Source organism: Populus alba, chromosome 4, assembly GCF_005239225.2.
Source record: "Populus alba chromosome 4, ASM523922v2, whole genome shotgun sequence".
Taxonomy (NCBI): domain Eukaryota; kingdom Viridiplantae; phylum Streptophyta; class Magnoliopsida; order Malpighiales; family Salicaceae; genus Populus; species Populus alba.
In genome coordinates this window covers 8,571,858-8,679,670 of record NC_133287.1, presented here as the reverse complement: position 1 = coordinate 8,679,670, position 107,813 = coordinate 8,571,858, and the positions used below count along the sequence as shown (strand labels likewise).

Here is a 107,813-nt window from a genome sequence, read left to right as displayed (position 1 = left end):
AACAAAAAAAATCCAACAAAAAAAAATCACGAATAATAATCATAGTTGGTCGCAGAAGCCGCTCAAAAATAATAAATGGTTTACTTGTCTTTAGATATCTCTTGTAGTTCATTTTAATCAATGTTGATTATCTTTTTTAATATTGTAAATTCATTTTATGAAGATTTTTTTTACAACATTTATATTGTCATCATTAAAATTTTAGTGTGCCTCTAAAATCTACTTTTTTTTCCTTTTTCTCTTTTTATTATAATTTATATTAGGTTATGTACAATTTTAAGATAGTTATATATATATAACCTGTTAAATTGTATTATTTTTTTAAAAAACTAATTTTTTTATTTTTTAATATGCTAATTTCAGGGAGAGAAAACTAAGTAGAAAACAACGGTCAAGCAGTTACAAAGTTTTTTTTTTCTTCCTTTCTTATTTCTCATCTCAACTAGTTAGTTAAAAATTAAAGTTGTCTTTCTATTTATTTCCTTTTAATTTTGTTTTTTTTATTTTTTATTGATTTTTGTTTATTTTAGATTCTTTTTATAATTGTTTTCTTTTTAATCACATCTTTTACTATTTTTTTTATTTTTTTTTATATCAAATATAATTCTAATTCTTTTGAATCCTTTTTAAAAAAAAAAAAAAAAAAAAACTAGGTAGAAGGGTGAAGTGAAACATTTGTACAAGTTGCAGAATAGAATCTTTCTTAATTATGAAAAAAAAGAAAAAGAAAAATGGAAGCCAACTAGCTTGGAAATCTTGATTGATGGACTGAATGCTAGATCATGTCAATCTCTCTGAGCTTAATTGTATGGTTACGTATTGAAGTTTATCTTTGGCAAAGACAAAGCATTTGCCCACTTGAAGATTAGCTTTCCAAGCCCTTCAGACGTCCCAATCAACCAAGCTCAATCAGATTAGAAGCAGTGTAATAATTGTTGTTATTTAAATTATTTTTTATTTAAAAATATATTAAAATATTATTTTTTATATCAATATATTAAAGTAATATAAAAACATACAAAAAATATTAATTTAAAATAAAATATTTAATTTTTTTTCAAAATATTTTTAAAATACAAAAATAACAACTACTTACATGACTCAGCAAACACATTATACTTAGAAAATGACTATATTCCACCTAAAGACCTAAGGAAATGATCATTTTGGCTTCTATGAGCTGGACAGTGTTGTCGATGTATAATTAACCTTTTATCATTTTTCTTCCCCCCAAGAGGGCATTGGAATACAATTGTAAGGGCGGCACCCAATTCTCTATTAGTGCTCTAGTGATAAAAATTTAAAATTAAATATTTGTTTTTTTTAGTTATAGATTCGAGCTCTGGAATTGTTAATATTTATGGTCACTAAAAATTTACATGATTCTTAATTTAAAAATTTGTAAAAATTAGTTGAGGTGCGTGTAAGTTGGTTTAGACAACCCACATGAATGAAAAAAAAAAAAAAAAAGGGCAACTGCCTTTTATTTATTAAGAACTTTGTGAGGGATTATTTTGCATTTTTCTAAATCTATATGGACGTTATGTGATGTGGCTTTGCAGTTATAGATTGATATTTGAAAAAAAAAAAAAATTATGGTAATCAAGCTGTAATTACTAGATGCTTGTATAAAGAGAATAGAAATATTAAGATATAAAATTAAAAAGATAATTTTTTTTTAAAAAAAGAATTCTTATATCTCCTCTCTTTTTTTTCTTCTTTTTTTCTATAGTGAAAGCATCCTGTAATTACAGCTTTAACATTATAAAAATTTCTTGATTTTGATTTGAAATTGATTGCACTTGAAACTAGCTTATGGAACTCAAGATTGGGAATTCTTTGTGATATAAGTCATGTTTTCGTCCTTGAAACAGTGAAATTAAAAAGAATTATGCAATTTTTTTTTTTGTCTATAGTATTAAAAAATCTACTAAATTCAGACTAATTCGATTGAGTCGAGTCGGTTTATTAAAAGGTAAAGCTCCAATAATGATATTCTTTATACATAAGACTGGAACGTTTATTATTAATCCAGAAAAATCCAAATGATCACAATTTGGTTTATGTGATTTAAAAATAATAATGGGCTTAGCAATTCAGGAAAAAAGCTGTCTAGCCCCTTCCAATTGTGTTAGGCCTGAGGAAGACCCAAAGGGCTTTTTGGGCCAGCACGTTGAATCGTCTCCAAGATATCTTGCGTTTCTTTTCATATACTGTTACTCCAATAATATTTCTATGCTAGGAATCATGGATCCCTGTTTTTTCCAGAGGGAAAAAAAAACTTAAGAAATCTTTTCTAAGAAATGAGTAAATAAGAAATATTATTTGATTTAAGATATAGAAAATCATCCAAAAAATATGTACCTTAATTATATGTTTTTCCTATAAGCACCGATCAATATTAACTATCCACGGGCCAAAATTTATGGTTTAGATTTGAAATTCTAGGATTGGAGTGAGTACTTAGGGTTAGTGATGTAGATGGACAGTTATCACGATGGTTATAAAGCTGATCTATAAAATTATTGGAAAGAATTTGAATTTAATTTAATTAATTAGATCGAGAGTTATAATTTTTTATTATCATTATATTAACTTTACACGAGTAAATTCTCTATTGAACTTAGCTCTATTTTACTGGCTTATAAAAACATTTATAAGACCATTCGTGTAACAAGTTTTCATGTAATTATGACGAAATTTTATCTTAGTGTTTAAAATCTTGAATTTTTACTAATTTCGGCTACATCATTGACTATAAACACAAACCTTGAACTGCTATTATTAGAGTTTAAATTTGTTTAGGGTTAATGATTATCATAGTGTTTAATGTTTACTTTTAAGTTTTAGTATTGGATGTTTAAGATTACTTGTTTTTGTTAAAGTCATTATTTTCATTTATGATTTTTTAAAAGTTGTGTTTTATATTCATGGTTTTTTAAAAAATTATATTATGTTAAAATATTTTTTGATCTATGTTTTTTTTTTTAAAAAAAAAAAGGTCAAAAGTTTTGTGTCGACTTTCAATTATGAATATGGACTTCGTCCCTTTTGCAAATGACACGACACAACCAAGTGAAATCCTTGTCAAATTAGCTTGCATTATTAAGGAACCTCTGTTTGATGGGACTTGGAATTCACTTAGAAATCATTTCTTTTGCTTTTGCTTAATAACGTTTATTTGCATAAAAACGTTTCCCCACAAATTATGCTTTACTTTGAAGAATTTTCTTCAAGGGCTCAAACTGCATCTTATAGTTATTTTTAACAATATTATTTTTATTAAAATATATTAAAATAATAATTTTTTTATTTTTTAAAAATTATTTTTAAAGGCAGTGCATCAAAACAATCTAAAATATATATAAAAAAAAATTATTTTTTAACAAATGTTTCTAAGTGAATTCAAACTTTTTTGTTTGCATAAAAACGTTTCCTACAAGTGAAATGCTTTTTTAAAAAACGTTGTGCAAATAAAATGAAATTTTCAGGAAAATATTTGTAGGGAAACGTTTCGAGCCATACAGGCAGTTTCGAGCCCAACATTTTTATGCAAATAAACGTTATTAAGCAAAGCAAAAGAAATGATTTGATTTCGTGAGAAGATCTTTCTAAGTGAATTCGAAGTCCATCAAACAGAGGTTACTTAATAATGCAAGTTAATTTGACAAGGATTTCACTTGGTTGTGGCGTGTCATTTGCAAAAGGGACGAAGTCCAGATTCATAATTGAAAGTTGACACAAAACTTTTGACCTTTTATATATATAAAAAAAATTACAACTTTATGATCAATTTAAAAAAAAATATAGATAAAAAATATTTTAAAATAACATAATTTTAAAAAAAAATTCATGAATATAAAACACAACTTTTGGAAAAATCATGACTTTGATAAAAAAAAAAAAAAAAAAAAAAAAACAAGTAACCTCAAAAGTTATGAATGGAAATCATTACTTTGACAAAAGAAAAAACAAGTAACCTTGAACCTAAAATTCAATCCTATTTCTAACCTAAAATTAAATTTAAATGTAAATTTTAAAGAATACTCTAATCCCAAATCATAATCATAAAAACCAATTCTAAATCTTAAAAGTAAATATTAAACACTATACTAATAATTAACCATAAATAGCTCCAAACCGGGTTCGAGGTTTGTGTTTATAGTTAATGATACAGCCAAATTAGTAAAAATTTAAGATTTTAAATAGTCAAATAAAGTTCCATCGTAATTACATGAAAACTTGCCATAAACAAAATATGTGGATAATCTTGTAAATGTTTTTATAAGCCAATAAAATAAAGCTAAGTTCAAGAGAAGATTTAGTCATGTAAGGCTAATATAATGACAATAAAAAACTGTAACTCTCTATCTGATTAATTAGATTAAACTAAAATTCTTTCCGGTAATTTTACATATCAGCTCTATAATTATCGCGGCTACATCACTAACCCTAAGTAATCACCCCAATCCTAGAATTCCAAATCTAAACCACCGGTTTTGGCTGGTGGGTAGTTAATAGTGGTTGGTGCCTATAAGGTAACACATAATTAATTAATAATAGCATAATTTTTAGACTCGGTCCGGTGGACGACCAAGTCCAAGGCCCAGGTTCCGAGTTTGTTAGTGCATGTTCTCCAAGCTCCAGTGTATGAGAGGCATCCACACCATTGAGGCGGCTCATGCGGTGCCCCTAGTGGCCAAACTTGCAATTCCATTGTTTCATTAGAAGCATTACCACATGTTCTTCCTCCTGGTGTAGAGCATCCTAACGGAGGTGGGGCGGTTTGTTCTCACGGTGACTTTTTTTTTCCTACCCCAAAAAAGAAAAAGAAAAGAAAAGAAAAGAAAAAAAATATATATATATATAGCTTAATCATCATTCGTTTGATTTCTAATTTGTTTTCTTGGTCTTCTTATAGAAATTTTATTAGTTTTCGATGGAGTACTTGAATTCCAATTTGTCATGTATTATTTTTTCTAATTTAATCCTTAATTTTTTTTTTTTTCTCTTTGGTCCATTTTATAAAAGGTTTTATTGATTTTCAATTTCATCATTCAATCCAAGTTTATGGTCTATAGTTTTTCCCAATTTAGTTCTCATTCTTTTGACTTTTTGTTTTCCCATTCTATTGTAGTTAATTTTCTTTTCAATTTAACCCTCCAATAAATATTCTTATGTTTCCCTCTAATTTATTTTATTTCAAACTTCACCCTCATTCTTTTAGTTTTCATTTTTCTATCTTTGATCCTATTTGTAATTGGTTTTTTTTTTCTCGGTTTTATCATTCAACGTTACACAATTTTCTCATTAATGGTGCTTATTATCTAATAACCCAGGTAACGAGTTTGAAAGGTTAACGCGAGTTGATATATATTTTTTTGTGCTTATTTTCTTTTCAAATTCATTGTTCAACATTATTATTATTATTATTTTTTATAAAAAAGAGATTGATGTTTTGGTTTTTCTTTAATTTCTTTTCTATTATGTTATCCTGATCTAATGACTCGGATCATGAGTTTTGCGGGTTAATCAAGGTTGACTAACCCCTTATTACCCAGGTTAAATGTTTATTACGCTAACTCGAGTTGACTTAGACTGGGTTTTTTGTCCTTTTTTTTATTCAATTTTGTACTTTCAAGAGTTTTTTTCCAAGTTATCATGGACTTTGTTTTTATAAAAACTTTATTGATTTATTATTATTGTCTATTTTTTTAATTGTCTCATTAAAATAAAAACAGCTTATTAAACCCGATCAGAGCTGTAACTCAAGTTGTTTGTTTTTTCTATTTCTTTTGAATGCACTTGCAACACCTAGACTATCGTTGCTTTTGAGTTTTTATTTTAATTGATACCTTGTGTAATGTTTTTTTTTTAAATAACTTTTTAATTCATGTTTCAACTAATATCCTTCCTCTATGATTTTTAATATGTTTTTGACATAGATAAACTTGATTTTTTAAAATAAAAATATTTATTTTTAAATAATATTTCTAATATTTCCTTGCATAATATATATATATTTTTTATTTTATTCAATCAATTTCATATATGTATTTATTTCTAATATCGTTTGATTGAATAAAAGTTTGATATTAATAACCAAACATAGTCAACACAACCAGATAAATGTTTTATATTGTAAGATCAAATATCTTGATCTATATTTATTTTTTTATTTTTTTTCTATTTTATTTTAATTATTTTTAATGATTATTTATTTATTTACACCGATTAGTTATCATTTTATTTTACTAGATTCTTGCATAACACTTATAATTATTTTACATAAAAAAAAAACTTGAATATTAAATTTGTTTTTGGTTAAATGGTTAATTAAAAGCTCAGAACACGTACAAAGTGGAGGGATACGATGTTTTTTTCCACTATCGAAACGACGATGTGGATGGTTTTCACCTAAAAGAGTTCAGGTTCTCATTTCGGCTATGTTTTCTTTAGTTATTTTATCCTGATCATGAACGCTACAAACTCTTGTCACTCCAAAATCATTGGCAGAATGAGAGTGTGTTTGTTTTTGCTGTAATTATTGTGGTTGCGGTTGAAAAAAAGCACTTTTTTTAAAAATCACTTTTCCTGTGGTTTGTTTAAAGATTTGAGTGTTTGGTTAAAAGTGTGGTTTGACTTTATTGCGGTACAAAACATGTTTGGTTAAAACTGTGGTTGCGGTTGCTTTTGTACAAAAATGACTAAAATAAAAAAAAATAAAAAAAATGACATTAATAAAATAAATTCATTGTGTTAAGAGGAAATAAAACATTTTTTTCCACATAAATACCGACAATAATAGAAGCGTGCTTTGTTATTACAGAAAAGATTATTGTCCCATCAAACTATTTGCAATGCCATCACGAATATAATCCATACGCGACGGCCTCTGGTGTCCACTTGTTTGTGATTGTGGAGCGACATCGGGAAAAATATCTTGAGGAACGAAATCAGGATGGCTATCAAACTTGTTGAATGCAACATCTTGGGCCGACTTCCGTCGAATATAGTTGTGTAGCGCCATTGATGCGACAACAATTTTAACCTGTGATTTGTATGGAAACTCAGGCATGGTTTGCAAGATTCGCCATCTTTTCTTCCAAACTCCAAATGTACGTTCGATTACACATCGTAATGATGAATGGACTCGGTTAAATAGTTCCTCCCGACTCCGTGGTTGTCCTCGTCGATGAAATTCAGGGAAGATGATATCTTTCCCCTCTATATGGACCCAAGTAACCGTACTTATTCGGATATCCGAATCAAAACGAGATAGTACTTCCCTGCATAAATTTTAAAATTGATTAACGCTTACAAAAATACTTCATATTAAAACAAATTACACCAGTTGAACAACAAGCACAACTTTTTTTTATATATACCTTCTGGTGGTCGTGGAAATTGTATGTTTGTATTTCCAATCGCCTCATAAAAAATTCTTGTATCGTGAGCACTACCTTCCCACCCAGCCCGAACAAATATAAATTGCATGTCAAAGCTACAGGCTGCATTATATTTTGTGTCGGTATATACCTTTTCTACCAATAAAAGGTATTTGATTTTCTTGTGAAACACATGCACGTACATGTGTTCCATCAATCGCTCCAATACAATTCTACATACAAAAAACAATTTTTCCGAATCAATTTAATTGCACGTGAATATTTGATTGTAATCTTTTGAAATATTTAACAACTTGTACTAAGTATTGCTTACCTTGAAATAGGGCATGTATCTGGGATTCATTTCAATTTCCAATGGTGTTGTCGTGAATTCTGGATCGACTGGTCTGATTAAATCAGCTGCTAGCAAGCACACAGAACGAAGAACCTCGTTGAAATTTCTAGAAACAGTTTCACCTGAATGCTGAAAACGCTCCTGCACTTCCCTATTCAACGCACCGAGAGCTAAAGTGTAGAGAAACATGCCTACTTTCTCAATAACACTCATCCGTTCTAGACGGTTTCAAACCCGTACATCGTTTCCAACTCCAAAGCCAAACTCTTCAATGTCTCAGCATCCATACGAAACATGTTCACACAACGAATCCAATGGCCATTTAAAATTTCAGTCAACCAGCGCATGCCAGTGTTGTATGAATTCATACACGGCTCTTTATAAATATACGTATTGTAATACATCGCTAGTGCTCCAGCTGTGCATATGACTAATTTTTTGCGATCACACTCTCTCTGCCAAAATAAATCTCCAACGGCATCGTCATCCTGTTGATTTAGGTCATCGTGCTGAGCCTCACTATTATAGTTTACATAACGATCAACCAAAACTATCTCCAAAACCACTTGCAGAACTTGTACCAGCAAACCCATCAGACACATATCGACCCACATTATTCATAACATTTTTCATAATGCACATCAAAAAAGCGTATTAAAACCAATTCGCGTCCATATCTTTGCACGTAATTTAATATCAATTTCCAACCTGCATAGTATTGGTACAAAAAAAAACATGTTCATTAAAAACGATTTGTTTTTAAAATATGTGTCGCTCATGCCGGTCTTAACACATGCAATATTTTTTTAACACAACAATAATTGGAATTTTCAACCTGCAACGTTACATTAACATGAAAGTTTTGTCTTGTGTAATTTGTTTTGCAAATATTTAAAACAGTACTGGTGACATTAACTTATCCCCCAACATATATATTTTCGGAATCCAAGATAAAGGAAATTATTTACAGCGTCAATTAACTTAAGGAAAAAAAATATAATTTCAAATGAACCCTACGAGACGAAAAAAAATTTACTTAGAAGTTTCGCATTAAATATTATACAACAAAAACATACATGCAACATCAAAAAACAATGTTCATACATTAAAATGCTGTAAATTAATTGGTGGCATCATTAACTTAGAAGTTTCGCATTAAAGGAAATTATTTACGGCGTCATTAACTTAAGGAAAAAAAATATAATTTCAAATGAACCCTACGAGACGAAAAAAATTTACTTAGAAGTTTCGCATTAAATATTATACAACAAAAACATACATGCAACATCAAAAAACAATGTTCATACATTAAAATGCTGTAAATTAATTGGTGGCATCATTAACTTAGAAGTTTCGCATTAAAGGAAATTATTTACGGCGTCATTAACTTAAGGTTGAAAAATATAATTTCAAACGAACCCTACGAGACGAAAAAAATTTACTTAGAAGTTTCAAATTAAATATTATACAACAAAAACATACATGCAACATCACAAAACAATGTTCATACATTAAAATGCTGTAAATTAATTTGTGGCATCCACTTAAGGTTTCTTAAGAAAACTAAGTACCGTAGAAGGGATAGATATATAATACAAAAAAAAAGAAACATACATTCACTTCTTAAATACACAATAACAGCAGCCTTAAAAGCATTTATAGGTGCAAATTCGGTAACAGCTATGCAATAGAAAGCTTTATGACCTAAAAAGCATCCTTAAAAATCAACTAACCTTGTAATGGCAAAGAACCTCAATTTGCAGTATACAAACAGAAAAAAACCTGCAATTACAGCCCTCACTTCTGTGGGAAGGGTTAAAATTTTTATTCTCAGCCAATCACACCTCTTTGCAAGCATACTAGTTCTTAAATACAAACACACACACAGCACAAACAAGCTGTTTTTTACTGCCAATACACATCAGCAACCCATAAATTGTACACTTACCAACCATTCAACCAAACATTCAACCAAGCAACTCCTATTCAACCCACTATCAAACATGCAAGTAAAATTCACAATAATTCACAGCAGTAGCTGCCATTCCAGTCAACTTAAATTCACCCAATCAGTAGCCATTCAAATGAACATAATCTCAGCCAATCATCCATTCAACTCATAACAAATGCAATTCGTTAGGTGAAAATCTAAAATACAAGGCTGAGAAAGCATCCTGAATACATAAAATGTTTCCAATCATCTCAAACATAACTAATTAGGCAACAAATACAAATACAAAGGCATAATCCATAAATATGAAACGTTACAAGGTAATAAACCTGAAAAAAAATAGCAAATTCATAACTGTTTGCATCAAACCATTATGGCAATTCTACAGCCGCAAGAAGACCTCATCATCCTCACCCTTTTGTGGACTGGTAACTGTGAAAAAAACAGTTAAAATACAATATGTTAACAGCTCATTGGAATACAAAACATTAAAAAAACATGAAATATGGAAAGCATGGCAATAATTACCAAAACATATTAAACACAACAACATTTAATTGCTGCAACATATAACAAACAATAAAATACATAATTGTAAGTCTTCCATATATCAAATGAAAACTTACTTCAAGGTCGGAAGTTAACCCTTCGCTCAAACATTAATTTCAGCCACTGAAATTTTCGGTCCATATCACCAATTGTTGCCCACATTTCCCTCCTGCTTCTAACCATAAAAAAACTCTGTTGCAAAGCAATACAGCTCACTGCCGAACACCACTTCCTCAATGGAGTGGAACTCCTTCATCACCTCTTCTATGCTACATCCTTTTTTATCGAAAACACTTGATGTGCACTCACTCTTGGTAGAGACACTATCCACTAACTTGTCTAATCGCGAAAACAATTGTGATCCCCTTCCAGCACCCCTTTTCTTTTTCTCATTTTGTTGGGAGCTTTGTTGCGCACCTTTTCTCTTCCCACTACTACCAGTTGGATTGGCATTGCTTGTGCTGTTGGCGAAATGGACACCAACCACCATGTTATTGACATCGGCAACAAAATTTGGAAGACTATCCTCCTCAGAATCGCCACTACCTTCAGCAAGATTAGGGTCTTCATTAACTGCATTATTTTGCCTTTGACAGCCACCATCTTCATCCGAATTCAGACCCTGTGATGGAGCCCAAGCATACTGACCGGTAGCAACTGTGTTTGTAAACATGATATCATATTTACAACACAATCCTGGATCAATGCCAGCATGCCTAAACTTTCTTGCCCCGCGTATCTCCTACAACAAGGGACAAAGAACAACAAAATGCATAAAAAATGATGTAAAAACACGAAAGCAAGCTGCTTATAACAGCTCTAAACATACTGAAAAAAGACAGACCTGGTTTTTAGCTTTCCACTATTCATCTGGAGCTGCAATTGTTCCAAGTTCAGCACTCCATCCAACTCCTGTTTCGGAAAGCAACTTTTTCCAGATTCTCCAATCTTTTTTAATTCTGTCCCACTTATTCTTTAATTGAGCTTTCGTTAATGCATGACCAATTTGATCCTTAAAGCAATTGATAACATATTTCCAACCAGTTTTGTCGAAATGTGTGTTGGGTCGCATACCTTGCTTAATTGCTTTAATACATATGTCACAAAATGCATGCAACATCTCTTTACTCCAACAAGCCTTATCTTGTGATTGAGAATCGTCCATGTTGTTGGTTAAAATGTGTTGTCTAATTAACAAATAACAGGTTACTTTCCTAGAGGCGATGTAAAGGACATGGAATGCACAATCTATACTAATTAAATCGCAAGCTGAAATAGAAATTGCAGATTGATTACACTGCAAATTGATTACATAGACTTACATAATCAGCTCAACACTTTCATTGATAGGTTTATTTCCATTAAAGTGTTTACAAGCTAATCTATTCATTGCCTAAGCGTAAGATGGCATGCTAAAGAGACAACGTCCAACATTCAGTGTATATAGCAATATTCAAGTACTGATTTATTTCCATTAAAACATGTTCAAATGGAATCCTCCTTCAGTTTTGAAAATTTTCCTAATGTTAAACACATCAGTTTTGAATAAACACTACATGATAGGGCATCACAAACCGAATTATAACACAGAGTAAGCTGAACAAATCACTCGCAAGTACAACTCTGTTTTACATTAAAAAAACAGAGTTTAATTATAACACATACGAAGTTATCGAAATAAAAAGGAACACGAACACAAACACAGTAACAGAGCATCATAAACCGAAAGAAAAGCAGATAATGCAGCGGCAATAATGGAAAATGTAATATACAACTGGCATAACAAAGTAACAGAATTAAAATCAACCGAAACATACATAATCAAACACAACAATAACAGAAATTTTTATTCTAAACCCTAAACACAACAACTGAAAATTAAAAACTACATTAATTTGTGCAACAAACACAGAGCAACTGACCTTAATTTTTCCTTTGCAACTGAGACAGAGATTGGTAAGATGCTTGGCCTTCAGCTTTCCAAGAGGACAATTTCGATGTTGTATTTGGTTCTGGCAAAGAAAACACAGAGCAAACGAAATGTGTGGTTAGAGAAAACAGTGTGTTTAGCAGATAAGCCACAATGTAAACAATTTTTCAGGTGAAGTTCGAAGAAAATTACCTGGGTCACAGTGTGTCTTCTTCAACCGAGAAAGAAGTTCGTCATAGCAGCAGATTGGTTGCAGATGGGCGTGATCTACACTGTGATACACACAGTGGTGATGATATGTGTGAGAGAATGGGTATTGTGGGTGTGTTTCCCTCGCTGTGAAACAGCTAGCTTGAAACGGAGAAGACTGATTTTTGGCTTGAAATCAAGAGGAGAAGGACTGATTTTTGGCTAGCTTGTCAAGAGGAGAAGGACTGATTTTTGGCTTCGGGCTACTTTGGAGGGGGAGAGCTCAGTGAGGGAGGAGAGATGGCTTCGGGCTGCTTTGGAGGAGGAGAGCTGCAGTGAGGGAGGTTAGAGCTGCAGTGAGGAATGTTAGGGCTAATTAATTTTTTTGGTAAAGTTATTAATGTGTTTTCTCTGAACAGCAGCCACGCAAGAAGCATATGGCAGATGCTTTTGATAAACCTGCGTTTGGAACGCACAGACAATGGGCCCCATGCTATTTGAAAACGCCGGTTGCTGTTAACCAAACAGCTTGTCAAATTAAAACGCCTGAAACGTGGACGTAACCACGTAACCAAACGGGTTCTGAGTACACGTCAGCGGTTGGCATCACAGTGATGACCTTTCACAGCATATACAGCTGTTGTGAATAATTTTTAAAATTAATGTATACGATCTAAAATGTATATAAAAAATTAAAATTATTTAAAAATATAATTATAATTACGTTTCCAAACATTATAACTAATCAATTACCCTTTTAATTTCAAGAAAATTGATTTGGTGATAAAAAAAAAAAAGTCTCCCTCTCTCTTAACCGTTTTATTTGAGTTTGAATTTTAAGATATTTTTAAAAAAGTGCATTAGATCAATATTTAAAATGTTCCCTGAATATTGTTGGAAAAAAATTAATATTATTTAAAAAGCAAGTTAGTTTTAAAATATTCCAAATCGTGGAACGCAAAAAAAAAAAAAAGAATCTTGAATTAGCGCCATAGTGTTTAAATTTGTCTTTATAGTTGGATGACCTGAATATGTATAAGACGTCGTACTATCAATTTGATTTTTTTTTTTTGATAAATCAAACCTATTTTAAATAAAAAAAAATAAGAAAAACAAAATAATATTGGCATTCACACAGTTGTCTATTTTTCAAGTCTTAAACCAACATGATTGAGGCATGTATTTTGGTTTTCTAGACCAGAAAACTTTGGTCCATCTAACCAAGAACGCAGATGGAAGTGAGCTCTCTAGTTTCCACTAATGTCATACGCTTCTATTTTTGTTAGATGTGCACGAATGGGTTGATCATCGCCGGATACAACAAACTAGGCTTTGGCATGCGTAGGACAAAAAGTATATAATTGCATTAAAAAATATAAATTGTGTTATAAAATATTTGAAATAATGATTAAAAACTTGACTAGGATATCAATGAGAATAAATTAATTAATTACCATATATATTAATAAATTAAAAAAAGTTGGTGTGACTTGTACGACCATGAAGGCAAATAACAATTTGACCAACTTAACTCAAATGGTGAACTAGTTAAAAAAAAAAAAAAACATAATTCATTAAAGTTTTGTCTAACTCTAGTTTAATGTGAAAAAAATAAAGAACTTCAAAAGGATTAAACTGGAAAAAAAAAATGAGGGAGTGAAATAAAAAAACAAAGACAAATTATATCGACCCAGGTTAACAGGTAAAATTTACAACTTGAACAATGGACACGACCATAATAAATTAACCTCATTGAATAATTTCTTTCTTTTTTCCTTCCTTATTCTCTTCCTGATTGAACCTTTGTTGAGTCTTAATTGACCATAAATCGAATTAAATCTAGAAACAAATAAAAGAGTTATGAAAGAATTTAAGTTAAAACTTTAAAAATATATCATACTATATATTGATCCTAGTCAGCTTTAATCAACAAACAAAATCTACAACCCATGTCAAAATATGATCCTAATCAGACATAATTTTTTAAGTTAAATGATAAATAAATGATGAAATTTTATTTATTTATTTATTTGAAGTTAAATAAAAAAAATCAATGACAATAAAGGGCTAAATTACAAAAATTTCTTTTTTAAATTCAAGGGGGAAATGCATTCAAAAAAATCTCTACGTGTTGTGTCATGACCGGTCAAATTAGAGATTCGTGTAAATGATTCAACAAGGTATAATGATTTTTATTTAGTAAATTTATGTTGCACCTAAATAAAAACTAAAAATAAATGTAAAAAACAACCCATAAAAAAACCCAAGTGCATAGGTCTAATGGCCCAACGTGTCTAGGCATATGACAAAATAGCCTAGGCCATGTGTTTGGGCCCTATATTTTTTTAAAGGGCGAACGACCTTTAATTAAAAAAAAAATCTGGCAACTCGTTGCCTAATAAAATAGAGGATGTCTCATTTGTCTACCTAGACTCTGACAATCATAGTGGTGGCTGGAAAATCAGGGTAGAAGTATTTTTGCCAAAAAAATCCTCTTTTTCCAACCCATTTTAACCAAGAAACACTTTATAAACTACTTCACAATACTTAAAAATCAATTTATCAATCTAAAAAACTCCAAAACAGCCCCCAAACTTGAAATCAAACTGAGTTAGATTTTTCATCCCCAACCTTAATATACTTTTTAGGTAATATCAAGGGTTAAAACAACTACCATTCAATGCTTTTCATCAAATAGAACCCGTGGACACCATCGTCAACCAATTTGGTGGTTGGAATATGCGAAAGCGGTGACTTTTTATTTCTATGCCGGAATCCGAAGAAATTTCTCTCTTGAAAAAACCAGGGACTTGAAAACAACAGAAATAAAGTTGTGTACCAAAATTGAATATAGAAAAACATAAGGGACTAAAAAGGTATAATTTTATAAATTAAGGGACTAAAGTGTATTTCTTATGTCGACTTTAAACACACTAACCATTTTCAACGCCTTTTCTAAGTTGGTCCCTTATCTTTCCATTTTGTCCATAGGCAATAAAATTGATGCAACTGGATGTTACTTTTGCAAATAAAAGACACAATAAAAAAAGTTCAGGGACCAAAGTGAAAAAAATAAAATGGCACTACTCTAATCCACATTCACAATGCTTTGTGTGCTAAAACAATGTTTGACACTGTTCAAAACACTCTTGTGTTTTAGTAAATTTAGTTATTAGCATTTATAGAACCTCCTTACATCTCATTTATTAAACTCATTGATGATTAGAGTAATTTTTTTCATTTACTTTCTTTCATCTACGCCAATTAAAGTGATCTTAATCTTAATTGAAATGATTGCAACCATGTTAATAGTCTAGAAAATGCTTTCTAATAATTAATTAACATGCAATATCAAAAAATTGGAAACGCCAAAGGAATATTTTGTTGATATTTTGGAAAAAAAATTCATCTCTATTTTAATTACCGATGAAAATGACAACATAAACTTGTTGTCAAAAAGAATATCCTTGGGGATTTTATTTCCGTCAGCAATGTTAAATGCCAATGGAATGGATAAGGAAATATTCATTATAAAATAATAGATTTTTTCTTCTATATTTTTGCCAGCAACTAGTTTGCTGAAAAAAAATTTCATTGCTTATTCTATCGGTTAATCATAAATATTTTTTAAGTTTTGTCAAAAGTTCCAACATGGGCATAAAGATTTCGTTGAAAATGCTGATGAAATTGCCTTTTCGTTGGTGTTTTTCTATATTTTTGTTATTTGTTATAATTCTCAATCTTATAATTTTCAATAAAGACACAACAACAACAACATTCAATAAACCACAATAAAAATGCATATCCAAAATAAAATGTACTTGCATAAAGCTCATATTACATTAAAATTCCTAACATCCTGAAACAAAAAGTCCATGAGGGGAAGGAAAATGTCCTAAATCGAAAGGTCTAGAAGGAGGAGGTAAAAAGTATTCTCATATATTCACTCATATGAGCTAATACATCCTAATATTTTATTGGATTGCTGCTCTCATTTTTTCTCTAAGATCTTCTCTCATTCTTGTTCTCATATTCTGCATCTCAATAAACAGTTGTTCTTGAACTTTTTTTCAAACTAGTTCATTAAAGTTTTGCGATGCACTGCTTGGGTCGGAATGTGAGTTTGGACCCGCCCCCACTTCTCGGGTTGTTGTCATAGGCATGCTATAAACCTGATTCCTATAGGGTCCATCACTTGCAGCGGCCTCTAACGTTGAAGATCATGAAGAGAATGAGTGAAAGTGTTTTCGTCAAATTTCAAAGCCAAGCTAGTGTTATATGACTCTTACAAAATAAAAACAAAAAAGAGACAATTCATTTTCTCCTTTTTCCCCTATCCCTTTTCTTTATATGAGTTTTCTCTTATAACTCCACTAGAGTTGGTTTGCGCTCAAGCTGTTTTTTCCTGTAAATTAAATAGTTTGTTAAAATTATCATAAATAAACACTTTGGAATTTCAAGAAAAATAATAAAATATATAACAATGAGCTCTTACTAGATGCTTTGCACCTTTGATAAATGGAAGTGCTCCTTCTATATGTTTGCTCATCGAACGATAAGTTTATATGTTTATGTTTTGTTTACTAGATCCGAAGCACCTTCTGAAACTATTTGATTCTATAAATTATTGAAACAATGTCCAATTACTCTCCATGACATGCCTCAGTTAATATCTTTTTCATTTCTTAACTTCATTAGAGTTGGCTTTCTTAATTGCATGTTTGAGGGCATCATATTACGCAACTTGTTATAGAAATTTATTAAAAAAAAATAAGTTAAGAAAATAAAAGAATAAGGGTTTACGATAATATAACATTAGTTGATTTAAACTTACCTAGTTGCATTGTAGCTTTCCCATACTCTCTTGAAAATATTAATTAGTTTTAATATTTTTTAAAACTAGTAACTTAAAGAAGAGTTATTTAATTATCTAACCTTAAACTTTCTCCACCAAGCTCCTACCATATTCATCCATTCAGGATACTCATGAAGTTAACTCAATTGAAATAATAGCTATCTAAACAATGTTTTCATCGCAAATGTTATCGAACGAGCAACTTTTATATTGGTAAATCTGAAAATCAATTATATAAAACTTAAAAATAATCTAATACAAATAAATAACATCATGAGATAAAATATTAATTATGGATGGAGGGTGTAATCGTGAATAGTGAATACTTTGGTGATTCAATTGAGAATTTTAAAAATCATAGCTAGACAAAACAAAACCACTTCCATCAAATCCCATTTTCCTCCACAAAACCTCCTCTCAATCCAAGACTACCATACCCATTTCATCTTCCTCATCTTCCTCATCAAACCTGAAACCACAACAATCATCCCTTTTTTTAACCTTCAAAACCACAAAACAACTCCAAAAATTCTCCCACAATTCCATTCAGCCTTCACCAACATTTTGTTTCTCCATTCTCATCATAAAGACCATAACACGTACTGTTTAATTTCCCCAGCACCCAAACCACACAATTATAAACCCATTTTCCCTATTTGCATAATCATCCAAATCTCAAATTAAGTGCACTAATTTTGAACTCTATTTTGTTAAATTTCAACCAACAAAGGGAAAATCATTTACTTGAGCATCACACACACACACACACACACACACACATAAACCCTAACCCTAAATTATTGAACAAAAAATAAAACCTGGGATGAGTAGAGAAGAGGTGGTGCCAGATTTGTGAGTGGGAGTGGGTGACTGCTACCTGTTGCTACTGCGCCAAATTTAGGTAAATGAAACCTGTTGCTACTGCACCAAATTAAAGAAGAAGAAGATGAAGAAGAAGAAGAAGAAGAAGTGGGGAGAGGAGAGGGACTGTCAGGTTTTAATTTGATTATCAAACATATGCTAATTAATAAATAATAATAATAAGTTTGGTACCAAGGCATTTTCGAATCTTGAAATCTTTCTTCTTCATATATGAAGGAAGGAGTAATATTATAAATTTAAAGAAACTCAAATATCATAAAACAAAAAGAAAAAAGAATATATACTGATGAACTGAACTAATTGGTATATTGATAATAACCAGAATACATGAAAGCAAGGATTTGATGATCAGCTCAAAGTAAACCGGATAGCACAAGTTGATCACAAACCGTGCAGAAGATCATCAAAGTCATTAATATTCACGAATTCTTGGTATCTAAAGATCTCTACCCTACCATTTGTGTGTGTGTGTGTGTGTGTGTGTGTGTGTGTCATCTAGTGTATGGCGGACAGAACTCCCATAGCTATCTCTATAGCCTGCAACAAAACCACCCCGGCAGAGATGGGCACACTCAACGAAACAAGCGCCACCATCCCTAGAGCCAGACTTGGCCTCACATTCATCAAATAGTTCTGCAACATCCCCACTGCTTCACAAACATCTTTGTTGTAGTTGCAATGCAAGCAATATTGTTTCTCCCACTCCATCCAGTGAGAAGGCGGGTTGTTGCATGCCTCCAACATCTTCATCTCCTTAATTCGTAATCGCAGCACAATCATGCTTTCATCTACAAGCCTACCCCCACGGTCTCGCCCATTAGTTCCTCTATGAAGGGCAACAATGGTGTTTCTTCGAGGGCATCGCTTCACTAGAGAAAGTGGCCTCGGGACAAGCCTGGAGGATGAGAGATTTGTTGCCTCCATGGATGAAAATAGAGAGGTGCTCAAGCAAAGTTTTGCTTTTCCTTTGGCTTTAATTTTGCAGTATGAGAAGGAATCATGGGGGGTATTAATATTTTCGGTGGTGGATTTATTTATTCCTTAATCATTACAACTTCTATTTAAAACCGTGTCAAGGGGCGTGTCAAATTCTAAGACGAGCTAGAGTGCGCGCGTGACGTGTACCTTAATGCATACATGCCGAGAAGGGATTTCTTTTTTGAAGCAATAAAAAGGTAGGACTCAACTTCGATGATAAGAAAACTATGTCAAGGTCTTTCTACTTTCCTTTGAAGCTGAAGGAACTCTCTTCGAACATATACTTAGGCTTTCTTTGATATTAATAGAGTTGTATTATATTTTAAAGTTAAAGTGTTTTTTAAAATATATTTGATTGTAACTAGACAAATCAATGATTTTTTCTTGTATCTCTTAATTTAAAAGCTTTAATATGAAAATATCATAACCATTAAAAAATTCAAATAAACACTGAATTGATTTTTATTTTAATACAACCGTGTTTAGAAAAAACAAAAAAACACTTGTAATGTTAATAATACATGAGCAGAAATATATAAATGTTAGAATAAAATAAAAAATTCTGTTATTGCTGGTGAAAATCAAGTCATGGTACATGATTATTCAATTAGATATTAATTTAAATATCGTATCATGTTAGTTAAAAAGAATAATTCTAAATATTAAGAAAAAAAAAAGAAAAATAAATAAATTTAAGAGCACATGATCAGTGAATTAATAGGGTTGACAATTGAATTCATGATCAAACAGTCTAGATGTATTCTTAATTTTATTTTTTTTTCCTAACGTGTACCGTTTTTGTGTTAAGAATATACTGATTTATATTAAAGAGATTAAATATGGACAATACTCGTTCTGGAATTTTGTACGATTATTATAAGAAATATTCTTATTGAAACTATTCTCAAAAAGTTTATAGTCATGGTAAAAAACACGACAATTGTCGTAGCTAGCTAGCCCTTTAGAGTTTAATCAATATCTTAAAATTTATCTAGAAGTGTTTGTCATTGGCACATTCCGAGCATAGTTTTGCTTGTAGCCATCGGCGAGCTAAGAATTTTTTCTATTCCAAGTTATCAAGTAGATATACAAATTATTTTTTAAAATCAATCATTAATTTGTATATATAAATTTATCAAGTTAATAATAAAGTTTTAATCCAAATTTAAAATACATAAAATTGAAAATAAAAAGTTTGAATTTGTTTGAGTTTTACTTAAGCTTCTTAATGATATGGAGATCAATTATTTGAGTTAGTAGTGGCGTCTTCCACATTTTAAGACGAGTAAAACTAAAGTTTGCGTGGGCTTGCCGTGTGGCCAAGCAAAGTGCATGCATTTAGGCACGATATGCCCTGTCGTGAAGCTATAAAACATGCTGTCCCTTAGCCACGGCTAAAAGACACAAAAGCATCGATCGAAACATCGTATATTCAATATATTCTGACCCTAAAGAGAAAATCCTTGAAGAATCCCAAATTTAACTGTGATTTTGTTATTTACTTTTATAAAAGAAACATTTCTTAATTGTTCTGCGTTTTAAAAACGTTTTTATAAAAAATTTAAATTTTTTTTTTTATTAACTTCAAATTAATATGGTTTTAGTGTTTTCAAATCATTTTAATATACTAATTTTAAAAATAAAAAAAATATCATTAACATGTATTTTAACACAAAAAGTTATTTAAAAAACAATTGCAACCACACTGCCAAACAATTAAAAAAAGAAATTGAGTTTTGAATTTTGGTAGTGTTTACGAGTCAGAAAAAAAAATCCCCACCCCTTTTTTTTTGTTGTTGTCTAATGAATATGGTATACATTATATTAAGGTCTTGTATATATAACATTAAATATAACTATTGTTTTTAGTATTTTAAACCAAAAAACATTTAATTTTCACAGTCAAAATCAGTAAGCATGCCTAAGTTTCATCAATTTGACGTGGGATGTGTCGACTAATGAATTATATGGTGGCCGCAAACGATCTCCTCGTGATTCATATACACGATGAGAGAACTCCCACTCAATAAAAATAAAAAAAAATTAAGGACGTTGAAAATCGCAACTCTACTTGATTTGCCAAGATTTGTCGTGTTGGATCGATTAGGTCAATCAATGTTCGTCACTTCCAAATAATTTCCTTTCCCATTGAACAACTAAAACTAAATAAACGGTATAGGCATTTTAATTAATTTCCTTACCTTTTTTGATTTGTACGACATGTCGATATGTTCCTAGCCGGTTTCATATTCTTTATTAAAAATTAAAAATAACTGACGATCTCCTTGAATAAAAAACCAAGGGTGAAGGAGAAGTCATCTGAGCCCAAAAGTGATGTACGGCACCTGAGTTGTTTGGACGGCGAATGTGGAGCTCTTTAGTGTGCGTTTGTATTTAAAGTGGAGATTGAGGTTTAGGTATGAAATTTATTAAAAAACAAGAAAAAAATAGTTTTTTGTGGTTGAGGTTTGTGCATAAATGAATTGTACCCAACCACAAAATCAAAAAACAACACACTCTTAATGCTATCTAATTGATAAAATGACGTGTGGACTAAATATATATAAAAATAATATTATTTTAATATATTTTTGAATAAAAAATATTTTAAAAAATAATTGTAATCACATTTTCCTTTAATTATCAATTAAGTCAATAACTCAGACTTGAATTCTTTTTTTTTTTTTTTTAATGTTGAAATTTTTTACCTAGTACGCGGCTGCGGGGGGACACAAATCTAGTTGTTTTCTAAACAATATACTTTTATGTGCTACAAATCTTCTTTTTTAAAGTAAAAAAAGATAGGGAAAATTGGTAGAAATGTGAAATGAAGCCAGCGTGCTTATTTTGATTTTGTATAAAATATAATAATGTCAGCTTTTACACTAGCTAGAAAGGGATTGGTTCATAGAATTGTGAGAAATGCAACATCATAGCATGGAATTTCAAGTTTACCTTAATCATTAAGCATTAATTTAAAATATTTCAAGTCTTTTTTTTCTTTCGTAGAGAGGATACACACTACAACGTAAGAGTAAGGTTTGTTTTTTTCAAAGGCTAACATTTGATTTCGTCTATTGATTGAGATAGTAATATAATTTAATGTCATTCAATAGATATCTTGGGTAAACCTCGCCGATATCTATCTTGGAGTTATTTGAAAACAAGTTTGAAATGGTTCTTTTAAAAAACTATTTATTTTATAATATTTTTTTATATATTTAAATAGTTTTGATACACTAACGTTAAAAATAAATTTTTAAAAATAAAATATTATTTTAATATATTTCTTATTAAAAAACACTTTGAAAATCAATCATCATTACACTTCTAAAATATCATCCTCTTTGTATAAATTAGATACTTAATGTATCACTAAATTTTTCAATTTCACTTGGAGTAATCATCTGAAATTCGTATGATTTCTCTTAATATTTAAAAAAAAAAAAAGAGAAAGAAGGAAATCAAGTGAGCTTTACGCAATTACTTAATAGTTTTATTTACGGAGAAATTTGACCTAATATATATTAATAAAATAATTTTGCAATAACCTCACAGCTTCACAATTTTAGTAAATATAATTAAGAGGCATGAAGCCCTAGAAATGATAAGACACGGGAGGCGGCCGATGTCTGGAGGGCAAGGTACGTATGCTGTCATATCTTTCATTACGACGACAAGTAGTGATGTGGCCCTAATAATAATAATAACAATCAAGTTTAGGCCGCCACGCGTACACTGTATGTTGGATGTCGACGTGCCGCGTCTTTAGTGATGAGCTTCTTTAGGACGAAATTTCTTAAGGAATAAGCTTCATTATCGAGTTTTTTTTTTTTTTTTGTTAGCACAGTTAAAAAAAATATAATGAAAGAGCACAAATAATTAATGATTTAGCACAATTTCACGAGTAGAAAGTTTATTTATGTTTCACAAATGATATATGTCTCCCACGAATCGAGAATATTGCTTGCAACTAAGGATAGTTTTTCTAGCCTCTAACTTCCTTAAAAAAACTACAATTCTCATTATCACACAATTTAATCATTTCTTTAGTCAGTCCTAACCAATATAATTAAACACAAAATGTAACTATATCCATACCATATAATTTAATCAACACAATTCAATACCATATGATTCTATCGTAATCTTATTTTGGATCCCTAATTTTTTTTTTTTTTTATATATATTCAAAAATTCAAAAAATTTCAGAATTTCTTTTTTTTCAAGATACGAAAAGATAAGCTTTAGAGTTCAAAAGACCAAATACTAGAAAAGTAACCAGATTGTGAGAGCTCGACAAGATGGGATGAAGAATATGCTAAATTACACATACATAATTGTAAAAAAAAATATTAATGATGTTCAACAATGTTTAAAGTAAATAAGTGATTATAAAAATTAATTTAGAAATCTAAATATAATTGTTGTCGCATGTATGCGGCACCGCGACGATCGTTAACCACCACTCATGAAAAAAAATGTAATGGTCTATCTGGCAAGTATGGGAGAAACAAGGTATTCTTGTCTCTTATCAATGGAAAATTTGAATGAGAGTCACCACCTAGTATTCTGATCATTAGGAACCCTAACTTGTCTAAAAGATCGAGTACGGAGACTAGTTGTGTAAAGGAAAAGTATTGGCACCCCAAACTATGGTCTTGTTGTGTTTTATAATTGTTGGTATGTCTAAGGTTCAAGAAAAGTCCTTCTTAATAAGAAATTTCTTATCTTATCGGGTAAAAACATACATGTTCTATGTCGTCAAAAGAAAACACCTTTTTTCATATCGAGAATACATTTTACGTATAAATTCATAATCCCTGATACTAAAACAACACAAAATAATTTTTTTTTTGTTTTTGATATTTTGGCCAACGTTCTCTTGACTTTAATAAAGTGGTTATTAAAGCCAAAATGCATGCTAAAACATTGTTTTTTTTTTTTATGAAAAACACAATATGATTTTTTTACCTTTGAGACACTTGGCCGTATGCACAAAAATATTTTTTCTCTTTTTTTTCAATTTTTTTTGTATTTTGGAAGTTTTCATGAAAATCAAGTATTTTAATACTGAATTTGTATTTTTATGACGTAAAATACAAACCGATATTAAGCAAAAAAGACATAAATCAAAAGGTGGGGAAATCACAAAATATTAAAAAAAATCTTTTAATTTTTTTTTGAAATGGGTCGGATTCGGCCCAAATGCATGGGTTAGGTCGATCCTGGCCCAACTACGTGAGATGGGCTCAGCCCAGTCCGTGTGAACAGTGCCCTCCACTGTTCACATGCAACGTGAATAATGGAGGCATGGCAGGGATGAAGCAGGAGAAAAAAAGAAGGGGAGAAGGGCTGACCTGTGGTGGCTGCTGGAGAAGACAGGCAGCGGTGCTGGCGGTTCCTGGTGGCCAGCAGTGGCTCTGTTTTTTTTATTCTCTCTCTCTCTCCTATGTTTTTCATTCTCTTCTCTGCTTCTTCTTCTTCTTTTTCTTTTTTTTTCTTTTGGTCTTCCCCCTCTATTCTACTCTCTCTCTTCTCTTCTCCTCTTTTCCTCCCTTTGCTCTTTCTTAAAAAAACAAGGGAGAAAGAGGATGGGGCGGCCACTGTGCTACCGCCCCTCCAACACATGGAAAGTTTTGGGCAAGAGGGGATCCTTGGTCGGTGTCTTTTTTATGCTTTAGAGGAAGAGAAGTTGATGAAAACGAAGGAAGAAAAAATCTTCTTCTTCCCCTATTTTGCGCGTCCAGGGGAAAAAGAAGACCCACGGTGCTGATCAAAACGGCACCATTTCAGGCATCTTTTTTTTTAAAATGAAAAGTGTATGAAATGGCGCTGTTTTGGACAAAACACGTCGTTTCATTTAAATGGAAAAGGTGGCAAAAACTTAAGTCAAAGTCAAAATCAGTCTTCAATTTGTAATTTGTTCAATCAAGTCCTAAATTGCAATTTTGATTTAAAATCAATGCAATTGCAGCCCTGCCTTGAAGTTGGCCACCTTTTTCACTTTGATCATTGGTCTTGAATTTATGCAATTTGATTCTTAATTGAGCAATAAACTTCTAATTTCTTCAATTTGGCCCCTGATTCGGTTTAATTATAGTCCCTTTATTTACGCGTGTTTTTCATTTTGTTCCTTGGTTTTGAATTTCTTCAATTAAGTCCCTAATTGGCCATCAAACTTCAATATTTATGCAATTAAGTCCTGATTTGATCAAATTAACTATTAAAAATTATAATTTGACCCTAGAACTTTAATTTCTTCCAATTAAAGCCCAAATTAACTCCAAAATCAATTTTTCTTGCAATCAAAATCTCCATAAATTCAATTAAGCTTTCAATAAAATTTAATTGAGTCTATAAACATATGATTTTGGACTTTTCTTCCTCAAATTGAATTTTCTTTGTCAACAAAGCTCTCATTAGTCAACAAAATACCGGTAAATTTCAATCTTTGTATTTTTGAACCTCCTCCACCAATGTTTGATTATTTTCTAAGTGTTTTGACATTTTTTTTCACTGTTATATTTTTTTATAATATTTTTTTGATTTTTTTTGTATTTTATTTTTTTGAAGAGAGAAAAAAATGTGATTAGGGAATAACCGAAAAATAAATTATAACAATTGTTATACTAAATGTTTAAGCCCTATATAATAGTAGCAATAGTAACAGTAACAGTAACAGTAACAACAGTAACGATATCAACAACATTATAAAGTAAATTATTGAATAATAGAATTAACTTGTTAGATTTAGAAAGTGTGTTTTTAAATTGTAGATTTTTTTTTAGGATGTGTATTCTAAAATGTAGACTTATTCCATTGAAATTGGAATTTAACTTGTATAATGTTTGAATATGCCAAGAAAAAAATCCAAAATGAGCCATTGTTATTGTTGGTTTAATTTGTAGTATTGTTGGTGATGTCGGTGATCATGTTAATATAAGTGTTGATCATGAAGAGACATTTGATGCATATGATATCGATTGAGAGTCATTCATTTTTTAAAGTAAAAGTGGAATCCCTTCTTTAATAGGTTTATATTCTTATAAAATTATTGCAGTGTAGAAGGTTGACTACTCAATGTAAGTTATTTATTGGAATTATTTATTTTAATTAGATTATTGTAAGATATACAATAAATGAAAATGATTCGACATTGTGCGAATTTATTTGGCATATTTGTAAAAGTTGAAGTTACATGTGTTTATCACAAGTATTATGAAATAATCTTTCTAGAAATTCAGTGGAGTCAACTCCAAGATCATCATAAATGGATGACTATGGTAGATGCTTTGTTGTTATTGTTTAAGATAAGAATATATATATATATATATATATATATATATATATATATTGTTTTTTTGTAGCATTTGTAATATAATTTATGTCATGTATGAAGTTAATTGGAAGATTATGATATTGTTATGGAATTTTTATAAATGTTTTAAGACCACGTTGTACAATAACTAAGTGTATAAATATAAAATTGATTGGTGGTATGCCTGAGGCTACTTGTGTTGTGTTGTGTTGTGTTGTGTTGTTACATGTAAGAAGTTAGTGGAATGAGAATTTAGGTAAGGCCCCATATAAATGAAACTATAGAGAGGTTTTATTAAAATTATATAAATTCATTCATGTTGAATTTCACATTCTGTGAACTTATATAAGAAAAGAATTGTGTGTTATTATGCACAATGGAAAATTTCCTATTAATAATGAAGAAATTAACAATGCATGTAAGATTTCGATGGGAAAGAGAAAGCAAAAGTGTTGTTAGGAGAGTTTGGAAAAAGCACAATGTAATTATAAAAGGAAATTAACAAATTTTGTGTTTAGAAATTGTCATCTAAAATTTTCAATATCTCATATATATTTAAGAAATATTTTTGTATAGAGTTGTGTGATTTGTGGTATGATGTCCATAAATATACAAAAAAATCAAGTTGACTCTGATAACGTCAATGTAATGAAGAAGTATATACCGATTCATGTCACAAAAAAATAAATAGAAGTTTCAAGAGTTTATGGAATTAGAAGATCTTAGAAGGTGATCAAGATTCGGGTCACTGAACCAAAACAAAGAAACACTTGATTCGGTGAGCAAGCATACCGGTGGATCACCCCATTTGTCAACCATGAAATACGTCTAGTAAGTTTTTAAATTATTTTGTCTTAGTTTTTCAATACGATGTTTATTTGTTAGAATTTTTTACTACTTATTTATTTTGCAGGAATAACAGCTTTGACATGAGCCTACTCCGATAGAATTATATGAGGAAACATGTTTGTTGTATTTTTTTAATTCTTGTATTTTTTTTTTAATTATAATTGACGTTTTGTTTTGTTTTGTAAAAAACATATAATGTCTCATTTGACAAACATGAATAAAATGTTTCCACTTATCCTCCTCACAAACCTCAATTATGGTTGGACGTTAGAGCAATTAATGGACCCAATATGAATCAGGTTTATGGAATGCTTATGATATTGATCAGAAAAATACGATCGAGTTGTACTGCCTTAATTTTAGATGCACAACAGTTCGGCTCAAGTCCCATCATCATTGGATTTTGAGTTGAGGGTCCTAGATAGTGTCGAGGAACGAGTAACCAAATTAGAAGAAGAAATGAAGTCAATTTAGACTAAAATAAAATAAAAAAAAGTATGCTGAATTGGGAGAAAATGATGGAATATATGTCTTCATATTATCCTCTTCATTATGGTCCTTTCGGCTTAGGATTTCCCCCCTCCACCTCCACTTTTCGTTCGTGTAATATATGTATTATTGTAAAATTAATATTTTTATGAATATTGAAATTAATAAAATTTTGATGTTCAAAAAAATTAATAGTTTTAGGTTGTTTTGTGATTTTGGTTTTTTTTTTTTAACAACTGAATAACTAAGTGGGCCGTTTGGTAACGTAGTTGTGGGTGAGGTTCACCTGCAGCCATAAATAATACCGTTTGGTTAAAAGAAAAAAATATTTTATGTTGGTAGGACCCACTAAAAACAAAGATGGTGCCGCAGGTTTTGTAAAAGCAGCATTTTGCTACTTTTCGTGAGGGAGGAACCATAACAGTGGAGCATGGCTTCATGGCTTCACTTTTCAAGTGAACAATGAAGCCATGCTCCACTGTCACACTATTCATGTGAACAGTTTTTTTTTTTATTATTATTTTGAAAAACTAGTGCGAGTGAATTAATTCACTCGCACTATTCAGGTGAAAAGTTTAGTTTTTTTTTTTTTTTTGAAAAACCAGTGCAGTTAATTGATTTCACTTGTACTGTTCATGTTCACATGAACATTTAATTTTTTTTTGCTTTTATAAAAAATTAGTTTATGGTGAATTAAATTACTCGTATTGTAATCTCAATTTTATTCCTGATAATATTTTATCTAATTTTATTGCATGCTCAAAAAATCATGGAAAATATAATTCTTGTCGAATGAATTTTGTACGAAATGAAATTTTAAATTTTTTTTAAAAAAAATTGAGTTTTACTCAAAAAACAAGTATTTAATATTATTTAATAACACTACATAAATTAGAAGAATATCGCATGATGATAACGTAGCATTTGTGGAATTTGATCGCAATTCCAATTATGTTCTTGCCGGTCCGATCCATATAAAAAAAAATCAGTTTTTATTTTTATTTTAATTGTATTTTATTCAAAAAATTAGAAGGATATTGCTTGATGGCGTAACAAAAAATTCAGTTTTTGTTGTTGCGCGCTTAAAAAACCATGAAAAATATAGTCCTTGTTGGATAGATTTCGTATGTGATGACATTGCATATAGTTTAATGGAATAATAAAAAAATATTTGATATCAATATTATTTATTTCATAATGTAATAACAATAGTTAAATCTACAATATTTAAATTAAAAATCATTAATATATATATATATATATTAATTAATTATTTTATAACATCAATTTGAAAAACAATTTTTTAACCAAACATATTAAACTATTTTTTGTTCAACCTCAATTTCAACCATAGTTTTAACCAAATATATATTTTTTCAAATCAGACTCAACTAAAAGTACTTTTTATAAAAATAACTTTTTTAAAATCACAACCACAATAACAAACCTCAATACTAAACATATTTATAAGAAAACAAAAACACCTATGGAATCACTGATGAGCAGAAAAAAAACAAAAGAAAACTCTTCAATGATTCTGTAAGAAAAAGAAACATTATTTTCATCGAAAAGTTATAAAATGATTAATAAGTTTTAGACTTTTTGACTGATTTAACGAAGGAGTTAGCAATGACAATTATGTTGCCAATTCCATTACCTAATCCATTAGCAACATTTTAGGTTTTACTGGCGGAATAGAATTCATCAGTAATATTTATCGACGGAATTTGGGGGGTACTCTTGATCTTAAAAGGAAAAGGAGGGCAAATGTTTGAGACTCCATCATCAATTTAATACTCTGGGGATATTCTAATGCTTGGATTTTATGGGATTCAGTAAAAAAAACATCATGATTATTGTTTTATGTTGAGTTAATCTCTATATATAACCGGGTTTGTAAAATTTTAACTCGATTTGATTTAATAATTGGATTAAGATTTTTGCTCGTTTCTGACAGCAAGCTAGTCGACGTTCCACACAATCTTCATAGACGAAGGAAGGAGTAATATAATTAATTCAAAGAAACTCAAAGAATCAAAAACGAGGAAAAGAAAGAAAAGAAGATTTATGAATTGAAGCAATTGGTCATTGGTAAAATGATAATAATCCGAATACATGAAAAGAAGGATTTCATGATCAGCTCAAAGTAAAACAAACAGCACAAGCTGATCACAAAGCTCGCAAAAGATCATCAAAGTCATTAATACTCGTGAATTCTTGAGATATATATATATATATATATATATATATATATATATATATATATATATATCATCTAGTGTAAGGCAGATAGAACTCCCATAGCCATCTGTATAGCCTGCAACAAAACCACCCCAGCAGAGATGGCCACACTCAACGAAACAAGCAGCAGCATCCCTAGTGCCAGACTTGGTCTAACATTCATCAAATAGTTCTGCAACAGCTGCACTGCTTCACAAACATCGTTGTTGTAGTTGCAATGCATGAAATATTGTTTCTCCCACTCCATCCAATGAGACGGTGGATTGTTGCTTGCCTCCGACATCTTCGTCTCCTTAATTCGTAATCGCAGTACGATCATGCTTTCATCTACAAGCTTACCCCAGTAGTCTCGTCCCTTATTTCTTCTATCCAGGGCGACAATGGTGTTTCTTCTAGGGCATGGTTTCACTGAAGAAATTGGCCTCAAGGCAAGCTTGGAGGATGAGAATTTTGTTGCTTCCATGAGTGAAAACAGAGAGGTGCTCAAGCAAAGTTTTTCTTTTCTCACGGCTGAGTTTTACAAGATGCAAATTAAGGAATAATGGGGTATCTATATACAGCAAGGGGAATTCGTGGTGGCTTTGTTTATACCTTAATTAATTATTTCTACTCCTATTTAAAACCGTGTCAAGGGGAGTTTGAAATTCTGAGACGAATTAGTGCTCAATAAAAAATTCATAAGCTAGGCAGGACACAACTGTTCAAGATGCATGAACGTTGAGAAGGAAGGAATGTCTATTTTGAAGCAATAAAAAAGTCATCAGCTAGGAAGGACAAAACTTCGAAGAAAAGAAAACTACATCAGGATTTTCTACATTCCTTTGAAACTGATGGCACTTTCTTCGAACATCTACTTAGGTTTTCTTTTATAATAATATGGTTGTATTGTAATTAGCAATGTATTTTACATTATATTTGACTTGTAAGAAGTTAAATTGATGATTTTTTTATGTTCTTCAAAAACTTTAATATGAAAAATGGCAATGCTATAAAAAAAATTTAAATAAGCACCAAATGGTATTTTTTTCAACCCGAACACATTTAAAAAATATATTTTATAATATATCATCAAATGCACATATAAAACGAATAAAATGAAAAATGGCAATGAATTGATGATTGAATTCATATTAAGAACACAATCAAATGGTCTAGATGTTTTTTTTTTTAATTGTGTGACATTTTTATGTTAAAAAATATACTGATTTCTATTAAAAATATATAGACATAGATTTTTATTTGACTTTTATTTGTATTGCGCATTTACCAATATAATAACATTAAAAATTTTCTTAAAATGACACCAAATGTGGAGTGATTTGAGGTGGTAGTAGCGGTTTCCACATTTTTCAAGACGAAAGGGCAGACCGCGTGGCCAAGCAAAGTGCATGCACCTGGGCATGATCTTTCCGACCGTGAAACCATAAAATATATTATCCCTCGACTTCCGGCGAAAAGAAACAAAAAAATCAAAACGTATATCAACTGGATATTTGATAATGCTTGCAATATATAAATATGAACAGTGACTGTCTTTTTTTTCATCTTTAATTTTTTTTTCAATTATATTCTTTAATCTCCTAATTAGATAGAATTATTGTTAAATTATTATATATCAGTATTATATCAAAAGAAAAAGGCTAAACTATAAAACATGGAAAATACTAAATCTCATCTAAAAGTCTTGGAAATGTTTGTTTTAATCTACAAATTCATTTTATTTTATTTTATTTTATATTTTTGGTATTTAAATATTTCATTTGATCAAAAGAGTTTTAATAGCTGTAGTTATTCATTATCAAATCGACTGAAAATAAAAGCTCAGAAAGATTTGGTGTCTATGGTTCAAGTTTTTTTGTTTTTTTTTTTTACTGAATTTTGGCAACATTAATGGATCAAGTCGGTTTATTGAGATGTGTATGTTGTGTTTCATGTGTTTGCATGTCAATTATTAGTTCAAAAATGGGTTTTTTGGCCCATAAAACCAAAAGCAAGTTTCTCCCCGGAACCCATATATTGAGCATTCAATTCTAAAGATGAAATTTCCATTTAGGAAAACTTTAAATATTTAAATACTTTAAAGTCAAATCTGTAGCAAAAAGCTGATTGAGTTGGTCTTTTTAGACTAAATGGATTGTTATTCAGCCTAAACAGGTCATATGAGGTTGTAGAAAAATTACAAAGGATCATTTGCATGCATGATTTGTCAAATTTGAGGGACATTAGGTAAATTAAATGCAGCTGCAAAATAGATTATATAAGTAGCTTTATCCAGGTAAAAGAAAAAACAATAAACAGTGACCAGACTGGTGAGTGATGGTTCGAGCATGTTTCTATTCATAAACCACACGAACACATATGGAGAACATGAAACACTACCACTGAGCATTCTGCGGTTAGCTCTGCAGTATATCCATTTTAGGAGTTATGAAGGGGCTGGTGAGTGATGGTTCGAGCATGTTTCATCGATGAATCGATGAAACTCTATGAATCGCTGCTCAAAAATTGTGTGCTTGGCGTTGGAAAGTTGCCGAATGCTCTGCTTGTTTCTTTGTTCAAAGGCTCCTGGTTTCTTGACACGATAAACACAAGTAATCTGGACAGTTATTTTCCATTGTTAGATTGCCTAAGCTCCTTGAAGTTGTGCTTTCATGGGTACAAGGATGCATGCTCGGTAGCCCGGCCAGACCCAGAAAAGAATCGCATGGACTTCGTCCTATTACAGACTCCACAGCCATTACTTCGATGGTGAAAGGCAATACAAGTCGGAGGACCTTGGAACTATGCACACCGCCAGCGGTGTGTGAATACTGGCACTGGAGATGTGTTTAAACTTAAAAAGTCTTACCCAAGTTGTTGAATGAGAAAATAATGAGTGAAATACCTCGGAATAGATGTTCTACAAAGGACGAGTGAAGAAATATAGTTGACCATGCATGTGCACTCATACTCTTAATAATCAAGAATATTCCAAATAAAAAGAAAATCAGCTGCATCGCTAGTAAAAATGTCTTCTACATCAGTCATCATAGGAGGAATGATGAACAGCAACACATCATAGATCAAAGGGATCTTCAGACCCACAGCAATGCCAGTTGCCAATATTGAAAGGTTTGGCCAGAATCAGGAGTATTCATAGCACATACAGTATATACACTCTCAAACTTCCTCTGTCAGAAGAGCACGAATGACTGTTTCATCAAGCCTGCTGATTTCAAACACTTACATGAAGATATTAAATAAGACTGAGGTTGCTAACACAGTGGTTTCGAAGAAGCTTCTTCTATGTAAGCAATGGCTTCCTCTTCTGAGAGTTGTCCACCTTCAACCAGGCCCTTCACCAAGGTATTGGCATACTCCTTAGAAGGACGGCGCAAGGGAAACTCTCCAAGTTTAAAGCTTTCAGCATCAGAAATCGAACACCTGAATAATCAAAAAGTGCAAAATGCTTAGAGAAAAATTCAGAAAAATAAAATCGAACAGCAAGGAGAAAGTCTCAGGGTGTACGTCATAGTCAGTATAGGAATATCACACTCATTTCCCAAGTAAACAACATTACGGTACCAGCCGCTCTGCATGAGAAACAAAGTGTGAATTTTACGAGCAACACAAAACCCACTATGTAAAATAGTATTTTACTGTTGTCTGTTGCAGCCTGATACAAGCCAGGCACAACAAATATGACATACCTTGAAAACCTCCAAAAAGATGGACCCCTTGTTCTTGATAGACTGTAGTGCAGCCAAATCAAATACAGGTGAATTCATCTGATAACTCGATACATTTTCTTGAAGCAAAACATCATTGAACTGCTCTAATCTGTGCAGAGAAGGAAAAAAAAGGAAAGCAAGCAAGTGAGAAGACAAATAAAGTGGATAATAAAAAGAAACCCTAAATCATTTTCATGAATTTTCTATTTATTATACTGAAAATCCAACAAAGACCAAGATTCACTTCAAATCATACATTAGAAATTTGAAGGGAAAAAAAAAAAAGAAACAGGAACATACGTTATTTTATACAGGCACATGTAAGTTTTTTCACCAACACTACTATCAGGATGAAGAAAAGCAACTCCCCCAGGGCCCCATGTACGTGTAGAATCACGACCAAAGTATAGTCTGTGCGGGAAAATTTTCCACAAAATCTCTTTTGGCAGGTTTTTGTCCATTGAACCAGTACATGGCTTCTTCATACCATCTACCTGAAAGTCATTTACAAAAATGGAATTGATATATGCTAAAGCAGGTGGACTCTTTCAAATTTTCAAGATATTAATTGCACAAACTTTAAAATGCATAGGACCAAAACCTAAGAAATGCTTTGAATCTGTTAAAACCGTGTTCATTCAGCGTGGTAACATCACTATGATACCAAGTATAGTACCTGACCGCCTTCAATATAGCATAGGAATCTAGGCTTCCACATATTTGATCCAAAAGATGCATACCAAATGTCAATCTTTGAAAGCTCAGATCTCCAAGAGGTAGAAGATGTAGCCCCTTGATCTGGCATTTAGTTGACAATATGTAAAATGAAACGAAATTACAGAATAATTCAACTTTGACGTCTTCTGGCTTCAAATTATCTCGTTACCTTGGTTATCTTCAACTTTCAGCTTCGAAAAGGGTTCCATGACCTCCTGAACAATTTCTGAATCAATATTTGGAGCCTTTTCATCCTCACCTTCAGAGTCAGAGTTTGAGATAAGAATATGCTGGAATGAAAAATGTTTATCTTAGCATGGAACACAACTGAAGAGTAGAAAGAACTGCATTTTAGGCAAAAACATTAAAATGAAAGCAGTAAGCAAAACATATCTAAATTACATGAAAAATACAAAAAATTAAGTTGAAAACTCTTTTCCTTCGAGAACAACATTTAGATCACCAGCATTCAGGTATTATGTCTAATAGTAATTCTACAATCATGTCCTTCAATGCCTTGCACTATCTACTTTTTTCCCCAACAAATGCAAGTTTTTATTCACCCATAAAAAAATTGTCTGCTTTTAAATTTGGTGAGACTATGACGTGAAAGACTTGCAAGAGAAGGGATGTTCCTTATAAGAAAAGCCTTACCGGATGAGGGGCATTTTGAATAGTCAACTTTAATGGTAATTCATCTGCAAGTGCAGGCCAGTAGGAACTTAAATTCTTGCGAACCTGGGGAATAAATAATACATGTTTTAGTCCAATAGAAAATAGCTGACACACGTCGCTTGAGATTGAAAAAAACAATTACAGAAATAAGCAAAATTGATACTGGTGGAGGAAAAAGATAATTAATATGCTATTTTACCGCTTGTATCACACGCCATGTCGACTCAAATGGGTATGCCTCTACAGACCCACTGACAGGTTTGTCTTCAAGAAGAACTTTCACGCATGCAAGAAATGAATTTGCTATAGAATCAAGGTTGTATCCTCCTTCTAATGCCAACATAATCTTACCTTGTGCAAAATCCATCAACTGAAAAGAAAAGTTAAAAATAAATAAATAAAGAAAAACATTATGTTCTCATCCAAGATCCCTATAAAAAAACCAATCACCACCCATAAAGGCAGTTCAAATAAAACCTAGAGAATTCAAAAATAAAATTAAGTTTCTCATGCAAGCAACATCCCTATCAAATGTGCTACTGTACAAGTCCAGAAGTCTTTACCCCTCAGTTGAGGAAACATCACTATGAAAATACCATACAAATTTAAAAAGAAAGAAATAAAAAGTTAACTGCAGCAGCAACCTTTTTCAACATTACTGAGTATCCATATGGAGTGACACAACATCCACCAAGAGGATCACCAACAGCTGTTGAAAGATGTAAAACAACACTTGATAAAATAAAAAACAAAAAACCAGTTATATCATAAAATTATTATAAGCACACACCAAATCAACATACAACAGGGAATGTGATTTCTATCTTATACATAAATTACAAAGGAATGCCTAGATATTTAATGTAGAAGTAAATGCAACCAAAAGAACATTTTAACTAATATAATGAATTACAATGTGGCATTAAGCATCCAATGTATTCTGAAAAGTTGCTTAGTTTCCTAAACATGTATTACTAGGCATAACTATAACGGCATAAACAATCAACTGAATAAAAAATAGATTCAATTGGTACAAAGGGTTCATAAAATCAACACTTTCATTCTTGCTGTTAAAAAGACTTTGTTGAATTCAATTAGTTTCTATCATAAATATTTATCACTGTTACTTGTGATGATCTGCTTGTAAGGAATAATCAACTGAATAAAAAATAGATTTGATTGGTACAAAGGGTTCATAAAATCAACACTTTCATTCTTGCTGTTAAAAAGGCTTTGTTGAATTCAATTAGTTTCTATCATAAATATTTATCACTGTTACTTGTGATGATCTGCTTGTAAGGCCGCTGTGTTCAAGGTCATGTTTAAGGCATATGAAGTCTGCTTGTAAGGCTGCTGTGTTCAAGGTCATGTTTAAAGCATATGAAGAAGAAGAATGTGCGTATTCATGCATTATATACAATGTGTGAGCATCTGGTAGTCAAGGCTATTACACTTAACAGAGCTTTGACGTGTACACTAAGCTAAATCTCTAGTGAAATACCTAAAACACAATCATAATAAAAAAAAAAAAAAGTAATTGCAGAAATCAGACCTGCATCAAATCCTGCAGATACTATAATCATGTCAGGATCAAATTTCTTAGCAACAGGGATCAAGATGTGATCCCAAACAGCAAGATAATCTGCATCCCCACATCTTCCATGCTCCCAAGGGACATTTATATTATATCCCGTACCTGGTCCTTCTCCAATCATAGTATAAAAGCCATCATCATTCCCTGGGTAAAAACTCCCAAACTCATGCCTACATAAATTCACAATCCACATAATCATCATGATTAGATACAAGTAAAATTATTATCCATAGCACACATAAATTACAAATTGAGTGTCAACTTAAAACATCCAAACAAAAAGAACAAAGATAAAATTATGACAAGATAAAGCTTGATAAATCACTTCCTAAAAATCTGAAGTTGGATATATCACTAACAATCTGTGACAAGCATAGAAAATTTACCTCTCAAAAAATGTAAATGCTTCAATGAAAACATATCAGAGTCAAGAGATAAAGATATAGACAACATATTACTAAGGTTATATTGCCAAGTTGGGGCTTGTGATAAAAGGATGATGGAAGAGAAAATTAAGAACTTAAATGTATACAGTACCTATGAACAGAGAAAAATAAGACCCGAGAATCATTCCAAAACGTCTTTTGAGTGCCATTTCCATGATGAACATCCCAGTCAACAATCAAAATCTTTTTAACACCCAATTCAGGCTGTCATATTCAAAGGTAACAGGTATAAGATGAAATGTTGAAAAAGGCAGCATCTTAGTAAGAGTTTAGAAACAAAAAGGTATATTAGTAAACTAGATTCAAGGATAAAATAAAATTTGAACATATGTAAATACAAAAACATAGTGCTCACTCTCTCATCTAATAGAAAACTCGCTGCCACAGCCACATTATTGAATAGGCAAAAACCCATCGCCTCATCATATTCAGCATGATGTCCAGGAGGCCTAACAATCGCAGCACCAGAATTCAAATCCCCTTTTGCAATTCTCTCAGCAAGCTAGTTGAAAACACATTCATGATTAGAAATAAATCTGACTGATAATATATTGTTACTAAACTAGTCATAATTCACGACTCAATGAACTAAAATTAGCTTCATATCCAGTATAGAAATTGCAAGTTGCAAGCCAAATGTAAAGCAAAACAGGACATAATAGTCAGCCTAATAATGAATCCATTTGGAACACTTGATATCCTGAACTTACAAGTATTGTCTTTACAAGAGCTTAAGAAATCATACAGAAAAATACAACCACCTTAAAGTTGGACACTTAATTTCATAGATACTTCTCTTACCAAACACATCATCTTTGTGTGAAATCTTCAATAAATCTTTACAGTATTGAAAAATAAGATAGAACACAATAAACAAAGGACAAGCATCCTAAAATACGTCAAAATATTAATAACAAAGAAAAAAACATACCTCTAAAACGGAGCCGGCCGCATGGTAAGCAGCTTCAGATGATCCCTCATTAAAGTAAATTGAATTCAGTTTTGAAGCAATCCTATTTCTTCGTGAATCAAACTGTTTGGAGCTTATATTTCTAATCAAATTAACATGATTTTCAGAGTGAACAGCCATTAAATATTTATCTTCTGCTTCTTTCCCACTCAAAACCACACACCTGAAAGATTCAAAGGTAATAACAATAATAATAAGTCCAGTCATAAACCATCAATACTATTTTAAAAAAAAAAAGTTATAAAGGGAGTACCTTTGAGGAATGTTATTGGCTAAGAGCTTGTTCCAAATAACCCTAATGCGATTGGGATTCTCTGGATGATAATCACCATCAGGAGTATGATGCTTACACATCTTCTCATCATAAATTATTCCCACGCGCCTTTCACTGATATTCATTTCACCGGATTCCTCCGCCTCACCCATACTTGCTGATCTTACTCTTTCTTACTCTCTCTCTCTCGATCGCTTCAAACACCCACCTGAGAAGAGGGTTTGAGTGAATTAATCATTTATGTGTTCATAGTTATCAGCTACTTGGAATTCAAACAGCAAAACTTAAAAAGATTATACCTTTGCGTTGGTTGGTGGAAGGGAGAGATCGAGAGAACGATGGGAACTCTGTGGCTGACCTGTGAGGGAGACGTGAAGGGCAGTGGCTGCTTCGCTACTACAGAGAATTGCTTGCTCTACTTAAATTCTATATTTTATGACATCAACCAAATTTTTTTTGTTGCATGATTATTTATTTTGCTGTGTAAAATAAATAATAATTTCATTTACTTTTATGGGCTTTGCTCGATGGGCAAGTCAAGATGAGAATTTTGATCGTTAATAATTAATTTTTAAATAAAATTTAATCTTTAAAAGTACTCTAAAAATAAATAAAGGTTAATATCTCTAATTTATAATTTTAAAAAGAAAAATATATTAATGATAAAACTAATTCTTCTAAAACATCATTTTTTAGAAAATTTTTAAAGAAATAAGATAAAAATAATAACAGTAATATAAAAAATATAAAAAAAATATTTCATATAAATATATAAATTCAGTTTATTTATTAATTAAATTCAAAACAAACATTATAATTAAATTCAATTTCAATAAAAAATTTAATTTTAAATAATATAAAAAGTTAATTTTAAATAAAAATTCAAATTTTATTAAAAACTTCAATGAAAACACAAGTTATATATTAGATATTTCGGAGCATAGTTGTACAGTTATTTTTTAAAATATTTTTCATTTGAAAAATTATTAAAATGATATTTTTTTTATTTTAAAAAAAATATTTTTAATATCAACGTATCAAAATAATTTAAAATAAAAAAAATATATATATAATTTTTAAATTTTTTTAAAAAATAATATAAAAACTAAGAGAGCCTTCTAAGCTAAAAGTATATCCGTAAATAATAATGATTCAAGACTTTCTTATTATTTTCCCTTAGGGATGAGGGAGTCCACTGGGAATACAAAATGGCCATTATCTTTCTGGAAGCACCATTGTTGATTTCAAGCACAACAATCTCGACGGAGGAGAAGATTACTGCAGAGAATAAAGGGGCTGAGAAAATGCGACAAATTGCATCCTTATGTTCATGTTTTTGTATTCCATGTCATTGAAGTTCGTATCAAGTTCTTCTGTTTTTGAATTTGCTGCATGGCACAAGCACCATAGTTTTTTAAATCAGATTTCAATTTAAGATTTGAGTTTTGGTCGGATTATCAAATTGTTTAGATTAATTTTTAACCGGATTAACCCGTCGGAACAACCGAATCACCTCTGGTTTTGTCGCATTTTCAAAACTATGCTCCACAACACAAAAAAAAAAAAAAAAAAAAAAAAAAAAAACAAGAACAAAACATGAAAATCATACTTTTGCCGATGAGCTCTATAATTCAACACAAACGCTGGCATTGTGTTTGAGTCTTATTAATATTTTCCTTCTATATTATCATTATGTTACTAGCTTTTTTCCAGTTTTACTGAGAATTCAGAGAACTAACGAAAAGCATAGATGAGGTAGTTCATTAATTTTGGAATTCTTGGACATTTTATATGCATGTGAACACTTCAGTTACACTACAAGTTGTGTAGCCTTTTCTGTTTTTTATATGCGTAGGATGCGTTTGTGTTTTTGAAAAGTTGTTTCCAGAAAATTATTTTCAAACTTTCTTATATTTGTTTACTAATAGAAAAGTTGGTAACGGAAAAAACGCTTTCCTGTCAAAGAAAAATTTGGCTTAATTTCAGGAAAGTGTTTTTTTTTATTTTGACGGAAAAATATTTTTTAGAAGTTGTGAAAAATTTTAAAATATCATATTATTTATTGATTATATCAAATTTGATCCTCAAACTTTTGATTGTTGTATATTTTGTTTGAATCTTTTTTTTTTTCAAATCCATCCCTTAAAATTTGATTTAATTTAATTTTTATATTAACTTTGGTCCTTATTTTTATGATTGTTATTTACTTTTCTCTTATTATTTTTTAAATTGAAATTTTTTATCTATCAAATTTGATCCTCATTCTTTTTATTATTACTTATTTTATTTAAAATAATTTATGAAATTGTAATTATTATTATTTTAATTTCATCATCTTTTAATTTTTTTATTTATTAGATTTGATCTCTATTATTTTGATTATTATTTATTTTTTAGAGAAAATTTATGAAATTAGATTTTTTTTTTCAATTCCATTCTCATTCAACTTTTTAATTTGTAAGATTTGTTCTTTATTATTTTAATAAACTTGAAAAAAAAAATTAATAAGTTATTTTCCAGCTCATTTTCCATAACATAACCAAACGCTGGAAAATGTTTTTCAACTTACTTTCCATGGCACTACCAAATATCGGAAAATAATTTACTTTCCCAGAATTCACTTTCCAAAAAAACCACTTTCCAAAAAAAAAACTACTTTTCTGCAAACAAACGGGGCTTTAGATTATGCAGGCATTCATAAATAGTTAATGAATATGTTATCTTGGGAATTCAGTTAATTATACAGTATACTAATTTTATTTATGTAAAACATATTTATTTTAATAAAGTTTTTTTATTTTAAATATTTATATATTTGATTAATAAATTTAATGTTTAATTAATGAATCTAGAGTAAAGATAAAGTTCACAGGATAAAAGTGTTTTGCAATTAAAATTATAAAATTGTTATAATTATAAGATTCATATTGCATCAAAGCTGTAAAACCGGTTAAAAGATTTTATATTGTTAAGGAAATATTGTGATTTCTAATTGGAGACAAATGGATATAAAAAAAAGTTTGTGGAAATCTTAGTTAAAAATCAATAATGGTACTATGAAACGGTAATAAACCATAAATGAACCTAAAGGTGAAAAAATAAAATAAATATATTTTAAAATAAGAGGATGGTCCTAAGGATTTAGTGAAATAATTAATACGATACATGGAATGATGAAACAAGATATTCGAATTTTTGTGTAAAATCATCTTCCATCCAGTTTTACATCATCAATCTGATAGTTAAATCAGCTAAAACTTAAAAGAATTCTTCTAACTTATTGATTTATAGTAGAGTAAAATTCCAGGGCAATCAAAGTTCGGGAAGGCTGTGAGCCTATGAGAAAATATTGACAGCCAAACAGAAATTTAAAAGGGTTTATTAAGGGTAGAATAGTCATTTAAACTTAAAGTTGGACAAGTCAGCCTCTTCTTTTTTAAATTGTCGGAAGAATTGGAAATAAAAAAGAGAAAGAGATAATGAATTGTTAGAGTTAAACACTAAAAATTCTTGAGGAAAGTAGAAATTGAGTAAGATTAATGAGTTAGGAAGTGTGAAATATCAAACAATCTCTTAAGTAAAGATTTAAGAGAAAACTAGGTGAGGGAGAGTGAAAAATCATGGTTGTAACTCATGGTAAAAAGGAGAAAAATTGGAGTGGAAAAAACTTTGACATGTTAGCTTTTGAAATCCATTTTGTTGCTTAGTAAGAAGACTTAAGTTTATTTAAACAATTTTGAATGAAAATAAATGGATTTAATGCATGATTATTAGATTTTTGGATTAGGCTTTTTAGAAGAAAATAAGGGGGAAATGTGAAATTGATGTAATTATGAAGAAATTATTTGTAGATGATGTAAATAATGAATGATTGAAGAAAATAATTGGGTGTTTTAGAGAGAACCAGAACCTAAGGAACATGGAAATTTAATAAATGTTTGTGTAATTTTGTATAATTAATATGTGTTGATGTATTTATGGTGAATTGGAATGGATTTAATAAATTTATTTAGTTATGATTAAATATTTAATGAAAATGGAATTATAAAGGAGAAGAATTTAGTGAAAGATATATCTAAGATTATGAGTTGGATTATGCAAATGTAAAATAAATGTTGATAAGGAGTTTTAAAATGAAAATTAGATTTACAAATAAAAAGGAATAAGGCTTTTAGGACTAGCCAATAAGGGATTTTTATTATAAATCATAGTTTAAAAAGTTTTGATTCTATGTGATAAGCATGAAGAATAGGAGAATTAAAAAGATAACTTAGATAAATAGAAATTAAGTTGGAAGTATGCATGTTATGTAAAGTAAATTAGGAAGTATAAATGCCTACATAATATAAATTAGAAATATGAATGTTTTATTAATTTGAAAGAGTTAATATTTACTTAAGATTCTAGTATTGTGATTGAATAAGTATATGTTGTTGAGAATCTAAAATCTTTATGGAAAATAAAATTGGATTTTATGGTAAGTGAATGATAAATGATATATTGTTCATGCTAGTACAAGAGAGGTCATGAGACCTACTCAGCAATATGAGACAATTTCATGTGCTTAGACATCATGTAAGTGTTTGACACCTTATAACTAGAGCATTATTTAATTGTGTTTATAATTCTTCTTTAAATGTATAGTAACCTTATTGATAAATAATAAATTATTGAAAAAACTAGTTACCCTGATAAATAGGACGATTGCCCTAATTAATGGGCGGTTAAGAAACTAATTACCCTTGGTAATAGGATTAGTGCTCTGGTAATTGGGCAAATGAAGATATTGATTCCTTGATTAATGGGATTAAAGCTTTGATTAATGTGTAGATAGAGACTTTGGTTCCCTAATAAATGAGATAATTCCCTAATTAATGGGAAAATAGAGAAACTAGTCCCTAGTACTGGGACTGGTTCCTTAGTTAATGAATAATTAGAGAAATTCATAATGTAGAAATGGAACAAGTGTCGGGGCAAGAGAAGATATTGTGTTTTGAAATCATGTGAATTGAGAATAATTACATATAAAAATAATAATAGTAAATATTCTTTATTTATAAACTAATGCTGAGTATTATATAAATTACAGGTACTTCACAACGTCGTAACGAGTAGTAGACATTACATTTATAATTTTGTGAAATCAATGCATATTTGTTATGTAATATAATTTTGTAACCAAGTAATGTATGAATCTAAATTAAATATGGATGATGTATCTTAATTTTTTTTTTTTTGAACCCATATGATTGTAATTAGTAGACTAAGTTTTAAGCTTGATTTGCATTAATATGAATACATGTTGGTTTTATGTTATAATTAAGTTAGTTGTCCCATTACATGAAATATTTTGGAATAATATAGTAATTGATTTGCTTGAGGAAATTTAGAAGAAAAGAAGTTGTTATTATATTGATGGTAATATATAAATATGAAAATCTTGAATTATGAGAACATGTTGAAATTTTATTTGCAAGTTATGAAAAGTGATTGAGTCGATAACTTGATATTAAAAAAATATAAAGGTGATTATGCTAAAATTCTAGTAGAATAAAAAAATATATTTGTATTGTAAATGATAGTACTACATGTTCCTATAAATATGATAAAATAAAATTTAAGATTATTACAAAAATATTGTTCCTAAATATTTTTAGTCAATTTTCTATTAAAACTAAACATTAACATAGGTGTTGAGACCAATGTATATTATATTCTTTTACATATATAAAAAAGGAAGTAACTGCTCTTATAAACTGAAATATGAGGGATACCTGGAACTAATATGCAGATGCTTATTAGATGACAAGTACACTGAACTGACTTGTAAGAGAATTTCATATATAGAAATCATTCATGTCTATGGAAAAGCTCATGTGATAGTTGTGTAAGTGATCCTTAAACTTGAGATCACTAAGTTATCTCATATAAAAAGTGTTATGCTCTGATTTGACCATATGTTACCCTAATTAAGGGTAACAACGGACAAATATTGGGTATAACATAAACTAAATAGAGGTATTTGAGTAATCAAGAGATGATTCATCACTCTAGATGAATCAGGAAAAATGTTATATTTGTTCTCATATAGTATTGATTGTGAAATTCATTAACAATATGGAATGAGTTTTGAAACGTGTTTCAAAATCTTATTTAAATGATCAATGATTATAATATTGAAAACTAACATGATTCAAAAGGCAGACATATTTCATGTTATAATGTTTAAATCAGAATATTATTGATAAATGAATAATAATTATACTGAGAAACCACTCACTGAAATGTTAAATCAAACCACTTATGATTTTTTTAATATTTAGGAATAAATTAAATTATTTACCTTATTTAATCTTATTTTATTTAGGATTTATGATTTATATTATACCAACTTATTAGAGAACCCAACCGGTTACACACACAAGAACCATTGATTAAAAATTAAAATGGAATGATTAATCAAATATGACTTGATAGTGAATAAATTTTAGAAATTGAGGACTAGAATGTAATAGTTATAGGGAATTACAATTCTAGACCTATAAATAATCAAGGAATTGATTGAATAAATTTCTAAAATTAGCCTAAAATAATATATGTGATATTATTTAAGGGAGAAATTGAAATTTTATCATTTATAGGGTTTTTAGGTTTTGCTATAAGTAAAATGGTATGCCTCTTTATTTTTTTAAGATGAAGATAGTACAGTTCTCAATTTCTCTCTTCTAAAAGGGTTAAGAGGATTTGTCATTGGTGGCTCGTGTAGATTACCATTAAAAACTAAATATTTGAACGACTTGTGTTACAACCTAGTTTTAAAGCAAATATTTAAAGTCTAAAAGAACATTTGATTTTTAAAAATTATTGATATAAACATTAAACAACTATAGATCTATATAGAGTCTTTGAAACTCTTATAAAATTTTAAATTTATTATTTTTGCTATGTATGTGTTTCAAGAAACTCAACAACAAATAAAAAGATTGACAGTAGAATGGCTCAACTAAATGCAATTCTTATTTATGTTTCTCGGAGTGATATATATGCCGATGACATATTTAGTTAAACATCCCCAAAGGACTCAAGCTTAATGGATATCTTTTCTTTTACTTTGTTCTTCATTTACAACAACTTTATTTTAAAAAATAACTCGCATTTGTTCACCTCACAGTAAGGCTTCACCTTGATTTTAAAAAAAAAAATGCTTTTTTCATATTCTTAAATTTAAACTTATCATTCTGATTTATAAATGGATCAGCTAAACATTTAATGTTATATTTTCCTCAACAACTTACATTCTCAAAAATTTAGATGTAGACATTGTAAAAAAAATCATTTGACACGGCTGAGTTTGCCACCAGGTGAGATTAAGCTTTTTCCAAGAAAATTACACAGTTATTTTTAAAATATTTTTTATTTATAAATATATTTAAATAATATTTTTTTATTTTTAAAAATTATTTTTATATCAACACATTAATTTAAACTAAAAAACTAAAAAAATATTAAATTTAAAAATTAATTTTTTAAAAATATTTTTAAAACACAAAATCAACCTCAATTATTTCAGCAGCTGCGATTATGGTTACCGAACATGGCATGGAAGACCCTTAGCAGGTATAAAATAATTATAGTAAACAAAACAGAAGCACCGACCCTTAGCAGCAAGGCTGCTTCCCAAGGCATGGAAGACCAATCAGGAACTGACAGATATCACTTTAGATTTAAGGAACTAATACTTAAATCACTACACGAAATATTCAACTGGACACGTGTCAGACTCTCAACAAAGCTCCAGCCTTGTCTAATTAGATCTTGACATCTTAGCATCCATCGATCCATCTATAAATACAGAACCAAAAACCTTGCACTTGTCCATCGCATTTTCTCATCTACTTTGATCAATCAAAAGCTTTTTAGCAATGGAGTCAGCTCCTCTTTGCTCCTCCTTACTTCCTTCTTTCCCACAAAGACGCAGATATGGGCGTGGTAAGAGGTCAAGCGGCACGGTTGTTCTCGCTTCTCGGAGAGAGAGCTCCCAAGATCAGTGGCTGAGATATGGAGAGTTGCTCGTCGATGAAAGCATGCCTGCACTGAGGAAACGCATTCATGAAATGAAAATGGCGGAGAGAAATTATGAGCCTCCAGAAGAGTGGATGGAGTGGGAGAAGCAGTGCTATACATCCTACGACGAGTTTATATGTAAGTTTTTAGGGTTTTTGCAATTGCATTTGATGAATACAAGGCCTAGTTTGGCCCTAGGAATGCTTTTGCTTGTTACAATGAGTGTCCCGGCATCAATGGTCATGATTTCCCAACAATTGATGGAGGCAATATGTGGAGTCTTGTCAACCGTTCATGGAGGTTGATGCGGTGTTTAGTATTCTTTCTTTTCTTAGAGCAGGTCCATGGAATATATTTATGTAAATGGAAATGAAAAAAAAAAATTATAGATTTTACTTTACAATTTGTTTAATTTTATTTTTCATTTCTTGGTTGGAAGAGTCTCAAATTGATTGGTATAATTGCCTTGATTTTAATTTCGGTATTTAATCTACGGTTATTAAACAAAATGGACCCATATATTTAATAAATATATTGAGCAACTATTAGTATCTTTTATATTGAGTTGACTAGGGAAAGGATTAAAAAAAAACCTCAAATAAACTGAAAAGATTTTTTTATCAAGAAAGAGTTTAGAAATGTGGTTCAACCCGTGTTTTTAAAAAACAATTATTAAAATTAATTTATTATATGTTTTGGATCGTTTTAATGTATTGATCTCAAAAATAATTTTTAAAAAATAAAAATAAAAAAAATATTATTTTGATATATTTTAATCTAAAAAATATTCTAAAAACAACCGTAATCACACTTTAATCAAACAAGCACTTATAAATATTTCATCCAATCCAAGATTGACAGTAACCCATGATTGACAGTTTTCTTTCATTTTAGTATCATCCACACTTTCTCTCGTTTTAGTACCATCCACGCTAGCTAATGTTTTTACTGTTTTTTTATCACATCCTTTTCAAAGAAAGCAATTCCAGAAAGCAAAGAATTGCTTTCTACAAAACACGTCTTGGATTATTAACTTTTCAAAGAATTCACCTTAAACATCCTAAAGTTTCTTGGAGATTACACTCTCTCTCTTGTATCTAAAAATTTACACTTCATATATTAATAAATGTTTAAAGTAATTCTTCCTTGACTTTTTTTGTAAAACTATGGTATAAATAGATAAATTTAATCAATTTTGAACTTTTTTCAAAATGAGTTATTGCTATTGCATAAGTAGATTTGATCTTCAATAAAATAAATTTGAGGTTCTCTTGAAATAGCCTTCATTTTGTTCAACATTGGAACCTGATGATGCTTGCATTTGATTGCTGGGATGGAAGAGATAAAAATAGTGCAGATATGATAAAAAAAAAAAAAATTAAGATAGAGATAAAATTGTATTTAGTAGTGATATACAAAACAAAATGATTGTCTTTATATCTTATTTGGTTAGGGTGAATAAGACGAAATAAAATATAAAAAAGTTTATTTTACCTTTAATACGTATTATTGACAAACTTATGTATTTTAAAAAGTAATTAATTTTTTTTACTTTAGTTTATATTGAGAGTTGAAATTAATAATATTATAATAACCCTAATTATAAAATCAGAACTGACTTGACGGGTTAACCTAGGGCTTGGACTGGTCTTGGTTTAAGAAAAAATACATGAAGGATTAACTTGACCTGACCAGGTGAAAAACCCAAGTCAACTTGGGATAAAACATGGATAAAAAACCCGTTGAGTTTTTTGAAAACAAAATTGGTCAAAACAAGGTTGTTGTGATTATTTAAAAAAAAAAAAAAACAATTTGGGTCAGCCGAGGTGACCCTCTCGAATCGTAACTTGAACCTTACTTCTGATTGACTCTTAGATCAGGTTTTAAAACCATAATAATAATCACTTATATCCATACCTTGACTTGATCAACTCGTGCTGACCCTTCCAACCTGTTACCCAGGTCTTACTTCGGTTGATATTTGAGTTAGATTTTAAAATTATGATAATAACAAATGTTATCTTTACATTGACTTTGGTCAACTCGGGTTGACCCCCCTGACCCATGCCTCGGGCCTTGCCCTAGTTAACCCTCGAGTTAGGTTTTAAAACTATAATAATAACAAATTTTATCCTTATATTGATTTGGGTCAACTCGGGTTGCCCCCTAACATATGTCTCAGGCCTTGCCCTGGTTGACCCATGAGTTGTAATTTAAAACTATGATAATAACAAATTTTATCCTTACGTTGACCCGGATCAACTCAGGTTGACCCCTTGACTCATGCCTCGGGATCTTGCCTTAAGTTGACCCTCCTAATATATGTATCGGGACTTGCCCCTGGTTGAGTCTCGAATCAAGTTTTAAAACTATGATAATAACCACTTTTATGTTATTATGACCCTCTTGACACATGACCCGGGCCTTATACCAGGTTGACCCCTGAGTTGATTTTAAAACTATGATAATAGTCACTTTTGTTTTTATATTGACTCAGGTTAATAGTTAACCTCACTTGTGACTCACCCTTACCTTGGGTCAACTTTTAAATTGAGTTTTAAAACTATGATAATAACTACTTTTATTCTTAGGTTAACTTAGGTCAATTCAATCCTTAACCTAGGCCTTGACTAGTGACCCGAGCTTTGCTCTGGATCAGCATCGAGTTGGGTTTTAAAACTATGATAATAACTATTTTTATCTTTACATGTCTTACCTAAACAATTTTGGAATTGAAAGTATATTTAATGAATAAAAAATAATAAATATTATCTCTGAAGCATGTTTATTATGTACCTCTTGTTTTGAAAGTACATAAATTCACTCCTAAACTGTTCTAGAGAAAGATTTATTTGTATGTCCCTGTCTCAGTCTCTTTAATTAAACACATTTATGTCTCCATTGTTTGTGTATCTTTTATTCCAGAACAGTAACCAAACACTATCTTAGAGGATTTTTACACAACTAGGGTGTAAAAGAATGCTAACCTTAGTTCCCTGATTGTACGTTAGGGTCTGGGATGATTATAGACTCAAGGATCTTGAGTCTATAGTATCACTCTCGATCCAAAAGCATCTGGGTCTAGCACTTAACCAAACCTAAAAGAGTTGAGTCTAGTATCTTGTCAAACCCACAAATATTTGGGCCTATCGCATAGCCAAGCCCAAGAAAGTTGGGTCTAGCATCTTGCTGTCTTTCTCTCTGCCTGTGTATCCATTCCATGCATCCAATCCATGGGCATTTTAAGTGAATGAACTTTAGTACAAAATACAATGATTCATCAGAACCTCTCCTTTGTTAATAGCTTCATTCCAGACGAATTTTCATTACAGAAGAACTTCCCCGACCCCGAAATGTTTTAACATATTTTCCTTAAATTACTTTCGATTTGGATTCTTATAATAATTGGTCGATGGAAGGTGCATTACTAATAGCTTTATAAATATAATTCTTCAAGAAAATATATAATATTTATATAAGTATGTTAAATAAAATAGTAAATTAAATTATTATATGTTATATAGGTTTGCGGAGAAGTTATAAAACATTCTATTCAATAAATTAAAACTTTTAATGAATTAATATGATATTATGTTATATATTATGTAGGTTTGTAGAGATGTACTAATAGAACATTCTATTTATTTGAAAAGATTAGCTTCCCACTTGATTATTTAATTATCGTTGATAATTCTTTTTTTATTTATAATTTCTTGTGTTTTTTAATTTATTTTGTTAAATATAAAAATACCATTTTATTTCTTAATTAAAAAAAATCAGAATACTCAAAAATACATTCATAAGACAAATGCTTTCTTTTCTTGTATTAAAAATTAATCTGAGATTATACTTGAAACGAAACATGGATAGAGTGCTAGTTACCATCTCAATCAAATAGGATTATACTTCGAAATACTAACGAGCCTATACACCTCGTTGTCTCATCGAAGGGTGTCTCTCTAACATCCGGTATCACTTTTCATTGCTTCCTCTGTTTTTAATTTTGCCACGCCATGTATGATGCGAGCACTATAACATGAAACAACTTATCAGCAATGGAGCAGTCTCAAGCTCGTGTTTTGGTTAGAAAATAAGAAGATATCAGAAAAAGAATGATTAATTTATCTAAAAATAGTGGTGCAATTTTGAGATCATTAACCATTTGCCTGATTGAGTAACTGGACAGATATAAATTATGCAATTTAAACCCAAAGAAACAACCTTTGTTCATTACACCTCAATATGTTCAAGGTCCGGCAGAGGAAATCGAAGAACTGCAGCGATGCCGGAATACAGTGCCAACTGCCCTCCTGAAACGTGCATTGATGAAAATATACGAGCAGTGCCCCCTGAATCCTTCACTGATTTAACTAGATGGGCAAGCTTTCGCCTCGTCGGTATATCAGCATTCCTGAAAGGATCATCTGTGATGAGAAGTGTTTGTGTAGCCATATATTCTTCATGTCCAACCTCAACGTGCTTCGGCCCACAGCATGCTCGAGCTGAATCATTCAAAAGCATGCCAGAGAAATCTTTGAGGTCTCGGATCTCTTGTGCTGCTTTAGTGCATGTCTTTAATCAAGTTCATGACATTCGGAGCACCAAGAACATCTTCCAAAGCATGCTTGTTTCCAGAGCTTGTTTGCGCAAGAACAAACCGTGACTTGTTCTTGATAATCAACTCCAACTCTAATCTCCTCTCTGCCTCCAACAATAAGTAACGATAAAACTGATCTTTAATATCCCCAGGACCTGTGATAAGTGCAGAATATATATACATTTTTATTTCTTTTACACTATGTTTTTAAAAGTATTTTGAACTTATTTGAGTTGATTAGAATTTATTTTTATGAGTTTGGCATGCAGAAGAGACTTCCTGAATTAATCACTACAATATAAGAAATTCTGTATTTTAGGTTTTGGATCTAGTTTCTTGTGACAGGTTTTGTGCTAAGTTAGAGTTCCAGAATGAGAATGTGGGTTTAATCTAAGTTGAAATAGACATAAAAGGCTTTTTAGAAAGGTATTATGAGCAAACATCCGATCTTATTTGGACTTTGAATCAGACCTGCAAACTCAGGTTAGAATCCTTCTCACAGCAGGATTCTTTGTTTTCACACTAGATATTCAAATAAGAATATCTTTAGCTTATGATATCGAAATCAGGTGATTCAAAAACTCAAATTCATCTACACATTTAGGACTACAACTTTCATGAAAAACTCAAAGTCAGATAAAATTGTTTTGAAGGACAGAATCCGGACATAATCTAGTTGGTCGAAATGGGTCCCCTGATCTGATCCGGAAACTAATGGTGCCGAGTATCCCAATACGGCTGAGAATCTGACATAAAAATGGTGAGCCTTAGGATCCAAAAAATGTGTAGATCAAGCCTTTAACATGTAATGAATGAAAGAGTATAGTTGGGATGGTCGGATATTACAAGAAACCAAGTCAGAATCAAAGTCTAAATTGAAACATAGTTGATATTACAATAGAATTGTGACAGCAACAGAAGCAGATTTCAACACAAATTCTAGTTAGATTCTAAGAATCTTCATTCCCTACTGTATATATATTTTCAGAGTATTTTTATCTTAAATATCATTTTAATCTCTTTTTACAAAGATACTTACTTAAACATATGAGAGTTCTCAAATCTATCAAAAAGATCTTTTGCAGATATTAGCCACCAGTCTTCTTGGCTTACCAAGTACCAAATATCTTGGTTTGAGAGAATGAATCTGTTTGCAAGAGCTAAAATTAACCGATTATCCAATACATAAACATTGTTCTTAAGCTACTTGAATATTTTAGGACATCATCATCCATCATCTAGCATACAATATATTAAAGAAAAAAGTTGAATTTCTTTTTACCTATATCAATTTTAATTTAAGGCTAAAAAATCATAAATCATTTTAGTTTTTAAAAATGAAACATAAGTTTTTAGAAAAAATTAAAACGTGGGGTTTTAACATGGGACAAGTATCAATAAGTTTAATTTAGATGAGTTAAATAAGTTTTTTAATAAAAACAGACATGATTTTTTAATTTTTTGAACTGGAATTTGGCCAGCATGATCTACAAGTCCAATTTTATTGTGGGCTAACTAGCTATAACAAATTGAGATTGTTTTCATACATAAATTAGATTTATAGGTTATTGTTCAGGATTCTTTTATTTTCAAATTTATTTCCTAATTATGTTTTAGAATTTCAATTTGTTTTGCTTTTAATTAGCTTATATTAGTTTATGTCTTAGATAAAACATGATTTTGTTTTTGTTTTTTCAGTATGCTAGTTAGATTCTAAGAAAATTGTTAACATTTTAGGCCTTGTTAAATCATTTCAAACTAACATAGTTGTCTGTGCTCCGCAGCGGGTCAATAAACATTTTAATTTTAATTTTTTTTTAAAAAAATATGAATAATATAGTGAATATTTTAAGTACATTGAGTTTGATTGTGGAGCCAGATCCAATAGCAATGAGTATGGATACGAAGCCAGATCCAATAACCTTGGATCTAGCAGCGAAGCGAGATCTAATGGCCTTGAGTCTAGCTACCGAACTGGTGGAGATTTTGATGGAAAATAAAAGGGTCTCAAATCCTTAACTTATCAAAGTCTCATAGGTGTCATTTATTTCCTTTGTCCTTTACTTGTTTGCTAAAAGTCCATGCTTTACTGGTCGGGTGCTTAATGATGCATGGTAATGAATGTTATTATTGTAACCTTATGAAGATTATTATCATGTATATCTGAGTGTTTATATTCGTTAAAATAGAAAGAAAAAAAAAATAACTTTACTTAAGGTTTGACATACAGAGATGAGTTTGTTGAGGTTGAAGGCTAAGTATTAATCGATGTGAGGGTCTTGTGTTGAATGCTCGAGTTTTTGGGTGGAAATACTTAAGTGCTTGAAACTTGGAGTTAAGAATAATTTATGTTAGAAGAAGTTGTTTTGTTTCCGGTCACATATGGCCTGGTTTTGATTTTTAATGGTTTTGTCTTGTGGAAATAGGAAGCATGCTTGTTTGTGTGTTCGTTTTTTTTTTTTTTTATTATTATTATTATTATGGTAAAAGTCTTGGGGGGTAAATTGAAGTTAGCCGATGATGATGCCAAATAAGAGTTGAGCCATTGAGAAAATTTCAATTGCTTGTTTCATTTCATGAATTGGTGTAGTTTTAATTTGATAATCTGTGCGGAAATTTTAAGTTCTTGGGATTTGGATCATGAATAAAATTTCAGGCTCGATCTTTAGTGATATTGCATAGTTTTTTAGAGTTTTCGTGATGTAACATGGGTTTTCTCAAAGTTTCAAGACCTGAGGTCGACATTGATCTCTATAATGACAGGTTCATGTATTTATTTATTTGCTTCTCAATACAAAAATGGAGGCTTCACTTGTATTTTCATGATTTTGTGAAGTTTTTAGCATATTTTTATTGGGTAAGACTATGCTGCCAGGCTCAAAATCATTGGGTCTGTCTACAAAGTCGAACTCAATAACCTTGGGTCTTACAAGAGTCGGACTTAATATCCTCAAATCCAATGGCCTTGGGTCTTTGCGGAGCCAAACCCAATATCCTAAAAAAACAAAAATATCTTAACATATTTTTTAAAAAAATATATTAAGATAATATTTTTTATTTTTTAAAATCTAATTTTTATATCATTACATTAAAATAATACAAAAACATCAAAAAATATTAATTTGAAGTAAAGAAAAAAAATATAAAAAATTAATTTTTTTTCAAAGCATTTCTGCAAAACAAAAATAAACATACTTTAGTAAGAAAATTCAACCCAACCTCAAATGAAAAAAACTTATCATCACCAAACTTTTGTATAAACTAAAAAAAAGTCTCATCAATTTATTTCTTCTTTACAGTATGGAAAACAAATAAGATAAAAGAAAAAAAAAATAAAGAGGAAAAAATTGAAATTAGAAATATCTTAAAAGGAAAAATAAAATAAAAGGAAAGAAATTAGTTGCTGGTGTATTGAACGTTTCTCTGCTATACGCTATTTATGGAGTTATTGTAGAAAATACTTTATTTGAAAATGATAATGGTGCAAATACATTTCGTGTTTTAACCCAACTCAAGTATTTTTACATTTGAAAAAAAAAATTGTTATTGACCCACTGCGAAGCGCGGACCAATATGATAGTTATTATATTATTACGTAACATTTATTTTTTAAAATATTTTTTTTAAAAAAATATATTGAGATAATATTATTTTAATTTTTAAATTTTATTTTTTATATCATCACATCAAAATAATACAAAAACATAAAAAAAAATATATTAATTTGGAGTAAAGAAAAAAATATAAAAAATATCAAATTTTTTAAAAGCATTTTTGAAACACAAAAAAAAAACATGCTTTAATAAGAAAATTCAACCCAACCTCAAATGAAAAAACATTTATCATCACCCAACTTTTGTACAATATAAAAAAAATCCCATCAATTTATTTTCTCTTTATAGTATGGAAAAAAATTAAATAAAAGGAAACAAAAAAAATTGAAGAGGAAAAAAAATAAAATTAGAAATATCTTAAAAGAAAAAAAAAGGAAATAAGTTAATTGCCAGTGTATTAAGCATTACTCTGCTATACGCTATCCATGATACTACTATAGAAAATATTTTATTTGAAGATGATTATGGTGCAAATATATTCTATGCTTTTAACACAAATCAAGAATTTTTACATTTAAAAAAATATTATTATTAACCTGCTGCGGAGCGCAAACCAATATGTTAATTATTATATTATTACGTAATGGTTATTTTTTAAAATATTTTTATATATATATATATATTGAGATAATATTATTTTATTTTTTACAATTTATTTGCATATTACCACATTAAAATAATACAAAATATCAAAAAATATTAATTTGAATTACAGAAAAAAATAAAATAAAAAATTCAAATTTTTTTAAAAGTATTTTTAAAATGCAAAAACATGAAAAAAATTATCATCACCTAATTTTTATACAATATTAAAAATATCCCATCAATTTATTTCTTTTTTATTATATAAAAAAAATTGAAAAGAAAAGAAAATAAATTAAAAATATCTTAAAAAAAAAAAAGTTGCCGAGTTAGGCCTAAAACTTTTTAGGTATAGCTGACCAGCCAGACTCAATAATCTTTTCTCATTGTTCTTTATTAATCACTAACTCTTTTTTATATGACGTCTGTAGTCATTTTTTTTTTTAATTCAAAGTTTAGATAACCTACACTACTACTATTAAAGGAGCATTTATATTCGTGTTGAAACAATTTAGATCTGGCTAGCCAGCAAGACTAAACTGATGTCGACATAAAAAAACAAAAAACATTATCCCTTGCTTTTTTTTTTCTTTTTTTTTTGTTTGCAGTATGCCGGATGGATTCTTAGAAAATTGATAACATTTCGGGCCTCAATAAATAATTTATAATATGTTTTTAAATTTCACGTCAACATCACCGAATGCCTAAACTAGTTAAAGGTCACTTCACCTTCTTATGACTAGATGTGCCGTCCTCAAGGTGAAGAAGAGGTAGGTTTTGTTTGGTGTACCCGCTGCCTATATATCATGGATTCACTTTAATTTCAAGTCCATATTTTTTTAGGATTAAATTTCAAATTCGAAAAAAAAATGCTGACCTTTTCAAAAATATACTTCGATAACTTCCATGAACATCTTCTTGCTACTTGCATTGACTGCTTGCTACTTGCAAAACTTTTTACTCGGGCTATCAACAATATTATCTATGGAGTTTAATAGAACTACAAATTTAAGGGATGTAAGGATGTAAACAAATATGATTAAATAAAACTTAAAACTGCTTAAAATTGAATTAAAAAATAGTAACATAATAGTATATTGCATTCCAATAAGCGGTGTAACAAAATGCTCAGCTTATTTTTTTCATGAACAAAATTCTATTGGTGAGAGCACGAGAGGGTGAGACACTATAGTTGAGATTTGAGAGAAAATTAGTATTTTTTTTTGTTTTTATTAGATAGATAGAAAGATGGCATTTGAACATCTTAACAAGTCACATACGATTTATAGATCATGGTGACTTGCATCTATTTGTTGGTGTGTGTAATACACGAGCCAGCAAAGTTATTATACTTGTTTACCCTAGCCCACTATATTTGTTTTAGTTTTAATTTTGATTTCTTGAGCCTTAGTTGTTTTATATCAACATTATTTTATTTTAGTTTGCAAAATCAAAAATCAACCGAGTGTTAAAGATTTTCATCGATGTTACAAGAACCCTATATATAAGCAACTAAAGTAAATTATTAAGTTAAATCTTAAATAAATGTAATGTATAAAGATAAAATTTTTTTAAAAATGAGTGACCTTAAGAAAAAAAAATAAAGGACTTGAGCCCTTCCCCTTACCATGCAAATATGTCCTAATTTTATCCAAAAAAAAAAAAGGACTTGACATTTTTTCAAGTTTCAAACTTGATCTACAAAGCTTTAATTCTTTTAAACAATGAAAATAATTTTTTTTAAACCAAACAAAACATCAATGAAGCAACGAAACATTTCTCTGACAATGCAAGATCCTCATATGAAAATATAAAAAATAAATTATTAAGACTAATCTCAAATCAATACAATGTTAAAAGACCATATATAAAAAAATAATGGACCAAAATGAAAAAAAAAAAAACTCTAGGGATCAAAAAAAGAGGAATTAATATATATTAAAATCCTCAATAATTCCTCTCAAATCTCACAATAAATCACTAAGTCCTCTTAGTGTGTATGTGTGTGTATAATTGTAGGTTATGTATTTTATTTAAAAGTGTTTGGGGTTTAAAATTCTTGCCAGTTGGTTGATATTAGAATTACTAAGTAAATAAAAGTGAATTTGTCTGTGATTTGGGCGGGGTGCCATTAGAGATTTTTGACCTAATACTATATAGGTTTTAAGAAGAATTTCGGATCTCGAAGATGTTATATCACCTACAATCCATCCCTTCCTTGCATGTAATCTTATAAAATCGACTTATAAAAAACATTAACAAATGAATTTATAAAATTCACTTATGAGATTCTCTTATTCAAAACATGAGATTCTCATTCATTACATGATAAGATCTTTTCTATAAATAGATATAACTAGATTGATATCCCATGCTTCACTGCGGCCAAGCTAATTTCTTTATAATGAAAAAATAAAAACAATGCTAAAGTGTTATTATTGTATTTTAAACATCAAAATTTAATAATAATAAAAAAAAAACAGCTTAACATAGTAGAAAAAGAAATTAAAAAAAATAATGATTATCTAACCTCATAAATCAAACTATAGAATAATAAAATTAAAAAAAACATCAATAAAAAAAATATTAAAAAATCACTATAGAATAATGAGGTGCATCAAACGCGGCCTTGAGCAATGGTATTCAACACTATGTGTGCGATGCTAGCAACTTTTGCAATTTAATAATATTAATTTATATATATTAGGATACCAAATCATCCTTAACCATACATCAAGGAAAAAAAAAGTAATAAAAAAACTTAAAATGACTTAAAATCTATAGCAAAGAGAGTTAATTTTTTGGAGATATTTAAATAATTAACATGGAAAAAAAAAATCCAAATAGTCCATGAGCCAAATAGAATTTTTTTAAAGAATTTAGTAATTATTCTGAAAAAAAAAAAATTGGCACAGTGAAAGCCTGCCCTCTTTTATTATAGAGTAATAAAATAATAAAAGTGTTATATTGACATTGGTATTATCTACTTTTTCCCCAGGTTGGGCAAGCTGTCCCCGAAAGATACAAGAGGTAGAACAGAGCTAGGAGCTGGCTATCGCAGACATGTGATATTTTGCCCTTTTTCTAAAATCCAAACGACAACTTGCTATTACTTTAAAACAAAAAATCTCAACATAAAATCCACGACAGTCCCATATGAACCCGCGGTAACTGTGCATAATGATGGAATTCCTGGGCATTTTAGCACCTCACGATGCATCAGCCCGGTGACCCCAAAAACTAAGAATGCAGTGCTTTCGATTCATGGAGGGCGGACGTCCGATTGGTTTGCTTATAGCTTAGACAGTCTCTTGGCAACAAATTCTTTGACCTCCGAGAATAATTGTGAAGCCTCCGGCAGCTCCGGGAAGATATAAAAGGCGTGAAACATATTTGGATACTCAATTAAGGTAGCCTCTTTCCCGGATCTCTTTAACCACTCATAATACCTCCTTTGCCAATCTTGTAACGGGTCGAACCCACCAACAATCACCATTGTATCCGGAAAATCCAAATCCGAGATGTTCTCAGCATTCGGTCCGCTTACATTCACTGCATAGTGATCCCGATCCGATCCATCTGGCAAAAACACTCTCCAGCACCAATCGGTTCGTTCCACCGTCACGAACGGGTATCCAACCAGTTGCAGTTCCGACTTGGTCCTCTCTTGCCCGCCAAAATACGGCTGAATAGAAACCAATCCAATTACCTTAACATTCTGAAACCCAGCCCGACAAGCCCGAACCGCAACATGATGGGCCAAATTTGCCCCGGCACTATCTCCAACCAGAAAACACTTGGACAAGTCTGCATTAGGTGGCAGTAACCTATTGGCTCGAACTCGATCGTTGTCGAGGAACTGAAGCACGTCTAAACCGTCATCGTATTGACAGGGAAATCGATGTTCAGGCGTAAGGCGGTAGTTAACTGAAAGAACAATAGCAGGAAATTTACGTGCAAACCTGCGACAAACGACGTCGTACGAACTTGATGCGGCACTTAGGAAAGAAAATCCACCTCCATGAAAAAATACCACAACAGGCAAAGAGGCAGTGTCGCTACCGTCAACCCCGCTATTTTCCGGGGTGTAGAGGCGGAACCAGAGGTTGCGGGTGGGGTTCACGGTGATATCTGAAGAGATGATGGAGTGAATGGGTTTGTTAGGGGAAGGAGAGGACTTGAAGTCAAGGAGATTAAGCAAACGTCTGTTTATGGTGCCGTTTGAACGACGTGACAGATCTGTTGCCGCTGAGATCATTGTAAGGACCAGTCGTGTCCTCCATGGGATGGCTAGTTTTGCCGGTTGTGGTTTTTCGCTGCTCATGTTTACAAAGATAGAAGAAGGAAAAGAGTGAAAATAAGAAGATGGAAAACTAGTTGAAGGTTTTTAATGGCTGAATTTCTAGCGGAGGGTATGGAGTAGCTCTTGGTTGGTCATGTAGGGCCAATGGCGTGAGAAAAGCTAAAAGCAAGGTTTTCAATTCCATTCCATTTTATTTAAAATGACGGAAACATTTTATATTAATTCATCAAATAAAATAATTTTCATTTTATTTTATATCTTGGTTCATTTTAGATTTTATTTATCAACTAAATTTTGACCGAAATATTCGATTTCATTTTATATATTTCATTCCAGTTTTGAAAAATCATTAAATCAAATTAAATTTTGTTCAATTTAATTAATTAAATCATTCAAGTATAGAAAGCTATTTTTCATTATTATTTTCAATAACAATGATATTAATAATAATATTATTAAAAATTATTATTACTATTTTTATTAACAATGATATTAATTTTTTAAAATTAGATTTATCACTAATATATATGGTGTATATTCATGTTTTTTTTTTTTTCATGTTTATACTTTATAGGAATTTGAGGAAAATAAGGAATGCTTTAGATTCAATTAGCCTTGATAACATTGATCTAACTTTATATTTAAAATATTTGTGTTATTTCATAATATTTTAATATTTTGTTTAAGTTGAATTACTTTACGTTAAAAATTTATTTAATTTTGACTATTTAGAAATATTTTAAATTTTGAAATTATATTTATTTTACATTGTTTTTGTATTGCATAATTTATAATTAATTTGAATTATATTTGTTGAATATATATATATATATATATATATATATATATAAACAGTACAACCTTGAAACGCTACACTAAAACACTCTGAAACTAAAACATTTCATTTTAATTGAAAAAATAAAATACTTATCAAAACGAAATTCACGACCTTAATTATAACAACATATGAAAAGGATTGATTGACTTTTTTTTATCTTTGGAATTTGGAAAGTTATTGCATATATACCCCTAACATGGTTGTCAATTCCATTGTAGTTGGTGTTTTTTTTTTTTTAATTTAAACGGTATGTTTTATTTTGTAGCAATTCAATATTTCATTTAAAGTTGAATATATATATATATATATATATAATTTAAATTTAAATTTAAAGATAAATTAATTTAAAATTATGCAATTTAAATTTAAAACACAAATAAATAAATAAAATGAAAGTTAAACATATATGATTTAATCGACTCAATGAGTCTAAAAATTTTGACATTTTTTTAAGAAACTTTTTGAGACGACAACATATTTAATTAACCCGAATCAACCTGGGTTAATTTTCTAAATTTATAACCTAATTCACGAGAACATAATAACCCCAAATAAAATAAATCAAAACAAGTTATGAAGCTCAATTCTTAATAAACCTATTGTTGAATAATAAAATTGCAAAAATTTCAACATAAAAAAAATGACAAAAATGACATTTTAAAACAAAATTATAAATTTGAATAAAATTACAAAAATAACAATGACAGTCTTGCAAAACTTTTCTAAAATCTAACTTCCTATTGCCCTAAACTTTTAACTTGAGATATAATTACATGTTTGAAGACTCTTTGTAAAATATCAGTCTAATCTAATAATTGAATTAAAAGATATAATTGATACCCTAAAACTAAATAATATTTTTAAAAAAATATTATTTGACCTAAACAAAACAACTAGAACATAACCATAATGTTTTGGCCAATTTGGATGGAATTTACAGAACGGATCGAGAGAGCGAAATAAAATATGTTTCGATTTGTTTTGTTTTTTAAACCGGAATGAGATATATTGACCATCACAAACGAAATGAAACGGAATGGACACCCTTTAACCTACATGGATTGGCTTTCTAATTTACCATTTTCTACTATATTTAGTCATTGTTTCATGGCATAATGTTGGAAAATCTTTATAATGGTCAAGCTATAATAGCAATAATTACGGTAAAAAGATAAATATAAAAAGAGGAGAAATAATTTCTTTCTCATTAAAAATAATTTTACATCTTAAAAAATTATCTTTTAAATTTTTTTCTTGTTTTTTTTCTTTCTCCTATAGCATGAATGTTATTAATTATAATTTAAGTATTATAAAATTTCTTGTATCAATTAAAAATAAACTTCTATATTTAATAAAATAATATAAAAAAACCCATCAAATTCAAATGTAACGATTTAAGTGCCATCACTAATTATAAGAACCTTGAATTAAAAATAAAGTTAATGGCATGACCCTTGGGTATCTTTCTCCCGTCTCCCAGCCATCCTGCAAATTTTGACTTTTATGAAATTTAGCATATTTAAAAAAAAAAAAGTAATTAGCATAAATAAAGAAAAATTATAAAATAACACAATTGGTAAAATGTTGTCGTTTAGGAAAAAAACTGACTAATGTTAATATGCTGAATTTTTTTTTTAATTACACGAAAAGAAAAATTAATGCAACTACTAATAATTAACATTATATGATAAAAAAATATAGATATTAAAATTCCTATTGTAATTTATAAAATATTAAGAGTATTTTAGTCTAAAAATATTTTATACATAGCTCGTGATTTGTGTGTGTGTGTGTATTATGGGGTAAAAGTTTCCTCATCCTCACAATAAATGGTTCCAAAGAAATATCAAAAGGGATGGGCTTCTGGCTCACAAGTAGTTGAAAGCTGGCTCTAACTTTTTCAGCGAGATGAGTGGTATCTGTGAGAGTGATGTTGATAAATCTGTTTCAAGTATTTAATTTTTTATTATTGTTAAATGTTGATAAATGCTAGCCATCAAATAAATTTTGGTTTAATTTCATTTTCTCCTTGAATTTTATATAGGATCTATCAATTTCCTTTTGATATGATATTTCGTTCAAGGTTTAGAAAATTGAATTTTTTTTATTTTTTAAAATATACCATATATCTCTATATAAAAAAAAATATTGATTGGATTTTGTGAAATTGGCATTGTATCTTTCCGCTGCTTTTATTGATTGAGATTTTTAATAAATTTTGTTTTTAGCAAACTATCTGTATTTTTTAGAGGAAACAAATTGAGGTCTACGCAATAAATTAAAACGATATTTTTTTTGTTAGTTTTACTATTAGATTTAAATAGAAGGACTTGATTAATAAATGGATGAAATAATAGAATCAATTCATAAGAAAAAAGAAGAAGAAGAATTGGAGTTGAGATCAAGGGTCCGGTTGTGCTGCACCTGTTTTTTATGTTTGCGGTGCAAAAAACACAGTAATGTATTTGATAATTGTAAAAATTTAATAATTCTTAATTTTATTTGCTTCAAATTAATATTTTTTTAGTGTTTTAGATCATTTTGATGTGTTGATATCAAAAATAATTTTAAAAAAAATAAAAATACATTATTTTAATGCATTTCCAAAAAAAAAATCGATTTAAAAAGCAATCGCAATCACACAACTAAAAAAACTTTTATTGACATTGATACAATCAAAATTATCAAAAGGAATATGTTTAACATGAAATAGAAAGAGATTATATACAAGCTAAACAAAGAAAACTGAAAAGAAAATCTAAAGATTATTCCATCTTTAATAAACAATAAAACAAAATGATCTTAGATTTTTTAATATCTTCCATCAAACTCACGATGCGGCAACTATAAGCATCAATAGTTTGTCAACCAGAAAATAAAAGCAGGAAATAGAATATGACTTGGTAAAGAAATCTATAATCTGCGAAGAAGAAGGAACGAAGGGCAAAGTAATTGTGTCGTGCTTGAGATGATGAAAAGTTAGATGACAATCGATCTCAATGTGCTTAGTTCGTTCATGAAAAAACATTTCCCTGACAATGCAAGATCCTCATATGCAAATATAAAAAATAAATTATTAAGACTAATCTCAAATCAATACAATGTTAAAAGACCATATAAAAAAAAATGGACCAAAATGAAAAAAAAAACTCTAGGGATCAAAAAAAGAGGAATTAATATATATATTAAAATCCTCAATAATTCCTCTCAAATCTCACAATAAATCACTAAGTCCTCTTCGTGTTATATATATATAGTTGTAGGTTATGCATTTTATTTAAAAGTGTTTGGGGTTTAAAATTCTTGCCAGTTGGTTGATATTGGAATTACTAAGTAAATAAAAGTGAATTTGTCTGTAATTTGGGCGGGGTGCCATTAGAGATTTTTGACCTAATGCTATATAGGTTTTAAGAAGAATTTCGGATCTCGAAGATGTTATATCACCTACAATCCATCCCTTCCTTGCATGTAATCTTATAAAATCGACTTATAAAAAACATTAACAAATGAATTTATAAAATTCACTTATGAGATTCCCTTATTCAAAACATGAGATTCTCATTCATTACATAATAAGATCTTTTCTATAAATAGATATAACTAGATTGATATCCCATGCTTCACTGCGGGCCAAGCTAAATTCTTTATAATAAAAAAATAAAAACAATGCTAAAGTGTTATTATTGTATTTTAAAGAGCAATTTTTTTTTTTTTAAAAAAAAACAACTTAACATAGTAGAAAAAGAAATTAAAAAAAATAATGATCATCTAACCTCATAAATCAAACTATAAAATAATGAAATTAAAAAAAAAAAACAATGAAAAAAATATTTAAAAATCACTATAGAGTAATGAGGTGCATCAAACACCGTCTTTAACGGTGGTATTTAATGTTGTGTGGGTGATGCTAGCAACTTTTGCAATTTAATAATATTAATTTATATATATTACGATACCAAATCATCCTTAAACATACATAAAGGAAAAAAAAAAGTAATAAAGAAACTTAAAATGACTTAAAATCTATAGCATAGAGAGTTAATTTTTTGGAGATATTTAAATAATTAACATGAAAAAAAAAAAGAGAAATCCAAATAGTCCCTGAGCCAAATAGAATTTTTTTAAAAGATTATTTTAGTAATTATTTCTGAAAAAAAAAAAAAACGTTGGCACAGTGAAAGCCTGCCCTCTTTGGACACAAGAGGTAGCTATCGCAGACATGCGATATTTTGCCCTTTTTCTAAAATCCAAACGACAACTTGCTATTACTTTAAAACAAAAAATCTCAACATAAAAATCCACGACAGTCCCTTATGAACCCGCGGTAACTGTGGATAATGATGGAATTCCTGGGCATTTTAGCACCTCACGATGCATCAGCCCGGTGACCCCAAAAACTAAGAATGCAGTGCTTTCGATTCATGGAGGGCGGGCGTCCGATTGTTTTGCTTATAGCCTAGACAGTCTCATGGCAACAAATTCTTTGACCTTCGAGAATAATTGTAAAGCCTCGGGCAGCTTCGGGAAGAGATAAAAGCCGTGAAACATATTTGGATACTCAATTAAGGTAGCCTCTTTCCCGGATCTCTGTAACCACTCATAATACCTCCTTTGCCAATCTTTTAACGGGTCGAACCCACCAACAATCACCATTGTATCCGGAAAATCCAAATCCGAGATGTTCTCAGCATTCGGTCCGCTCACATTCACTGCATAGTGATCCCGATCCGATCCATCTGGCAAAAACACTCTCCAGCACCAATCGGTTCGTTCCACCGTCACGAACGGGTATCCAACCAGTCGGAGTTCCGACTCGGTCCTCTCTTGCCCGCCAAAATACGGCTGCATAGAAACCAATCCAATTACCTTAACCTTCTGAAACGCAGCCCGACAAGCCCGAACCGCAACATGATGGGCCAAATTTGCCCCGGCGCTATCTCCAACCAGAAAACACTTGGACAAGTCTGCATTAGGTGGCAGTAACCCACTGGCTCGATCGTCGTTGTTTAGGAACCGAAGCACGTCTAAACCGTCATCGTATTGACAGGGAAATCGATGTTCAGGCGTAAGGCGGTAATTAACTGAAAGAACAATAGCAGGAAATTTACGTGCAAACCTGCGACAAACGACGTCGTACAAACTTGATGCGGCACTTAGGAAAGAAAATCCACCTCCATGAAAAAAAACCACAACAGGCAAAGAGGCAGTGGCCCTACCGTCAACCCCGCTATTGCCCGGGGTGTAGAGGCGGAACCAGAGGTTGCGGGTGGGGTCCACGGTGATATCAGAAGAGATGATGGAGTTAATGGGTTTGTTAGGGGAAGGAGAGGACTTGAAGTCAAGGAGATTAAGCAAACGTCTGTTTACGGTGCCGTTTGAACGACGTGACAGATCTGTTGCCGCTGAGATCATTGTAATGACCAGTCGTGTCCTCCATGGGATGGCTAGTTTTGCCGGTTGGGGTCTTCCGCTGCTCATGTTTACAGAGATAGAAGAAGGAAAAGAGTGAAAATAAGAAGATGGAAGACTAGTTGAAGGTTTTTAATGGTTGAATTTCTAGCGGAGGGTATGGAGTAGCTCTTGGTTGGTCATGCAGGGCCAATGGCGTGAGAAAAAGCTAAAAGCAACGTTTTCAATTCCATTCCATTTTATTTAAAATGACGGAAACATTTTATATTAATTCATAAAATAAAATAATTTTCATTTTATTTTATATCTTGATTTATTTTAGATTTATCGACTAAATTTTAATCAAAACATTGGATTTCATTCTATATATTTCATTTTAATCTTGAAAAACCATTAAATCAAATTAAATTTAATTCAATTTAATTAATTAAATCACCCACGTATAAAAAGCTATTTTTCATTATTATTTTCAATAATAATAAAAATAATAAAAATTATTATTATTATTTTCATTAACAATGATATTAATTTTTTAAAATTAGATTTATCACTAATATATATGGTGTGTACTCATGTTTTTTTTTTCATGTTTATACTTTGTAGGAATTTGAGGAAAATAAGGGATACTTTACATTCAATTAGTCTTGATAATATTGACCTAGCTTTATATTTAAAATATTTGTGTGAAAACATTTTACTTTCATAATATTTTAATATTTTGTTTAAGTTGAATTACTTTACGTTAAAAATTTATTTAATCTTGACTATTTAGAAATATTTTAAATTTTGAAATTATATTTATTTTACATTGTTTTGTATTGCATAATTTATAATTAATTTATCTTGAATTTGAATTATATTTGTATATATATATATATATATTTATTTATATTTATATATGAACACTGAAACACTCTGAACCTAAAACATTTCATTTCAATTAAAAAAAATAAACACTTATCAAAACAAAATTCACAACTTTAATTATAACAGCACATGAAAAGGATCGATCGACTTTTTTTATCTTTGGAATTTGGAAAGTTATTGCATATATACCCCTAACATGGTTGTCAATTCCATGGTTGTCAATTCCATTATAGTTGGTTTTTTTTTAAAAAAATTTAAATGGTATGTTTTAGTTTTGTAGCAATTCAATATGTCATTTAAAATTGAATATATATATACACACACACACACACATATAATAATAATAATTTCAATTTAAATTTAAAGAGAAATTAATTTAAAATTATGCAATTTAAATTTAAAACACAAAAAAAAGAGAGAGTTAAACATATATGATTTAATCGACTCAATGAGTCTAAAACTTTTGAGACGATAACATATTTGATCAACCCAAATCAACCTGGGTTAATTTTTTAAATCCATAACCTGATTCATGTGACCATAATAACTTCAAATAAAGTAAATTAAAACAAATTATGAATCTCAATTCTCAATAAACATATTGTTGAATAATAAAATTGCAAAAATTTCAATCTAAAAAAAATGACAAAAATGACATTTTAAAACAAAATTATGAATTTGAATAAAATGTTTCCTCATCCTCACAATAAATGCTTTCAAAGAAATATCAAAAGGAATGGGCTTCTGGCTCACAAGTATTTGAAAGTTGGCTCTAACTTTTTCAGCGAGATGAGTGGTATCTGTGAGAGTGATGTTGATAGTATTTAATTTTTTATTATTGTTAAACGTTGATAAATGCTAGCCATCAAATAAATTTTGGGTTAATTTCATTTTCTCCTTGAATTTTATATAGGATCTATCAATTTCCTTTTGATATGATATTTCGTTCAAGGTTTAGAAAATTGAATTGTATTTTTCTTTTTTAAAATATACTATATATCTCTATAAAAAAAATTTTATTGATTGGATTTTGTGAAATTGGCATTGTATTTTTCCGCTGCTTTTATTGATTGAGATTTTAATAAAATTTTTTTTAGCAAACTATCTGTATTTTTTAGAGGAAACAAATTGAGGTCTACGCAGTAAATTAAAACGATATATTTTTTTGTTAGTTTTACTATTAGATATAAATAGAAGGACTTGATTAATAAATGGATGAAATTACAGTATCAATTCATAAGAAAAAAGAAGAAGAAGAATTGGATTTGAGATCAAGGATGCGGTTGTGTTGCACCTGTTTTTGTATTTGCGGTGCAAAAAACATAGTAATGTATTTAGTAATTGTAAATTAAAATTTAATAATTTTTAATTTTATTTACTTCAAATTAATATTTTTTTTTTCAGTGTTTTAGATCATTTTGATGTGATGATATTAAAAATAATTTTTAAAAATAAAAATACATTATTTTAATGCATTTTCAAATAAAAATCAATTTGAAAAACAACCGCAATCAAACAACTATAAAAATTTTTATACATATTTTTAACTGTACATAAACTTCAATAATAATTTTTACTAAATACGTATTTAAATCCAACTAACCACACTTAATTATACTTTTTAAAATTTATTTTTTTTAAATTACAACCACAAAAACTATTTCAAAAACAAATTATATTTAAATTGATATCTCGTACGAGGGAAGAAATGAAATCACGTTCGACAAGCTGAAATGAAATTGATAGATTTATTGGTTTTAATAATTGAACCTATGCAATATCTAATTGATGGAAAAAGTGGAAGCTAGCTGGCTTTTCCTAGCTTTAACGGGCTCTTTGAGGTTAATTATAACGTCTCAAGATTAGAGATTAGATGTGTGTTTAGTCAATAAAGCTACCCAATTATATTTTTTAGTGAGAAATGGACAAGTTCATAACCAGAAATTCTGTCATTTTCAATTATTAAAGTATTGACAACACTACTTACTGCAAAAGGAATCCATTCTTAATTCCAACCATAATGACACGAAGGAGATCAATAGGCATTAATAGTTTGAATTGTCGACATGTCAAGTCGATATCTTATCTCTTGAAATTCCCTTTCGTGGGGCATCAGTCCAATAATTTCAACAAGGTAGCTTATGCAGTCGGTAATCAAGCAGTTCTCCTCCACGTTATACGCATCCATGTGATGGGTTCTCATATGTTAGAAATTTCCCGCTTAATGTCTCTGTCTTTTTCATTTCCAAGTCCTGTTGAATATGTGAGTATTGAATATGTTAGAAAATAATATAAATTATATATTAGGGTTTTATCTAACAGTTTAAGTTTTTGGGTTGAATTGGTTCTTTGATATGATATCAAAGCTTTAATGACCAAGCGGTCACGAGTTCGAATCTCACCATCTCCATTTATTTGATAAAATTAAACACAAGGTAATGTGGATCTGTGCAAGTTTCAAGCTCAAAGAAGGCTTTCACTTGAGGGGGTATGTTAGAGAATGATATAAATCATATCTTGGGGCCTCACCTAATAGCTTAAGCTTTTTGGTTGAATTGGTTCTTTGACAGAATACTTTTATTTATCCTACTCGCCTACACAATACAATACGTCCTTGGGAAATTTAAATTACTTGGTTTTTACATGTGTGTTTGAGAGTATAGTTGTGATTGTTTTTCAAAAATATTTTTACTCAGAAAAATATATCAATAATATATTTTTTTTATTTTTTTAAAAATTATTTTTGAGATTAGCACATCAAAATGATTAAAAAACATCAAAAATATATCAATTTAATTATTTTTTTAATTTTTTTAAAAGTATTTTTAAAACGTCATCTAGCAAAAGAGTTACTTCTTCCAAGCAAGGAAGATGCTGGGTGGGTGGCAACCGAAGCCTCCATCTTTGAGTATAACTATCAGAGCTTTAACTGAGTTTGTTTTATTTAAAACTCGAACTTGTAATTAACTTGGAAAAAATTATTAAATCTATACTTGTGATTTGTTAGAGATTTTTTTAAAATGTGTTTTTTTTTCTAGATAAAATCTTTTTTTTAGTTAAATATTAATTTATATCAAAATTAACTATATAAATACTAGAAGAATGTTTTATTTTTTTATTATGAGATTTGAAGCCTATATATATATATATGCTTACAAGAAAAAAGTTATGTTTTTTTAACATGGAATAAAAAACCTTTTTAATTTAAATACTTCAACTTAAAAAGATAAAATAATATATTTTCAACGTGAAATAAAAAATCTTTTGAAAAAATCTTTTAGCTTATATCTATACGGATTGTTTTTTAATTTTTTAACATGAAATATTAAAATTTCAAATATTTTTTTTTAACTTTATCTTCATCCAGGTTAACCCGTGTAACCCAATACCCGGTCTTTTAGTTGAATCAATCCAGACCGGTTCGATAACTATGCCTTTACTTCTACTATGCTTATATAATTATTGGGTTTGGGGGCCATGGTGTTGAGAGCAGGATTACCAAGATACAAGGGATGAGAGGTTTTCTTTTAGTTTATGATAATGTGGGTGACAAGAGGTTTTGGGATTGGATTCAACTCATCGTGTTCTTCGTGTGCTCATTTTCTCTCGTCGTAAACAAGGGCGCGACTAAGCCAATTGCTGAGTACAAGAACCGAGACTTCGTGGAAGATTCATGTTAAAGTTGTCGGTCTCTATAATATATGATGACCTCAACGTTGCTCCGCCATGCATGTTCTGTTTTGAAACAGAGCCCAAACCACGTCACCAAGAAAATAAAGAAATAACAATGGATTTTTGCTGTCGTCGAGCAACCAGTGGTGGCGGAGGAGCTGGGTTCGCCTCCCAAGAATAACAACAACTATGATATTTTGGAAGTGGCTTCTTGAGTGTCCATGGGTTGATTAGTATGAGGATGTTCCTGCTCCACTACTGTCGTTGTTTCTCTATTTTACTGGTCTTATTTGAATATGATGTGATTTGGACTCCACGTGCATGACATATCAATGTCGAGGTATTTTCTAAGAAGTGAAGTATTAAATGGTTAATTTTTAATAAGAAGATGAAGTTAATAGCTTTACTTTGAATTTTCTTGAATTCTAAAGTACGTCTATTGATCGTAGAAATGATCCATCAGCCAGATTGTATCCCACTCCACTCAATTAGACAACATTTCTTGAATTCGACTTATTTTGGACTCTACATGCATGACATAACAGGGTCGAGGTTGATATCATAGAAAAATACAAGTTCTTAGTTCTTGAAGTCTTAAATGGTTAATTTATGAGAAGATGAAGTTAATAGTTTTACTCTGAATTTTCTTGAATCCTGAAGTACGCCACTTAAGAGTAGAATAGTCTCATTCACCTCCCAAGAATAACAACAACTAGGATATTTTGGAAGTGGCTTCTTGAGTGTCCATGGGTTAATTAGTATGAGGATGTTCTTGCTCAACTACTGTCATTGTTTCTCTATTTTACTAGTCTTATCTGAATATGACGTGATTTGGACTCCACATGCATGACATATCAATGTCGGGGTATGTTCCAAGAAGTCTTAGTTTTTGAAGTATTAAATAGTTAATTTTTAATAAGAAGATGAAGTTAATAGCTTTACTTTGAATTTTCTTGAATTTTAAAGCACGTCTATTGATTGTAGAAATGATCCATCAGCCAGATTGTATCCCACTCCACTCAATTAGACAACATTTCTTGAATTCAACTTAGTTTGGACTCTACATGCATGACATAACAAGGTCGATGTTGATATCATAGATAAATACAAGTTAATATAAATAATATGAATCTTCCAACAAGTCTTAGTTCTTGAAGTCTTTAATGGTTGATTTACGAGAAGATGAAGTTAATAGTTTTACTCTGAATTTTCTTGAATCCTAAAGTACGCCACTTGAGAGTATAATAGTCTCATTCGCCTCCCAAGAATAACAACAACTATGATATTTTGGAAGTGGCTTCTTGAGTGTCCATGGGTTAAATATTTTAATGGTCATATCAATGTCGGGGCATTTTCCAAGAAGTCTTAGTTTTTGAAGTGTTAAATGGTTAATTTTTCTTTACATGATAAGAATATAAAGTTAATAGATTGAAAATGATGAGAATGAGAATTGTGAAGAGAAGGAAACGTGTTGATTTGTTCCTCAATCTCCAAAGTAGTAACAGGTTTATATAGCATCGGTAAAGGGCACATGAATAGAGTTATTTTTTGGCAGGATTGATGATTAAGTTGTTCATATGTTAGAAATTTCCCGCTTAATGTCTCTGTCTTTTTCATTCTAAGTCATGTAGAATAATATAAATTATATCTTGGAGCATCACTTAACAGCTTAAGCTTTTAGGTTGAATTGATTCTTTGACATGGTATCGAGCTTTAATGACCAAGCGGTCACGAGTTCGAATCCCACCATCCCCATTTATTTGATAAAATTAAACACAAGGTAATGTGGATCTGTGCAAGTTTCAAGCCCAAAGAGGACTTTCACTTGAGGGGGTGTGTTAGAGAATAATATAAATCATATCTTAGGGCCTCACCTAATAGCTTAAGCTTTTGGGTTGAATTGGTTATTTGACAGAATACTCTTATTTATCCTACTCGCCCACACAATACAATACGTCCTTGGGAAATTTAAATTACCTGGTTTTTACAAGTGTGTTTGAGAGTGTGGTTGTGATTGCTTTTCAAAATGTTTTTTACTCAGAAAAATATGTCAATAATATTTTTTTTATTTTTAAAAAATTATTTTTGAGATTAGCACATCAAAATAATTAAAAACATAAAAAATATATCAATTTTAATTTTTTTTTTAATTTTTTAAAAAGTATTTTTAAAACGTCATTTAGCAAAAGAGTTACTTCTTCCAAGCAAGGAAGATGCTGGGTGGGTGGCAACTGAAGCCTCCATCTTTGACTATAGCTATCTGAGCTTTAACCGGGTTTGTTTTATTTAAAACTCGAACTTGTAATTGAGTTGGAAAAAATTATTAAATCTATACTTTGAGTGATTTGTTAGAGATTTTTTTAAAATGTGTTTTTTTTCTAGATAAAATCTTTTTTTTTAGTTAAATACTAATTTATATCAAAATTAACTATATAAATACTAGAAGAATGTTTTATTTTTTTTATTATGAGATTTGAAGCCTATATATATATATATATATGCTTACAAGAAAAAAGTTATGTTTTTTCAACGTGGGATAAAAAATCTTTTGAAAAAATCTTTTAGCTTATATCTATACGGATTGTTTTTTAATTTTTTAACATGAAATATTAAAATTTCAAATATTTTTTTTTTAACTTTATCAGGGTTCATCCAGGTTAACCCGTGTAACCCAATACCCGGTCTTTTAGTTGAATCAATCCAGACCGGTTCGATAACTATGCCTTTAATTCTACTATGCTTATATAATTATTGGGTTTGGGGCCATGGTGTTGAGAGCAGGATTACCAAGATTCAAGGGATGAGAGGTTTTCTTTTAGTTTATGATAGTGTGGGTGACAAGAGGTTTTGGGATTGGATTCAACTCATCGTGTTCTTCGAGTGCTCATTTTCTCTCGTCGTAAACAAGGGCGCGACTAAGCCAATTGCTGAGTACAAGAACCGAGACTTCGTGGAAGATTCATGTTAAAGTTGTCGGTCTCTATAATATATGATGACCTCAACGTTGCTCCGCCATGCATGTTCTGTTTTGAAACAGAGCCCAAACCACGTCACCAAGAAAATAAAGAAATAACAATGGATTTTTGCTGTCGTCGAGCAACCAGTGGTGGCGGAGGAGCTGGGTTCGCCTCCCAAGAATAACAACTATTATGATATTTTAGGAGCTTCGTCAGGGAGGGCCTAAGAAATTGAATATGCAGTTTTTCAAGGATATACAAGCACGTATGAGAGATCCAAATTTCAAGTTCTCACCTGAGTTAAAGTTGAAACCGAAGAGCACACTTGTTCCAAGAAAGAAATGGCAGAGGGCACAGTCAAGACGAAGAAAAGCACAGAGGCGTTAAGTTGCAGTTTCCTTTATTCAACTGTGAGAGTGAGATAACTTACCTGTACATGTTTGAATCTGGAAACTCTTTTTCTTATGTCTAGATCTCTCTATACTTTCCTTGTCCTGAAAGTTAGTGCAAAATTATACAAATGTCTTAAACCATTCATGGTTATATGATTTCTTATTTGCCTTGAGCTTCATTACTGTTCTCCTATCCTATTTGTTTTTAGATGCTTTCTTGTGTTTTTAGCTTGACGTACCATTTCCCAGTTTATTAAAAAAAATTCTAAAAAGTCACGAGAAACTCTCCTTTATTTGGTTTCTCATTTATTTAATGTATATTCTTGAGAATGAAAAAGAATCATTGATACATGCTTCTAAATCACAGCTCGTTTCCGATGTTCATTCTAGCTTAATTTGTTTGGGAATCAGTTCTTTGCCTGGTATTGATTACCATAGAAAAAGGCATTGCCAACCAAATTTGTCTGATTTTGTTTCGGAATTAAACCAAGATAACCTTTGTAGTCTGGAAAATAAGTTCTTATGGATGCCCTTTTCATTAAGCTGCAAAGAAGGAATGGAAATGCAGCCGAGATTACAATAACAGCAGCCAGTGGCATCTCATTTCATTATGCGGTGGCCCTCTCCAAATTGGTGGAGGTTTGCATGTTGCAAATCAGCTGCTAGATAGTTTTTAGATCTAGGGTGAGCAAAACAGTCTTTATCTTCTGAGAGGTTGGATGAATAATGTAATGGCTTCTCAGGCTCAAAATGATGGCATTAAATGATGCTTTTCATCTGGGGAACATGGGTACAACCGTAGCATTCCAATAAATTTTTCACAAACTAAAAAAATTTTCAATCAAAAACTTGTATCAAGTTGCATTCAATATAAACTAAGCAGAACTGTTCACAGGTTTGTACCTTTTCAGGTGTACTGATTTTTGAAAGGTGAAGTGATGCACTAATGTTGGATACCTAAGAAGTATATTCTAAAACTCCAGGTGTGTAACCATTACAAATGATATTTTATTTATTTAAGATTTATTTTTTTATGTTTTTAGATTGTTATTTATATCAAAATATAATTTTTAAAAAATAAAAAAATATATTATTTTAATGTTTTTCTAAACAAAAAATAATCACTAGTATACTTCCAAATACCTCCATTAATCCTTTGGCCCTATATCTTTGCAAATTTCTTCCATATATAACCAACAATACAAAGAAAAAGGAAAAACATTGAAACTCCGATCAACAAGGACCAAGGAGAAGCCGTTGACAGCCAGTAACAAAGGACAGGAAACCTGCAAATTATTTCTTTAAAGGGAACAAGGTTTAGTAGAAAAGATGAAAGCAATCTCATACCATATATTAATAAAAGCATTACATATTTAAAATAGATTCTTATCATAACATGAACCCTACCTCTTCTATGCCCCCACCTTTTCAAAAGTCCCCAGGATGTTTCTGTAGGTCAGCTAGACAAGTAAGTACTTGTCTGGTTAGTAGCAAGGATATGGCATTGCATGGAAAAGGTGGTAGTCGGTATAGGGAGGATATGTTGAAGATGCATGATCTATCATGTAAGGCTGGCACATGAAATTGTCATTTGTCATCATATTGTTGCCCGTATGCTGTTCTTGCATGTAAATAATTATGCATCTCTGTGGCTGGATGATTGTAGTGGTACCTTTGCTGCTTGTTGCTCATAATCATGGATGGTCGATACGTCTGTTCATAAGTTGGTATCCCATTAAATTCATGGCCTCCTAATCCAGCAAAACCAGTACCACTGCCTCGATAATCTGCGTTACCCATCATGTATGCAAAATCATCCCCTGATCTGCCACTACCAGCAAAATTATCGTCATCCATGTAAAAGTTTCCCATTCTTGTGGCTGCCATCAAATCCTGACCTCTCCCCACATTCATGGCTTTCAATTCTACGTTCTGGTTTAAAAAATCTCCACAGGTCCTCGTATTACCAATCTCATTGTCAAAGGATGCTGGATACAGGAATTGGTTTTGAGGGTCACTGAAGTCATTGGCTAGAAATTGCAGTTGGTTTGCGTTGAGTTGTTCTTGATTCCGTTTGTTCTTTGTACGTAGAGACCATAGCTCTGCACGTTTACCAGACTTGATCAGTTTCTTGATTAAAGTAGCAGAATCTACCCGGCCGGAAACTATAACTAGCTGGTGCTCTGTCTTTATGTTCACTGAGTAAACACCTGAACACAAGACCAAATACTTTAGTCTGTTAGAAACTCTAGTGCCCAGAAGAAGAGAGAATCTTAGCATAGATCTCTACTCAAAGCCAGAATAAGATAATGGTTACCGGGTTTTACTTCAAAGAATCACATGCTAAAACACACTGTGAAAAAGATCACAAAACATTGAAAGAATCATTGGACATAAGCATTACCTTTTTCCAAGAGATTTGTTGGTAAAGTTATTTGCTGTAATCATAAAACTTACTGCAATAAAAGCAGAAAAGAAACTAGAACTAAATACACATGTTGATGACAAGTGAAAAGGCAAAACTAAAAATACTCTCACCATCAATTTTGTTAAGAAGTTTTCTCACTTTCTGCTTGCACCCTTCACAGTTGATGTGCACTTTGAGATAATGTGTCTGTCACCGTAAAGAAAGAAGAAAGGAAAACAAAACCAGGTTAAAGGAAGCAAATTTAGTGGCAAGTAAAGGCAGAAGTAAACTCATGAAGGAGAACTACAAAGTGTGTCAAAAGTAGAGGGAAAGCTGTTAGTGTAGACAGACCTCAACCTTTAGGAGCTGATCGTGGCCATTTCTTAACATTTTCAACTTTCAAAGAGTCCTTGACAAAGAAGAGAGAAGAAATGTATCAGCAGATTCTCCCTATCGTTCTTCAGTTTCTAAGGAGTTTACCTTTCTCCTCTATACGACGCCACTTGTAAAGGGTTTTATGCAGAGAAAGAACAAAATCCGTGTGTGTAGACTTGTAGAGCAAGTCCCCCAAGAAAATAAAAGAGGGGCAATCTGTGTGAAGCAGACCAGGCTCATAAAATTGACATTTTTTGCTGGCAGAATCTGCATGCCACTGGTTTCTAGCCTCATGAAGTTGTGCACCTGCCCTCCCCTCTCTCTCGAGGAAGGACACCATCTCTGCTGGCATTGTTGCATATGGTCACGAGATCCAAACCAGTTAGTTAGAAGAAGAAAATAACCAAAAATGTTTTTCATAGCTAAATTTACTGGCGTGTTTTTTTTAACTCTTAGATGGATTTAACTTCTGAAAAATAATATATATTCAGAAAGTGATAAAAGATCCATTAAAAAATAAAAGAAGACATATTTTTCCTCGTAAAATAAAAAATATTTCAATTTCAATTTTTTTATTTTCATTTTAAACTACACATGTTATACTTATCTATTCATTGATTTAGTCAATAACACCTCACATTCAAGGAATGCTGTGATGACAGTTACTATTCAAACTATATTTTTTTTTATTAAAAAACACTTCAAAATAATATATATTTTTATTTTTTAAAATTATTTTCAATATTAGTATATTAAATTATTTAAAAAAAAAATTATAAATAACTTTTTTAAAATTTTTTTAGAGAAGTAGACGATTGTTCTGTGCACTTGTGATTTCAAATCATGAAGGGAGACGCACATGCTTCATGTTGCAGGAAGAACCAACGTGACTGAAATAAAAGGAGGGAAAATCGGTTACAACGATTGGAATTTCTGTTATAGCCAATTCGCACCGTTTTACTTACATGCATTAGAAACGTTTCTGTTTTGCGCACCGTTTTAATAACAGAATACACGTGTTAGTCATTTCCATTAAAAATACCTATATTAAGGGGCAATTGTAACAAGTTACAGTTACGTGAAATATACAACAATAGAATTCTGTTTCTCTTCTCGTGCCCCCCAAGTTCTTTCTCTACTTCCTTCTGCGATCTCTCTTCACCATTCCTTCACATCTTCATCAAGCATTCTGTCAACCATCCTCACCATTCATTTACACCTGCACCAAGTGGTATCAGAGCAGTTATCTGCGGACCTGCACCATGACACATGAAACTAGGTCTCAAGATATTAAGAAACTGGAAGGAACAATAACAACAGCTAACAAGGAGCAAGGTATATGGAATGACAAGATGGCAAGACTGCTAGAACAACAAGGACAGTAGCAGCTGTCTAGCGATACTCGCCTATTGAGATTGGAAGAACTCATTGCAGGTATTTCACTTCAGCAGAACACCTTACTACAGAAACTATAGTTGCCTACAGGAGAAACCAGCTCCAACCAGGAGTATCACCGCAGCAACCAAGAGGGCGTGTTATACAAGAATGATTGGCAACAAGGTGGAACTTACAAGTTCCATAAACCCAGAAGAGATTTTCCATCCTTTGAAGGGGAAGATGTACATAAATGGTTGTACAAGTGTAATCAGTTTTTTGAAATGGAAGAAGTTCCTGAAGCAGAGAAGCTGAAACTGGCCTCCTACTACTTGAAGGGTACGACCTTATATTGGCACCAGAATTTCATGAGAAGCAAGGGTGGCCAGCTAATAACATGGAAGGAATATGTACAAGGTTTATGTGGCAGGTTTGGTGGCCATAAAGAACCCTTGGAAGAGCTGAAGGATCTGAAGCAAGATGGTGATTTGGAGACTTACATCAGGAATTTCGATATCCTGTGGAATAGAGCTGAGATTGATGAGAGGTATGCATTAATTTTCTTCCTTGGTGGTCTTGAGACAGAAATTAAGAACTTGGTTAAAATGTTTGAACCCAAATCCCTTAATCAAGCATATAATCTGTCCCGTTCACAAGAAAACACAAATCTCTATAAAAGTGCACACAAACAGCCAGGCAAACAAACAACTTCACCTTTTGGCAGCAATCAGGTTTCCAATCAACAACATTCTTCCTACAAACCTCATAAATTCAGTGAAGCAAACCCTCAACACACTAATCTACCAGGGTTACTACCCACCCCTCAAACACCTAATGGAATCCAACCAATGAAAAGGCCTACTTGTACTGTTAGGAGCACTGAAATGGAAGAAAGAAGGGCGAAGGGCTTGTGCTTTTGGTGCGATGACAAATTCACACCAGGACATAAATGCAGAACACGCAAACTTTACTCCATATGCTTAGTGGGTGATGATGAGGGCGATACAGATGATGGGGTTGAAGCTGGCCAGGAATCAGGAGAACAGGTAGACACAGACCCCCACATTTCCATGAATGCGTTAGAAGGAATCCCAGGATGCTACACCCTTAAAGTAACAGGTAAGGTTGACAAGCTACCAATCTTCATATTGATCGACTCGGGGAGCACTCATAATTTCATGAATACTTGGGTTGCTAACAAACTTCAGTGTATTCTAAGCCCCATCAAACCAGTGATTGTCAAGGCTGCAAATGGGGGAAAAATGCTATGCTCTTTTATTTGCAGAAAGTTCAAATGAAAGATGCAAGGGATACATTGTGAGGCAGACATATTTGTCATGGAATTGGAGGCTTGTGACATGGTCCTAGGAGTCCAGTGGTTAGCCACTTTGGGAGATATTGCGTGCAACTACAAAAACATGTGGATGAGTTTTGAATAGCATGGGCAACATACCACCTTAAGGGGCGAGGCACCAGTGAAACTACAATCAATTCAATACGGTCAAATGGGTGGTCTGTTGAGCAACAAGACTAGCATTGCAGGTCTCAATCTCTGCAGCTTGAGGATGGTCCAAGACACACCTGACAAGGCAACATCAACTACTGCAAAAAATCTCAACAAAGAGGAAGAGACAACACTACAACAACTACTTCAACTTTATCAGGATGTTTTCATTCCTATGACTGGTTTACCTCCCAACAGGCCTCATGACCACACCATTCCCTTAAAGGAAGGAGCTCAACCTGTCAACCTTCGTCCTTACAGGTATTCAAGCTTACAAAAGGATATGATGGAAGGTCTAATATCTGAAATGTTGGAAGCAGGAACAGTCCAGCCAAGCCACAGCCCCTTTGCCTCACCAGTGGTATTGGTTAAGAAAAAGGATCTCTCCTGGCGATTGTGTATCGACTACAGGGCTCTTAACAGACTGACTATCAAAAACAAATTTCTCATTCCTTTGATTGAAGAGCTACTGGAAGAGTTGACAGGAGTATCAGTTTTTTCCAAGATTGATCTACGTTCGGGCTACCATCAGATTCGAATGCAAGCAGGAGACATCCACAAAACAGCCTTCAGAACACACAATGGCCACTATGAGTTCTTGGTGATGCCTTTCGGTCTTACTAATGCTCCGGCCACCTTTCAAAGCCTAATGAATGAGGTGTTTCACACTTATTTGAGAAAGTGTGTTCTTGTGTTTTTTGATGATATCTTGATTTACAGTCACTCCTACAAACAACATCAAGCTCATCTGCAAACTGTTTTTGAGCTGCTTCTGTCGAACAAGTTGGTGGCCAAAGAAAGCAAGTGTGTTTTTTGTGATGATAGGGTGGAGTACCTAGGCCATATTATCTCTAAGGCTGGCGTAGCAACCGACCCAGAGAAGCTACAGGCCATCAAGAACTGGCCATTACCTCAGAACATTAAACAACTCAGGGGATTCTTGGGACTCACGGGGTACTATCACAAGTTTATTAAAGGCTATGGTATTATCTGTCGCCCCTTAACTAGACTGCTAAAGAAGGATGCAGTGGGGTGGGATCAAGAGGCAACGGTGGCCTTTGAAGCTCTAAAGAAGGAAATGATGAGCCCTCCAGTCCTAGCACTACCCGATTTAAGCAAACTTTTTATTGTGGAAACTGACGCCTTAGGGGCTGGTATTGGAGCAGTACTCATGCAGGAAGGTCATCCAATTGCATTCATCAGCAAGGCATTGGGACCAAGACAACAGTCGTTATCTACTTATGAGAGGGAAATGCTAGCTATCCTAATGGCAGTGCACAAATGGAAGCAATACTTGTGGGGCAGGTCCTTCAAAATCAGAACTGATCATGTTAGTTTAAAGTATTTACTAGATCAAAAATTATCTTTCCCTTCTCAACATTTATGGCTCACAAAACTATTGGGATTTGATTATGAAATCGAATTTCGTAGTGGAAAGGAGAATATTGCTGCTGATGCTCTTTCCAGAATAAGCAGCAATGAACTCCATGCTCTCACATTGTCAACACTAGAAGCTCCAATACTGGAAAGTATCAAGCAGTCTTGGCAAGAAGATCACAAGTTTCAAGCTCTCATCCAGGATATCATAAGGGATCCGGCCACACACCCTCATTATAAATGGAGCAACAACTGCCTCTTCAGAAAGGGGAAACTGGTGGTGGGACACAATACAATTCTCCAGCAGCAACTCATCTCTATGTATCATGATACCCCCGTAGGGCTATTCAAGTTCTACAGTCACTACAGCAAGGATTGCTGGCCTACTATATTGGAAGAAACAACAGAAACAGGTTAGGCAATACGTTAGAGAATGCCCCACCTGTCAACGCTGCAAAACAGAGAACATAGCCATCCCTAGATTATTGCAACCCCTACCAGTACCAGCTGCACCTTTCACCGATATCAGTATGGACTTCATAACTAACCTTCCGAAATCAGAAGGCAAGGAGGTTATATTTGTTGTGGTAGACCGGTTCAGCAAGTATGCCCATTTTATGGCCCTTTCATACCCATACTCAGCCACCACAGTAGCCAAAACTTTCATAGAATCAGTCTACAAACTACATGGGATGCCAGCAACCATAGTAAGTGACTGAGATTCCATTTTCCTTAGTAAATTTTGGACTGAATTATTCAACTTGCAAGGAGTCAATCTTCATTACTCCATTGCCTACCACCCTCAATCTGATGGCCAGACTGAAGTCGTCAACAGATGCATTGAAGGCTACCTCAGGTGCATGACCGACGACAATCCTTCTCAATGGTGCAAATGGTTAGCTTTATGTGAATGGTGGTATAATACAAACTTTCATACAGCCACAAAGACTACACCGTACAACATATTATACGGTTTTAATCCACCCATACACATCCCATACTTCCCAAAAGACTCACCCTTAGAAGCAGTAGATCATTACCTCACCACTAGGGAACAATTGCTGCAAACAGTGAAGGCCAACCTCATTAAAGCACAGAATCACATGAAACAAATGGCTAACAAAAAGAGAAGTGATAGGGTCTTGGATATAGGTGATTCTGTCTATTTGAAATTACAACCTTACAAACAGAAATCCATACTTCACCCACACCATAAATTAGCCGCCAAATACTATGGTCCCTATACTGTCATTAAAAAGATTGGAGAAGTGGCATACCAACTTAACCTCCCATCTTCATCCACTATCCACCCCGTTTTTCATGTCTCTCTCTTGAAAGAACCAGGGGTAATAGAATGGTTCACCACAGTTTGCCTGACAGCCCCAACGAGCCTATATTACAACCCCAAGTAATCATAAACCGAAGGATGATCAAGAGGGGAACACAAGCAGCTACATAGGTTTTAATCCATTGGAAGGGTCTCTCACCCGCAGAAGCAACATGGGAGTTTATAGATGAAGTCCGGATAAGGTTCCCAACCTTCAACCTTGAGGACAAGGTGGTTTTTTAAGGGCGGGGATTTGTTGCAGGAAGAACCAGCGTGACTGAAATAAAAGGAGGGAAAATCGGTTACAGCGATTGGAATTTCTGTTATAGCCAATTCGCACCGTTTTACTTACATGCATTAGAAACGCTTTCTGTTTTGCGCACCGTTTTAATAACAGAATACACGTGTTAGTCATTTCCATTAAAAATGCCTATATTAAGGGGCAATTGTAGCAAGTTACAGTTACGTGAAATATACAACAATAGAATTATGTTTCTCTTCTCGTGCCCCCCAAGTTCTTTCTCTGCTTCCTTCTGCGATCTCTCTTCACCATTCCTTCACATCTTCATCAAGCATTCTGTCAACCATCCTCACCATTCATTTACACCTGTACCACTTCATGAAGACGGTGTCAAATGTGGACACTTCTGTGCATTTGATGGAGAAATGTAGATGCAGAAATCACCAGTCTGTCCAATTTGCAGACTCCTTACACAGGGACCATATCAATGTCCATTGTTCGCTTGTCCTGAAATGGATTAATGTCCGAAGAAGGGAAAATTGGTCTTAATCAGGAACTAGAATCAGATTCGTTGTTCGCTTGTTGCAGTCTGCAGTACCCAATCTTAGACAAAGGTTTCTTTCTAAAGGGAAGTCTTCAATGGTAGAGACGGTCATCAACATTATACGAAGGAGGAAGTATTGTAAAACAATGAAAATCGATCATAATCCTATAAGAACCCTTGGCAAGACGACACGTATTAATTCATCTACAAAGGCTCATCCTCTTCTTGAATCTTTATGTTGATCTTGGATCCACACGTCCACAACAGACCCTTGGCAATACGACAGGCCATGGTGATTTATTGAAATGTCTGCTATACAAAATCAACTGGACGTTGGACTGGATTTGATGGAACGAGATCTCCTGGAAAGTTCGGCATTCTTCAAGATTTGATTGAAATGCCTCTGGAGAGAACGGGGGACAAAGTAATCTATGGACAAAATTATGGAAATAACTCTACAACTCTTCGATTGATTTTAGAACCAAGAAATACAATGTTCTCAGACCATTACAAATATGATGATCTAGAATGTTTGTAAAAGAAATTAAGTGCAATCTGCACCTAGTTCGGTTGAACTCCATATACAAACCTCCAAGTCAAGCTGCCCAGAAGGACCAAGGAAAGGGAATGGAATCAGAAGAAAATCTACAGGAGGTAAGCCTTCCACCCTCCCAGGAAAACACTCTGTTAATGATTTCAACCTGAGAGAGCTTACCCCTCTACTTGCCACGACATCATATAAGAACCTGTCCTGCGATGAGCTTGGTCCAATACAGGTTACAATGACTGTATTCCCTAAGCTCTCAATGCCCTTGCCGAGTAGGAAAAGAACACCATCTTCCTCTGCTTGGAGAACAAGGAATTGTTCGTTCACCCCTAATGAGACAGATAAAGGAATATTGTACCTAAAACGCCTTCCACAGTCCCAATGTTTACTGCTGAAGTGTAGTGACAACTGTTCAGATGAGCCAGTAAAGTTACAGTCTAGAAGAGGGCACGCATGGGGTGAAAAGATGCTTGTTTCTTCAGGGATATCATCTACGCAATTCAGTGTTCCATTGCAGTCATATTCTTTGTTTTGGCATAATGTTGAAGCTGATTCGGTACCCACCTCCATGTTCCCGCACAATACATCATTACTTGTCAGAAGACTTGGCACATTTGTCTGCAGAAACATATCCACAAAGTTAGATGACCATGAAAGGTGTATTTGTCTGCACCTTCACATTTGCTAAACACTCAAAACATTGCATTCTGGGTTCAAACCTTAAAACAAATCCCAGTTCATTTTAATCATTGTTTTCCAATGTTCTCCCTACTCTTTCTGGTGAATACTGGAGGTTCCCATACAACAAATCAAAACCTATAGACAAAATCTATTCACTTGGATCTGCTGACAGAGTTCAATTATTATTATTTTTTTAAAATGTCTCCATCTAAATGTAGATTCCACTCTGGAGGATCCATATGAAATCAGCATTCTGAATAGAGTGCCAGAGAGTAGTTTTGTCAACAACTAAGGAAAAACTTTGTTCTCATCATTTGGTTTGATGAAATTCCAATTGAACATCCCAAAGTTGGTTGTTTAACACCTCTTAATACCACCATCAATTCACCCCAAAACTGTTGTCTATTACAAGAGTTACTCTAGGAAAACTAATCAATCTCAAGGGCCAAGGCTATATGTTTCTGTTGCAGTTATTGGTTCTCTTTTTGGAAAAAGAATTAAGTATTATTTTAAATTTTTACGAGTTTGCAGGCATTCTAACATATTCATAGTAAATCACAGAAAAAATAATTAAATCGCCCATTTATCTTCCCTAGCAGCTTATCACCAGATTCACAAGAATAAGCTATAAATACTGAGTTGAGTTCAACCGTGGCAAACACACATACAACTTGATTCTAGCTTGATCACATGCTTAATTTTTAAACATTGTTCTCGCATCAAATTTGGTATCATAAACTTCATAGTACCCAGGGGACTGAGCACTAGAAACAAATGCTGTAACCCATTGAAAGCAAAATCAACCAATTGGCAACAAGATATATCATCATATGTTGCAGCCATGTTTAGGGGAGGGCCACGTTTAGGGTTCAACCTACAAGCATTCCCTATTTTGGGGAATGCTATCATGCTAATACAAGGTAGCAACATATATCCTGCTCGCAATCACCAAGAGACAGGCTGGTGAGAAGAATAGACACAGGACAGAAGCAACAAAGCAACATTAAGAATGCATGGAGGAAAGAGATTGAGTACCCCTTCCACATAAGTATTCCCGTCCATTATTTCCTTGCCAGCCTACAAAAGAGATCATAAGCAAGCATCCTGCATTAAACTGTCCACACCTTTTTTCACAAGTTCTTTACAGGTATGTTCGAGTCACAAAAGTGCAAGACTAACATTCTCAACCAGCAGGATCAGCATTACATGCCATTCAGATCATCCACACCATTGACTTTTGAACTAACCCAACATTTTGAAGACAGAATTACCACTTATAATAAAACTGTGTCATTCAAATACGATGAATACTAGCATTATCAAAGTGTGCCATAAAATAATTACCTGGTTAGCTTGCTGCTCAAAAACAGAATCATGATTAACCCCACTGCTTATTTTGCCTTCTGATGAACCATCTAGTTGGCCTCGAGACTCTGAAAACTCCAAGCCAGTGCACCTATCCTTGCAAATTACCTGCACAGGAGCGACAAGCTAGACAAATTCCTATCAATTTCATAGGACCACAAGTTACAAATATCAATTACCTCTCCAAAGCCATAACCACCAAGCTCTCTTTGCTGTTTTTCTCTTTCAGAAATCTCTTCCTCACCCCATGATGACAAACAAGAGCACTAGGATGGCACCATCAATATTATTAAGCTTGAGATTTATTCCGTTGGAAAAGGAGAGGGACGAGAACTAGGATGGCCACTGTCAGCAAGGATGTCAAGGGCATATTTGCGTTGATTTAGGAATATATCAATGGGAGAACGAGTGATTTCGAGTCTAAGAAAGTATTTTAACTTGCCAAGATCCTTGATTTTAAAATGATGAGCGAGCATGGTCTTGAAGTTGTTAATGGCAAATGGATCATTACCTGCCACAAGAATGTCATCAACATAAACCAATATGAAAGTTGAAGACTGACCCCCAGAGAGTTTGAAGAGAGAGTAATGAGCCTGATTTGGGTGAAGCCCTCAGAAAGCAGAATATAGCATAATTTAAAGAACCAATTATGAGATGCTTGCTTGAGGCCATAGATTGGTTTTTGGAGATGACAAACAGGAGTTGTTGTTGGTGTGGAATAACCTGGTGAATGAGACATATAAACTTCCTCATTAAGGTTGTCGTGTAAAAAGGCATTATTAACATCCAACTGCAAAAGATGCCATTATCGAGCTGCAACAACTACAAGAATACATCTAATAATAACGAGTTTAGCAACAGGAGCAAAAAAGTGCCATGATAGTCCAAACCTTCTACCTGAGTATATCCATTGGCCACTAAACGAGCTTTGTGGTGCTCTATGGATCCATTAACCTAAAATTTGGTTTTGAACACCCATTTACAGCCAATTGGTTCTTTGCCAGGTGGAAGAGGTTGAAGTATCCAAGTATGGTTGGCTTCTAAGGCTTGGATTTCAGTTGTCATGGCATTGCGCCAATGAGGATGACATACAACTTGAGAATATGAGGTGGGATCATGGTGTTGAGATAATGCAAAAATGAAAACTAGATGATGATTAGAAAAATGATGATAAGACAAAAAAAAAAAAAAGAGGAGAGACAATGAGCCATACCTAATAAAGATCGTGGAACTGGAGAAGTCGTGAGTGACTTTGAAAGTGACTAGAGTTGATGTGATCATTGAAGTAAGTTAGACGTGTAACAACTCGTTTTGGTCGTGAAATGAGATCTTGAGATGGTTAGGAAGGAAAGGATGATGATGTAAGTTGTAAGGGAGGAAGGATGAAAGAGGAGGTTGATGATATGGGTAAACTGGATGAGGAGGGGATATCAAGAATTGGAAATGGAAGGATTGGAGCAGTTGTAGGGTTTGGAGGTATGAGGTGGTAAGGAAATATATTCTCTTCAAAAGTAACGTCAAGGGAGATGAAGATCGTGTGATTTTCTAGATCATATACACGATAAGCTTTGTCGCACGTGTGCGGCGGCGCGGCGATCGTCCACCCTCAAGGAAAAATCAGAAATATTTATTCCTGGAAAATAGTCAGAGACAAGGAATTCTTGTCTCTATAAGTAAAAAAAAAATGGACTGGGAGTCGCCACCTAGTATTCTGGTTACTAGGAACCTTAACTGGTCTTTAGAGATCAGGTACGGAGACTGGTTGCGTAAAGGGAAGGTATTAGCACCCCAACTACGCCCTACCTAAGGTAGGCTGCATTGTTTTAATGTCTGATAACATCTAAGGTCGTGTTTGTGGTTTTTAATTTTATTGTTCGGAATACGCATTACATGTAATGTCATATCCCAAGTTCTAAAAATATATATATATATATATATATATATATATATATATATATATATAAAATTTAAATTAAATATCCGGAATATGTATTACGTATAATGTCATACCCCGGATATTAAAAGATAAACAAAATAAAATTTTTGTTGTTTTTTTGAAATTTTGACCAATATTCTCTTGACTTTAATAAACTGGTTATTAAAGCCAAAATGCATGCTAAAACATTGATTTTTTTTTTGTATGAAAAATATAAAATGATTTTTTTTTTGAGACATTTGGCCGTATGCACAAAAACATTTTTTTTTTAATTTGTTTTTATATTCTTGAAAGTCGAAAACCGGGTATTTCAGTACCGGATTTGTATTTTACGACATAAAAATATTGTCCGATATTACATAAAAATGACATAAAAACTACGCGGAAAAAATTATAAATGAAACAAGTATTTTTGATTTTTTTTTTTTTATGGGCCGGATGAATAGTACCGTATGAACAGTACCCACGAGACGAAAACGGGGTATAATACAGACGATATTAAGCAAAATGATAGAAGAAAATGTGCTTTTTAAAAAAAAAAAAATATAAAAATTATAACAAAATAATAATAATAATAATAATAATAATAATAATAATAATAATAATAATAATAAAAAAAAAATAATAAAAAAAAAATAAATAAATAAAAATATGGGCCGGACCCAGCCCAAATGCATGGGCTGGGCCAACCAAGCCCATTTACAGGGGCTGGGCTGAACGGCCCAGCCCAGGCCCAAATGGGCTGGTTACTGTGCATCAGCGCAGTAACCAGCCCACGCTGCATTTTGCAGCAGAACGTGAATTATTCACGTTCTGCATGCAAGTGCAAGCCGGGGCAGCAGGAGAAGAAAATGATCGGGGAGCAGGAGGGTACCTGGGGCGGCGTCGAGGCTGTTCTGCTGGCGGAGGCGGTGCTGCTGTCACGGTGGTTCCAACGACGGTCCTCCTTCTTCCTCTTTCTCTCTGTTTTTTCTTTTCTTCCCTCCTCTGCCGCTTCTCTTTCTTCTTCCTTTTGTTCTGTTTTTTTCTTTTGTTTCTCTCGTCTCTCTACTCTCTTTCTATCGTTCAATCCTTCCCCTTCTCCCTCTCTCTCCTTTTTTTTTTTTTTTTTTTTTTTCCGGTTCCGTTCCCCTGTTTTTATAGGCAAAAACAGGGGAAGGCCGAATGGTGGGGCGGCCACTGTTGGCCGCCCCTCCACTATCTGTTCTAAAGGTGGCAAGTGGGCTGGTGTTGTAGGCGTCTTATTGCGTAAAAACGGGGAAAGAAATTAGGCGAAAAGGGAGAAGAAAAATCTTCTTCTTCCCCTGCCTCGCGCGTCCAGGGGAAGAAGAAGACCTATAGTGCCGTCAAAACGGCGCCGTTTTGGGCTTCTGTTTTTTTTTTTTTTTTTTTTGCAACAGTGAATGAAACGGTGCCGTTTTGGTCAAAACGCGCCGTTTCATTTAAAAGAAAAAAAGGCGCCAAAAACGCGTCAGATTCAAATTTCGGCCCTCCAGTTGCGCGCGTTTTGCATGTTGGTCCCTGGTCTCAGATTTCTTCAATTTAGTCCCTAATTGGCCATTAAACTTCAATATTTATGCAATTAAGCCCCTGATTTGACCAAATTAACTTTTAAAAAAAATAATTTGACCCCAGAAAATTAATTTCTTCCAATTAAAGCCTAAAATAACTCCAAAATCAATTGTTTTTGCAATTAAAACCTCTATAAATTCAATTAAACCTTCAATAAAATTTAATTGAGTCCATAAACTTCTAATGTTGCATTTTTCTTCCTCAAATTGAATTTTCTTTATCATCGGGGCTCGCATCAGTCAATGATATACTGTCAAATTTTTTATTTTTATTTTTTTTGAACATCCTCAATCAATTTTTGAATATTTTTAAGGCGTTCTGGCATTTTTTTTTCACTGTTATATTTTTTTGATAATATATTTTTTTTTGAATTGTTTTGAAAACTTTTTAGGTGAAGACCCAAAAATGGGTTACAACAAGCTTTATGATTGGTAAGATAACCTAAGAAAACACAGCGTAAAGCACGAGGGGAGAACTTATCTCGATGTTGATGAGGGGTTTGGGCATAGCATAAACAACCAAACACTCGTAAATGTGTATGATGGTGATTTTTTTAAGAAGAGCTTATAAGGGGACTTATGTTTCAGGTTAGGGGACGTGGTTCAGTTAATTAAATAAATGATCATGAGAATGCATTCACACAGAATGAGGTAGGAAGATTAGCTTGAATACATAAACACCGGGCCAAATTAAATAGATGGTGATGTTTCTGCTTAGCAACACCATTTTGTTGACGTTTATCCACACATATACGTTTATGAAGAATGTCATGATCTTGAAAAAAGGTTTGAAGTTTATTAGAAAGAAATTCTTAACCATTATCAATGCACACATGTCGAATAATGCAATTAAGTTGAGTTTTAACCATGACAAAAAATTTGTAAGGCAAGTAAAAGTATAAGATTTCATGTGCATGAGATAGACCCATGTCGTGTGTGAAAAATCATCTACAATTGTTAAAAAAATAATGTGCTCCTGAATGTGATGTAATAGGATAATCACCCTATATATCACAATAAATTTGATTGAAATAAAATATGTTTTTATTTGTATCCAAAGAAAAAGGTAAACGAGTGTGTTTTGCTCTAGCACATATATCACAAGCCAAATGTTGATTAGAAACGTGTAAAGTTTTTAGAATCCATGATGTAGAAGGGTGGCCAAGTAGCTGCTGTCAAATAATGGAGTTAGTGATGTTTTGAGAGTGGAAAACGGAGGTTGGGAAAGGCTTGCAGTGATAAAGTCTATCTCGAACTTCACTTGTTCCAATCAGCTTCCTCGTTGATAGGTCTTGAAAAACACAAAAGGTAGAAAAAAAATATGGCAACATAATTGAGAGTAGTTGATTAGTACTTAAAAGTGCATGTTTATCAAGGGTTTATATCATCATTTTGCACTTAAAGTATCAATAACTCCTTAACTAAAGCATGTTTTATAATAACAAGTCTAATATTATAAATTACCCTAATATATGGTAAATGTTCATCTTAAATATAGGCATATCACATAAATCAAAGGATTGATTGATGAATTCAACTACTGAAATTTTGAAGATAAAGAAGGGTGAAGCTTAGAAAAGAGACGTTGGTGCAGTCCAAACTGGAACAATGTTCGGTAATTGGGTCATATCTCGAGTTCTAGATATCCAAATGATCTGACATTTTTACAGAGATTTTATAAGACATAGGCCTACAACTTTCATTTGGACATCAAGATCTAAGAAGGCCGTTTTTAAGTCCAAATTATAGCAACAACGGAGAAGTCCGAATCTGTCCTGCAGCCCAAACACTGTTAAGTGTTTGGCCCATATCTGAAGTTCTAGAAGTCCAAATCACCTCCACTTTTTTTTCCTGGAAAGCTGAGTCAATTTCCTACAACTTTCATGCTTTCAAGTGGACCCAGTTCTGATTTCTAGCATTTTTGTGTTTATTTAGACAAGATGATAAGGATTTTCACTAAGTCAAAAGTTGGCCCGCCCACTCAGCAATGAGTCATCAAAGCAATAATTCCGAATTTTGGCCTATAAAAGGAGGCATTTGCCATGTATTTAGGGGCTTGGTTGTTCAGATCAAGTTCATGCTCTTTATTTTCTCTCTTTATATTTTTGTAATTCTTAAGTTTTGCTTTCATTAATTTCTTGTTTATGCTTTTCATTTCCTTTCCTTTCCTTAGTTAACTTGTATTTTATTTATGTTCTTGTTTTGTTTATTTATGTTTCTCTTCTTCATTATGTTTGGCTAAGTTTATTATGTCAAGGTGAAAAGGTTACACTAATGGTGTAAGAACAAGTATGGTATAAACTCAATATGAACCTTAATGTTTAATATTAACATGTCTTATCTTTTTATCTTACTAATTCTTAATACCTTGCTTGTTAAATGGTTAATCTAAAATTGTGTTGTATAATACTTAGTACAACAAATGCTTGGCACTCTCATAGCCCCAACCGTATGGTATTACCTGCACCTGGGCTATGAAAGGTACTTGATTTGTTGTTAACATCAATTAACATCATGAATTCCTGATAATATTTAAAAGTTTGGTGTTATGTAAATGAGATAATTAATATGATCATGTTAATAATTTATAATGAGCTATTAATGACAAATCATCTGAATGGAACCTCCTTCGTGTGTGGTTTCCAAATTGAGTAATAAGAGTTTATACTATATTTGTTTGAAATACCATTGGTGGATCCTCTAACCTTGACATTTATTTTTTATCATTGTTTAATCCTTACATTAATCTTCCATCTCAAAGTTCTCATTAATTTCTTCCTCTTCTTCTTTTTATTGTTATTATTATTACTACTACTAATATTATTACTATTATTATTATTATTATTATTTACATTCTTTTTATATTTTATGTATGTTAAGTATGCTCTGTGTTTGATCAAGAATCCTGACATTGTTGGTCTTGCCTTGTTCATTCGCATCAGAAATCTGTTTATATTATATAATATATCTCTTTGATCTTTCCATAAACTCAGTATATAGGCTGGAAAACCTGTGACCCGATCTTTTAGATCATTCTCAGGTATAACAACGCCACGTACTGAGTATTATTATTATTATTATTATTATTATTATTATTATTATTACTGTTACTGTTATTGTTATTATTGTTGTTGTTATTGTTGTTATTATTGTTATTGTTGTGTTGTTATTTATAATTTTATACAATTAACCTCTCTGTGGTTCGACCCCCGGTCTTGCCGGGTTATTTATTACTTCGACACTCCTGCACTTGGAGAAGACATCAATCTTTTGGTCGTGTCAAGTTTTTGGCGCCGTTGCCGGGGAGGTAATTTCTTGTACAAATCATAGTATTTATTTTGTTTTCTCTTTTCACTTTTCTTGTATCTAACTTTGTTGTTTTTTTTTTTCTTTTTCTTTTGTTTTCTTCTTCCTTTTATTCTCTTTCTACACGTGCATGAGTGTTTGGTCACGTACATTAAGTGATAGACTTTCTAGGGTATCCTCATCATTTTCAGAAAATATGGCCGAAGAAGATAACCAGTCACTTCATAATAAGAATAATGAGAATAATGAGAATAACCGTGTTAGGACACTTAGAGACCACATGAATCCTACAAGAACAAGTGCACCCTCATGCATAGTTTTCCCTCCTGATGCATCCCATTTTAATTTTAAGCCAGGCATTATTCAACTTTTACCTTCTTTTCATGGCTTAGATCTATAAAATCCATACTTGCATTTGAGAGAATTTGAAGAAGTTTGTAACACCTATAATGACTTAAATTGTAGCATGAACACCATTCGATTAAAGCTTTTTCCTTTTTCATTAAAAGATAAAGCTAAAACATGGCTACAAAATCTTAGGTCAGGATCCATTCGTGCTTGGGATGAAATGCAACAATAATTTTTAAAGAATTTTTTTCCATCTCACAGAACCAACTCTTTCAAAAGACAAATCACCACTTTCACTCAAAAACCAAGTGAAACATTTTACCAATGTTGGGATAGGTATCGAGACTTGCTTAATACTTGCCCTCATCATGGTTTTGAAACATGGAGATTGGTTTCACAATTTTATGAAGGATTAACACCTAAAGATAGGCAAATGGTTGAATTGATGTGCAATGGAACTTTTAAAGATAAAGACCCTAATGAAGCAATGGAGTACCTACACTTACTAGCTGAAAATGCGCAAAATTGGGACACTAAGGACACTTATGAGGCACCAAGTAAAACCAACCTCATACATCTAGTGGAGGTATGTATAACCTTAGGGAAGATCATGACCTCCAAGCCAAGTTTACATCTTTAGCTAGAAAAGTCGAGGCACTAGAATTGAAAAAGAGTGGTCAATTAAAATCTGTTCAAGACATTGTGTGTCAAATCTGTGAAACAAATGAACATACAACCAATGACTGTCCAACTTTGCCTTCTTTCAAGGAATGCCTCCATGAACAAGCCCATGCTTTAAACAGTTTCCAAAGGCCCAATCATAACCCATACTCGCAAACATACAATCCTGGTTGAAGAAATCACCCAAATTTCAGTTGGAAGAGTGATAACAATAATGCACAAACTTCACAGCCACCGTTTCAAGCACACCATAATTTCCAAAATTCTCATGGATATGCACCTCCTTATGCTCCACCTTCTAGAAGAAATCTTGAGGAAACATTACATGCATTCATTGAAAAGCAAGAGACAATCAACACTCAACTCACTCAAAGCATGACAAATTTTAAAGATGCTCTTGCAAAATTCACATCTGCTCTTAGTTTTCAAGAGAAAGGTAAGTTTCCATCTCAACCACAACAAAATCCAAAGGGGCAATACAATGCAAATACAAGTAGTTCCGAAAGCCAACACATGGATCAAGTCAAATCAGTCATCACTCTTCGCAGTGGTAAGGTTATTGAAAAACCCACTCTTGAACCTTGTGAGAAAGATGATGAGTCAATCTTTAAGGGTAAGGAAGGGGTTGAATTTGAACATTGTGAAGAAAAGACTGATTCTCCGCCAGCACTTCCATTTCCTCATGCCATGACCAAACAAAGGAAAGTCAATCACAATTCTGAAATCCTTGAAATTTTCAAACAGGTAAGGATCAATATACCTTTGTTGGATGCTATTAAACAGGTACCTTCCTATGCTAAATTTTTGAAAGATCTATGCACTGTGAAGAGAAAACTGAATGTGAAAAAGAAAGCATTTTTAGCCGAACAAGTAAGTGCTATTCTTCAGAACAATAATGCTTTGAAATATAAAGACCCTGGTTGTCCTACAATTTCTTGCTTTATTGGAGAACATAAAATTGAAAGAGCTTTACTTGATCTTGGAGCTAGTGTGAATTTACTTCCATATTTGGTTTTTCAAAGTCTCAATCTAGGTGAGTTAAAACCAACTTCTGTAACTCTTTTACTTGCTGATAGATCTGTAAAAGTGTCTAGAGGAATAGTTGCAGATGTGTTAGTACAAGTTGATAAATTCATTTACCCTGTAGATTTTATTGTCTTGGATACACAACCTGTTGAAGCATGTAATTCAATTCCTGTTATTTTAGGATGTCCATTTCTTGCAACTTCTAATGCATTGATTAATTGTAGGAATGGACTGATGAAGCTATCATTTGGAAACATGACATTGGAGATGAATATTTTCAACATTTGCAAGCAACCTGGAGATGATAATGATTTACAGGAAGTGGACTTTATTGAAAAATTAGTTCATGATCAATTTCAAACCACTTCTAGTGAAACTGAGATTGATGAACCTGACGAGTTGCAAATGGTTTATTTTCAGGAAGAAGCAAAGGCATGTAATTGGAGACCACAAATTGAAGAATTACCACCACAATCAATTGAGTCCATACCTTCAAGTGTTCAACCACCAAAACCTGATTTGAAGCTGTTACCAGTCAACCTCAAATACTCATTTTTGGGAGAAAATGAAACTTTTCCGGTAATAATCTCTTCCAAACTTAATGCACATCAAGAAGGTAAGTTACTACAGACTCTGAAAATGCACAAAAATGCATTAGGATGGACCATAGCTGACATAAAAGGAATTAGTCCTTTGATTTGCACACACAGGATTTATTTGGAGGAAAATGCTAAACCATCTAGAGAAATGCAACGAAGACTTAATCCTAATATGAAAGAAGTAGTGAAAAATAAAGTCATTAAACTTCTAGATAATGGAATCATTTATTCTATTTCTGACAGCAAATGGGTAAGTCCTACCCAAGTTGTACCCAAAAATTCTGGAGTCACTGTGATAACAAATGAGAAAAATGAGTTAATTCCAACTCGGACTATTACTGGTTGGCGCATGTGCATTGACTATAGGAAACTTAATTTAATGACTAGAAAAGATCATTTTCCTTTACCTTTTATGGATCAAATCCTAGAAAGAGTTGTAGGTCATGAATTTTATTGTTTCCTAGATGGCTATTCAGGTTACAATCAAATTGAAATTGCATTGGAAGACCAAGAGAAGACTACTTTCACTCGTCTATTTGGTACTTTTGCATATCGAAGAATGCCTTTTGGGTTATGTAATGCACCAGCCACGTTTCAAAGATGCATGCTTAGCATATTCAGTGATATGGTTGAACGTTTTCTTGAGATTTTTATGGATGATTTTTCTGTTTTTGGTGATTCATTTGATGATTGCTTAACTAACTTGGAAAAGGTTTTGAACAGGTGTGAAGAGAAGAATCTTGTACTGAATTGGGAAAAATGTCACTTTATGGTAACAAACGGCATTGTACTTGGTCACATTGTTTCATCGACAGGAATTGAGGTTGACAAATCTAAAATCGAGTTAATTGCCAACTTACCAACACCAAAATCTATTAAAGATGTTAGATCATTCTTAGGACATGCTAGTTTTTACAGAAGGTTCATCAAAGATTTTAGTGTAATATCTAAACCATTGTGTAACCTTCTATCAAAGAAAACTGTTTTTGAATGGACTGAACAATGTGAAAAAGCCTTTGTTAAACTTAAAAGTTTGCTTACTTCTGCTCTTGTCATTCAACCTCCTGATTGGTCATTACCTTTTGAAATAATGTGTGACGCTAGTGATTATGCCGTAGGCGCTGTCTTGGGACAAAGAAAAGATAAGAAACCTTATGTGATTTACTATGCAAGTAAAACTTTAAATAGTGCTCAAATGAATTACACTACCACTGAAAAAGAATTACTTGCAGTAGTATTTGCATGTGACAAGTTCAGATCTTATCTTGTTGGCTCACCTGTTGTTGTTTTTAGTGATCATGCAGCATTGAAATATCTTCTCTCTAAGAAAGATTCTAAGGCTAGATTGGTGCGGTGGATTTTGTTACTTCAAGAATTTGATATCACAATCAAAGACAAGAAAGGCACCGAAAATGTTGTCGCGGATCATTTGTCAAGATTGACAATCGATTCGAGATCTGACATCACACCAATCGATGACTACTTTCCTGATGAATCTTTATTTTCTGTCTCTACGATGCCTTGGTTTGCTAATATTGTTAATTTTCTTGTTTCAGGATAATTGCCAGCTCATTGGAGTACCCAAGACAAAATAAAGTTCTTGAACGAAGTGAAGAACTTTTATTGGGATGACCCTTATTTATTCAAATATTGTCCTGATCAAATATTTCGAAGATGCATTCCTGACAATGAGGTAAGTAATGTCATTAAATTTTGTCATTTTGAGGCATGTGGGGGTCATTTCTCATCAAGAAAGACAACTGTAAAAATCTTACAAAGTGGATTTTACTGGCCCGCCATGTTCAAAGACTCACATGCATTCTGCAAGACTTGTGAAAATTGTCAAAAGTTGGGATCTATTTCAAAATGTCACATGATGCCTTTAAATCCTATTCTTGTCATTGAGATCTTTGATTGTTGGGGTATAGATTTTATGGGTCAATTTCCTCCATCATTTGGTTTCTTGTATATATTGGTCGTAGTAGATTATGTTTCAAAATGGATAGAGACAATTCCAAGTAGAACCAATGATCACAAAATAGTGATAAAATTTTTGAAAGAAAACTTTTTAAGTCGATTCGGAATCCCTTGAGCCATGATAAGTGATGGTGGAACACATTTCTGCAACAAGCCATTTGAATCTTTAATGAAGAAATATGGAATCACACACAAAGTTGCCACCCCTTATCACCCTCAGACGAGTGGACAGGTAGAACTTGCTAATAGGGAGATCAAACAAATCTTGGAGAAAACAGTGAACCCTAATCGGAAAGACTGGTCTTTAAGACTTAATGATGCACTTTGGGCTTATCGAACTGTATATAAAACGTCATTAGGTATGTCACCTTATAGACTAGTCTATGGAAAACCTTGTCACTTGCCTGTGGAAATTGAACATAAAGCTTATTGGGCTATTAAAGCTTTCAATTCAAACATTGATGATGCTAGACAGCTGCGAAAATTGCAAATAAATAAGCTTGAGGAAATAAGAAATGATGCATATGACAATTCAAGAATTCATAAAGCAAGAATCAAAGAGTTTCATGACAAGAAAATACTGCGAAAAACATTCAATGTTGGTCAAAAAGTCTTGCTTTATAATTCTCGACTCCATTTATTTCCTGGAAAACTAAGATCAAGATGGAGTGATCCTTTTATTATGAATTATGTGTATCCATATGGGGCCTGTGATATCGAAAATCCAAAGAATAACAATGTTTTCAAGGTAAATGGGCATCGGTTGAAAGTTTATTTTGACAATTTTTCAGTTGAAAATGACTCTATTGAATTGAGTGATCCTGTATATAAAGATTGATTCTTTTTCTCACATTGTTTTGTGTTTGTTTTGGTATATCTTTTGTTTTGCTAGTTTCTCTCACCCCGGTCAAATGGCGAATAACGGTACTCCGTGACTTTTAAGTCGGTTCTTTCAGTTTCCCATGATAACTGATATCTGTGTATATAATTATGCAATTCTCTGCTCTTTCTTCTTTCTTTGAATCTCTCCCCCAATTCTCAGCTGAAAATAGACACCACTCTTGAAAAATTGAAAAAGTATTTTCCCGCTCTGCCTCAGAATGCGATTACAAAAATTTATCGTGCTAGATGTGCAAGATTGAGGTTGTTAATGAACCATGGAATTCCTGAAGATATTCGCTGGCTGATTGAAGCAAAGGTCCGATTATCAGGTGAGTCCTCCAATTCTTTCATTTCATACATGCCTGGAATAGGTAAAAGCACTTTTGCGAAGAAACGTCGTGCAAAACGATTGAAAGTCTGTCACCGATGTGCCAGATGGACTTGTAATGCGACATGTCGTTCTTTAGGAATGGTATCTGTAAACCGTGAAGATAAAATACAATTCATTAAGGATGGCCTGAGTAAGGGGTCTTTAGATAATCTTCTATTGACTCTTGAGACACACCCTAGTGGAGATGTGCATCGTGCAATTTATGATTTATGGCCCCAATTCCATAAAGAACATGCTCGACTTACTCTTGGGAATCTGACTAAAAAAGACCATGTTTGCCAGTTTTTAAGAAAACTGGATGGGAAGCCTATCCCCGACCCATAAAAGGCGTTTAAGCCATTCTTGGACGTAAAACCAAGGGAAGATGTGAGCCACAATCACAACTACCAGTAAATATACATGCCTTTTCAAAATAAATAAAGAGAGAGAGAAAAAGAGAGTGAGACTACGGCTAGCCTACATATAGGTGGTATGATTGCCTTTTCAATTTCTCATCTATAAATTCTTCTCTTCCTTCCCTTCATTTCTACTCAACCCATACATTCATCAAATACAGACGTGTGTAGAAATGGCAGGTTCCTCAAGTAATCACATAAATAATATTTGTGTTTTCGGTGGATCCAGTCCTGGGAAAGAAAAGGAGTTTTTAGAATCAGCAAATCATCTTGGTCAGGTACTAGCTGAGCGAAAGATTCATTTAGTGTATGGAGGAGGCAGCCTTGGGTTAATGGGGGGAGTGTCAATAGCTGCATTTTTAGGAGGTAGTCAAGTTTTGGGGGTAGTCCCCAAAGCTTTAGCACAAGGGGACATCATTGGAAAAACAATTGGAGAGGAATTACAGGTCCCCACAATGTCTGATTGACTGAATGCAATGTTTAACCATGCTGGTGCCTTCATTGCCTTACCAGGTGGTCTGGGCACATTGGAAGAGATCTTTCATATTTCCTATTGGGCCCAACTACACATTCACCATAAACCCATAGGTTTGTTAAATGTTAATGGTTTTTATGATAAGTTGTTGTCTTTTCTTAATCATGCTGTGGAACAGGAATTTCTAACATCTTCAGCACGACAAATCATAATCTCTGCTGGTACTGCTGAACAATTGATTGACCAACTACAATCTTTCATCCATGTAATTAATCCCTCCATGAGTCGCATAAATTGGTCAACTCAGGAAAGCCGTAAAAAGCTTAGATTGGATTTGAGCCTTCGTTTGTAAAAACTTTGTGTCTTTTGGTTTTATTATTGTGTTTTGTTGTTTCTTCTATTTGTTTAAGTGTGTTTCAGGTTTGTCAGTGTTCGTTATTTCAGGTGATGTCTTCTATACTCTATCTTTCTACCTTAAAACATTGAGGACAATGTCTCTTTTTGGTTGGGGGGAAAGGGTAGTAGTAAAAAAACAAAAAAAAAACTGTGTTTTTTATTTCATAAACTATTTGCAAAACTGTTGTTGCTAGGATGGCAGAGTAAAAGGAGTTCTTTTGTTAAAGTGACTCTTGAGATGCATCTTAGTAAACATTCTTAACAAGGTCTATCAGAATACTTCTTGAAATATCTAAGTTTACAAACTCTCATATTGTTAACACTTGATTCTGCTCATATGCTCATTTAACAAGTGTTCTTAAATCTTCATTTTCACACACACACGCTTTTACATATGATTGTGGGTTGCACATTGGATTATTACATTATTTATGTTCTTTTGTTAAAGGTAACAACTAAGGGAAAGGGATAGTACATAATTTGCATAAAAAAAAAAATTTAGTGATAATAATGATGAATAAAAACGTAGATAAGTTTGGTTTCGTAGCCTCCATAACCTAAGCAATTAAGCCCGAAGGGGTGTTTTAACACTTAATACCCTAAAGTCAACTGACTTGGGAGCTATTGGCCCAAAGCTTGTTACATGGGTTAAGGAGAAAAGCTTAAGGGAATCAAACATTGCACTATCTACGTATCAGTATCTGCAACCCGAGTTGCTAAGCTCGTAGCGGTGTCTCAACACTTAATGCCCTAAGACCAACTGGTCTGGGAGTCATTAGCCTAAAGCTCGTTACATGGGTTAAAGATGCATTGTGTTTTAAGTTGTATGTGTAAATAGAAAAAAAAAGAAAAAAAAAGAAGAAAAAATAATCTCAACCCAAGGAAGTTAACCTTAAACATTAGAACATCATATTGTTTTCTTCCAACAATAGCCCCATCATATATGTTTTCATACATTGAGCACATAAAAAGAAGGTTTATTAATATCTTTTTTAAGAAATATGAAGCAGAAATGAGAGTTTGTTTATCTGGATAGATTAATGGAAGTTGAATGATGAATGCCTTGCTTTGTGGAACTTGCAAATTGTTTTTCTATTTTAACGCTTTGATTACTAGGGACTACTAATAAGCTGGTTGGGGGGTGTGATTAGTACTTAAAAGTGCATGTTTATCAAGGGTTTATATCATCATTTTGCACTTAAAGTATCAATAACTCCTTAACTAAAGCATGTTTTATAATAACAAGTCTAATATTATAAATTACCCTAATATATGGTAAATGTTCATCTTAAATGCAGGCATATCACATAAATCAAAGGATTGATTGATGAATTCAACTACTGAAATTTTGAAGATAAAGAAGGGTGAAGCTTAGAAAAGAGACGTTGGTGCAGTCCAAACTGGAACACTGTTCGGTAATTGGGTCATATCTCGAGTTCTAGATATCCAAATGATCTGACATTTTTACAGAGATTTTATAAGACATAGGCCTACAACTTTCATTTGGACATCAAGATCTAAGAAGGCCGTTTTTAAGTCCAAATTATAGCAACAACGGAGAAGTCCGAATCTGTCCTGCAGCCCAAACACTGTTAAGTGTTTGGCCCATATCTGAAGTTCTAGAAGTCCAAATCACCTCCACTTTTTTTTCCTGGAAAGCTGAGTCAATTTCCTACAACTTTCATGCTTTCAAGTGGACCCAGTTCTGATTCTAGCATTTTTGTTTTATTTAGACAAGATGATAAGGATTTTCACTAAGTCAAAAGTTGGCCGCCCACTCAGCAATGAGTCATCAAAGCAATAATTCCGAATTTTGGCCTATAAAAGGAGGCATTTGCCATGTATTTAGGGGCTTGGTTGTTCAGATCAAGTTCATGCTCTTTATTTTCTCTCTTTATATTTTTGTAATTCTTAAGTTTTGCTTTCATTAATTTCTTGTTTATGCTTTTCATTTCCTTTCCTTTCCTTAGTTAACTTGTATTTTATTTATGTTCTTGTTTTGTTTATTTATGTTTCTCTTCTTCATTATGTTTGGCTAAGTTTATTATGTCAAGGTGAAAAGGTTACACTAATGGTGTAAGAACAAGTATGGTATAAACTCAATATGAACCTTAATGTTTAATATTAACATGTCTTATCTTTTTATCTTACTAATTCTTAATACCTTGCTTGTTAAATGGTTAATCTAAAATTGTGTTGTATAATACTTAGTACAACAAATGCTTGGCACTCTCATAGCCCAACCGTATGGTATTACCTGCACCTGGGCTATGAAAGGTACTTGATTTGTTGTTAACATCAATTAACATCATGAATTCCTGATAATATTTAAAAGTTTGGTGTTATGTAAATGAGATAATTAATATGATCATGTTAATAATTTATAATGAGCTATTAATGACAAATCATCCGAATGGAACCTCCTTCGTGTGTGGTTTCCAAATTGAGTAATAAGAGTTTATACTATACTTGTTTGAAATACCATTGGTGGATCCTCTAACCTTGACATTTATTTTTATCATTGTTTAATCCTTACATTAATCTTCCATCTCAAAATTCTCATTAATTTCTTCCTCTTCTTCTTTTTATTATTATTATTATTACTACTACTAATATTATTACTATTATTATTATTATTATTATTTACATTCTTGTTATATTTTATGTATGTTAAGTATGCTCTGTGTTTGATCAAGAATCCTGACATTGTTGGTCTTGCCTTGTTCATTCGCATCAGAAATCTGTTTATATTATATAATATATCTCTTTGATCTTTCCATAAACTCAGTATATAGGCTGGAAACCTGTGACCCGATCTTTTAGATCATTCTCAGGTATAACAACGCCACGTACTGAGTATTATTATTATTATTATTATTATTATTATTATTATTATTATTATTACTATTACTGTTATTGTTATTGTTATTATTGTTGTTGTTATTGTTGTTATTATTGTTATTGTTGTGTTGTTATTTATAATTTATACAATTAACCTCTCTGTGGTTCGACCCCGGTCTTGCCGGGTTATTTATTACTTCGACACTCCTGCACTTGGGATAAGACATCAATCTTTTGGTCGTGTCAGTAGTGGTGAGTTTACTTATGGAGAGTAAATTAAATTTAAAGGAAGGTACATATAGAACATTAGAAAAAGAGATATCATATGAAATGTGTAATGTGCCAGTATGAGTTATAGAAACAACATCACCATTTGAAAGTTTAATGGAAGGGATTGAACATATTAAGAGATGACAAATTTAAAGTTATATGATCTGCGGCACCTGAATCAATAATTCATTCATGATTAGAAAAACAAGTAGAATTGCAAGAGGCAAGATTACTAGCGAAGTTGGCAGAGATGGTGTTCAAAGGTGATAGAAGATCCAAGAGTTGAGAGCATTGATCACTGATGAGGCTAGGGATAGTAATCTCGGAAAAGGCTGAATAACTGATGGCATTATTCACTTCTACTGATGAGCGAGCATGTCCATTAGATGCTTCATGATATTGAGGCTTGTTTTTAGGGTAACCATGTAGCTTATAACAGTTGGATTTCTACTGACCATAACGGTCATAGTAGTCGCATTTTGAACGACGATGTCCTCTTCCTTTATTATCAGGACAATGTGCGAGAAAATGAGGATCTACAATGACAATAAATTTTGTTGGAATACTAGAGATATGTAGGAGACATTGTTTTTTTTTTCATGATGTAAAATCGAATACATTATGAAACAGGAGGTAAAAGATCCATAGCCAAAATCTGGCTATAAATTGGAGCATAAGAATCATGTAAACTCATCAACAACTGAAAAACCAGCTCAGTGTCTTGCATATGAGTTAATTCTTTTAAGACGCCACAAGTGCATTTTGGTGCAGGAATGAGTATGGTAAGTTCATCCCAGTGACCCTTGATTGTAGTGAAATATTCAAGGATGGTTATAGAGCCTTGGATAAAGGTAGTAATGTCACGTTTCAATTTGAAAATTCTGGGATTGTTGATTTGAGAGAAACGATCTTCAAGATCTAGCCATACATCACAGGAACAATCATGATAAATTAGATTATTCACAATGGATTTATCAATGGAGTTAAGAATCCATGACAAAACCATGTAACTGCAGTGTTCCTACAATTGAATTTCTGTTATGGAGGATGTTGGTTTGGAGAGAGTACCATTAATAAAACTCAATTTGTTTTTAGCGTTCAATGCCATTTTCATGGCTTGCTTTTAGGTAGGGTAATTATCACCATTAAGAAGAATGAAGACTAGGATGGAACTTGAGCGAAATGAAGGAAATATGGAGAGGATACATCAAGAATTGATGAAGATATTAAAAGATAAACCCCCGGAGGTGTGATATTAGACATGGCTACAAGAAGAAGATCTGAGGATGATGAAGGACATGTATAGAGAAGTGAAGCTCTGATACCATGCAAAAATCAAATATCTCTGTTCTGTGTATTACATTATTCATGCTTTACAACTGGTATATAATACCTGGGAAATGAGACAAGATCCAAGAATAAAGCCTAAACAATTGCTAATCAAGAATAAAGCATAAACATATGTTTCTAATAATTGGACAATGTGAAGATTTGGTATGCATATATGACATTAATACTTTCAAAACCCCCTACCTTGTCTTTCTCATCTCTTGCTCCAACTCCACCTTCTTTAACACTTAAAATCAGGGGGGGAAATGGCTTAAGGCAGATTCTTGCTGGTATGAAGAAACAAAAGGTGAACCAGTGATAATTGCAGTGCATCCAAGTGGAGATGATTTTGTGCGTTCTACAAGTAAAGGTGGATGCAAGCAAGTTTCTTGGTTAAGAAATTTTCAAACTTTATGCACACGTACAAGTTTGTTTGGGATTGTGATAGCAGTTGTGGTTCAAAGTGCTTTTCGCTTAGAAATGCATTAAAATGATGGTTTTTTATTTTTTAAAAATTATTTTTTAGATCAGCACATTAAAACGATGTGAAAACATAAAAAAAAATAAAATTTTTAAAATAAACGGACTCTATATTATTATATTGCATAATCTTTTAAAAGAAATTATAGTGATGCCTATTTGTTTTTACATTCAAAATATTAAATTAAACTTAAAAATCTTATTCAAATTCCCTAATTTACTGGAAAGATAGTTTCTTTCTTGGTTAATAATTTATTGGAAAGATATTTTTTAAGATTTTTTAAGGTCATCCGCTCCTTTTCTTTTAAATAAAAAATTAAAAAATGTGTTGTCTATTTGCCTAGATTTCAAGGCAAACCTATTTTTACCAAAAAATCTCATTTTAACAAAAAACAAAACCTCATAAACACCATCACAACACCTAAAAATCAATTTATTAACCTAAAAAACCCCCAAAACACGAAATCAAACAAGGTTATATTTTTTTTCTTCTTGACTTTGATCTTTTTTTGGTAATATTGAGGTTCAAGACAACCATCATTAAGCTCATTTCATCAAATGGAACCCATGTACAACGATGTCAACCAATTTTGTAGCTAGAAAATACAAAAACAATGATATTCTCTTTATATGCTAATAGCTAATAGGTTTAATGTGTTTATGTTAAAATAAATCTAAAAAAACTATATACAACCGATACTCATGTACACCGATATAAAAAAAAATATTAATGTCTGTTTTAGTATTTTTTTTTTTTAATAGGTTTAATATGTTATGTTAAAAATAAAATAAAAATCTAAATAAAATTCATGCAAAAAGCTATTTAGAAATTTACTTTGCACCATAATTTTAAACACAAGAGAGCAAACTTGCTTACCACCTACTAGTGACTGGAACCAAAACAGTTCTGACTTTCAGGCTCCACTATCTGATCAAAGATCAAGCAGCCATGAATATATTGCTTGCTTCTACAGATCATATATAGGATCCAAATTCCAAAGTGATTATCACAACTAATTATACATATAAGGGAAATCTCAAAAGGCAGGTTGAATGCAACATTCCCAACAAAGAAAGAAACAAGCTAAAGGAGAGAACAAGAGCAAAACCCATGGCGATTCAGCTTTTAAACCCATGGAGATATAATATAATAATTTTGCCAAGTTATTTTGATGCTCAACCATTACTGCTTTGGGTGATGAGAGGAGGATGCACCTTTACGCCATTTGCAGAGATCCAAGGTAACCTTCTTCCCAGAACCGAAAACCCACCTGGAACTAGGAGGAACCTCAATGAAGGAGGGTTATCAACCCTGCTCCGAAAGCTAGGTGTAAAAGATCGAAAAATGAGACTGTTTCCTTTACTGTTTGCTGAAAGTTCATAGAAGTATCCTCCCTTGGATGAGGGCCTTATGCAACTAACCATGATCACATTCCCCATGATTTGCAAAGCATTGTTCAGGATGAACACGACACCTTCTTTCTTTTCTTGGAGAACAACAAATTTCTTACTCGCGGTAAAGGAAACAGGGATTTTGCAATCATACTCAAAGTGTTTCACATCACCTGCATGTATGCTGCTTAAATGTGAGTATAATTGATTTGATGAGCTGACAAAGCTGCAGCCTAACACTGGGCAGGAGCGTGTTGCATAGATGCAGCTCTTCTCATGGCCACACTTCTTGCTATAACTGACAGTTTCTTTGCACCCATACTTCATATTTTTATTAAAGAACCATCTCAACCCAATAGCTTAAGATGTTAAGTAAGGTTTCAAGAAATGATTTATATTATTCTCTAACACACTCTCTCAAGTTTCAAGCCCAAGCCCACATTATCTTGTGTTTAATTTTTATCAAATAAATAGGGATAGTGAGATTCGAACTGGTGACCACTTGGTCATCAAGGCTCTAATACCATGTCAAAGAACTATCTCAACCCAATAGCTTAAGCTTTTAAGTGAGGTCTCAAAAAATAATTTATATTATTTTCTAACAATTTTGTCATGATATTTTGGCTAATTCAAGAACGTTCTCAATGGCCAGGCAATGAATATAACCACAAGGCAACGAGCAGGAAGGACATATATGTGCAAGTTTACTGCAGCATGAAGAGCAAGCAGCGTGTCCATTCATGCACTGAAATTCTAGTAAGCAAGCAAAAAATTACAATACAGAGATATTAAGCAAGCAGTTGGAAGGATTTCAGAAACTAAAATTGAATCACCAAAAGGAACCTAGAATAAGTAGTGCAAACACATGACATTATGAGACTATATAATGTGATATTAGACTGAGTTTTTGAGGTCGAAAATGGTGCTAAGACATGATCTGTACTTTAAATGACCCCACTAGCTCTTCATTCCATGTCATTCAAAACCTTGTACATGATCATAACCTGACAACATCTTTCTCTATTGTATTGAATGATTACTTTACACCTACATCCGATAAAAGAAGATAAAATGCAACAACAAAAACCATCTCCAGCACCCAATTATGTCCATTCAATCTAAAACTATCCAGTCTTGGGTTAGTGAGGAGATTAGCAAGGGTTTAACCTTTATGTTCACTGTGCTTTTTTTTTTTTAATTGAGAACATTAAGAACTCTAACTTCGTGCAACTAACTAATCTCACAAGACTAAGCATGCATGACTCCAAATAAGACAGCTTCTTGATAATAACCCAGTTCCCAAGCACTCCTTAGTTTTTCTCAAGACACAGTAATCTTCCTTTGCCAAAACCAGCTACACTCAGAGGAAAATCAAGTTCAATGGCAGGAAACCATGTCAACATTGAGCAGCTAAATGCAACACAACTTCAGAAAATCAAAAGGATAGGTCTTACAAGAGATTGTTGCACAAACACCACAAAGAAAACAATATTACATGGAAGCACCATTTTAAGAGAGGAAACACATGCTGTAAGAAAATAATAATGGACAAAAAGAGAAGGAACTATGTGTTGCTATAAGTAAAAGTGGGGACGGCTAAAACACATACCGGAGATTCTACCGATCATGGGAATCTAGTGCTGCTGCTTATTGGTAGGGATAGCAGCCGTCATTACGCTATTATTGCCAAATTGCAAACTGATTTCATCTATTTAGGTTTCAGATTTGATGGCAAACTAGGTCAAGAATTACAAACTTGTCACAAGCAGCAACATTCGACATTAGTTGAGAATTTAGACTATAAACAATTAATACAAAGAATATCTAATCAAACCATGGTAATTTCACAATATTCATTCTTCACCACTTTCAATTTGTATTTCACATGCACAATTTCTTTTTAGTTTTTTTTTTTTTACTCTTTCTCAACTAACCTTCATATAATCTACATTTTTACAGGATGTCGTTTAATAATTCCTTAGACAACATCTCCATAAATAAGACTGCTTCTAATGGAATCTATCTCCAACTTCCCTTCAAGAACATTACAGTGACTGGTAACAATCTAAGTTCAAACTTCCCTTGAAGAATAGCACTAAGCAAAGGTAGGAATCTTCA

The 107,813-nt window shown here is 32.1% G+C and overlaps 6 protein-coding genes and 1 non-coding gene across 7 annotated transcripts; 1 reads left to right on the top strand and 6 right to left on the bottom strand.

Moving 5' to 3' along the window:
- Window positions 1–30,011: 30,011 nt before the first annotated feature.
- Window positions 30,012–30,440, bottom strand: LOC118056034 (uncharacterized). The gene has a single exon (XM_035068128.1). It carries the CDS (start codon window positions 30,438–30,440, stop codon window positions 30,012–30,014), a length of 429 nt encoding a protein of 142 aa, XP_034924019.1.
- A 2,512-nt stretch (window positions 30,441–32,952) lies between these two features.
- On the bottom strand, window positions 32,953–38,818 carry LOC118055962 (histone deacetylase 5). The gene is made up of 15 exons (XM_035068012.2): window positions 38,663–38,818; window positions 38,343–38,571; window positions 38,051–38,252; window positions 37,475–37,621; window positions 37,211–37,323; window positions 36,632–36,843; window positions 35,724–35,788; window positions 35,279–35,449; window positions 35,059–35,142; window positions 34,574–34,694; window positions 34,364–34,485; window positions 33,988–34,181; window positions 33,667–33,796; window positions 33,485–33,549; window positions 32,953–33,400 (listed from the first exon to the last, which is right to left on the bottom strand). The coding sequence occupies exons 2-15, from the start codon at window positions 38,513–38,515 to the stop codon at window positions 33,232–33,234; spliced, it is 1,968 nt and encodes a 655-aa protein (XP_034923903.1). The 5' UTR covers window positions 38,516–38,571; window positions 38,663–38,818; the 3' UTR covers window positions 32,953–33,231.
- Window positions 38,819–46,285: 7,467 nt separating this feature from the next.
- Window positions 46,286–46,732, top strand: LOC118056033 (uncharacterized). Its single transcript, XM_035068127.1, has one exon. It carries the CDS (start codon window positions 46,286–46,288, stop codon window positions 46,730–46,732), a length of 447 nt encoding a protein of 148 aa, XP_034924018.1.
- A 3,925-nt stretch (window positions 46,733–50,657) lies between these two features.
- On the bottom strand, window positions 50,658–51,207 carry LOC118056032 (protein PELOTA 2). Its single transcript, XM_035068126.1, has 2 exons — window positions 51,030–51,207; window positions 50,658–50,929 (listed from the first exon to the last, which is right to left on the bottom strand). The coding sequence occupies exons 1-2, from the start codon at window positions 51,205–51,207 to the stop codon at window positions 50,658–50,660; spliced, it is 450 nt and encodes a 149-aa protein (XP_034924017.1).
- Window positions 51,208–58,126: 6,919 nt separating this feature from the next.
- LOC118056024 (probable carboxylesterase 18) lies at window positions 58,127–59,670 on the bottom strand. The gene has a single exon (XM_035068113.2). It carries the CDS (start codon window positions 59,542–59,544, stop codon window positions 58,513–58,515), a length of 1,032 nt encoding a protein of 343 aa, XP_034924004.1. The 5' UTR covers window positions 59,545–59,670; the 3' UTR covers window positions 58,127–58,512.
- Window positions 59,671–64,513: 4,843 nt separating this feature from the next.
- LOC118056050 (probable carboxylesterase 18) lies at window positions 64,514–65,984 on the bottom strand. The gene has a single exon (XM_035068150.2). The coding sequence runs from the start codon at window positions 65,837–65,839 to the stop codon at window positions 64,811–64,813; it is 1,029 nt and encodes a 342-aa protein (XP_034924041.1). The 5' UTR covers window positions 65,840–65,984; the 3' UTR covers window positions 64,514–64,810.
- A 17,264-nt stretch (window positions 65,985–83,248) lies between these two features.
- On the bottom strand, window positions 83,249–106,440 carry LOC118056031 (uncharacterized). The gene is made up of 10 exons (XR_012169764.1): window positions 106,307–106,440; window positions 105,519–106,029; window positions 103,123–103,412; window positions 102,950–103,030; window positions 86,298–86,354; window positions 86,098–86,190; window positions 85,912–86,010; window positions 85,580–85,666; window positions 85,380–85,508; window positions 83,249–83,972 (listed from the first exon to the last, which is right to left on the bottom strand). It is a non-coding gene; the product is annotated as an uncharacterized protein (transcript).
- Window positions 106,441–107,813: the final 1,373 nt, after the last annotated feature.

Bases quoted from the DNA above. Each gene is read 5' to 3' on its own strand.
- LOC118056034 (XM_035068128.1), bottom strand. From the start codon at position 30,440: ATGGAAGCAACAAAATTCTCATCCTCCAAGCTTGCCTTGAGGCCAATT.
- LOC118055962 (XM_035068012.2), bottom strand. From the start codon at position 38,515: ATGGGTGAGGCGGAGGAATCCGGTGAAATGAATATCAGTGAAAGGCGC. The intron at 37,324-37,474 runs GTGAGCACTATG...TGAATATGACAG, and splicing joins GTTTTCTATTAGATGAGAGA to CCTGAATTGGGTGTTAAAAA. The intron at 33,401-33,484 runs GTACACCCTGAG...TTGATTATTCAG, and splicing joins ATTCCTATACTGACTATGAC to GTGTTCGATTTCTGATGCTG.
- LOC118056033 (XM_035068127.1), top strand. From the start codon at position 46,286: ATGGAGTCAGCTCCTCTTTGCTCCTCCTTACTTCCTTCTTTCCCACAA.
- LOC118056032 (XM_035068126.1), bottom strand. From the start codon at position 51,207: ATGTATATATATTCTGCACTTATCACAGGTCCTGGGGATATTAAAGAT. The intron at 50,930-51,029 runs GTGCTCCGAATG...TGAATGATTCAG, and splicing joins TGCTTTGGAAGATGTTCTTG to CTCGAGCATGCTGTGGGCCG.
- LOC118056024 (XM_035068113.2), bottom strand. From the start codon at position 59,544: ATGAGCAGCGAAAAACCACAACCGGCAAAACTAGCCATCCCATGGAGG.
- LOC118056050 (XM_035068150.2), bottom strand. From the start codon at position 65,839: ATGAGCAGCGGAAGACCCCAACCGGCAAAACTAGCCATCCCATGGAGG.